Source organism: Sander vitreus, chromosome 15 (genome assembly GCF_031162955.1).
Source record: "Sander vitreus isolate 19-12246 chromosome 15, sanVit1, whole genome shotgun sequence".
Classification (NCBI taxonomy): domain Eukaryota; kingdom Metazoa; phylum Chordata; class Actinopteri; order Perciformes; family Percidae; genus Sander; species Sander vitreus.
The window spans coordinates 12383247-12526556 of NC_135869.1; the positions used below are offsets into that span (position 1 = coordinate 12383247).

General features: G+C 41.7%; 8 protein-coding genes across 14 annotated transcripts in view; 3 read left to right on the forward strand and 5 right to left on the reverse strand.

Moving 5' to 3' along the window:
* Positions 1 to 21379: 21379 nt before the first annotated feature.
* On the reverse strand, positions 21380 to 34792 carry eftud2 (elongation factor Tu GTP binding domain containing 2). The gene is made up of 28 exons (XM_078269584.1): positions 34652 to 34792; positions 33823 to 33938; positions 33557 to 33719; positions 33305 to 33383; positions 32381 to 32456; positions 32091 to 32156; positions 31911 to 31946; positions 31565 to 31655; positions 31390 to 31472; positions 31109 to 31275; positions 30857 to 30981; positions 30681 to 30744; positions 30490 to 30580; positions 30221 to 30356; positions 29823 to 29950; positions 29281 to 29474; positions 29084 to 29195; positions 28851 to 28991; positions 28567 to 28668; positions 28387 to 28469; positions 27997 to 28083; positions 26849 to 26975; positions 25525 to 25612; positions 25210 to 25328; positions 24808 to 24902; positions 24533 to 24686; positions 22055 to 22162; positions 21380 to 21972 (listed from the first exon to the last, which is right to left on the reverse strand). The coding sequence occupies exons 2-28, from the start codon at positions 33925 to 33927 to the stop codon at positions 21877 to 21879; spliced, it is 2916 nt and encodes a 971-aa protein (XP_078125710.1). The 5' UTR covers positions 33928 to 33938; positions 34652 to 34792; the 3' UTR covers positions 21380 to 21876.
* Positions 34793 to 36152: 1360 nt separating this feature from the next.
* Positions 36153 to 39246, forward strand: LOC144530603 (ciliogenesis and planar polarity effector 2-like). 3 transcript variants are annotated; one of them, XM_078270238.1, is made up of 5 exons: positions 36153 to 36274; positions 37280 to 37432; positions 37527 to 37651; positions 37818 to 37957; positions 38073 to 39246. In XM_078270238.1, exons 2-5 carry the CDS (start codon positions 37300 to 37302, stop codon positions 38266 to 38268), a joined length of 594 nt encoding a protein of 197 aa, XP_078126364.1. In that variant the 5' UTR covers positions 36153 to 36274; positions 37280 to 37299; the 3' UTR covers positions 38269 to 39246. The 3 variants fall into 3 exon arrangements, with proteins under 3 accessions (XP_078126364.1, XP_078126362.1, XP_078126363.1); XM_078270236.1 differs by having other exon boundaries at positions 36154 to 36421; XM_078270237.1 differs by lacking the exon at positions 36153 to 36274 and adding an exon at positions 36343 to 36421 and having other exon boundaries at positions 37257 to 37432.
* A 1824-nt stretch (positions 39247 to 41070) lies between these two features.
* Positions 41071 to 43916, reverse strand: phospho1 (phosphoethanolamine/phosphocholine phosphatase 1). Of its 2 annotated transcripts, none has more exons than XM_078270234.1 (3): positions 43887 to 43916; positions 43300 to 43369; positions 41071 to 42690 (listed from the first exon to the last, which is right to left on the reverse strand). In XM_078270234.1, the coding sequence occupies exon 3, from the start codon at positions 42650 to 42652 to the stop codon at positions 41885 to 41887; it is 768 nt and encodes a 255-aa protein (XP_078126360.1). In that variant the 5' UTR covers positions 42653 to 42690; positions 43300 to 43369; positions 43887 to 43916; the 3' UTR covers positions 41071 to 41884. The 2 variants fall into 2 exon arrangements, with proteins under 2 accessions (XP_078126360.1, XP_078126359.1); XM_078270233.1 differs by having other exon boundaries at positions 41071 to 42870.
* A 2097-nt stretch (positions 43917 to 46013) lies between these two features.
* Positions 46014 to 66146, reverse strand: znf652 (zinc finger protein 652). Of its 3 annotated transcripts, none has more exons than XM_078270230.1 (6): positions 65852 to 66146; positions 59708 to 61237; positions 58173 to 58320; positions 56058 to 56173; positions 51624 to 51768; positions 46014 to 49469 (listed from the first exon to the last, which is right to left on the reverse strand). In XM_078270230.1, the coding sequence occupies exons 2-6, from the start codon at positions 60719 to 60721 to the stop codon at positions 48847 to 48849; spliced, it is 2046 nt and encodes a 681-aa protein (XP_078126356.1). In that variant the 5' UTR covers positions 60722 to 61237; positions 65852 to 66146; the 3' UTR covers positions 46014 to 48846. The 3 variants fall into 3 exon arrangements, with proteins under 3 accessions (XP_078126356.1, XP_078126358.1, XP_078126357.1); XM_078270232.1 differs by having other exon boundaries at positions 66046 to 66127; XM_078270231.1 differs by lacking the exon at positions 65852 to 66146 and adding an exon at positions 64458 to 65787.
* A 947-nt stretch (positions 66147 to 67093) lies between these two features.
* phb (prohibitin) lies at positions 67094 to 70609 on the reverse strand. The gene is made up of 7 exons (XM_078269996.1): positions 70509 to 70609; positions 69853 to 69944; positions 68862 to 69023; positions 68384 to 68526; positions 68169 to 68285; positions 67980 to 68075; positions 67094 to 67831 (listed from the first exon to the last, which is right to left on the reverse strand). The coding sequence occupies exons 2-7, from the start codon at positions 69935 to 69937 to the stop codon at positions 67619 to 67621; spliced, it is 816 nt and encodes a 271-aa protein (XP_078126122.1). The 5' UTR covers positions 69938 to 69944; positions 70509 to 70609; the 3' UTR covers positions 67094 to 67618.
* Positions 70610 to 74241: 3632 nt separating this feature from the next.
* On the forward strand, positions 74242 to 80310 carry LOC144530730 (uncharacterized). 2 transcript variants are annotated; one of them, XM_078270436.1, is made up of 6 exons: positions 74242 to 74350; positions 75349 to 75532; positions 75913 to 76016; positions 76114 to 78933; positions 79361 to 79569; positions 79662 to 80310. In XM_078270436.1, the coding sequence occupies exons 2-6, from the start codon at positions 75349 to 75351 to the stop codon at positions 79747 to 79749; spliced, it is 3405 nt and encodes a 1134-aa protein (XP_078126562.1). In that variant the 5' UTR covers positions 74242 to 74350; the 3' UTR covers positions 79750 to 80310. The 2 variants fall into 2 exon arrangements, with proteins under 2 accessions (XP_078126562.1, XP_078126563.1); XM_078270437.1 differs by having other exon boundaries at positions 74265 to 74350; positions 75346 to 75532.
* A 2218-nt stretch (positions 80311 to 82528) lies between these two features.
* Positions 82529 to 112688, reverse strand: vat1 (vesicle amine transport 1). The gene is made up of 6 exons (XM_078270438.1): positions 112028 to 112688; positions 105664 to 105871; positions 93028 to 93198; positions 91746 to 91835; positions 89323 to 89564; positions 82529 to 85819 (listed from the first exon to the last, which is right to left on the reverse strand). The coding sequence occupies exons 1-6, from the start codon at positions 112454 to 112456 to the stop codon at positions 85571 to 85573; spliced, it is 1389 nt and encodes a 462-aa protein (XP_078126564.1). The 5' UTR covers positions 112457 to 112688; the 3' UTR covers positions 82529 to 85570.
* A 7056-nt stretch (positions 112689 to 119744) lies between these two features.
* Positions 119745 to 143310, forward strand: part of rnd2 (Rho family GTPase 2) — a 28020-nt gene continuing 4454 nt past the window's right edge. The window contains exons 1-3 of the mRNA XM_078270106.1: positions 119745 to 120087; positions 120625 to 120712; positions 140960 to 141069. Coding sequence (XP_078126232.1) covers positions 119926 to 120087; positions 120625 to 120712; positions 140960 to 141069 — 360 coding nt within the window. The 5' untranslated portion in view covers positions 119745 to 119925. The remainder of the gene's footprint in view (positions 120088 to 120624; positions 120713 to 140959; positions 141070 to 143310) is intronic.

Consider the following 143310-nt stretch of genomic DNA (forward strand, 5'->3'; position numbering starts at 1 on the left):
GGAGAGAGTAGTCTCATCCCTCCTTTCCTGATATGAGGTCCTATCCTTTGTCGTCTGCTGTCAAAACACACAGTAAAACAAAAAATAAAAAAAGACCATGGATACAGATGCTGACCTGCGCCTGATGCACACATAGGTATGTTCCAGGGGAAAGCCCTGCAAGCGAAGCAATCAATTCTCACACTCTATAGAAACAAACAGGCATGAATGTACACCTAAACAAACAAAGGGAGCTAAACACGCATTGCGCCCACAGTCTAATGAGACAAAATCAGAGAGGGTGCATGAATGGAGTGCCCTGTTTCAGCCCATGGCATTGAGCGCTAAGCAATGACAAAGCTCTCATGCAACACCCCCATTCATAGTCTGGCACTAAGGGTAGAAAATGGAGCTTGCCCGCAAGACAGCTCACAGTATAGAGGTATTATAATATAAGAAAGCAGGGGGACTCTGCACACTAATATTCGTCCTCACCATCCCCCACCTCCCTCCCTGTGGGCCCTCGCTACCCGCCCCCACAACTCCCAGCACACCCTCACCCTTCCGCTAACCTCCCTCATTTTTGCTCTCACTACTGTTCTCAGTCCCCATCCCCCTCTCCAAAACCTCCACTTCCTTCTCCTCATCATCATCCACGAAGGGCCATAAGAACAGATGCTCTTTTTAATTACACACACTGGATGATGATAATGGTTCATTCCAAGCTGGAGGTCACGTATATACAGTATGATGCCTGTCGTTTGGTCTATATATTGTCAAAAAAATTTTTTGTGAAACTGCCTATCAGAATTTCCTAAAGCCCAAAGTAATGTCTTCAAATTGCTTGTTTTGTCTGAGACACAATGACAATCATGTGAGACAAAAAAAAGCAGAAAATATTCACTATGAGAGCTGAATTTGGGGGTTTTTCCCAGAAAAAAAGCACATACAAAATCTGTTAATTGTTTGGTAACCCTTCAGATTTATCTTGTGTACCCCTTGGGGAGTAAATGACCGCTCTAGCTTATGACCAGGCATAAGCATTTTTCTGTTTTATTTGAATACACTTTTAGTCAGGTAAAAACTTCTAGTAATTCAAATGAAAAAGTAAAGAACATCTAAAAACGTTATAACTGTCATCTCCCATCCATAATGTGAGATATGTTCATATCAGATGCAAACATCAATGTGAATGGGCGTAGAGTTCAGTGGCAGAGCATTTGACTGCAGATCAAGAGATCCCCAGTTCAACTATAGGTGCCCCTTGCTCCAACCAGCTACAACTTCTGCTACAACCAGAAGGTGGAGCTTTGCTCTGGGAATGCCATTTATGTACATAGTAGCTCTGTTTTGAGTGTCCATGGCAGCCACTGAGAAGCAAACAGAGAAGAGATAACAGTTTCCAAACAAAGACACGTCTACACTGTACGGCTCAGAGTTTTTGACTCAAGATCAAACTATTATTTCAAAAGAAGTTCGAGAGTGCGGAAGAAACAAAAGTGCGTTTATTTCTTCTGTGTCACTATTTTTTAAACGCCCCCCACTTGTGACTGCACAATCATGGGAAATGTGGTGTGCAAAATTTAAACCTTTCAGAGGTGACACCTTTTTCTCAAAACAAAGAGTTTTCTGCACTGTACTTGTCATAACTCAAAAAAAGTATAAATAGCAGAGAGTAATTAAGCAAGTGTGGCTGGGTTGGCTCAGTGGGTAGAGCAGGCACACATATGCTGAGAGGTTTATGCCTCGATGCAGAGGTCCACGGTTTGACTCTGACCTGTGATGATTTTCTGCATGTCATACCCCTTTTTCACCTAGCTGTTCTGTCAAATTAAAGGTGGAAAAGCCCAAAAAATTATCTTTAAAAAAATGTATAATAATAACAACACAACAAGAGCGAATGTGGCACTTAACAGCTTGATTGTTGGTCTTTATGAATGGTTTCTGAGCGCCTTGGTAGTTGAATGGTTACAGGTCACGCCACAATGTCGCCGGTTTGAATTCTAGCTGGGGACCTTTGCCTCACCCTGTTTCCTGTCTGCCTTTTTACTGTCAGCTGTCCAATATAGGGGACAATGCCAAACAATTATTTTAAATCTTAAATAAATAAATGGTTTCCATTCTCACGTCAGCTGCAAGTGGCATTTTATTCATTTATACATCAGCTCTTATTTTTGGAGGGGCACTCCAAACTGAGGGCAATTCTAAAATGAAGGGTTAACAAAGCCTTTAGCCCAGCATAGAAAAAGTATAAAAGAAGTATTAATTTTTATTTGGTGTCAACTTTATGCTGCGGACAATCCACTTTTACGCATTTTTGGAACAAATCATAGTTGTCTAATTAAAGCGAAATGATGATGTCTTTTTAACTCAGCTATGACAATAATATAAATGTGCTTAGTTTAAAAATCACATCCTTTGTGTTTGTGTGGCCCAGTGCACACATACCGTCTTGCTCCTATCTGATAGAGGATTGTGTATGCTTTCAGTGAGAGGCAGCAGTGATGTGAAACAAACTGCTAACAAGCAGTGGAAGGCAGGACTAACCCCCCCCACAGCAAAAAAACATTTTACAGACTTTGGGCCAATTACTACACGCACACACAAACACACAGTTTCTTCACTTATTGACGAGATTGATTTCTTTGTGCTCAGAGGTGCTATCCCTGCCAGCTGATGTGTGCAGGAGCTGATTAGATTGTTGATTTATGACTGACCATAAATAATGGCACTCTGAGCTCAGCTAGAATTGACTTGAGAGGGGAGATGCATGGGATTGCATGGTGAAAAGACAAATGGGTTAAGCGAGGTAAAGCAGGACAGAGGAAACGAGATGAAGGTCCTGTAGAAGCCTGGCTTAACTGTGAAGCTCATTGTCTCGGGCCAAAGCAGACCTGAGACCTGCCAAATGCGCTCATCTCCCTCTGCTTTGTCAGGGCTGACAATGTCAGCGCTCACCATCAAGATGACAAACAGACTTAAAGTGAGGAATGTAAATCACAAACAGGTCCCTGAGGATGTAATACAATGCAACAACACTAATGAGTTGATTAACAGCTGTCTTATTAAACTCCTCCCATTCTTAGTACCTGACATTTCACTTTAAACAAGTGAATAGCTTAACTTCCACCCCTGTAGCTAGCGTGAAATTGGCAGTTAGAGCATCATGAGTCGTGGACATCTATTTAGGGTGTGACAATGAGTCAATCAGTTAGAAACACGCATGACTTCCTGCTAAAATTAATTAGCATTGTGTAATGAAATGTGGCTTTCGCCCTGCAGCAACAAGCTGTTTAAATCATCTTAGAGGAGCAGGCATTGACTTCACGAACCAAGACCTGAGCTGCTGGGTCCGATGGCAGAGGCTCCGCACACACATGCTGCCAGAAAGGAGAGCACACAGAGGCCAAATGCCACTGCCAGCCGCAGTTGCATTTTTCTTACCGCAGATAAGTAGAGACATTCTTGCCATCACAGTGACTGAATGCTGAGAATATGATTTTGGCTCAACTTGTGTGGAGTAAGAGGCAGGTTCGTCTGTGCGCTCAGGGCTCATGTTGGCATAAATTAGTGTAATTAAACACACATACATGCACCCGAGCAAGTCCATATTCCAATTAAGGTTTTATTTGGGTTAAGCTGTTCACATGAACCCTTGATAAATTGCAACCGAGTCTCCCTGTTGACATGAATGATTCACTTAACACCAATATTCTTGTCCACCTGTGATGCTGGACTGCAGATTGAGCAGTCTGTTGCCAGCTGCCCCCTCCCTCTCTCTTTGATATAGATTACAATTTTTAATATATAGGAAAGAAATGATCCTCCTAGTCCAAAATTTGTAATCTATATCTCTTGACAGACGTCCAAGAAAGAAATTAAACATTTTAAAACCAAACTGGCTCTTCATCAGATACAGAAAAAGAGCCATGAAGTAGCCTACATATACTTATTTTAATGTAATAAATATAAAGGAGAACATGTCATGGTGTTGCAAGTCTTTTGTGGGAGATAGCATATGCAATATTTTTTTGTAGAAATGCATATCTATTCTATAATCATAAAATGCTGACTTTGGGTTTGTGCAGTTGAAAGAAAGTGAAAGAGGTCAAATGTTTCTTTTCACAGAGGTCATCATACAGTAACTTCCCAGAAAATATGAGTTTAAACTGTAACATGCAATTAATCAAAATCAGGTTGTGTTAATAGAAATACCCCAAAAAATGTCAAGAATGTAAATGCACTGAAGTTTCAGGCCTGACACATTGATTTCCTGCTTCCCTGATATACAGTATACACCATCTCAGAGACGAGAACACAACATCTACTGTACAACATCTTCTCTTTTTTTATAACAGCTGTTTGTTTGTTGCCTTGAGGGAATAATTCACCCTTTGCTGGTAGAGGTTAAACATTTCGCTCAAGGATGTTTTAGCAGATCCTTCCGATATAAATATAAATGCGTTGGCAGACACTGACCCTGACCCTGTTTCTTTTGACAAATCCAAAAGACATCATTCATATTTATATCTGGCCACGAATAGCAGGGGACAAGGATCTCCCAAGCTATACTTCTGGGTAATAACTCAAGTGTCAGTGCATAGTATCCATCAGCCATCATTCACTTTCATCTGACTGCACCATGGACACTATCACTCCACTTGCCTTAAGTAGCAAAGCAGGCTGACTGAAGACTCCAGCGGCAGGAAGGGCCAAGCTTCATCAAACGACAATACTTAGAGACAGAGTTGATGCAGAGTTCAGCCTGAATTCATTACAGTGACTTACAGAGAGCCACCACATGGCGACATACATGTCAGTATAAATGACGGGTTTAATAGGTGAAAGTCAAGAGGTAAATGGATTGAAGCTCTAATTTAAGCCATGCTGCCAACATAGGTCTATGGATGGCAATGTTGTCAGACTGAAATATCTCAACAACTAATGGATGTATTGCCATGACATTTTCTACCGACATTCATGTCCCCCTCAGGATGAATTGTAATAACTTTGGTGATCCCTTTTTCTTTCCCGCTTCTCTTGCAGCATTATCATCAGGTCAATGTTTGAATCAAAGCCAAATACCTGCAAAACTAATGACATTCCCATCAGCCTCAGTTGTACTTTGTGTTTAATGTTAATTAGAAAATTAGCTTTTCTAACAAGCTAAACTAAGATGATTAACATGGTAAACATTAAGCATGTTAGCTTTGTTATTGTGAGCATGTTAGCATTTAGCTCGGGTACAGCTTCACATAGTCGCTGACATGGCTGTAAACTCCTGTTTTTACCTTATTTATTCTCCATGTTTTGTAGTGGCTGAATCACTAAAAAAAGAAACTAAAATGTTACAGAGGTACAAGTCATCTCAACTTCCATAAGACTGAAACCTTGCTAGGACAGATTTCTCCAAAGTGTGCCTCTGTGCAGAATTTTACTAGCATTTAAGCAGATTATTTTGGTTGCTTAGGTTTTGTTTTTTTGGTGATTTTTGTGTATGTGTTCAAGAGACAAGATGATTCAACCGAAGATGGTATTTTCTCCCAATTACTATATATGTTTCATTTCTTATTATCTCTTTGGGAAGAGGGTCAAAGTTGAAATTGTTTGGGCATTTTAGGTATTATATACCCATGTGTTAAAAATGAATATCAATATTTACATTAATTCACATACAGTAACTGCACTGCTTCAAGAGCAAACAATTCCATACTAAATGTATAAGCTGCTACCATAAACCTTCAATATAAATCACACATTATTATGTAAAAATTTATGCTGTCATTGTTTGCTGCTCTCAATCCATATTTTTTATTCAGAAACACACCCAGCTTTTCTGTGTTATTGGTGGTTGAGGTGTCTTCTCTCTGTCTTTTATTGAGAGTTTTGTCTAGTGTTTAAAGATCAGAATATGCCAGAGATAACAGAAAAGATTAAATGGAGGCACAGAGAAAAAGAGGAGGCATGCAAAGCTGCCAACATTAAGAATTGATTCCCAATTGCAGCCAAGTTCAGCAGATGGTGAGTGAATGTAAACAGAACTGAGCAATCACATTTCCTATAAAACACTTAAAGGATGCAGAGAAGGGGAGGAAAGACAAAATTGAAGAAAGCTGGAGGAGCTGAGAAGGAAACATACTGAGAACAAAAAGAGCCTGTTTGCAGCAATATGTTCTCGCCTACGGTTACACTTGTTCCAATGCAACTTTAATCATCCAATCATGCCTGCCATGTCAACTGACAGGTCTGGTTGTGTAGAAATTGGATTTTGGATGTTGTCCAGCGATGCAAAGACAAGAAAAGGAACAGATAGCAAATAATGGAGGAACAGATTTAAATCTGCACAAGAGCTTTTTTTAGGCCAAGTTTAGACATGACAATGTGTTGTTTATAAAATCAGATTTTATGATCAGTTTTTGAAAATTGCATTGGAATACAACCACAGCACAAGCTAGAAAATGGCGTGTCTGCTCAAGAATTGCCTAAACAAATAAAGCACACATTCTCTAAGCTGAGTACAGACTCCATAAGTCAATTGTTGCCTGAGGCAAATCCTTCAGGCTGCCTCACAGCTGAGGTGCCCAGTCGGTGTGTACAGCAACCCAATAAACACTCCTACGTCATATTAAAGACCACACAGTGCTGTGCTTACATTTGCCTACATCAAGACTGGACAAAGTAAAGTATTTTCTTGTTTAGGGCTATCTATGGCTTCTGTTATTATAGGAGATGAAATAAACACAAGTATAAAATGTAAGATGGAAAAATAAATCTCCAAGTTGTTTTGTATTCTACTCACCAACACATAAAAAGGGTTTATCTGCTATCCAGTTTTTTTATGAAATCCAGCCCCATTTTGTTATGCTATTTATGGCGTTTCTTTTCTACAATAGCTATTCATTGTATTTACATTCAGTGATTAAGGGCCCCATTTAAACAATCTATAGCGCATGGTCTGAAGTGCATGGCATAGGTACGTTAGAGCATGTCCAACTCCACTTTTGCAAGTTAAACGGTGGGCGCAAAGTGAGGCAGGGAGGACAGCACAAGCACTCCTGCCTGGAAAGGACACGCCCCCCTCAGGTGCAATCACTTCACCCAAACAACAGGCTATACTGCCATCACTGTAACCACGTGTGTCACCAAATCTGAGATTACACGACAAAGCTAATAAGAATATATCATCTGGGTTAATGCATGAGACAGGTTTGCCAACCTCAGGGAGAAATTAGTGTGTCTGCCCTGAGGGTTAGACAGAGAGGTGGGCTGAAGCTGAGGGGTCATGACTGCTCCTTTGCTCCCACGCCAAAACCGAAACAGAAGCAGTGATGAGATCCAGAGACAAACACACTGTGCCAGCTGAGGAAGCTGCTGCTGCTCTCCCTTACGGCCTGCGCATACAATCACTAAGTCATTATCATTCTCAGAACAAACACGTTCTTTATGTAATCTTTATGTAAACGCTCTGTCTTAAGGCGGAGAGAGGATCAGTTCCCTCGACTCCTAAAAATTGCATTTAAGATGGTCCCAAGCAGCGGAGGCCCAAACCAATAATAAACAGAAAAGAAAGAAAAAAAACAGAAACAGCACAGAGCTATTTAAAGTAAGGCCTTAAGCATTTCTGTCAAGGGAATCTTTTTCCCCTCTTTTTTTTATTTTAGACGTAGAGTCTTAAAGTGTTAGCCTGTAAGGCTATCATCGAGGCTACACTTGTAGCACAAGAGCATCTGTGCGTGCCTTTGGGCTTTTTCCTACCAATCACACCATGATGGGCCATGGCTCTGATAGTCCTGAGGCCTTGTGGCCATGGAAACCCACTCATGTATGAATGTTACTTTGTTTAAACAAGACTCCAGGAGAAGAAGAAGAGGAAAGGACAGGAATGTCCTGGGAGACACATCACGTGTTGGTGATGTAACAGGAAAAAGAAAAGCAGTAGGAGTCACTGCTTTGGTGTTTTGCTGCCCAAAAAATATGGAGAGGAAGCTGACTTGAGGTTGTATGTGGGGGACTTTCCTCTATTCACTGGTAAAGCTTACATACCGGTAGCTTACCTACATACAAGTGGGATGCTTAATCAACGCATTAAAATGAATATTTTCTCTTTATTAATGTAAACTTATACATACACACAACCAGTGGGCTTCTCTTTGTCCGTCTTTACCTTTTACTCACACTATTCATGTTGCTGCTTGCACCTCCTAAAAACAAAACAAAAGAGAGGACTGAGTTTTGTTTTATATCATTGCAAATAATATAATAACACACAGACCTTCTGTTATTAGCCACGCAATCAAAAACACTATCAGAAACATCTCAGAAAATGATCTCTTATTAGAGCTATAACATGTATCATGGTGATCATTTTGGTAAAATATGAGCTCATGAATATATGGTATTTGTGGATTTGTAACCTGTAACCCCATATCTAACCTTAATCCAGACTCTGCCTGCAACATATCCTCAAAACCTACTCTAGTTATTTCCAAGGCTCCAGTTGAACCTAGTCTAAGGTATGAGGTCTCCATAAGAGAATGTATAAACACTGAACATGACCCCAGGGCATCTTAGTGTCTGGAGTAACATGTTGTATATGGAACAGTGGCTAAAAATAACCCTGTGCTAGCTTGTCTCTTTTTAGCTTTTTATTAGTGTCACCCCTTTTATTTGCTCAATCGAGTGAAATTATTCTCTATGACATTTAAAGAGCCAGCCATCTGCTGGTTCACATGTCATGGCATAAACAGTTTCAAAACACAGCACATTCAAGAACAACTGGGATTTACATGCTATTAGTAAAGGTGGAAATAAAATTTAACACATTGTACAGCTAATTCCATGATGCTCACACTTGTGTGCATTCATCATGAGCTAAATAATTAGCTCTCTGACGCAATTGAGGTTGTGACCTTTTGCAGTATTGCAAGCAGTGGCAGGGAGGGGTACGGGGTAGGGAGAGGAGGTAGGAGGGTCTGCAAAAGCTGACACAGCACTGATAAAATGGTAGTAATATGTGAATTTGGTTATTGTTATAGTGAATCATTACTACAAAATACCCCAAAAATGTCTCCTTTCCCGAATTACATTTTGGACTTCACACAATCCTCCCTGTGCCTTCAACTACTTTGGGTTTTTGTTACTCTGTGGTCCACCTTCCTGTTTTTGTGCACTAGCATGTGTGTGTGTGTGTGTGTGTGTGTGTGTGTGTGTGTGTGTGTGTGTGTGTGTGTGTGTGTGTGTGTGTGACAGATCTGTTGTTCCGCTAGTGACAGAAAGCGGCGTCGCCTCACCATGGCTGCCCCAGCTGGGCCAATCAGGCGTGAGCGCTAGTGGACGGATCAGCGCATGCCTTCCGCCATGTGCAGCGCTGTGGCACAGATCCCCGTATGGATTCTAATATGTTCCCCACAGTATCAGCGGCACTCTGCTGATCACTCCTGTGTGTTTGTTCAGATAATGAAGGAGTGTCTGTGCGTTTAATGAAATCTCTGCACCCTCCTTCACTGCAGGTAGGTTGATAGTGTTTCAAAGGATTACACAGAGGCACATGGCTGAACAATGTGGGTTTGTGAAAACTTTGACTGCTATGGGTCTCTGAAAGTTGAAAGAGTTAAAGAGTATTTTGGGCCTAAAGCTGAGTTTCAATTAAACTGACGTTTAATTGATAATTAAAATAATTTGTCAGTTGCAGTGCACATTTTCAATAATGATTAAAGAAACACAAAACTGCTAAAATACAAATTAGGCCTTAAACCACATGACTGGAGTAGCACTGCCAAACTGATATTCTGAATTAATCCAAGAATACACTTAACCTACTCTGACAACATGAGATAGAAGTGAAACAACAGGTATGAGTCACACAAGCACACACAATGCGATGCACAGTCAGCTGTGTAGTAGCAAAAATGTTACCTTACCACAACTGAACCCAGTACTTTGACTTAGGCTGCATTCACACTAAATCAGGTGTTGTGGCAGAAATGCCAGTCCTCCCATTCCTTTGAATGTGGGTAGTGTGTTAAGGCTGCGGTGGTGGGGACTGCAGTGGGTGCCGAAAAAACCTGGTGGCCCTGAAGTGAAAAGTTAAAACAGAATCCACTTCTGGAGAAACGCAACCTGACGTCACATGATAGATCACGAAATCAGCGATTAGAAAAAAACACAATGGAGTGAAACCAGGAATGCACCGAATCCAGGATTCAGATTCAGCCGAATATTGGGCTTTTTGACGAGGTTCGGTTTCTGCTGAACCCTTTCTGAAGAATTTTTTGGTCGTAATGACGCCGCCGTTGATCAGGGGAATGTGTTTATGTACGTGGACCGTTCATTGCAGTAGGCTGTGAGAAAGTGAAACTGGAACTCGTGAGCAGAAAAAGTGTTGTTTGGCAGTACTTTCAGTCAAAAGAAGGCGATTCAAGTTGAGCTACATGTTCAAATTGCAATGCCGATTTGTCTCGTGGTGGCAAGGACCCTAAACAATACACAACATCGCCGCTGTTAAAACATTTGCATATGAAACATCCAAAAGAATACGAGTTGTTCAACGTTGTTTACTTCATTAATGTGTTTACTGTGTTAATGGACTGAGGATGGGAGTAGGATTCGGTATTCAGTTTCGGATTCGGCAGAATCTTAACCAGTGGATTCGGTATTCGGCCGAACCCCAAAAATCTGGATTCGGTGCATCCCTAAGTGAAACATTATGTTTACAGTAAATGCACCAGTTTAAAACCCACCGTAATGATCGGCCTTGCATCCTGGTGAGTTACTGAAATTAAATCTTTTTTTCTTTTTTTTTATCTGTCAATGCGGACAGACAATCACTCGTAGGACCCGGCATACTAGCAGCATGGCTAAATGCTACCAGCATGGGGAACACAATGGAGGACCAAATGGGCCATCAAGATGACACTGCTGCACAACGCCTGATATGGTGTGAATGCAGCCTAAAACAGAGAGGAAGGTTGTGTCATTGGAGACTGACAGTGAATGAAAGGCATCTCTCTGCCTTCATTCCTGTCACGTTGTGACTCCGCCCCTCCTGTGACCCGAGGGAAGTAGCATAAGACCTGTCACCCCGAATCATGGCCCGGCCCACAACAGCCGAGCTCATATGTAAATGTGTCAGCATGCACAGATTCATGAGTATGTCATATCAGTTTGAATATGCATGTTCAACACTGACTGGAGCGTAAACATCCCTGTACGTGCAGGGCTCAGTGCATCTGTGTGTGTGTGTGTGTGTGTGTGTGTGTGTGTGTGTGTGTGTGTGTGTGTGTGTGTGTGTGTGTGTGTGTGTGTGTGTGTGTGTGTGTGTGTGTGTGTGTGTGTTTCTAGGCACACAGTATGCCTGTGCTGATCCTGGTATGCTATAGTGACATTCCCGGTGGGAAGGAGCCTCACGACTGTTTTCATTTGCAAGACTGCCCATATCTCTTCATGAGTACAGGCTGGGGGAAAGTGACATCTGATTTCATCCACACTCAGTAGGGTTCTCTCTGTCTGTCTCAATCTATTTCTCTTACTACACATGTCTCTGCTGCTTACACCTTCTCCAAGTGAGGATTTACTGCTTTTCTCCATTTCATATCATTGTAGATTATATTATATTATATTATTATATTATATACTTTTTAGTTTGTTGGCTGTTGGCCAGGCAATTTCCCTTTGGACTCTGGGATCACATGATGGGATTTTGTCTTATTTGTGGTTATTGTAAAGACATTATCACACTATAATAAAAATGATTGTTAGTTGGAGCTCCAATGTGATAAGTTCACATGATATGGCAGAAAAGTTTAATTTCAAAAGTAATAAAACGATCAAGGTGAACTTATTTCATTGGTAAATTAGCAACTTATAATTGTTTTCATTATTAATGAATCCGTCTATTATTTTTTCAACTAATCATTCAGTCTAAAAAATGTCAGAAAATGGTTAAAAAAGAAGAAGAGTGAAGTCAATCCCCGGCTTCTCAGTCCACAAAAATGGCATCTAGAAATTACTTGTTTTGTCTGATCAACAGTCCAAATCCCCAAATTATTCAATTTATACTGATTATAAAACAGAATAAAAGAAGCACATTCTCACATTTAAGAGGCTGAAACTGGCAAATGTTTGCCACTTTGCTTGATAGATAAGTTAAATTAATTAATCGGGTATCAAAATTGTCGCCAACCTGTTGACCAACCCATCAATTAATCAACTAATTATTTCAGCTCTATGGTAAAAAAATAATAAATTGGAGTGTGTGCAAATACAATATAAAATTGAAGTATTCAGCTATACTGCATTGCTTTCAGACACAAGCGTTGCACCTCTATGCACATGCTGCAGCAGTACTACATGTAGGACATGAACCACAGTGATCAGGATTCCCTCTTTAGACAAAATCAGGCATTTCTCTTTTATTTTTTTGCTAATTAAAGACTCAGAGATCTGCTGTGGCGTCACAGTGACACGTGCACCGACACAACTGGAAACACGGCTTTTTAGCCAAGGGTCAGGTCAGACTGTGAGGCTCGTTTTTACCGAGGAGTCATTGTGAGTCACAGAGAGCACGACACAACCCTCCCCTGCTCGTCGTCCTCTAATATTTGGAGTCTCCCCTAAAATATCCGGTGTTACGGAAACAAAGCATACTCAGTTGTATGCTTGTACTTAAGACTACAATCATCCAGCACATAAACGATTCATCCTTCATATCGAATCTTTAGTCACATCACCGCTGACTAAATCAGGGAAACACAAGAAGGTCAACATTCTTATTTATGGCTCACAACGTGAAGTTAATAATTTCTAAATTTTATGACAATTTAATTGCAGTTTTAATCTTCACAATTATCTAAAGACACTCGGGCACATCTCAGTAGCCTCACCAATTATTTTTCTACCAATGTTACGGAACAAATTTCATTATATTCACTCAATCTTCTAGATTAAACTATTCTCCCAGAAAATTACCGTTTGCTGATTAGATATATAGTCCCATCACATCATCCAAATCATCAATTACATCCATACTGTACTTTCAAATGCCCTATCAGTACAGCTGAACCAAAGTCCTTACTTTATATAAGAGGGAGTTAAAGGGTACATTTGATGACCTCTAACAATTGTAATCACCCGGTAATTACAAAGAGAGCAAAGTCCCTTGCCTCTGCTCTTACTTTAATGTCGTTTACAGGAACTGGCAACCAGAAAATGTAGAGTAAAGTACACAGTGTCGAGCTGAGGGAATCCAGACTAGTTGGCAGGCATAAAGACACAGTTTTCCCTCTGTATGCTGCACTCTGAGGATTAAGGCTGGAAGTGTGCTCACGTCTGCTAAACCAGATATAGACATAATACCTTGATATTTCATGTCGCATCAAGCCAGTTAGGGAAGTATAGGGCTGCAGCAGCGAAGGATCTAACCATCATCCCTGCATATTTCTCAACTCATCCACAACACTGCAGCCACCGACTGCTCACATATACTTATTTTGCCAGTAGTATAACGTGTTGACTGCTTGTGCTGCAAAACACCTGCTCCTCATACACAAGTTGGTGTGTTTTTGATGTAGTGGCTAAAAGCATAAAATTTACCTCTTACTGTACTGGCTCCACATCACACATTCTGAAGGGAAGAATTGGGAAAAACAGGAAGTGAATTACTCCATGTATTCAAAATAGCTGCCTATAAAGCATATAATTGACTTAAACACATCCCGCAGACATTTCACGAGACTATTATGATAATTGTAAATGCCTGATTTAATTGCAAGTGATTAACATAAAAAAATAAAAAAAAACATTTAAATAACAGAGGTAGAGATTTTGATACACATTATATTCTGGTGATATTAAGAGATTTTAATGGTGGAAATGAGGCAATTTAGGATTCAAAACTATCATTTATGACTGATGAATACTGTATGTTACTGTATTATGTACATCTGGCTGAGAGTGGCAGAGCTTTCATGGTGATGTTATCTTGACTGGTTAGGACCAAACATGACATGGAGTTTAACATGACATTAAACATGAGATCATTTGTGTGGTAATAAGAACCCCTTTTATTTCCATTATTATGTATGTAGTTAAATACAACATTAAACCATGATGCGCTACGCAAAGTCTCTGAAAGGTTTCAAGAAAATCTATTGCACTTTTAATTCAATAACACCATTATCGATTACAACTGCCAGGAGCATTGTTCCTGCCCTTAAACGTGAATTGAAAGAGGAACAGAATAATGAATTCTCCAGTATATGGCAATATTGATTTTCCTTTTTATCATAAGTCATTAAGAATTCAATAGTAACGTTTTTAAGCCAAACATATAAAGCTCTGTAATGGGCTGTGCATTATGGACTAGACTGATGAAAATATTTAAATGTTAACAAGGGAACCAGATTCCTTCAGGATACATAAAATCATTTAGATTGAACATCCTGAAGACTTTGAGTATTGCAGTGGTACTCAACAACTGTACTTTTTAGGTACTTCATTCTATTTCATTTGTACAATTCAGAGGGAATGTTTTACTTTTTACTCTACTGTTTTACTGTTTAATTTATTGGACAGCTCTAGGTACTTTTCAGATTAAGATTTTACAAACGATGCACATGATGAATTTATAAAATATAATACCTAACCCAACAGTACATAAAATAGTTAAAAGTAGCTCAGCAGCATTATTGCATCAGTAATAGAAATTCCCAAATTAATTTAACAAATAGAGGGGCCATTTTCCTTTTGATATTTTAAGTACATTTTGCTTATTATATATTTACGTAATTGAGGTTTTCAGTGCATGACTTGAAAATAGTGGTTACTGTTACTGTATTTGCATTTTTATGGTATTTTATGTTGCAGTATTGCTACTTTTACTTACGTGAATGATCTTAATAGCAGTGGTGCTTTTTCCACTCTAATTTCTTTAGCAGGTAAAACTGAGCTCTAAATGTCATACTTTTATCATGCAATTTGTAAGTCAAGACACTACTTTGCTGCATAGTTGATAGCCAGCTTTGTGAGTGTTGCTTATCACAACTTATCAAAGAGCCATTTTTGGATGGACTCTTTTTGTAAGAAACACAGCTGAAAATGTTGTTTTTATATATACAGTACTATTGGATCTGTTATAAATCAACTCACCAACTAAAGTGGCTATGAAACATTTCTCAGACATTTCTGGGACATCTTCTGATCATTTAATAAATATCCATGCACAATGTATCACTTATGTCTGCCAAGTCATGTTTTTTTTGGTTGTTTTTTTTGTGGTCGCAGGAGTGTTTCTTTCCAAGAGTGAAATAATACAGAATATGCTGTATATTTTAAATGAAAAGAGGACAGGAGCACATTGGTCATGATACTAACTGAAGTGATGGGGCATTTCCTTGCTGCCACACAGAATCTGCTCCTCATCTCTCTCTCAGTGCTGGAGTGCACAGGGGTGGACTTCCCCTTCTCCCATATTGGTACAAGTTCCTCTTCCAATCCACACGGAGTGAAATAATGGTCTTTGGGGAGGATGCAGGGGTAACAAGGTGGGAGGAGTATCGGGTGACAGAGATAGACTGCCTCGCAGTAATAGTTTCACATACAGAAAATGTTCATTAAATCTATATGCAAGGCTGTGAAATGCCAAAACAGCACTTACTGGGTGCAAATAAAGAAGAAGGAATAAAGGGCAAATGGAGGTAGATATGCTTCTACTGGCAGCTTACCAAAAAATTAATTCTGAATAAATGCATAGCATCCATATGTTAAAGCAAGTATCATTCACTAGCACTAAGCTCTTTCATTTGGCAATATCCCAAATCCATTACAGTGACCTGACATATAGTGAGGATTTTCTGAAGCACAGGGGAGAAAGTAATTATGGTGGCTCATATTTGAGACATTGCTGCTGTGGCATTGACAAATGCTCCACACGGAAACCAATGTGGCATATTTCAAAGGCATCCAGCACAATGAAACGGATTCTCATCATAGTGAATAATGCCGGGTGCTGGCTGCTCCCCAGGTTAACCGCTCCGAGAGGTGGGAGTGTTTCTTTTGATATACTGACTTAAAAAATGATGAGATAATCACTGAATCAGGGAATATGTATGTATATGGAGGGGCTGTCAACGCAATTGTTAGCACATTCTGTTGCAAGAAAGGCAAAAGGCTTTTAGAGCCAGATCACCCAACCATGCCATCATGGATCAAATAAGTCAAATCCTGAGTGTTTTTATATGCAGAGTTGCAAATTTTTCTACGCCCAATTGTGCAATTAAATACCATGAATGGTCATTGTTAGAAAGGTGGTATTGTTATGTTCTTTTGGCAACTGTTTCGTTTTAAACAATCTATTAAGCAAATTATATGTTTTATTATAATAAGCACTGCAGCTCCAATTAGCTTTTGTCACCTTGTTTTAAATAATTCGGTTGTATAGCTTTTGATAATGGGAGCCTGCATGCTATATATTACAGGACTGTTTAATACAATTTACTACACAACTAAAAATGCATTGTAGGCAAAGCTTTTCAACACTCGTGAAATATATTCAGTATTAATAAATCTCAAGAGTTTGCCAATAACGTCATTACAAAGTCTGAGTGTACTTCCACTAATTTGAACAGCTCCTGCAGGATTAAACCAAATCCCGGGGAGAATCCCTGCACCGCCCATCTACACCATGTTTCTGCTGAAATGATTTGAGAACAAAAGATTATGAGACACTGTGGTTCAGTCTTCAAAACTTGATTAGCATTGTTTTTTAAGGCTTAAATTGTATTTGATTTGAAACTGATGGACAGGAATTAGGACTCCAAATTAGCAGTTTTTGTCAATTCGACGCGTCGGTCGCTACAGCTTCGCAAAAGCACATTTGTATAGAGAAGTTGCTCTCTTGTTGCTTACAGCTTGGCCTTGACCAAACGTGTTGCACTTAGAAAAAAAACTGAGAAAATCCAGTGCAAATTAAAACAGAAATAGACCACAAAGACGCAACCGTCGTCTGTGCGTTATGGTGCCAAATGGTGCGTCCATGACCCCCCAACATCCACTCCCACCGGGGCTTCCATTGGGTTAGAAATTAGCCACATTAAGAACAAAGATGGAATTCATCACAATATTGAAAAATCAAAAGACAAATTCTTACCGCTATGCGAGTCTGTGAAGATGCTTTAAGATGTAAGATGATTCTTTTTTTGGAAGGGAAGGTCGTTTTGGACTTGGTGAGGTCCAAACTTGAATCCCGCCGTTGATAATCTGCTCCACTTCTCGGGAGGAACCAGCTCGGTGATTCGCTGATGTCTTTTTATCTCATAGCATCACTACGACATGTGTACGCATTCTTTGGCCATGCCAGCCTCACAATTCTGTCTTCGGTCGAGGTACGTCGATTAAACTATGTGGTCTGCTGCGTAAAACCGGTGCCAAAATTCCTGCGGGCCCATTCCGTTACAGCGATGCTAGACAATAGTCTGGTCATTTTGGCATGGACTGAACCTACTCCGCTGCCAAGAACAGTTGCATCGGCTAATTACAACCAAATCCTGAGAGCTATTTTGTCCATATCTGTGATTGGCTCGAGAATGTGGTAATAAATAACGCTCACGTGTGCCAGTTGGCTCTGATATTGTCTTTCAGGTCCCTCATCTTTTTCTCCTTCGCAGGAGGAGTGGACAGTCTGTTGATCTGTTGTTCGCTGGAGGTCCACCTACATCCAGCGGTGTCTTTGTGTCGTATTTATCGGGATCGGCTTTTCCGCCGTGTGCCACATACAGTCCGACACTTGCTGAATGGGACTCTCGTTGAGTCACAGCTGGATTCTCTGACTGAAAGCTTGGTGACCCATCTTTGCAGGGGAGCAGTAAAGCAGGATGCTGCGCGTACGCGTTTTTGACAGTGCGCGCACCCGACAGGTCACACATCTTCTGTCCACAAATTTCTGTAGGCCTACACAATTTATTTTAAACAAAACCTCCACTTTGTTTAGCGCATATTGTGTAGTCTTTTAGAAGTAACTAATATATTATCACAGTATTCTGTTTTGTCTGTTACAATTTATATGGTCTATTATATAGACTGTATTAAACACTTAAGATTACTATGGTTTTGTAATAATCCTACATTTATATTCTCAAAATATTAAAGCCTGTTAGAATGGTATAATCATACTTAGTGGTGCTAAGGTGTCATTTTTAAATCATAATCATATCTTTATATAGACTAATATTTGTAGGCTATAGTATCACTTGAAATTTAGGATTACTATGGTTTTGTAGTAATCTTATATTTACATTCTCAGAGTATTCCTATTGAAGTCTGTTTTTTCTGTGTCAGTAGGCCTATAGTGGCATGCTAATCCTTAATGGGATTGTACCTGCTAACTGACATTTTTAAGTCATAATCATATATTTTTATAGACTAATATTTGTATAGTATAATTTAAAAACGTAGCATTACTATGACTTTGTAATAATACATTGATATTCTCAAAGTATGAAGTATGAATAATGTATTGTCAGTGTGGCTTAACTACTTCACATTTTACCCAAGAATTGTTGAGTTGGTTTACATTACAATATCAAAATACAATTTTATTTCTATCACAGCTTTGAAAAAAGAGGTCATTAAAAGTGCTTTACAGGAAGCAGAAAAGAAAAAAAGATAGGAAACAGAAAAGAAAATAGAAAAAGCATTATAGGTTACAGTGCAGTCAAAGACAAATGGAATGCAAAGTAATAACAGAACAGACTCTTCTCTGAACAGGATTGAGATTGATCTAGTTTGGTTTGTGGTGAACCCCAAAGTATCAGCAGTGGGACTTAAGTTGTTCTTGTGGAGCCCACAAAGCTTGGATAAATTGCAGATTTAGATGAGTTTAGCTCATTGGATGGAAAACAAAGTGACACAATTTGACAACCCACCAACAGGCCGCAAACCATGTTCCAAGGAAATGACTGCAGCACACAGGATCCTTCAATGGATGATGTATATGATTCCACACAGTCTGAATGCTTCTGTCTTGCTGACAATGAGTGGAAATGATTTGGATCATTCCAAGGTGCTTTGTCGTTTGTTACCAGCTCAATGTGTGATGGCCTGCGTCTGGTGTCAATCTGCTGTTGTGGAAGGCCTCGAGCACGGGAACACGTATGGCTCATTTGGCAAATGCAGCCCTCTAAGGAACCCGTGCATGTGCAGCCATCAGTATGTGCAGCTAAACTCTGAGATGATTTGACTTCTGGATCCTCTGATCTCTGTAGGAGAAGGATTCAGTTTCCTGGGTCCTTCAGGGACCCTAGGGTGCAGGAGTCACACAGTCATGTGCGTGTGTATTTCTTTTTTTTTTGTGAGTCTGCCCACAGCTCTGACCTTGCCAGACCTCAAATTGTCACTGACCTGGTGGGCAGGGATGTCGCCCTCCTGTGTTTCTGCTGGATAAGCTACATTTGACTACAAGAGGGAGACATCAGAACAAATATGATGCTCTTTGGTAAATGGAGAAAGCGAAGATGTATTAAGAGCTGGGTTTAGAAAAGCTTTTAATTAAACACTGTGAAACATTAAAAATGTGTTAGGACAGAAATTTAAAGACCTGGTTCTTGGTAATAATGAAATGTACATTACTAATAGTTAAATTGTTTTATTCAGTGTAGTAAATTAATGCCAATACTTGTTTTACTTTCAATTTTTATACTAATATGACTAACATGAAATAATAATAATAACCTATTTGTAACTCCAAATAACCTACAGCCATGGACAGATCTTGAGAGAACAGGCCTCACCCCTCCTACAAAGAAGAAGGGACAGGGGCGCATACACTCTCACTGTACCTCAAGTAATTGACAACCTGCAGACACTTTTTGGAGTCATGATATTGTTTGGAGGCTGACTCAACCTTTATCATCTTCATTCAGCCCGCAGATCTATAAATGATTTGTTTAACTGGCCACTGGTCAGTTTAAAATTGCCTGACTGGACTCTCTTCCTACTTTGGACTGGATGTTCTGGAGGGAAAGGTCTGCTTGTGATGTTAGCAGGAAGAGACAAGTGTGATTGAGTCACAGACACATGACAGAGCCAGAGAGGTGTGTAGGTGCAGAGAGTCGAGGCAAGATGAAGGAGAGGTAAGAGCAGAGGACAGAGTTATTGCAGGGAAAGGTGACTGATGAGGCGATTGAGAGCAGATGGAGGTGGAAAGGAAAAGGCCTGACTTGCAGAAGGAGGGTGCCCCTAGCCGGCCTTATACCGAGGCAGAGTCTTGCTCCTGTCTATATTTAGCACAGGGACCACAGATTGTAACGAGCGCTCTAGGGCCCTGTGTTCAGACCGGCAAGAACTCCTGCCATCCGTCTCACCGCCCGGGGCGAGGCACGATCTCGGCTCACGCCAGCGCAGGGGAGGAGTGACGAGTGATGAACATTTACCTAACACGTGTGCAGAGTTGATCACATTCTGTCTGAGCACAGGTAAGAGGATATAAACCCTGAATCATCTACATGTCGACACCTTGATGAGTAAAGTGTCATCAATGTACTTAGCTTTTCCTAATGGTTCTTTCATGTTTACAGCAATTCCTCAATCTCTTTTTCTCCTTCCCCTAAGCTTTGAAAAAGGGCACAGTATCACCCCCCCTTCCCCATCTACCCACATCTGTCTCGCTGGACAGGATTGACATTCAGTCCAAATGTCAAAGCAGCTAAAGCCATTTTTGACTCTTCCTGTCCCCGTTCTTACCTTCCCTATCTCCATCACCTCCAGGACTGTTCGGAGGATTGTCAGCGTTGACTGATGAAGGACTGAGCCGTTCAGACACATCAGACTCGCACAACAATTCATCATGAAGTGCAGTGAAACGCTTATCTCAAGAGTGATTGTCCACGCAACATATACGTTTTAAAAATCAAACACTCATCACCTGTAGGCTTGAAAGGTTGCAAGTTTCATTTTTCACAGTGGCTGTGGTTGGCTTGAAATCACGCCGGTTACGATGCATGGCGACGAGTTTCAGAGCAGATAGTTAGCAGATTTCAACGTACCCCCTGGGTCTCTCTCAAAAGAGCAAACTTTTATTTCTCGGCTAACTCGGATGTCAATACTAAGTCTTGTTGCTTTAGTGACATCAGTGACATGCTGCATCATTCCCTTTTTCTTTTATTCGGCTAACCTTTGGTTGCTCTCTGCCTATTTCCAACAGCCTGTCCATCAGTCACCGCCCACACAGCGTCTCAAACAGACACGCCAATCCCTCAAACCATCGGCAAAGCTCCAACTTAGCACTATTCTCACTACACTAAAGCTTCCCAACTCCTTCTATATCTCAACTACACAAGCCCTTAGAGATAGCAGCATTGTGAGGATGTTGTTTCTTGCATGGTCTTAAAGTACAGAACACTGAAACGTCTTTCTTTGACTTCTTTTATTCAGACATACGCCAGATCAATGACATCCCATTTTCTTTTTTAAAAAAGGCTTCCACGTCATCTTATTCTACAAAAACAATTTGTACATTTAAAAAATAAAAATACAACAAAAACGAGACAAACTTCTGCAATGTTTTGACAGCTGCTTTCCAAAATAGGAGAGCAACAACTCTCCTGTGACAGCAAAGGCTGTGGATTTTCCTGGTTTCCATCAATCCAAGGATTGATCCAGGTGACCTACTTTTGTTACAGATCTTTTTAAACTGTTGGTTGGGGGACAGTAGGAAATGGAAGAAAAGCTAATCAAATCAAATAAAAGTCTTTGGAGATCAAGAATAACCACTGTGTAATCTGAAACTAGGAAAACCTTTTATGGATTTGGTAATTGTAGTTAATTATTGCCCAAATACCTATAAACAAAGTAGGATTTGCTGTTGATTCACTAGAGGTTTGGGTGTTGCAGTTATGGGATGCAGTCTCACAGGGGGTAGTTAAGCACCACGTCCTGTTTGGCCAGCTCCAACAACATAGGATCGTCGAAGAACTTGCTGATGCTCACATCCTCGCTCAGACCCTGCAGAACAACAAACATGGGAGATTAGTCATGCAGAAAAAGAACTTCCCAACAACTGTGAGGTGATGGACAAAAGGCCCACCTTGCGCCTTCGGGTCTTGATCATGAACTCTCTGGCCAGGTGGGGGGCAGGTTGAGGCTCCAGAGGCCTGATCACAATACTCTTGTCTAAAGGGTCACCAGGGACGATCTGAAAGGAAATATGAAATCTAGTTAACCCAGAGAGAAGAAGCGAATGGTCAACAGAGGAAATCCAGCCAAACCCAATCTGAGAAACAGTCCGACAACATGAAACACACATCAAATTTTGAGCTTTAACAACTGACTGGACACTTCTATAGTGGCTCCGACCTTTCACTAAATAACTGATTCAGTTGCAAGTCTGTCCCATTGTTACTGAGTCAGGAGTGCGTCCATCAACGTGATGGAAAAGCAATGTGCAAGTGCTGTCACTCCTTCAGTATGACCAACGCTGCATCAATGCAGTGTTAGCAAATTGAGTTAGAAGAAGTGTTCACAAACTTTAAATAATATTAACTAAAGCCATTACCTAAAGGAGCTCATAGTGTATTCTTCACAACGTGATCTCATGGTCATGAATACAGTATATGATACATTCACCGTAAATGCAGAGAAGGAAGAGAAGGAATGCTGAATCTGGAAATCATCGGGTGGATTGGACTAAATAAGACGTTCCCAGCCTCGGGGAAAGATTAAGCGGGAGGAAAATGGAAAAAAATCTTCAACAGTGGCTGAAGCCCAATCAACATATGGAAGAGAGCTGCTAACAGTAACTCAACACTGAGCTGCTTGCATGCCAATACTCGCAGTACATAATCAAACTAATGAGGGAGGCACACACCTCTTGAGTTCAATGAGCAAACAACACAGTTCAGGGACTCCCATGTTTTCCTCATTTTCTAAGGCAGTTTATTTAATATGTACCAACAGGAATAATGTCTGTTGAAGCCCAGAGGAGAGGAGAACATTCAGAGTGTTGACTGTATCAGGTACAAACTCTGCAGCTGTCATTTCGAGAGGTGATTGGTATTGGACCCCAGGGGTGTCTTGTGGGGGGGAAAGGTATTTTCTGTTCACGACTGAAAATCCTCAAAATCAAAAGTAGACCTCAGTATCTGATGTGGCCACCAGCTGCATTAAGTACTGCAGTGCATCTCCTTCCCATGTACTGCACCAGACTGGCCAGTTCTTGCGGTTGTTTTTGCCTGTCCCGCAGGTGTAATATTCAGATGTACCGATCCTATGCAGGTGTTACACGTGGTCTGCCGCTGCGAGGACGATCAGCTGTGCTTCCTGTCTCCGAGTAGCTCTCACAGTAGGGACATAGCACTGTATTGCCCTGGCCACATCTGCTGTCCTCATGCCTCCTTGCACCATGCCTAAGGCACGCTCACGCAGATTAGCAGGGACCCTGGGCGTCTATCTTTTGGTGTTTTTTAGAGTCAGTAGAAAGGTCTCTTTACTCTCCTAATTTTCTTTTAACTGTGACCTTAATTGCCTACCGCCCTTAAGTTGTTATTGTCTTTTAGACCTTTAACAGGTGCATGTTCATTCATTGTTTATGGTTCAACAAGCATGGAAAACATTGTTTAAACCCTTTAAAATGAAGATCTCTAAAGTCATTTAGATTTTTACAAAAGTATCTTTAAAATACAGTGTCCTGAAAAAGGGGCTTGTCATTTTTTGGCTGAGTTTACAATTACAGACAATAAATCATACATTTCAATAAACTGCTCAGCCCTACCAACATTACTGTAAAACATGTGGTAATACATGCTTGAGCAATCTGTGGTTCTGCATAGTCAACAAATGTCAACAACATTTTCATTTATTCTTGATGTGCCCAAAGGATCTATAATACATCCTTTTCCCAGTGTTGGGACAAGCGTGCAAATAAATAATTCATCTCTAGTCTCTTGTCACACTTGCATTTTCACCTCAAGGGGATAAAACATTACACAAACCTTTTTTTTTTTTTCTTTCAGATGAATGATTTTGCTGTAAAGTATTAATCCTCCCTAAGTGGAGTTCATTTTTCCCTGACACAGCTCTCCAGAGTGCAGACACAAACACTTGTCAGACATGGCAGGCAGAGACAGCTACATTATACTTAAAACTTAATGACTCAACACTCCACATCAAAGACAGTTTAGCCAGAGTGGCAGACATGGGCACAAGGTTGGTCACTCTGCAGCACAAGCAGCCACATGTTTGTGTATGAGAGAGTTGGTGTATGTAAAGTAAGCAAGTAAATGTGAGACTGTGTTTGTGCATGTGAGTTTGTGTACGTGTGACAGCGGGATACCAAATTTAAAAATCAGATTTGTCATCTGAATGGAGCCGTATTAAATCAGAAAAATGTGTAATGTTGACAATGCTATTAATAAATGAACAATTCGGATTTGTTTGTTTAGGCATAAGCAGAAAAAAAAAACCCGTTACACTGTTCCCCATAGAAATGATGCAGGCGTGGGGCAGTGATGCAATGTGTTTTACCTGTAGGTGCCCTGACAATCACATTTTTGGCAAATATGTTTACCTGCCAGTGGTGGAACACAGACAGAGCAAAGGCCTGTCCCTGTGTATGAGTGCGAAGATCTGTCTCAAAGCCAAAAGAGTCGATGGCGGGGATGAAAGCCTTAATGGTGTAGAGAGGAGACCCTGGAATAGGTGCATCCTGCGTGACATGACCCCTAGATGACAAACACAGGACCACATTTTTTTTTCTTTTCCCCAATATCAGGAGATATTGTCAATGCATTACATTTCTGCCTGGGTTGACACTAGATGTTATGAGAAGTAGAGTATACCAACCTTCTACGAGCCAGCACTGTATAGACGGCAGATACACAATCAGCTGGAGCCTGAACCTCCACAAAGTAATAAGGCTCCATCAACCTTGGAGTGGCCTGCGACACAAGGGAGACCATGCATTAGAGGGAGGACAAAAGCCTGGAGAAATTGTATGGCCAGCACATGTACAGCTGACCTATGGATTTATGATAAAAGCAGGGAACGAGCGAAAGCAGATGAGGAAAGACACCAAAATTGTGAAAGAGGAATGTTTTCGCACTACAATTAAAAAGAACGCACGTCAGCAAAATCCAAACCGTAATCACTGTAATGGAACATTAAAGAAAGTGAAGATGAAAATTAAGTCTGGAGGAGTAAATGGCAGACGAGGGGAAGAATAGGCTTAGGGAGGGATGATCTCACCATGAGGAAAGCCGAGTACACCACTCTCCTGGCTGTAGGGATGACCTGGCCCCCTCCTCTGTGGAGAGGCTCCTGAGCAATGACTGCGTCAAGGATCTTAAACTTGACATTCCTAATGGCTGAGGGCAGCAGAAAGACTGAGTTATTGTAACATAACACTGATGAGGAAAAATACATTTGCCCTTTGCACAATGCTCACAACGCTAGACATTTCTGGCGAAGAGGAAAGTCCAGCACCGATGGCAGTACAGAGAACAAAGGTTTATTGTTTATTAACGTGTTTCAGGGTTAAAAAGGAAAGCAGAGAGAACTTACGCTCATCACACAGCGGCCCCTCCCTGGTGCCCCACTGGAAGCCCTGAACTATGCTGTCTTTGACTGAGCCGAGCAGCGCCTTGTCCACCTACGGGGAGGGGACCATGACAAGAGTTAGGTACAAAAACAGTTATTCTCTATAAAGCAAAACCTGACACTTGTGTGATCTTCATCCCAGTTAACAGATGTAAATATATTTATAGTGTAAATAAAAAAATTGTAAATACATGCAGTTATTTTAACCCCATGCTTTAAAAGTACTGACTCATCACTTAGGAATGGATTTTTTTTCTCTCTTTTTTGGCATTTCAAACTCAAATGTTGTATGATTGACGCGCACATGGTTTGACAGCGCAACAATGGCCTAGTCTGGTGGTGATTTAATATCAATTAGAAAGAATATAATTACAGTCATCTGTGTTATAAACAAAGTGTGTGGCTCTAGATTAGAAATGATAACTCAAGCGATTAGTCAAACGACACAAAATTATCAGCAACAATTTCAATTACTTGTTTAAGGTATTTATTAATCAAAACTGCAAGACATTTGCTGGATCCAGCTTCTCATGTGTGAGGATTTGGTGCTTCTTCTGTTGTAAATTGAATATGTGGGGGGTTTGAACTGTTGGTCTAATAAAACAGGTAATTTGGTGATGTCACTTTGGAAAGTTGTAAATCAGTAAAAACCTTTCAAAAACGAAAATAATTGCTAGTCACAGCTCTATGTGGCTCTAAACAGTTGGAGCAAGCACTATACAGCAGTTAATGTATATCGTTTACTTAACCAAGTTAAGGGGGATTTAAACTTCTGCGTAAAATCTACGCCATGGCTACGTACGTAGGTACACGGAGACACAAAACCTCCACCGGACCCTACGCCGTAGCCTGACGTGCATCTCTCGAAAAATTTAACTGCAGGTCGCGAGGACGCCTGGCTGTGGCTTGGTGGCGTTGCTCTTCCCACTACTCATTTCCTGGTTCTCCTTCTCCATGAACAACTACAGATTTCCCACCGTGGTCAGAAAGCACAGGGGAGACACTTTGTTTCTGCCTCTAGAGTCGGCACTCGCTCCAAAGCTAATCACCACCACTCTCTCATTCGCTCAAACACACTCCCCACGCGCACACATACATGCCGGCCCTGCTTTTTCTTACAGAGATCGAGGCACACACCAACCCACAAGTATAAACTTCAGGCCACTTATGTAGGCTACGGCGAAAGCTCTGCGTGGAGCCTCCGCAGGACCATAAATAAAGCTTTAGTCTCCAGATAAAGAGCCCTATTTCAGCTGTGATACACCTGCCTGGTTGGTACAAAACTTACCTCAGAGGGCAGTGTGTCGTCTACAAGGATGTTTGGTCCTGTGGTGTCTGGTCCAAAGGCCCAGATGGACCTGGCAGCCAGCAGATCCCAGTCGTACTTTGTCTGGAAAAACTCTCCCAGCTTCTTCCTGCCATGAGGAAACAGAACAACCACTGGTTGAAAGGAGGTCTGCACATTGTGTCAGCAGGAACATTAAGGAGATTGGTTGATCGGGGGGCAGAGGAGGAGTAGAGCGAAGGTTCGGTTTGATGGTGTGTAAAGTATGTCACTTCTTTGGCATTGCTACTCCACACTGGCACCGCTAGGTCCAGATGGCCTAACAGATGAGCCACACACACACACGCTTACGCTTTTAGTGCATGATTCAATTACTGGGAGTGATCTGATCAATACTTTGAGGAAGATTTTTAATGAGCAAACACTTTGTACAGAAGGCTGTCCTTTACCTTGCTTCAACATTCTAATAATCTATTTCACAATTTTCTAATAGATATATATCTGTAATGAACATTGTTCTTATTTTTTGCATTTCTTACACAGAGTTTCTAAGGCACCATTCAATCTGACATGGTGAAGCAGAAATCCACTTTCTCACAATGACTGTCATGTTCTGCAGTTCTGACATTTTTCAAAACTTTCAAAAATGAAAAAGACAAACCAGACTGATTTTAAGTACTGTTCTCAAACAGCAACACAAGGTTGTCATTTCCATGTCCAACTTTAAAATGAAATTGCTGGTATGCACATCTTGTTCTATGCATGATGACTTGTAGAAAATTGGGCAACACACCTTTGGATTTAGAACTATTACCCACAAATCCAATAACTGCTCTTTTTAAAATGACAATTTCAGCTGTGGGCATTTCTATATCACTCTACCGTGTTCAATAACAGCATTGCATTAAAGAATCAATCATTATTCTTACATGGCGGCTACTTTATCCCTGCTAACGGAGGGAATAATGAAAACGAATGATCGTCAGAATGGGTCTGATATATGGAGAAATTAATAAGGCTGCTGCCATATCAGACTGAAATGAGGAAAATCTACAGATACGTCTAACATGACAGGCACATTATATAATTTTAATTAATTAAGAGATTACCTAATATGTGTGAGTGTGATGGTGACATCTTCTACATCTTACCTGTTCCATGTGATCTGCACCACTTCGTTCTCTATGTCCTCAGCCAGCCCCTTCTCTAAGGGCTCAGCAATCATGGTGATCTTATTCCTGTCAATCACATCACACGGCTGTCAATCACTCACTCTGGGTTGGGTAGACACTCGGCCAAAGGGAAGGGCTAACTCTGACAGTGACTTTAAACACTGCACAAATTGAACTCCCCAACAAGAAATACAACATCCAACAGTCTTCATAACAGTTCATGCAGAAAATTAGAAACTTCAAAAAATACATTACAAAGCTATGAGTTTTAAGGTATATTAATAATATAGCAAAGTAAGCTTTCTTGTAGTTGCATTCATGTCATTGTATGTGCGAATAAGATCTGAAATTATTAAGTTTGATACAGACTTTTTGTTAGGCGTTTCAGCGAAGCACTTGAGTGATGATGTTTCCACAACCGTTTCACAGAAAGTCACAACAGGGTCAGCAACCTGTGGACAAAGATGAGCATAATTACACAAAGAACCCAAAAGCCCCACTCCTGTGCAGTACTGTGTCAAGTTTTTTGTAAGCAGTGAGAACAATTACTTTAATGTCGATCTCAGAGTACATCTTGCGCAGGTCGTGCATGACACAGTCCAGGTAGAGCTCTCCTGTCCCTAAGATAACATGCTCTCCAGACTCCTCCACCTGAAAGACAAAGACACACACGTCTTAGTATAGTAAATTATAATTTAAGCAATTGAATAGCAACATAATTATTGTTGAGCTCACAGTTTATACTTTTCACATCGGTCCTTCCTTCGGGGTCCATATTTGTATTTTGTTCTTCAGAAAACCATTTTAGGAGGCTATAAGATGGCTAGACTTACCTTTGTGGTGAGGGACGGATAGCTTTTGTTGACCTTCCTTAGTCCATCCAACATTTTCGGTAGCTCTGATGGGTTGACAGGCTCCACTGCAATCTTTATAACCGATGCTATGTTAAACTTCAGTGGCCTGAAAATCTGAGCCTGTCACAGAAAGTAAAAAATGTCAACCATGCCATTCTCACAAAGTATCTTTTTTTTAAAGATCTCAGTGGTGTTTCTCTCTTAAGTCTCACCTCTTCATTCCCTCTGGGCTCTGTGATTGTGGCGGTCTTGACGATTGGCTGGTCACAACCTTCGATGAGAACCCAGTTGCCCGCTGGCACTCGGTTCACTTCAATTTGGTATCTAAAAAGGTGGATGGCGCAGTTAAGATTTAATACAAACAATCATTGATTTCTGACTCTTAGGAAGTCAAACCCCTGCAGCGTACCTGGCAACTGAAATCCAGAGACGGCCCAAAGTGCAGACCTGGGAGTCTTCCTCGTCTTCAAGGGTGTAGTTCTCTCCTAAAACTTTGACAGGCTGACCTGCCTGAATGGTGCCACTCAGCACCCTGCCAAAGGCATGGAACTGAACCCCATCCTCTGTGCTGTACATCTTAGTGGTGTGGCACATCAAAGGACCCTGAGGGCACGAGGCATGAGGTGAGCAGGAAAAAGGGATAAGAAAGAAAGGAAAGTTTTACCACTGGAACATTTCTTCCTAAAGAAATATAAGAGGGCTTAGGTAAAAGGCAGTAAGACTTTTAATGGAACTTGGAAAACTGTGATCAATGTCCAGCATTGTCCTAAATTGGCTTATTTAACAGCCTGTTCATTTCAAGCCAATTAAAACGGCCTGTTCACTTAATCTGTAAGAGCAGCTGGAATTACACCACTGGCTACGACTAGAAACAGATTGCAGCTATCTGGCATATCTGCTTCTCACCAGCCAATAAAAAGGAGACTCCTGCTCTGTTTCCATTATACTCACATCAGGGTCGCACTCTGCCATGGCCTCCCCAAGGTCTGAGTCCATTCCTCCAGTGTACGTGTGCTCTATCTTGTTCCGAGCACCCTCCTGTGGTGAGGGGATGTGGTGTACACACATGTCCACAAAGCCTGTAGGGAAGAAATGTATGCTTGACTTTTTGATTTAACATGTTTACCAAAGCATGACCATTTATCTTCAGATAAAGAAATACAATTATGAGCAAACACATTAAGTAAAGCAGCAAGATAGATAGAGTGCCTCTGCAGTATTGTTATTACTTTATTCATACAGTTATGAAAAACATAGTTGTCCATATACAATAACAAAATGCTAAAAAAATAATAATAATAATAACACAAAAAAATGAAAAGGATAGATAAAAACAAATAAACCCATACCAGTAAACTCTCCAAAGAAGCGGTTACAGACCAGCCTCAGTAAGGGTCTGATGTTCAGCTTTAGTTCCTCTTTAGTCAGGTGGATCCCCAACTCATCCAGAACTCTGGGGAGTGATGTGTCACAATCCCCAACCACCTAGACACAAAGAGGATTTGGGTGAGGATTACACACTGAGGTCTGCAACTCAGCCAGAGCCCGATGGGGCGTGTAAGTATTGAGGTAGCTGTATTGCCTTGTTACACAAATGTTTATGTTTGATGTGTCCAACCTGTGAGAGGATCTTGTAGAGGGGCTCCAGGACAAATTCCACAAAGCTGCGCTGAGAGTTACTGCTGGGAGCTTTCTTTGTGAACTTGCGACTGAACAGAAGAAAAGAAAAATGGCCGATACCATAAGGACCTGTTATTAAAAGGAGGAGGATGGCTTATCATTCAGTTCAAATCCAAATTAGTTACTCACGTTTTGGGATTGAAATAAATGTCTCCCCAAAGCCTCTGGGCAAACTCATTATAGTTGATGTCACCTGCAAACACAAAGAGAGGAGTTAGGTAATATCTTCCTAACTTCATTAGGCATGAGATGAGAAAAGGATGTGCCAGTTCCAGTTTATGAGAGCATGTGCTGAAAAGTCATACCATGGGTGTCTGAGTAGATCTTTGCAAAGGACCCCAGAGTGAAGCAGATACTGTACTGAGAGCTGGCGAAGCACACATTTCCAAGGAGAGGAGACACCACCAAGTTCTCGTCTGTTGAGTATGTGCTGAAAAGGAAGATAAATGACTAACCATGAAATGTCACTTTTCCCCCCACCAATATGTAGCACTACATCACATAAAGCCATATATGCTCTCCAGACACTGTGGACATTAAAGGGTTTCAAGTATTACCTGAGCAAACCATTGACCTCATCCACAATGTGACGAAGTTTATAATAAGCATCTGTGGGAGGCAATTTGAGCTCCACAATGAGCCGGTCCACCTTGTTGATGCAGATGGTGATGGCCATACGCTCCTGAACTGCATGTTTGATCAGGCGCTCGGTGTTCAGCATCACCTGGGCAGAGATACACAAAAGTGTAAGTTACATGGAAGGTTGACTAACATGACAAATGTGCAGAGCGAGCGCAGGATTGGGAGAAGATCAAAAAAGGAAAAATAAGTGACTCACTCCTTCTGCTGCGTCTATGAAGAGGACAACACCGTCTGAGATCCGGATGCTAGACGTGACCTCGTCAGAGAAGTTTACGTGGCCTTCGAGGGAGACACAAGGTTTAACATAACTTTCTGCTATGACACACCAAAACATACTTACAGGAAACAAAGCATCCAGCCGCACACAATACCTGGTGTATCCATGATGTTGAAAAGGTAGGATTTGCCCCTGGAGTCTGGTAGGACCATTGTGACAGGGGTGCTCTTGATACCAACTCCTCTCTTTGGAAAAAGAACAAGACAGAAATCACCTTTGCAGGAAGGGTACCATAAGTCCATCGTTAAAGCTTATTTTCTTAAAATCATAATTTCTGGCAACAAGGTCCTGCAACGTTGCTGCTTTAGTTGTTTGATTAAACTGTATTCTTTTGTCAATCATATTACAACGTTTACAATTACTAGCCATTCTAATATGTGGTAATCAAATGTATTTCAAGAAGTGTTATCATTATGCCACAGTTCAAACAAACAACTCACCTCCTGTTCTGTAAAGAGGATGTCTGTGTAACGGAGCTGAAAAAGTCCAAAGTCATGTTAGTTTCTGCTGTCATATACATAATTTAAATGTAATAAACTGCAAAGATGCGTTTATTATTATATTATATTATATAATATATATTATATTATATAATAATTATTATTACAGTCGACACTCACATCCACATCATCTCTCTTCCTGATTTCTGGGTGCGTCTGCTCAATCAGGCAGTCCACAAAACAGGTCTGAACAGAAAAAACAAATTCATTAGATCCCCATGAGTCACAGATAAGTCTAAAGTGCAGCCACGTTATTGGCATATGCTCCACAACAATCCTACCCTCCTATATTTTTTTTTAATCTAAGGAACACATGTCCTCTCTGGCAAAATGCCACAGAAGAGCCCTTAGTAGAAACACACAGCTAAATGAAAAACTGAGCCAGAAGCAGCCATAAGGCAGACTCTAACCTTGCCATGGTGAAGGTGACCACACAGGGTGATGTTACGAATTAGCTCAGGACCGTCCATTAGATCTGCAAGGAATCTGCCAAGAGAGAGGAGGGAACAGCAAACATTTGTAAATTAAAGATATGTAATGGGAAATACACTAGATCGAGAAGAGTGCTGTTGCACCAGTTAGGATCTGGATGAACATTTGCATCTACAGTAGGGTGGCACGATATTGACCAAATGTGATATTGATTATGAATATTGCGATATAGATATTAATTTCGATATTTTTAAACATATGTAAAATTACAAAAGTTATGGGAAAACGCATCAAAATAGATTCATAACAAATAAAACAAGTTTTCTTACAACACAAGGTTTATTTCAACTGAGAGTCATATTGGACTGGTCCAACATGAATGAATAAATAAATACATAAATAAATAAGGACCATGTCTACAGAACCGAACATGTTTTACTGGTTGTACAGTATAAAATATATAAATAAAGAGAACAGGGCAACTTTTCTTTCGCTTTTCTGATTGGCTCAGTTTTGTTGTCTCTATCTATTTCTTCACTTACACTGTCACTCTGTCTAAATATGCACACACGTGGTACACTCCATAGGGTTTGTCACGTATAGGACCCGTGCGTTGATGTGTACTAACATGTGCAAGTGGCACGGTAACTGGCCAATGAAACATGATCATTATAGCGTTTCAAGCGGGCTCTTAATCAAACACAACTGAGCCACACAGCCAACAGACGGGACGCAGCGCTCCACAACTTTAACAAAATATTGCATACTTATCGCGACACTTTCGATATAATATTAATATCGCGATAACGATATTGAGTCCATACATCATGCACCCCTAATCTACAGACTTTTCAGGCAAAGAAAAACAGGACATCCTGTGTATAATCATAAAGACGACTTACTCCATATCATAAACAGTGGCAGGTAACTCCTGCTCCATCAGGGTGAACTGCTTGTTCTTCACAGGCTTGATGATAGGCTCTGGAGTGGAGAGAAAACACTAGCATTTGTGTGTTTATCTTAACAGCATATGAATTATTAGCATCTATCACATACCATTATAAATATGTGAAAGTATGTGGATTAAGTAACCAAATACTATGCACTTTATTGTAAATCTGCAAATACAGAGTACACTGTTCTTTGTGTCTAACCTGTGAGAGGTTGTGTGTCTTCCTCTTGGACAATAGTTTCCACTTCGGGCCCATAAACCTCCTCTGCTGTAGGATAGTACTTCTTGTCCTCATGCAGGACCACCTCCATACCCGGGACATCTTCATCAGCATCAGCAGGCTCATCATCATCATCTTCGTCACCCTGCACAAGGAGAGAGTTATTAATAGGACATGTGAGCACATATTGTATAAACAAACTAAAGTACTACCTAGTCATAACTGTTAACACTGATTTTGAAGCATACCTCGTCAACATCTCTGTCCCCTGCATCCAGATCATCTTCATCGTCGTCAGAGTCCAGCTCTGGACCGATGTAGTTTCCAAACTCGTCATACAGATCAGCCTCCATCTTGTAGAGAACTGACAGAGGGGTCATGCGTTAATGAATATTAGTGCTTTTTGCTTATTGGTAAAGCCAATATATGAACGAGATCCAATGCAAAAAGACAATGCTACAACATTTTAGCTGAAACAGAAATGGGGATTACATAGGCATACTATCTTTATCTAATGTGGAGAAAGCATACAACAGGATACAACTAGAATTGTTTTAACATGTAATTAGTTTTAATTAGTTATGTGTAACGTTAAGTGTGTGAGTGTCATGTACACCAGTAACGTTAATATAGTCATTTTCATGTCTCCTTTGTAATGACAATTTGCCTTGCAATGTGAATTAGGCTTTGCTTATATTTCCAAAAGCCGGTGATAACTACTACTAGCTAGCTAACTAGCTTACTTAATAGTACCTTAAATTACCAGTAAAGTCAATGCTAACTTTGCATGTAATGTTAGCATTTATGCATCACCAAAAATTAATATATTCATCAAGCTTACAGATGCTTTCTGTCAGCAAAAACTCAGACAAAAATTTAGCTCCAGGCAGAAGTTTTCGATAAACTGCCTTTTTTCTTGTGTTGGCAATGTTATTAGCGAGCCAAAAACTAGCATCCTAGCCAGCTAACAGTAAAGAAATGAATGACTTGGAGGCGACGTTTCAGTTACGTTGTTTAGCTAGCTAACGTTATCTCATAGCACTAAATTATAACTCGCATGCTGCAAAACCAACTTACCTGTATTCTGTTATAATGCGGTCAGGAAAGAATATTGTCAAACGAGATACAAGTTGGGTATATGTATTCAGAAGATGGATAATTTCCCAAATAGCGCCATGCGTATGAGATATTACTTCCGTCTCTCTTCTTCTATTGAATGAGGTCGGTGAGCGTTCATCGTTGTACTCACTATCGCCCCCATCGGTAGATTTTGTACGTGCTCACCGAAAGGTTAAGTTTGTCGTCTCCTTGCAATTCACACGGTGTGTGTGTGTGTGTGTGTGTGTGTGTGTGTGTGTGTGTGTGTGTGTGCGCGCGTGCGCGCGTGCGTGCGTGCACGTCACGTGTCATATTCAAAGTGTCTAGGATACTCTTATTAGGTCTGTATAGACCTGTTTAATGGCTGAATAATGGGCATTTATAACTGAGTATAAGTTCAATTGAATGAGCCCTATTCCAGAACAACTTCCTAAGATTTAAATTCATTTAGGGACCGTCTGTTATTTATGGAATTGACCACCGGAGGAAAATAGGGGAGGGTCATGTCTTTTTATTCTTTGTTGAGGGGAGGGTCACCCAACGTTTTTTAGTCTTGGGGGGGTCACCCAACTTTTGTATTCATGAAAACAGCAAAATTTCAAAGTGGCCTGTTTGGTGCATATTTTTCCATGTAGCTCTCAGTCACGGCCCCCCATCGCCATGCCCATCGCTAGCAGATGGGTCTGACCCAAGCTAACTGCGCCACCTGTTGCCAAAGTATCGTCACTGACATGAAGCTGGAATATAATGAAGCTGACTAGCTCAAAGGTTTCACGTTGCCTAGCAACTAAATATTTGTTTAAAGCTTCAAACCAACAGCAGAAACGCTAGGAGAAACATAAACCATGTCAAATGTAAGTAACATAACATTAATACCTGGTCGAATTTCTGGCAACTTTCAAATGTCTGACCCAACTCGGTCTCTGGGACTTGTAGCTGCAGGCATTGCCCTGTGCTTGGAGGTCGTAATCCTCGCATTCTTCTTACCCCTCCGCACACCATGTTTATCCTTCATTTCCTTCTTTCTTGCAGGGTAGGGGGAGTAAAATAAAGGCCTCGCGCTGTGGCTTTCGAGTGGAGAGACTGAGGGTCCTCTAGGCTAGGGCACTAGCAAAGATTCTAGAGCGAATGTGATTTCTGACGCCAATACGTTCTCTTCAAATATCATTTCGGCACCGGTGATTTGAAATTGCGCAAACGACAGCCTTTTCAAGGCATTTGAGAAGGAAGGAGTGGTAGCATGCAAGCTCCCAAATTGACGCTCGTCTGAAAAATGGAGTTTTGGATAATGTTCAGCTTCGGCAGCTTTACCTGTTATATACATAGACAGTATATAAAGGTTATATACATCCTCTTTGGCACATCCATCTGGACGTCTGACTGGACACTGACTGTAGGAGTTAACTAAATCCAGAAGATGGCAGTAGTGCAACATTAAGGATGCAACTGCCGTTAAGAAGAAAAAGTAAAACACGGACGTGACGCGACGTCAGGATTACGGAAGTGCACCCTTAATTTTCCTAATTTTACTGTCTATGGCTGCACCACTTTAAGATTAAAAATGCTATTTGCCGACAACAGTTGTGATTCAATCGCTTTATGGTGAGAAAAGACTGTTTACAACTGTTAACAACATGGCACAAGTTCCTCCTTCCTCCGGATCAATCGTAGTAGCTGACTGGCATCGATGTAAAGACAGCAAAGAATATTTCAGCAAAATTCTACACAAGAAGAGACGCAAAAACTTCGGTATGACTAAGAAACTGTACCATTTTGTTTGAATAACAACCTTTTTCAAAAGCAGCACATGATTAATATGTACCAGCAGGGCTTTGATTATACAACAAAGTATTTCAGGAAATATGTTCTACAGAACATGTTTGTGATTTATTGTCAGTGGGTCAATAAATCACAAAAATATGTATGTATTGAACTGTCAGTGGGAAACAAAGTGGCTGGTAGATACATGTGCATTTCCAATAATACATCTCCACCATCACTGCCAAAAAAACTTTGAAGACATGATGTGTGTTTTGTCATTATTGGCTCTAGATGTAGGGAGAGTTGGTAGCATTTGTAAACATGACTTTTAATTGTCTTATGAGGCTATACGAATATTGTGTCATAACTTATGTTTGAGTTTGAGGTTGTGTAAAGAGAAAACAGAACAATGTAAAGAAAATGACATGTTACAAGCACACCTCTATAATACCCTGTACTGTTTCACTGGACAATCAACATGAAATCACTAAAAACAAGATGGCATAACAAAACCTAGGATTGTAGTGTGTGTGTGTGTGTGTGTGTGTGTGTTGTGTTTTTTTTTTTTTTTAAATAATTTGTGATTATTGTAGGAGATTTCTAAGAGCAGCATACACTTGACATATACAGTATTTAATAAATAAAATGATAGACAAACTAATTCATATAACATATAACATACTTCCATGCTGTCATGTTGTATATAACAAATTCCAATTCAGAATTTTAAATTTCAAAGTGACACAGTGATCTTTGACCAGCACACCATTTTGACGCTGTCATGACTGAAAAGTATGAATACCAAAAGTAACTATTTAGACAGCCCTTTTAAAACTTGTTTTACAGGCCTATTGGAGTCTCCGGTGATGCCCCCACACGTAGCTGTGGACACAGTTCACTATAAGATCTTCATCTCTGGCAAGAGTGGAGTCGGGAAAACTGCTCTTGCTGCACGTCTTGCAGGCCAGAATTTTCCTAACATGCACTATGAAACCATAGGTAGGTCTAGAATCAATTGCTTTTAGAGTAATTTATACAATTAAGGGTAAATATGGTTACAAATATTCGTCCAGTTTATCTCTTGTTGTTGAAGGTATTGAGACGACAATGGTGTATTGGCCAGTGAAGCTGAGAGAAAATGGCAGAGTGCTTTTCTTCCGTCTGCAGCTGTGGGACTGTGGAGAGAATGTCTTGCGTAGATTTGACCATTTACTGCCAGTATGTTTATAATATAAAGTGTTTTCACACAGCACATTGTATTGAGTTATGAACTAATGTGAAACAGAAAAAAAGACTATGCTAGTATTATTCTAGATAAAAAAAAATAAGTACCACAACACCATCACACCAGACATTTTGTCATACCCTGTTCCCTGTCTTACAGGCCTGTAAGGAGCAGGTGGACGCTGTCCTTTTCCTGTTCTCCTTCACTGACAGGACATCCTTCGATGATCTGTCAAATCAAATTGCTAAATGGACTGGGACACCTGTGGGTCGTGTTGTGAAATTGGTGGTTGGCACCAAGTATCCTTTTTGTGTTCTTTAAAACTTAAAGGTTGAGTATAAAAAAACTGTTTTGAGGGCTTAGTGTATAACTATTAATACAGAGATGGGCATTCATCCTTAATGTTCCCTTTAGATTTGATCTTTTCATGCACTGTGATGTGACAGAGAGAGATGTGAAGGACTTCCAGGAGACATGGAGCTTACCGGTGCTGCGTGTAGGCGGGGAGGTCAGTGACGGGCTGGGTGATGTAGCCCCCCTACTCAACTGCCTGGCGGAGAGCCTGTGGCATCAGGACTGTGTTACAGCCAGATCAGCCAGCCACCATTAACAGCAGGAGACAGAGACTACTTTAATACAGAAAATGATTTTAAAGATGCAGTTGAGGTGAACTGGAGGTTCACCCCTGGGTGTCTGCCTTTGAGGGATTGCACTTAGCAGCTGATCTGGGAGTGCTTCAGATTTCTCAGGATGAGATGGAGGCTGCTGTTGAGATAAATGGACCATTCCCTCTGACACTATAATGACTGCTGTCAAGACGGATTTTTGATTCTGAAATGTCTTAAAGGTCCCATTGCATTAAAATGTCACTTTATGAGGTTTTTTTTAACATTAATATGAGTTCCCCCAGCCTGCCTATGGTCCCCCAGTGGCTAGAAATGGCGATGGGTGTAAACCGAGCCCTGTAAAAGGTATCCTGCTCTGCCTTTGAGAAAATGAAAGCTCAGATGGGCCGATCTGGAAACTCCTCCTTATGAGGTCATAAGGAGCAAGGTTACCTCCCCTTTCTCTGCATTGCCGCACAGAGAATTTGGCCCACCCATGAGAAAGAGAGACATCATGGCTTGCAAACAAGCAAAGTGGCAGTTGGTCAAGGCCACACACTCCCCCATTGTCTGGGACTTTGGTTATGTTAACGTGCAGAAGTTTGTATTTTTTGTGTTCTCCATGCCATTGGGTGCCGGTTAATTAAGTGCATAATTAAGTTCTCACTTTTATGTATTAGATAGCGCCAAAACTTTTTTCATCACTTTGTTTGAGACACCTTTTTTTTCACAGATTCCTGTTAACATCTTCTAAAAGCAAGTCAAAACATTAAAACAGTGTGTTAAATACTTTTATGTCAGAAGATCAGGGGCTGTTTTGTCAAGTTGTTGTTACCAGCTTCAGTTGGAGGCATTTTGTTGCATTAGGCTGAGCTGACAAAGTCAGACTTTTATCAAAAAATAAATAAAGGGCACATTGCTTAAGAGGCCAGCATTTTAATACAAGTGAATCTAGTCCCAATAATTAAAAAAAGTCACCTTCATGCTGTGTGTCTGCTAATTATGACATATTCAGTGCACGTTTGAACCCTTCATGTTGTGTCGTATGGTTCTCCAGAGGGTCTTTATCAAGTGCGGTCAAGTTAAGATACATTTTAAGAGTGAACCAAATTTACAATTTACAGTTACCAAATTCTTTCAATTATCAAAATGTATACATTAGTATAATGTCCAAGTTAAAACAACCAAAGTTTGAATTATAAAATCAAAAAATATATATATCACACAATGTTTCTATCACTGCTTAGACACGAAAGCGCCTTCATCCACGTCTCTTTATCTGACCTGCAATTAAAAAAAAGAAAGACAGGAATCACAGATGGATGACCGGCTGCTGAAGAAGATTTTAGTCATTAAAACATAAAAGATGTCCACTCGTAGCTTGTGTGTGCAAGTATCGTGGCTGTTGGTTGTCTGGTGTGACTTTGAGAGAGATGCAACAGGAAGGAGTCTGGGGGTAGACCCAGGACAGTCTCCAGATGAACAACGTGCACACGTGTGGGGAATTCAGCATGATCCACAACTGTGAACCTCTGGTCCCTGATATGCGGAGACAAAACACAGTCTAGTTCAAAGGCAATTCAGTAATAGGATGGTTAAAAATAGGTTTGTGGTGTTAAAGATGAAGTTACTTTTTCGAGGAGATGATCAAAAGGTCATAGAAGAGGTGGAGGTAGACGCTGACGAATGATACTCTTGAGTTGTAAGCTGCCACAGTCAGCTGTCTCATGGGACCCTGGTGCACCAAAAAACGCCCGCTTACGATCAGAGGGACTGACTGGATGGAGGAAGAGGCAGTCAGTCAGAATTTATAACAGACTTGATTTTGTTGTGTAAACCTGCAGATGGTAATATATTCTGTGAGAAAGAGAAAAAGAAACTTGTCACCTTAACTGCCAAAATCCAGCAGCATTTCCAGGCGGACCAGCTTCTCGATTTGTTTCATAGCAACCAGTTCATGTGTTGAATTTGTTATTACCCAGTGTTCTTTGCTGAATGGTCTCAATGTTTTATTTCATGTGAATACTAGTTTACTAGAGGAGTAATGCAGGAAGTGTGCATTCAGTTTCCATGCTTATTGTGTTTCCACAACAACGTTAGTGAGTAAATCTACTGAAATGGCCACCACAACAGTGGAGTATGATGTGTAAGATGAGAAAGCAGAGGTTAAGTCATGTATGTCATGACAGTGGATATCTGTACCAAGCGCAAACCAGTACACAAGGCATTCATAAATTATTGGGGAGGGTCATGCCTATTTTCCCAATGATTTTGGAGGGTCATAGAAAAATGTATTGCTGGCAAAGGGAGGGTCAAGTCTATTTTGTCTAAAGATCCCAAAACAACTCCTGTAGCCCCTTAAATAAATAATGAACAGTTCCTTATGAAAATTAACAATTTATATTAAAATACTAAAGAACCTATACTTTTTAAATAAGTATTAAGAGTAACGTAATCGAAACGTATCCATTTCTATCAATGTTAAATACAAAAATACTAATAGAACCTCTAGCCTATTTGGGGGAACGTGACTAAATTAGCCTCCTTAAGGTTTTTTGATTGTTAAAGTTTGTTCTATTGTCATTTATTTTAACCTGTTAAACTGCTGTTGATGTGGTATGCATAATTTGATTGCAAAGGACTGAATTTGCCTAACATTTCAGAGAAGTGAAGCATGATGTTGAAAGTAAGTACTGTCAAATACAGAATGTGGCCTTCAGATAGGCTACATGTAGCATGTAACAGGGGGATGTATGACTTATTCCATGTGGATGTTGATGAGGTTCAATGATAATTTCAGACACAAGCAGGGTTTCAGTTGATGGCTTTATTCCTGCTGGTGTTCATATTTCTTTCAGTAGGCCTGGCCTACACAATAAAGACACAACAGACTGATAAACAAGTCAAAATAACAAACAACCAACCATAGAGCATTGTCATAAATTCCTAAATTAGACATAGGGTATTCTCTGAGAAGCATATTGATACAAAAAAAAGTACTGTTTGGTCATCTTGTAGATCTGTTGAAATGCCCATCAGATGGCAGTGTAGGCTACTCAGATTCCTGTATTGAGACTTATATCACAATTCATATTTAAAAAAAGTGCAGATAAGAAAACACACTTGTTATTAAAGAGCAACCCATCACTTGGTTAACATAAGCATCCACACCATTTTAAATAGTATTGCTACTGAGGTTTCTCAATTGACCCAGTTTAACACTTAAAAGCACCATGTCCCATTGTATTTAGGGTATTTATTATGCAAATACAGACAAACTCATACTCTTACTTCTAAATGTTTTTATATAGCCTATAGGCCTAATGAAGCATTGGAATTGTCATTGCTTTCCTCTCTTTGGGTGACAGTGGCAGGGCTCCATAATCATTAACCTGCTGATAAACTGGGCCTCTGTTCTGAGTGACCTTCGGAACAAAACAAGAGAGGCTAGACTGAGGAACGTGCAGGCTAGACACACTTTATTTTTACTGACAGTACAAGTGATGTTATTGCCTGGAACATTAGTTTCTGCGACTATTTTACCTGAGAATATGACTAAAAGTGTCAATTGGCCCCTTGCTGCTCTCCTTTCTGTCTCTGTGTGGACCCCTCTAGCCTAGGCTACTCTGCCACCAGCTTCCTCAGCCTCTGCACCACTTCCTCCGCGCTAACCCACGGCACCGTGACAGCCTTGAACTCCCCGGGCATGGCTTCATGGGTCTCCGTGATCAGCCGGTGCATGGGGAAATCCCGTCGCGGGAAAGCCACGTCCCGGGGCCCGAGGGAGAGCGCTGGGCAGAAGTCGTTGGCTCCGTCCCCCACGTAGAAGACCCTCTGGTACGGACGGCCCCGCTCCTGCGTCCTTCGAGCCACATAGTCCCTGACGACCACCTGCTTGCACATGTTGCTGGGGCAGCGCGCGCAGTCGTGGGAGTGAAAGGGCCGCATCACCAGCCGACCATCCTTGTTGAAGGTGGCCGGGTTGCTGAAGATCCGGTGGAAGAGTGGGCGGGCACCGGCACGCCGGAGCCAGGACTCGATGAAGAAGGTGTTTGCGTCGGACAACAGCACCACTTCAAAGTCCTGCGGGGGCCGGGTGCGGAGGAACTGGAAGAGGGTGATCATGCCGGGGGTGGCCGGTATCTTCTCCATGATGCTGCGCATGTCGCTCTCTGTGACGCCCTGCTCCGCCAGGTAGGTCAGCACGCGCTGCATGTACTCGTTGTAGCGGCCGGGTTGGTAGGTGTCCTTCAGCCAGCCCGGGAGGTGCTGACCAGGGGCGGCCTGCACCACTAGGTCGTCGCTGGTTTCATCCACGATGGTCTCATCGAAGTCAAAGAAGATGAGGAAGCGCTTGTCGGAGGAGATGTTCGATGAATTGGAGGCCATGATCTCTGAGCGCCTGGACCCGGAGAGTTCCCCCTCGCCTGGGGGATGGGGTGGGACATAACAGCAGTTGAATATCGAATCCCCCATGATTGACTAGCTATGCCACACCTCTTTTACTGTTGGCATCAAATCTCCCCTCCTGCTCTCCCACTCTCCAGCATCCCACGCAAGGCAGGCTACAGTAAGGTGGAGGCTACCGAGGATGGCTGTCTGGGAAACTTCAATGCATGAATAGGCGAAGAATGGGGATTGGGGTGGAGATAAAAAAAACAAAAAAAAAAACAGAATCAAATATAACATAAAAAAAGGAATGACCTTTGTGTGAGTAAAGTGAGCAAAGCAGCCAGCCAGCAGTACTTTCAAACCAGAAGAGGCAGCATCCACCAGCTCATGAGTCTCTGAAAAAATGTGAAGGACTTTCTACTAAAGTAAGAGGAGGGGTTGGGGATCATCCTGCTGTAGCAGAAGTAAAAAAATTAGGAGGGGAATAGGATTATATTCTGATCTATGAAATAGCATCTGGTCTACATGCAGACCCTGGAAGAAAGCAAGCAAATTTACATTACACGAACAAGCAAGACGGTCCCATGTCTACAGTGTGCATAGGCCTACGTGTCTGCCTGCATATAATACAAAGGTATATATACCTTTGAGGTGATGTCAACAGCGGACGTCAGCTGATCAAGTCGCCTTCAAGCTGTTGCGGCTGGTTTTTGTCTGTATTGAGGAAAAACACAATAAATGCTGAACTGAACGGTGCGTGGCAGCATTAAAAATCATACCATGGTCCCTTATATTCACTCATGTATCCTACAAGAGTATGTAGAAAAGGAGATCAGTCTACTTAGTCACATAATGATATCAAATAGCCTACATAAAAATAATAGGTCTAATATGTCTACAAATGCTAACTAAAATGTAAGGACACCAGGTTCCGATTAAATCTCTTTGAAGTCTATAGTTGGCTGTCGAACACATTTAAAGTCCCCTTTACAACAATCAAGGAATAGGCTAGGCTACTTTACTTTTAGGCTACAGCACAATCCATATAAACGTCCAACACAGGTAGCCTAAGTCTGTTTGGAAATTAACTTGTCAGCCTGCCAACCTTACATGTCGACTGCTAAACTAACCTACTTCATCATAACAATAACAGCAGAGAGCCCGGCACGCAGCAGATCAAACTTGAACTCTTCTATTATTCTTGCAAAAGAAAAAAAGAAAAAAGCATTACTGTGTGTTGCGGTGGTTCAGATCCCCGGTGCCTGTCAGGTCCGATCCGGTCTCGCAGTCCGCCGGCCGGCCGGTGGGACGCGCGCTTTTATGTGACAGTCACCAACGGAGCCGCTGTGGACGTGACCGCGCCTACAGTCCGCCCATTTAATAGCAGCCTAGTGAGCGCGTGCACGACACCTTGAAGAGGAGAGAGGGGGAGAGCTGTGGGAGGAAAGGAAGGCAGGAAAAAATAAAACAAGGACAGAATGTAAATATTCCGTTTCCTGAATAGGTTAGTCAAGTGAATGGGTCAGCTTGTTCCTGCCTCACTTCTGCAGTAATGATCTGTGTCTCAAGGCAGACTACAAACTCATTCACTTTCCAGTGGAGCAGGGGCGATTCTAGGATCAGACCTTTAGGGGGGCTCAGCCCCTAATGAGAATGTGATAAGGAGACAGTGCCTTGCAAAAGTGGGTCTGTCCGAGGTTTCTCCCTAAAAGGGAGTTTTTCCCTCTGCCACTGTCACACTAATTCTTGCTCTTATGGGTCTAGACCTACTCAATCTGTAAAGTGTCTCGAGATAACTCGTTATGATTTGATACTATAAATTCAATTGAATTAACATTCATCAATTTTAGTAGTCTGGCACAACCACCTCCGATTGGCCGACACTATGTCTCTGTTGACTGGGTTACAGGTGCGTAGCATCGGCGACAGCGACACAGGATATTAAACCTGTTTCAAGCCCTTTGAACCTGTCATTTTTTGTCCGCTGTCACTAAGCCCCCAAGGTGCATGGCAGTAAACTTTTAGGCAGCCACTGGGAAATGTTTGAATAATCTCTATTGTTCAGTTGACCTAATGCAAAAGATTTCCTGCTAAAGACTCCCCCCTTCAACAGGATGATCAGGATTTGGGTCAGTGTGACAGTAAGCACGGTGGAAAAACACAGACTCTGCTCTGAACTGTACTTGACCTCTGACCGTTTCCTATTTTGAGGGAGATGCAGGAGATGAGAATAGAGCTCTATCATTTTTTTTTTAAGAGATCGATTGGAATCAAATGAATTAAGCATTTCAAAAGTAATACTTCATTTTAAATTTGGAACAATGTGGTGTCTCCATTTATTAACTACAGAGAAACGGTAGCATCGCAGCAAGGGAATTTGTAGATAAATCCTCGCAAATACATAATGATTAATGATCCGCACAGCAACTTTCAGAGCAGCGAATGCATGCCTGATAAACACGGAAGCCCTCCTCTCTTTATCTGCCTGCTGACAGACGCAGCCTCCTCCCTCCTCTACACCACAAGGCATAATGACTAACAGCTGGGGTGGCTGACTATTTTCAAACCCAAATGGGAATGGAGATGTACAGACGGTGTGTTATTATCTCCTCTGCTTGTGAAGTGAGCCTCTGTACCTGACCACCCACTCACCATCAATGAGTCACTAACGTTTTTTCTCTACCCATCGGCCCACTCAGTATCTTATAGGATTATGTGACTCATTGGTGCCCCACTTAAAACCACATATGGTGATGGAGGGCACACTGCATTTTAGGAGTCATTTTAGCAGAAGTAAATGTCTTAATGTGCCCTTAGAGGAGGTGCACTCTGTTAATGGATGAATAAAGCTAAAGTTGGAACAAAGGATATCCAGGCAAGGACATTCTTCACACAATCCTGTTTTCAAGCTGATATTTAATTTGTATAAAGACACTTCCTCCAAATGCAACTGCTCATCTGAGGTATGATATATTCACATCGGGGACAAATAAATAAATAGGAAGTGGTCACGAAGAAGAGGACCTACAACTTTTGTGGACAAATAAAAAGCTTTGAAAAGCAAAGAAGTCAGCTGCAGGGTCATGTGCAGCCAGCAGAGCAGACGTTTGGTTACAGGCCTAACACCAAGAACCCAATTACCCTAAAATAGTAAAATAACAGCCCTGAAGAAAATCAAGTCTGTGCAGTTGCAACAGTCCACTGGAATTTAGGCTTTTAGCAAAGCTTAGTACTTAGCTTCCGATCAGGAACATGTTGTGCACAATTCTTATTTTTCTACATTTCATGTTTAAATACTTGTCCTTGTTCACAGTAAACTCACCGCATTTGAAGATAAAAAGAGGCAAGAGAAGAGATGTGTGATAATCATGGCTACTTGTTTTTACTTCTCAAAGTTAGCAGTCAGTTAAATGTACATTATCAAAAAAGGCCCAACGTTTTCCACTTCTCCTCAATCTCCAGATAACATACAAAAAGGACAAACCAGGACATTATAAAGCTGCACATTTTGTACCAGATACAATAATAAAATACGCAATGCTACATTAAGTGGTTAAAAATACAAAAGGGAAAAAAAGTATATTGATTTTTTAAAACATCTTTAAAGAATATACAATGTTATTTTTTTCTTAACTAGCTAAGAATTTTAGTAGAAAGTGCATTCTATATAACAAAGAAAGGAGGAGGAGAATCATTCGGCAAACTGAAAGACAAACCAGGACATAACAAGAGACAAAAACTCCATTAACAAACAGGACAGAAGAAAGTATGTAAGACATAGCTTGGAGGGGCTAGTGTAAAGGCGCCAAAGCAGGAGGAACATCACTTTCACTTTGAGGAGAGCAAAAGTGTATTTCTTTGAAAAAAAAAAAAAAAAGGAAATAAGTGTTTGCACATACTAAAAGACATGTTATTCAATTGCTATGGTCCCTTCCCCACTAACCGCCTCCACCTGGGATTCTCCTCCTTTCCTTGCCTAAAAACCATCCACTCAAAATAATCACCCTTTCCAATGCAGCCACAACTGCACTTTGTTCCACAATGCATTGTCAGTCCCTCCCTTCCCTGCGCCTCACCCACGCAGCAGTAAAGTGCAGAGAATACACACAAATGAAAAGGCTTAAAAAAAAAAATAAAACAGGACAAAGACCCATACTGCAAAAATGCTGAAGCACAGCAGTGAACCGGAGGGGACAGGATGATAAGCAAATAAGGATGATAAGCAAATAATGCCGCCGTCTTAGGACCCACAGTAATGGCAGGATAATTGCAGGTCTCAAATCACAAAAGGGGCACCCTTAACTACGGAGATTAACCACTTCCGACAGAATACCGTTGAGTGGTAGAAAGAGGATCATGTTAAATTTACTGCTATTGTCCATCTCAGTTATCCCCAATACACATATTGGGGCACAATTTGTAAAAGCAGCTTTTGGTAGAAGAGCACTGGGGACAACCAGACAGACTGGTAGAGACTAATGGACACAGACACAGACACACACACACACACACACAGAAGGGCTAACAACCACACAGCTCAAATTCATGCCAAATACTTGCCAACTCTTTATGCTAATTTTAAATAACATTCGGCTATTACATTAGCAAATGTCATTTCTTACGCTGACCTAATCACATGTATGCTTATCTGTACAAGAAGTATTAGAAGTTGTATGACCACTGCCTTTTATCCTGACATTTCCTATCATGTGCTAACAACAGTATATCTACACTGCAGAACCATTCATTAGCTTAAAACTGAGCAAATGATCAGAGAACATTAAAAAAAAACAACAAAAAAAACATATCAGCCATCATTCTGCGTAGGCAACATTCAACAGGTTTAGACACACGTTTGCCTGTGTGGATCAAAGTATATCAGTACGATGAAAGTCAAAAAACAAACCTTTACATTACAACGCCCCACACCAGACCGTGGAATATAGGCGGAGGGGAATATGCATAATTGCCTGTTAAGAACTGTGATGAAAAAGGTCCCAGGTGTGTATACTGTGTGTGTGTGTCAAATGACCTTTCACATGGTAACCCGTATCATTTCGACAGCAGCGAAGGGAAGTGGGGTAAATCCTGATGGGGCCATATGTCTGGCCCCTCACAGTGGCAGTATCTCATCAGTCAGTCATCTGTTATCTAAAAGCATCTGTTGACCAACAGTACTGAAAGCTGAGGTTGCACTGATTACAGTAAGTAAATCAGTGGCCATACGGTCTTTGTGTTTTGAGTGTGTGCTTGAGTAAGTGTGAGGGTGCATGTCATGCATAATTTGAGTGTCTTGACCACAAAATATCTAGTCAAACCTCAAATCCATTGTAGAAAAGCCAGGCTGACACAATACGTTATTTTGTAATATTACACTTCTGAAAATCAAATGGAAAAGCAAAATTAAGAATTGTATGTACTGGAATGGAAAGCACCATTTAACCATGATGTGAATCTCAGACTATGTCTAGATTCAACTAACCATTTACAAAACCTGTTTTTCAATGTCCCCTACAAAATGTCCTCCCCCCTTCTTACTGTAACCTATGGCACTGCATCTTGCACTCCTGCTGTTGCCCCTCTGACAGAAAGCCTTGGCTTTAGGACAGAGAAAGGCTCAGGTAGAACCGCTTACAATATTCAACAAACATTTTTGCGGGGCGAGGCTCTATAGTACAACTAGAGGGACAGGTTGAGTATTGCTATGGGAAGGAACTGCAAAGAGAGTCCTGATCAATGTGCAACCATAAACAACTTGACACAAAGAGGAAAGTTCAATGACACTGATCCTTGAAGCCCAGGTAATACATACGTCGACCTCCATCAGCAGCTTTTGATGACAATGAGATACTTTACACCCATTAATGTACAGATAGAGAACTCGCACAGAAATCATTTTGTAGATTTCCTAAGAAAATGTTCAAGAAAAAAAAAATTCTAGAGGTTGTAAAATCTTTGTCAGTTGTCCAGGGTTTTTAAGTAAGGGGTTCTACTTAAATAATGTGTGCACTGAGGGCGTACACGTCTGCGTCACATACAAAAGGTGCGTATGCGTAGCTTGACTTATCCAAATCTGGTTGAGAGGAGCACCCTTCATCAGGGGCCCTGGCAACTGAGAGACCGAAGCAGGACTATGAGAAGAGGAGGAACAAGGCGCGGTTTGGTGTGGGCCTGCAGAGCTGGAGCACAGTTCAGTGGTGCTGTGGGGCTCCGGGGCCCTTGTCAGGGGGAGCCATGTGGTGCAGGTAGCTGCTGTCTTCGTGCCCACAGTGGTTTAAGGGCTCACTCTTGAAAAGGGCCGGGGGTGGGGGCAAGTGGGAGACTGGGGGCACGGCCAGGTGGTGGTGAGGGTGAGGTGGGACATGTTGGGGTGTATTTGAGAGGTGTTGCTGGGTTGTCGGGGGGTGGGGATGATGGTGAGATGGGCTTGAGTGGAGCTGTACGTGGGAGAATGTGTGTCCCACAGGGCCTCTTGGAGGCATGCCCCCCCCTGTCGGGTTGAGGCCCAGGGGTGCTGAGGTGGTGGCTGGGGTGGCAGTTGAGGGACTGGGACCGGAAATGGAGGAAGAGGAGGAGAAGGTGTTGGCAAAGATGCGGACAGGCACAGGTGGGCCGCTGGTCTGCAGGACCACAGGGCTGGTGACCCGGAAACACTTCTCTTTGTGTGCTTTGAGCATGTTGGAGAAGCGGAAGCGCTGGCCGCACACCTCGCAGGGATAGGGCTTCTCCCCAGTGTGGGTACGGCGGTGGCGCTTCATGTTGGGCCGGCTGGTGAAGCTCTTCCCACAGATCTCACAAATGAAAGGCTTCTCTCCTGCGCAGATTCAGAAAATAAAAGACTGATGTGTGAGGAAGACAGAGACTGGATCAATTAACAAAAAGATTGGAGCTACAAAGAGAAAATAATATGATGCATCAGAGCCAAATCCATTGCAATGAAATGTGATGGTTACATAATAAAAAAAATTAATCAACTGATTAAAGCTCTCCAAAAAACAAAGTTAACTTTTTCCCCTTCAACCATTTCTCTCTACAGAAAGCGACAGTTCTCTTTTAAAAATGCTAATAAGTTGGCATCTTGAATTGAGGGTCTTTGCTGTCAACCCACCCACTCCGCAGGAAGCCATTACAATTCACACGTTGAGGAGAAGAGATGTGAAAGTGAATAACAGCAGCTCCGTTGAAATGCGGCTCTCATTAACCTCCCTCCATGGAGCTACTGAATGTGCCTGCTACCACCCACACAGTCATCTATTAACATGCTGCTGAAGGGCTCTCTTAATGCCGTACACTGGCATGTTATGTGCAAAGCTCTTCCAAACCAATTGAATATAAAAAAGGTGACAGCTAATGTGCTAGTCATCTGTAACTGTTACATTACACTCACAAGAAATCATGAAAAATGTGAGCAGTGAACTCAACTTTGGGAGTTTATGTTTAACATGTGTGGCGCCTATTACAGGGCATGACTGGGTGTGGCTCCTCCTGCAGGAGGCTAAATTGGTTGGTAGCGGCAGGGAGAGGAGAGGGGTAGTGTAATTACACATCACAAATAGAACCATGAGGTTCAACGTAGAGCAGTGTACACCCACGACAGGCACGGCTGGAGAAAAACAGTGAACGACCAACAGGCTGCACTGCTCAGTTTGGTCTTAGAAATAGCAATGCAGCAGGGACAGAAAACCAGAGGGATGTAATACAGCATGTGTCTGGGTAGTCATTATAAGCCCCAATTTATGCAAGGCTCTTGTTTGATATAGAACATCCCTCTCATTACAAAAACTGGGCGATGTCTCCCTGCTCTTACCACCATAATGTTCATCTTGGAAACATCCAATGTTTTTCCCTTTTTAGAGAGTATATGGTGACTGACTGGCTGGCTGTCTCAGCCCAGGAACATTGTTGTTGGGAAAAGTTTTAATCTTAAAACATTTCTGAAGGTTAAAGTCTATTTAGCTTTGCAACAGGCAGAATAAAAGCATATCTGATAACCATTTCAAAAATTTATGTTTCAAAGCAAAGCAGACAAAAGATTTAAATATGACCACTTTGTATGAAATATAATTTCCGCAGGCACTGCCACAACAGCTGAGTCATTTTGTTGGCTATGTAATTTACTAAAGCACAACTGTGTGATATTTAAATACTGTAAATGTTGGAAAGGAGATGCAGGGATTGAAGGAAAGACTGATGCCAGAAAGGCGAGACGTCGGTCTCCAACGTAGTAAGGCTCTGTTGAGTGCTTTCTGTTTATTTTTCTGTTTTAGCCAGTGTATAAATCAAACACTTTGTGTAAAAAAATAAAATAAAATTCTTACGCCCCACTTTCTGTTATCACACACTTTTTTTTTAGCCTGGAAAGTTGGCTGCATAACAAGTGTTTATAACATTACAATCAAATCAATTATCAAATCCTTATACAGTATCTATACCAGTGACAGCCAGGACTTGCTTGTACTGGAGCCTCCACCCTGATAGTTCCTGGGCCATTGGAAACTACAATCTCTGGAACAGAACGTCTTATTGGACAGGAACACTAACCTAGGAACTAAATTCAAAAATAAGATCTTTCAGTCACTACATCGATTAGGTTCATAGTTTCCCACAAAGCTTCCCAGTTTCTGCAGTCGATAATGGCTTTAAAACTAGAAGTAGGTCCATGCAGTCAAAAAGCTGGTTACGTTTGTTTCCTACAAAACATTCCTCGGGTCAAAAAGGGTAAAACCACAGGCCCTAAGGACACTGGGACAACTGGCAATGAGTGCACCAACTTTTTTTTTTTTTCCTTTTGTAAAGATTATTTTTTTTGGGGCATTTTAGGCCTTTATTTCCAACAGGACAGCTTAGACTTGAAAGGGGAGAGAGAGGGGGAATGACATGCAGCAAAGGGCCGCCGGACGGAGCTGAACCCGCGACCCCTGTGTCGAGGACTAAGCCTCTCCAGGCGCCCAAACTTGTCATTTCTCACCTGTGTGTGTTTTCATGTGCTCATCAAAATACTGTTTCATGTTGAAGTCTTTGCCACACCACTGGCACATGAACTGCTTGTGTCCGATGTGAATGCTCATGTGGGAGCGCAGCTGGTACTTGTATTGGAACCGCTCGTCACAGTTCTACAGCAGAGACAAAAGAGGCATCACATAACACAATAGGTCTTGTCAAAAAAACTCTGAATTAGGGTAATGATATTTCACATACTTTTCTTTATAACTTGCCAACTTGTTGGAAATGGTTTAAACCTTAAGTGTTTCCTTTGACAGGTTTAAATTGATTACGAAGGGTGACAGATTGACTCACAATATTATGTATAATGCTCCTTTTGAGCATTAAAAACATGTACAAGTTATGTGATCTTGTTAACAGATACACTGCTGTTACGTAGCAGTTGTAAAGGGACTACTTTTACTCTTTACATGCACACAAGAAACCAGGTTAGTCCTGTTAGGCAGGAAAGGGAGGATGCATTTAAAATACTTTCAAATATTTACCTATTGAAATTAAAATATTTTGCATATGAGGGAGTTCAGCCCAGGTTAATTTTATATATGGCCAATAAAATCAGGTTTCTCCAGATATCTAGCAGCATTAACATTTATCTTAATCCCTCAATCTGATGCATATTTCTCATTTATATGTACATGACATTTAAGAAATTAGGGTTACTGCATTAAGCCAACAATAACCAGATTATGTGGGTACATAGCCACACTGCATGTTTGCATTATGAGGCTTTCTTGGTCAGGTCTTTTCCTAACGTAAAATATTTATAATCTCAATGGCACCACCTGGCTAAATAAATGTCTGTGGGGTGAAAAAAAAATCTAGCAGGTTCCATTCAGCACTACAGAGTAAGACCACTAAGAGAATGGCCTATACATTACATACACCCTTAATAAGCATGTAACATGTTACAGTGCAGGATGACTTCAAACATTTAATTAGAGCAACTCCACCCATACACACGTGTTCTGTGTGCCGTCCATTCAAGTGGTTGGACATTAAAAAGGCCTCGGGTGGGAGTAAACCACCCCATCTGTCAACTTCCTCTGAATTCACGAGTGAGGACAGGGATAAGATAATCAACTCTAACTAACCCTGTTGAGCAGAAATAAGCTTGAAAATCTTGACTTACAATGTGACGAAATGCATTCATAAGAGTCTTCAGTTAAAGCCCTGAACACTTAGTTCTACGTCATGTTGTAGTTAATTTGTTAACACTGTATGTGTAGTTTGCTAATATTTGACATGGTTTGACTTCTCTGTATAACTCAGATGATATAACCGTGCAATGAATGTTCAAAATACCCATTCTGAAAGGCAACAACTTAATATAACGGACCATATTTGGTTGGTCACAAACCACATGGCACAGATTCTCCTCTGCTCAAACTAATGAGTGAAAACTACCTTGAGGCTGAGTACCTTGGTGGCACACAAGGGCAAATTCATCAAAACTGTAACCTTCAGTCACTCTACTCAAATGGCCAACCACTCTTTGAGTACTGAACTCGGCTCAAAATAAATACATTACCAAGGAAAGGAAACAGATGATGATATTATACAATAGGTGTGTGCGTTTATGACAAACAATATTAAGTGCATACCATCACTCCACGATGCCAATGTCAGTATGTTTATATAGGTTTTGACTAGGGCTGTCAAAATTAATGCCACAATAACGAGTTAACGCAAATTCCTTTTAACGCCACTAGTTTCTTTGACGCACGATTAACACACACACATTCTGTGATTTGGGCCTCGTGCTGCTCAGTAGTTTGGGAAATCAGGAAGCCATGCAGCACTGCTGCACTCACCGGAGATTTCTCTCAGTAATCAGTTATGTCGGGGTCACAGCACATTATTTTGACTCACAGTGGGAACTTCGGTCGCTTTGACTGTTATGAAGATAAGGGAGAGGCATTTATCGGACGCGTGTGCTTAGCACTTTCTGCAAGTAGCCAGAGAGTGGGACATAAAGTCAGCACACTGACCACTGATAGTACACGCAACATGATTGCAGTGGCCAGGCACCCCCCCGTTCCAGCATATGCCTTGAGTCGCACATAGCCTCTACCGACCCGTCATTTTCTCTCAAACTTTATTTATTGTTTATTTTAAATTTATTTTTTTGTATCACCCTGTTAGGATCCCACTGAGTAGAAGGAGATGTTTTTGTGAGCTTCTCTTTCCCCACATGAGGTTAAACACAATTACATTGTTACATTTAGCTGACCATTGTACTTGTACAATGTGTCTGTTGCTGTAATGCACAAGGTCCATTGTTTTGTGTTGAGCTGCCTAAAATAATGGGAGGTTTAGTTAACCTTTACAAGTATAAAGCGAGACACTACATTGTGTTAGTATTAGCAAGTAATGTTACATTCAGGTCAATATACCCATCTGTTGTTTCTTGATGTGCTTGAGTTTGCCATATTAGGCTTTCAGCATATTGTTATTGAGCATACAGTACTATTGAGGTAGTATTAGTCATTGTTTTGGATTTTTTGCCATAATAAATAAACATTTGCTTAAAGCAAGCACATTTGTCCGCTCCCATGTTGATAAAAAAAGGTAATAATTTCCAACACACTATTATTGAACATCGAAATGAATATATAAAAAGGCACCACTAAAAAGAATGACAGTTACATCTTAAAGTGTGAAATTTTCAACTAACAAAACAATCTGAGTGTCTTTTGCGATATGTTGCAGCCTTTCATAATGTCTTTATTGCGCCAGTTGATATCGCGATGACGATAAAAAAAAAAAAAAAAAAAATATTGTGTAGCCCTATTTAGAACAGATTAACAATATGCAATGAATCGCAATTTAACTATGGACAATCATGCAATAAAATATGTTAATCGCTTGACAGCCCTAGTTCTGACATTTGGGACAAAAAGTTCTGACTAGGGCTGTCAAAATGAATGCCATATTGTCGAGTTAACGCAAATTCCTTTCAACGGCACTCTTTTTTCTGAGGCGTGATTAACACACGCGTTCTGTGATTTTGGCCTCGTGCTGCTCTGTAGTTTGGAAAAATCAAGAAGTGATTGAACAAATTGAATTGAAAATAAAAAGGCACCACTAAACGAATGTAGGCTGCTTAAAAATGCATGTGCGGTTGTGAACTGTCATGGTAAAAATGTCTATGTTATGTGAATGACCTTTCATGGCAACACATATTTCAACAGCAGCAGGTGGAAGGGTGATAGGAAAAAAAGTGACAGTACAAGAAAAACGAGCCCCATTCCACAAAAAAATCCTCTTGTGTACACCTGTATTTAGTACCATCTACTTGTGACTGGGTGTACTGAGAACAAAGAGGATATACCTTACAGACAAAGGAGTGGAAGCGCTGCTGGGTCTCTCTTGTATTCAACTACAGGTGCTCTTCGGATATTCCGGGTGCACTGTTTAGATCCTGTGAAGGGCTCATTGCATGAGTGGAAACTGATCTCAAGTCCAAAATTTGTAAAGATGCAGGTCTCCTTCAAAAATAATCAAAGGCACTCTGTAGGTCTTGTGCAAAAATGAATGCCTTTATTTTTTTTCACAAGACCTACAGAGGGCCTTGGGTTATTTTATTACTCAGTTTCCACTCATGCAATGAGCCCTTCACAGGATGATCTAAACAGTGCACCTTTGTCTGTAAGGTATATCCTCTATTTGTTCTCAGTACACCCAGTCACAAGTAGATGGTACTAAATACAGGTGTACGCAAGAGGATTTTTTAGCCGAATGGGGCTCGTTTTTCTTGTACGGTCACTTTTTTTCCTATCACCCTTCCACATGCTGCTTTTGAAATATGTGTTGCCATGAAAGGTCATTCACATAACATAGAAGACATTTTTACCATGACAGTTCACAACCACATATGCATTTTTAAGCAGCCTACATTCCACAGTTGAATGATTAGTTTGGTGGTCAACAACGGCAGCTTTCAGCTCCCTCTTAAGGAGAGAGGCTGAAGCTGGGGGACAGACAGACAGATAGACAGATAGACAGATAGATAGATAGATATATCTATATCTCCATTGCCAGGGACGTTTTGTACCATATTCACACTGTGTAGCAGACTGTGAGCACAAATGTGTCAGTGTCACATTGAAAGACAAGTTGCATACAGCACAACAAACACTGTTTTATTAGTTTTGACTTGGAGGAAGTTTCAGCCCTCATCTTAGGTGAGGCAGTCCAATTCTCCAACTGTATGGCCTAGCACACACAATTTGTCCACGTAGCAATGGCCTTAGTTTGAACAGATACAATCAATGTGAGCAGAAAGACGAAATATGATCACAAGTGGTCACTTTGGATGCAGGTGAGAAACATTAAGATACTGTTGTGAATTGCAATTTGATCTAGATTTATCAAAACAGGGCCACAATGTGTATCTTACCTCACAACGGAAGGGCTTCTCTCCAGAATGCTGGAGTGAGTGAACCTTTAAAGACATGCTGCGTTTAAACGATTTTCCACATGTCTCACAGGTAAATGGCATGTCCTTAGTGTGAGCTGGGTTTGGGGGTGGGGTGGGGGCGAGAAACAATGATGAGACAACTGCACACACCTGATCAGATAATACATCAATGTTTTAAATGGGATAAGTGTATATGAATAATAAAGGCTAATCAACAACTACAGATAACATACTAAATCAGACTTATTTTTACTAAACTGTAGACACAGTGTTAACACATGTAAAATTAAAGAAAATGTATCTGATGATTCTACAAAAAAAAACCCTACATACACACCTCTAAAAGAAAAATGGTAAGTGTAAAGTGACAATACATTATTTTTACACACACACACACACACACACACACACACACACGCTGGTCATATAATTAGAATATCATGAAAAAGTTGATTTACTTCAGTAATTCCATTCAAACAGTGAAACTTGTATAATGTATACATTCATTCCACACAGACTGATATATTTCAAGTGTTTCTTTTACTTTTGATGATTAGAACTGACAACTAATGAAAACCCCAAATTCAGTATCTCAGAAAATTAGAATATTGAGAAAAAGGTGCCACACTCTAATCAGCTAATTAACTCAAAACACCTGCAAAGGCCTTTAAATGGTCTCTCAGTCTAGTTCTGTAGGCTACACAATCATGGGGAAGACTGCTGACTTGACAGCTGTCCAAAAGATGACCACTGACACCTTGCACAAGGAGGGAAAGACTCAAAAGGTCATTGCTAAAGAGGCTGGCTGTTCACAGAGCTCTGTGTCCAAGCACATTAATAGAGAGGCGAAGGGAAGGAAAAGATGTGGTAGAAACAAGTGTACAAGCAATAGGGATAACCGCACCCTGGAGAGGATTGTGAAACAAAACCCATTCAAAAATGTGGGGGAGATTCACAAAGAGTGGACTGCAGCTGGAGTCAGTGCTTCAAGAACCACCACGCACAGACGTATGCAAGACATGGGTTTCAGCTGTCGCATTCCTTGTGTCAAGCCAATCCTGAACAAGACGCAGCGTCAGAAGCGTCTTGCCTGGGCTAAAGACAAAAAGGACTGGACTGCTGCTGAGTGGTCCAAAGTTATGTTCTCTGATGAAAGTACATTTTGCATTTCCTTTGGAAATCAAGGTCCCAGAGTCTGGAGGAAGAGAGGAGAGGCACAGAATCCACGTTGCTTGAAGTCCAGTGTAAAGTTTCCACAGCCAGTGATGGTTTGGGGTGCCATGTCATCTGTTGGTGTTGGTCCACTGTGTTTTCTGAGGTCCAGGGTCAACGCAGCCGTCTACCAGGAAGTTTAGAGCACTTCATGCTTCCTGCTGCTGACCAACTTTATGGAGATGCAGATTTCATTTTCCAACAGGACTTGGCACCTGCACACAGTGCCAATGCTACCAGTACCTGGTTTAAGGACCATGGTATCCCTGTTCTTAATTGGCCAGCAAACTCACCTGACCTTAACCCTATAGAAAACCTATGGGGTATTGTGAAGAGGAAGATGCGATAAGACGGACCCAACAATGCAGAAGCGCTGAAGGCCACTATCAGAGCAACCTGGGCTCTCCTGAGCAGTGCCACAGACTGATCGACTCTATGCCACGCCGCATTGCTGCAGTAATTCAGGCAAAAAGAGCCCCAACTAAGTATAGAGTGCTGTACATGCTCATACTTTTCATGTTCATACTTTTCAGTTGGCTAACATTTCTAAAAATCCTTTTTTGTATTGGTCTTAAGTAATATTCTAATTTTCTGAGATACTGAATTTGGGGTTTTCATTAGTTGTCAGTTCTAATCATCAAAAGTAAAAGAAACACTTGAAATATATCACTGTGTGGAATGAATGTATACATTATACAAGTTTCACTGTTTGAATGGAATTACTGAAATAAATCAACTTTTTCATGATATTCTAATTATATGACTGTGTGTGTAAAAGATAAAACATTATGTTGTGGCTTAATTGTATTAAACAGTTACCCCAGTATAAGATATTAGGGTGATACAGTACAAAAGGAACTGTGAAAAAAGGCCCCCACTTACCAACCATGTGCTTACGGACATGAGCCATTGTGTAGAACTTCTTCTCACAAATTTCGCATGAGAACTTCTTTTCTGCATAGCCGTGCACAATCTTAATGTGCTCATGCAGTGACCAGAGCTTCTTAAAAGACTTGTTGCAGGAGACACACTAAAGGACACACAAGTAGAAAAAGAAACATTAAGATTAGGGATTGCTGATTAATATTATGAGCACCAAAACCTGATGGCCATCAGATTGTTCTCATTTGCCCAAACTGTTTCATTATACTCCAGCTCCCTCTGCTGGGGGAATATCATAATGAGTCTGCTTTCCTGAATTCCCCCTGGAGATCTTCATAAATTACAAAACAATCGATTGCATGTGTATTCTATCCCTTTCAAAATCAATATTCATTAGAGGCACTTTTGGCAGCAAAAACAAACAAACAGCTTTACTTCTGTGTGGGTCAATCTGTATGAGCTTTGCGCTTTTGGAAACTGTACTTCTGCTTTGCAAAACTGTACAAATTCTCGACTGGATTCAAGTTTAGACTGACGTGGAAAATTGGACATTCCTGAGCTTTGGGGCTGTTGTCTTGCTAGAAGATGAATCCAGTTGTACTGGCAGTTATCTTGCAGACTGCAGGGCCTACTGTAGAGAAGCATCTCCACAGCATCATGCTGCCACCAACATATGAAACACAGAAACCCAAGCATTTAATAGGATGACCAGAAAGCTTAATTTTAGGCTCATCATATCAAAGAGACTTCAACTTTGTTTTCTCACATGCCTTCTAGCAAACACGTACTGTCATGTGAGCTTTCCACTACCATAAAACTGGTGAGGAACAGGAAAAACCGTTGTGTGTGTGTGCATATTGTCTCCCATCTCATCCATGAACCCTGGAGCTCTGTTGGTAGCCTCGCTTTTATCACACAGACATTCAGTTTTTGAAGTAAGCCTGTTGAAGACAGATTTACACTGTGATGTATTTTTTAACCTTTTTTTAAAATAAGTTTACTGTCCTGGGATAATGATTCTTGTATCCTACCCTCGTTTTGTTCTTTTCTGATTTGTTTTGGCATGCTCCTTCGTCCTCATGATATAGTTTTGAAATTGACTAACCAGCCGTCAGACCTTCCAGATACTGTACAGGTGTATGGAACCTAAAAACAATTACTTTTTCCACTCTGATTCAATATAGGTGATCTCCATGCAACTTATTATCTAGATTCACTTGGCTACACCAGCGATGTTTTTTGTGTCCGAGTAAAACTATGCAATCAGGGTTTTTTGTTAATATATTTGCACTTAATTTGATTATTATTATTTTCCAGGTGGTTGCCAGACGCCACAAAACGGTTGCCAACTGACTCAATCTGGTTGCGAAGGACAACTGGGCAACCGTTACTGTCAAGCCCTGCTAGGTATATAAAGATGTTATCAAAGAATATGGTGAACCCTGGAAATGCACTTTTCTATCATTCACAATAAAATGTTAATTTGCAAGAGAGTTAACAGAGATATGATATGAGACGGGAAAAGTTTGCTCTACCTGGATGTTCTTCTCACAGTCAGTCTGCTGGTGTAAGGCCAGCTCACTCTCCAGGACAAACTTTTTGCCACACTTGTCGCAAATTTGCATTCGCCTGTGAGTGACATTCATGTGCTTCTCCAGGTACCAGCGTGTGTTAAAGACTCGGGGGCACTTTTCACACGCCAGCATCTCCTTCTCCTCCACTTCTGCTTTCTCCCCTGTCGTTGTGGTTGTGGAACCGGCAGATGATGGGGCATTTCTGCGCTTGCTCTTTGGAGGCTCCATGCGCTTCCGTCGCCCCCTCGTGGTCATTCCTGCAGTAGCAGTGCTCAGAACGGTTCTGAGGCTTTTCCTCCGAGGCTGGCTAGGAGCTGCTGTACTACTTGCACCACGACGGGCCCTTTTTGACCTCGTTCTTCGACTCTCAATCTCATCTTCCTCGTCGTCGTCTTCCTCCTCTTCATCATCGTCATCATCATCATCAGGGCTGTCCTCTTCCTCCTCCTCATCGTCGTCGCTGCCAGCTCTCTCAGAGTCATCTGCTGTGGTTCCAGTTTTGTTGTCCCCCTTGGATACATGAAGTGTTTGGTTGTTCAGATTAACCTCGACAATGATCTGCTCACGCTTGAAGCCCTCATCCTCCTCATCCTCATCTTCCTCATCGTCGTCATCATCTTCAGTGTCGTCAGAGGAGCAGTCGTTGCCAGCCTGGGACCCCTGCGTCCCCACTTCCTGCCCTGCTCCTCCCTCTCTGAAATACTGCTGATGTTGTAGTGGAGTCACATGTTGAGTGGGCAACTGACCAATGTTCTGATCTCCAATGGATGCCTTCGCTGCCATTTTATTGTCCACTAACACAGAATATGGCTTACCACCAACCTCCCTCTTATAAAGCTTGCCCGTCAGGTCCAGATCTGGGTTAGGGGAGTGAAAATAGGACTGCGACACCGGCGCCCTGCGTCCTTCCTCCTGTGACATCCCGCCAAGGCTAGGGACAGAAACTTCTTCCTTGAGGCTCTTGCAGGATTTCATGAAGCGGGAGAAGAAAATTAAGTTGGTGCGAGGCACAAGGCAATGGAAAAGAGTAACTTGCTATGGGGCAAGGTAGACTAGCCTACTCTACAAGGAGGGGCAGGGGACGCCACACCAATCCCCCACCCTCCTTCTACTGAAGAGACAGGAAGGAGGGGATGAGGCGACAGATCGTCAACCTGATTCAAAAAGAGCATCCATGCTGTCCAAGGTAGAACATGCAGTAGGAAAGACATACAATCTGTTCCAAGTTTTGTTCCATATGCTTAAAAATCTGACTGCAAAATCAAAGGCTCGGTGTCTTTGATGCTAAACATTTGAAGCTAAATTCCTCTCTCGAGTTTGCATGCGAGGTGTAGGCAGATCCCAGATTCAGTTTCTCTGACGGCAGCTGCTCTGCAGGATGCCAGTGTCTTCAAACTGCAGAGCAGGACAAGATGAGCTGAATGCCAGACATGGAGGAGCTGCTGTAAGGACTTCTGTGTATTGCTTGAAGAGCCATTTACAGTGCATTACCTAGGAGATAAGACAGACGAAACAGGGGAAATACAGATGAGGTTAGAAAGGGTGCTCCTCCACTGTCAATACAGAGACTGTGAACTGAAACTACAGCCATAATGTCAACTTTTCAACACCGAGTGCCACATTTGCCCACAAATGTTTCAGTGTTGTGTGTAGGAGTCAAAACCACAGCCTTCACAAATGAATGTGAGTAGATTCAAGTTCAAAAGCAGAGTATTCTAAATACTAGAAATATAAATATACAACTGAAACGCCTCACTATAAAATAAAATGCAGAGATGGTTTGCTTTCTAGAGTGACACACCGTAATATATCTTGTTAATTTAAAGAGCATATTCACGACAATACGTAAAATATCGTCTTAATGACAGTCAGATAAAACTTTTTACATTCATGTTTCATTTTAGTCACAAAAGTTTAAAGACAAGTACAATCATAAGACGTAATGCAGATATGTGAAATAAGACACCCTGGTAAGCTATTTGAAGCTTGTGTTTAGGGGCCCAGACACGATAATATAAATAAATACACATTATAAATACTATCATATTGTTTGTTTAAAAAAGGAAACATGTATATTCAATATCATTTACAACCTACAAGAAGAAGAAACCCTAACTACCCTTACACTACTTAAGTGGTCCCAAGACATGTAGTCCATCAGTCTAAGCATTGGTGAAATAGATAAAATGCAAAACACATTAACCTATAACAAGTGAGAATAACAGTAGAAATAAAATCAAAAAAAAGGATTTCAGCATCACTTTCAGTATTAATTGCTGTTTTAGTCTCATTGTTTGGAGCAGAAAAAACTTGAAACGCTTGTTAATAGTGCCATATGTATTGCAATACACTATGACAACCTAGAACACTGTACACCACCTACAATAAAAAACAAACAGTAAATTAATTGCACCATTCAAAAATGGAATTCCCTCGAAATTACGTTTTCATATAATAATCACAAAATGATCTGAGCACTTTGCAAAAACACAAACCCACACCGTGATGTGTCAATTATGTTTAAGCAATACACACCAACTTGCACACACACACACACACACACACACACCTCCCATTGACTGTTAGAGGGCATAGAGTAACCACAGCTCAGGCGCTTGTATTGCAGATACAACCACAGGAAACTCTATTTCAACTTGTCAGTGAAGCCTAAGCACTGCACAGTTTGGAACCTACAGTAATAGTCATGTTTATGCAAGATAATGATAAAAAAAAAAAGATATTAAAACAAATAAATTTAGCTTTTGAGGGTGTTTGTATGTTCTTTACTTTTGCATACACCTAACCTGGGGCTGACAGTTAGTTGACCTCATACAACCTCACACCCTCCTCGCCTTAATGAGTGTGCACCAGGGCGGTTGGTTCAGTAGTAGAAAACCTCCCGGAGCATGAAACAAAAACACATTTCCTTTCTTGGAGACGGCAAACATCCTCTCTTCTGTGTCTTCATGAACATTTTTTGCTTTATTTCTTTTAAAACAAAATGTTCCTCCGTTTTCTACAAAGAAAACAAATAGGCCAAGAGGGACTATCATAGTCAAACATACCACCACCGACCCATTAAGACTACTTTGTTCTAGTCTTTAATTTGTAGTCATGATTAAGATAAAAGGGTTTGCAGAAGTGCCAGAAGAACAGAAGAGAGTGAAAAAGAGGGGATCATAGGTGACATGATGAGTGTAAAGCAAAGCAATCGCAGCAAATATTACAGGCCTCATTATTTTGACAATTAAAATCACAATTATTTAATTGGCAAAAATCATATTTTTTGTTTTGTTTTTTACTTCTACTGGAGTAGTATTTGTCAACTAAAAAGTATTTTCATTTCTGGTGTCTTTTGTGCTGTCTTACTTACTTTTACTATGGCCCTCATAACTACTTTATTACTGAGGGTTCAACACCAACACTAATTCAAACTGAACAGAAGCTGTACTTGCTCAAAGTCATCAGTAATAAAATCAAAATCATTCCAAAAGAGGCTTTCTCAATATGCAATCTCAATATGCAATCTTAACTTAAGTTCTGATCAAGTGCATTGCTATAATCTCTCTTGGTCAACCCTAAACTGATTTCCCTGTACCATACATGAATCTATGTTGGACGAGTTTTGCAAATACAAGCGAAAGTAATTTATATAGAATGTGTGTATCAACATATACAGACACACCTGTCTTCCTGTGCATGCTGACTCTGATCCTTTCTGAGAATTGGACAGCAGCTCTGAGAGCATTAAGACCACAAGGGGAGGGTGAGCCCTGCACTGACAGAACAACTCAACTCACATGGCTGTCTTAGAGACAAAGCCTAATAGATTATCCTGCGTCTGGATGACAGGGAATATAAATTGCATGAGAAACCACTGCCTGAACATGATTTAACATGCACCTTGTTCCATTCTCTTTTAAGTACATGTGTGTTTAAAATAAATGTTTAAAAGGGCTAAAAGAATATACAACAGCTAAGTTTAAGAATGTATTTAATTTGCCATTCGCAATAATAAAAAAGTGCTAAATTCACTGCTGAAGAGTGTCCCAAATACACCACACACATCGGCAAATAAACAAACACACTTATGTAACCCATATAGAGTAAAATCCTTCCACAGGCTTATCATTATCAATGATGAGTCATTTCAGGGTTTCACTCACAGCGAAATAATGCAGTCCTTTGATGTGGGAATCAAGTAGAGCGCAGACTCCTCAATATCACTGGTAATTACTCTACACAATCACCTTGTCAGATCGGGAGGTCAAACCTATTGGAATGATGATCATTTGCAAGTGTTTTGACCTTTTTCTTTTTTGTTTGGACAGCTTTCAAATATCTTTGCAGCCTGACGTAAAAAGAGAAAAGTGCATAAATGAATGTCTCTGACAGCCCATTTAAGTAATCCAAAGCATTAGTAATGCTCAGCAAAAAAAATCAACGTTTATTCAACAATAACCAATTTATAGCTTTCCTCAACCATGCTTCAGAAACAGGACGAGAAACCAAAACTAAATTTCATATAGGGTAAGCCACAAAGCCAGTCATATACCGGATAGATGCTACTGTGGCTTAACATTTGAATGACACAGGATGGGAGCTTTACTGCAAAGGCACTATACAACATTTACCAACAGCATTAAATAGTGCAAGTGATCCCAGTAAAGCAGATGAGACTTCTGAAGCAGTCAAAATGCGTCACGTTTACCTCATATTATGCAGCAGTGCTCCTCAAATCCATGGTTCCTCTAACGTCTAGACTTTAATGAGCTTTCCCGTTCGCAGCTTGTAGACGACCGTGTGAAGGTTCACATTCCTCACTCTGTCCAAACTCATAAGACCTTAACCAGCTCACTGTGTGGTGCACTGCAGGGGTGCTCCATGCCTCTCTAAGTATTTGGCCCTCAAGCCCATAATCGGGTCAAAGCAGTAGTGTTTTTGGTCTGGTATAAATCATCTGAGCTATCACAGAAAAGTGAGAGTATTATCTCAGGCATCTGGTCTCCCATACCAAGTTTCTTTACTCTCATCACTGCACAGAGAGAGAGACAAATTCAAGCCTGACAGCATTCCACTGATATTGACAACTGGGATATCTGTATTCTAAATAGGGGAAGATAACATAGGGACATATAACATGGATCTTTTGTTTAAAATCTGATTTGGACTATAAAAAAAAAGCAATAATTTAAATATAAACGGAAGGATTGGGTACAGCAAGCTTGCTATTTCTGGCGAACAAGGTTACAAAGTGCGAAACCAAATAACGTTACATCATTTTGGAAAGTATGACGAGATAAAGTGCAGCAGCTACTTTCATCTTGCTGAGGGCAATCTTTTTTAAGCTACAAGGCTTGGAGGTAACGTTGCAGTGTGTATGAAGCAAAGAAAGGGTTAAAACAAAAAGGCAACATTATAACACTGTGCAGGCCTGGCCAACTTAGGCTACTTAGCTACGTAACATTAGCTAGCGATACTCCATAGGTACTAACCTGCACACACATGACAAGCTAACTTGGCTACATTAGCTCAAGGTGCAGCTATTAGATATTTTAGTGCAGTTAAAGGTCACTCAACAACAATCATATTACCTTGCACAAGCTGTACCATCTAAAGGCTAGTATTTGCTGACATGCATTAGCTAATAACAGATACAAGACTTCCACTTTTTTAACCCAAAACCGCCCAGATTGGCGCTAGTTAGCTTAAAGCTAGCATTAACGTCAGATATTTAGCATTAACGTTACACTTAATTTCGATACTGCACTTTGAAGGGAAAAGTGTGACAGTTATCGGACCCACATCAAGCTAGATGAAAAGCCGATGTCATGCTTTGTTATCAATGTCTCTTTCTTGTCTCACAAGATGAAAAGCGCCGCTTTCCTAACAAAACCCCGACTGCTGTACTGACAAACCCACTCAACTCGACACTGTCACAAAGTCAGTGCTAGCTGAGCTCACGAACAATTCTCACGGTAGCTCCGGCCACCGGCTACCGGTGACCTACGTGTGCTTTTCCCAGCAGCTGGCATGCTTGTCATACATGTAAGTGCATACGATTAAGTTATATAGCAACATTTTGTTGTCGGTTTGCTGGCTTACCTCCGTCGAGAGCGACCTCCCTCTTGCGTTCGTGCAATCAGAGTTGCACAGATTCAGGGTTGCACGCGCACTTCTCTTGCTCGTTCTCCCTCTACATTGGCGGATGTGCATTTAAAAAGTGAAATGCCAATGATCTTTATGTGCAAATGTGTGGGAGATTATTTGTTGATGTGCGGTATGGGCTGCGGAGATACCTGCGCACCGGTGTCTTCAGCCCCGCTACGTGGCCCGGCCAAGCTCTCGCGCGTACCACCGTCGTCCCGCGCTCATCCTAGGCGTGCGTTGAGGCCGCTGTCTGGGCAGGCGCGCGGCAGCGTGTCTGAGTCTGGATTCTTTACGTCTCCCTCCAAATCAGACACCCGGTGCGCGCGCACACGCGCTGAGCTGAATTCCTTGATTGATGAAATAATAATAAAAAGACCCTGAGGACTGTTTTATCCTCTCAAAGGAGAAATCCTAAAAGTGTAATGATTTTATTCTATTTTTACCATCGACTCTTAACCTTTAATTAATATACCTCTTCAATTTGATGAGTTTGATGTTGGATTTTTAACTAAGTTCTTATTGTCTGGACACACAGGCGTTCCCATTTGTCTCCCAGGAAAGTGACCAAATTCAATATTTTATGGAATATATTATCCTAAAAGATAAATAACATTCGCGACAATGCATAGCATCAGGGTTTCAAAATGGTTCATCGATATAAAACAGTTTAGATATCTAAAATGCAGTATCCTTAATCTCAGCCATGCCTTCTTCTAAAATTAGTTGTATTTAAGTTGAACTATGATTTCATCTATATACCAGGACACAAAGAGCCCCAATAGTTGCATTAACGCTACCAATGACATATTGGAACAATTGTATCCATTTTGAGCCTTTATGGAGGAATTAAGGCAACAATGAACAGTACAACTGACTGCTTATCTTCTACAATATTTATAAAAAAAAATGCAAAATGCAATTATGACACACCCTCCTGTGGCGACAATTATAATTACATAAAATACTATTCACCTCTGAGGCCTTGAACAACAAGCGTGACCACTGGGAGGTAGAAAGACAATTTTATTGTTGCGTTAAGCCATTTCTGGAACATGGGGCGTACACTTTCTCCACAAACTAAAGACACAGCGACGACTGTAAAGAATGAAGGATCATCCCCTACTATTTGACAGGCACATTCCAATTGATTGGGAGGGGCAATATTATTCATGAAGAAATAATTTGCTAGAAAGCAGATCTATTCAAGAGATTTAATCGTTCTGGCAAATCAAAACACAAAGAATTAAAGTTAAATGAATACACCATCTCTAGTCGGTTATGTCAGTGAATCAAAAGGAGAGCCTTTCATTACAGATCTGAATATATGTAGTTACACAATTTGAGGAAACGTTCCGGAACATACAACAGAGTAATGGCATTTATCATTTACTTTCATCATCTCATCTTTTAAAGGAATTGTGTGCTTTCTGCACATGCAGTGCTCTGAAACAATGTAGCAAAGACTAATCTTTTGAGAATTTACTACATTGTCAATTTTTATATATATATAGGTTAACCTCCACTTCCTTACACATGGTTGGACTTCATAAATGCATCCATCACAGACATCTCACTCTGTCTCCCAACATCCTGCAGTTAGCAGAGCCCAGTCCAGAGTTGGCGTGGGAGAAATGGGTGTGAAGTTGAATGTCCTTTATTAAATCCTCCAACCACCCCTTCCATGGCCCTTATAACAGCGAGAGTGGGCTACACATGAGGTTATCACTGGGGCAACTGGATCAATGTGCGCTGTCCTGATGGCAGGTAAGTGACATTGCGGGAGCGGGAGAGCTGGAAAGCGATGTCCTCAGCTGCCTCCAGCTTACGTAGCTCTACCAGACCATCACCAGCCTCCATCAGGGAGTTGGCAATGAGCAAGGCAGCCTGGGAATCTCCTTCTGCTGAGATGATGGTCGCCTGCTTCTGTTGCTCTGCCTTAAAAAGGATAAAAAGATTTTGTGAGCTGCCTTAATTCACATTAACTGTAATAAACCATCCACCCTTTCCCCCATGGAGACTGTCACGCATTTCTGAATGCACTAGTAGTATAGGGATGACCTGTGTTATAAAATAAAACAAATACCTTTTCGACAATGAAACGTGCCCTCTCAGCCTCCTGCTGGGCCACCTGCTTCATCTCAACAGCCTCTGTGAATTCCTTGCCAAATGTCAAGTGTGTCTGAAGGAACACAATACAATTATTTCTCCAACTTAATATCCAACTAAAAAGATAACATGGACAATGTTGCAAAATTTGCCAGCAGCTTCATACCAGTGAAACGTCATCCAAGATGAGACCAAAGGTGTTGGCTCTCTCTGTGAGGTCCTCACTGACCTGCCGAGACACAAGCTCTCTCTGGGTGATGAGCTCACCAGCATCAAACCGAGCCTGTGGAAAAAAAGACAGTGGAAGAGTCAGTTTTTTTAGCTCACTTATAACAAGAACCGTCATCTGTTTATTTGTAATTATTTTTGACTCATACTCACCACTACAGACTTCAAGACCTCTGTGGTGATGGATGGCAGCACTCTCTCATCATAGTCCTCACCAATACTGGTGAAGATGCGTGGCAGCTGGGTGGTTACCGGCCGGAAGAGGATACGCAATGTGATGTTTACATTCTGCAGATCTGTTGGGGGCAATGATTAAAGTGTAACTCTTACTGCACATATTGGCCTACAAGTGAAAGTGACAACTGAATTTTGTATGCAGTATAAGTTACATTCTTAGGTAATTTTTGCACAGCTTGTAGACCTAATGTTAACATATAGCATTGCTACATTAGGTAACATTAGATGTTAACCTTGCCAGCTTATTTTTGTCCTTAATAGCATTTCCAATAGGCTAGTTGTATCTGTGAACCCATTCAGACTACTGTGTTTTAAGAGACAGAAGGTTTATCAACAAAAGTGAGGACAACATTACAGTGGTTTACAACAACGGTTTAGTAGCTAATTGATGTACCTTTGCTGCCTGTGATGACTGGCACGTTGCGTGGACGGGAGCGACAATCAAAGATTATAGGTTTCTGAACCCAGGGAATGAGAAAGTGGGTCCCTTCACCAACAACATCATCTTGCACACCTCTGAACCGGTCAAATATCACAGCCCGGTGCCCTGCATCAACTGTAGAAAGGAGTATAGTGAGTCTCTCTGCCAAGGGGTCTGTGTACAGCATACAGGTTTTTATAGCAGTATAGTTTATAGCTCTACAACTGTCAAATGTTTTGTTGATTTTTTCTTTTCTTTAACCAGGGCAGTGTTTTCCTAACCTTTGACATCAAACCATTTGTTTAAATCATACGAATTATATTGCTGAAGAGCTAAACATTACTTTATGACTGTTATCGGGTTTATTAGACATATTTTAGGAAATACATTCATCATGCATTTGACAACACACATTCAGCAGTAAGAAACTAACTGCAAATACAAAAGACAAGTTTTAGAGAAATGCTGGTCGTGTTACAGTCTATGGTTACAACACATAAGAAGTTTCCAGGAAAAAACACGCTAGATGAATATTGAAATATCAGAATCACGCAATCTGACTTTAAAAAACAAAAAGTTGCCTCAATTGCAAACATCACTGGTGAGAGGTAAAAGTATTTCTTCAGCTGCGTTTTATTAGACTTAGGATATTTCAACATGTGCAATGCATTTCTCTATTCTACTTATTGTCAAATTACTAATTTGTGTTTTGCAGCAGAAAATGCTTTCTTCTGTTTCTTGTGCTTTGTTAATTTGCATGCGTTTTTTACTACATGTTGTACTGTGTATGATTCAATGTGAACAGCTGTAATAAAATAATCAGTTTGATTGCTCAGTTGATTGATTAGAATTTGTGACTGAGTGCTGCAGTGTTAACATCAAGGACATATGAATCACATGTAAAGGTCAAAAAGAGTAAATTGGCACGTTATGGGTTATTAGGTGTCCTATTGACAGCACTCACCATTGAAAAGGGCAGAGTTCACAACACCTCCACCAATGGCGAGGGCCAGCCCCAACTTCCCAATAGACTCGAACAGCTTTGCCATGATCTCACTAACAGTGAAAATAAGACAAGAGGTTGATACAATTAGTACACATCACCAACATTACTCCTGCGCAGTATAAACCATTTACGTGTTTGTGAGGGTGTTTAAAAAGCCGGTATAAACCCCTTGAGAGATGCCAAGGCTGTGGGTGAATTAGCTAGTGAGCTAAATTAGCGAACACTGTTAGCTAATTTAGCTCACTAGCTAGCATTAGCTTGACAGCTAGCGGTATATTAAGACAGCTGGCAAGCTAAGCCGAGTAAATCGAGCACTGTATCTTAGCGTTTACGATATAAAATACTACTACTTTTTCCATCATTTGAGATACATTAAAATTACAAAAATGCTTTGGTCCACAAAGTAAACCCGGGTGACTTACGTTACGCATGTTATCTATCGCTGATGCAAAAGGGTTGCTCGTGTTCACCTCAACACTTAGCTAGCTATGATATAACGTATTTTATAGATCTAAAAAAAAAAAAAGCAGTCTCCAGTTCACTTTATAATTACTGCTATTCACACATGTGGCTATACAATTAAGTCACGCACACGTTTGCATATCATAACTCACCTCAGTTTTGCTCAGATGTCTATGACCTCCACCGGACACGACGTGCGTACAACACATGAAATATCTGCTCCACAGCGCATGCGCACTGCATATAGCAACGCAGCCTCTGATTGGACAAAAGACAGACCTCTTCTTCTACGGCTTGTTAAGTGAGTGGTATTCAACCTAATATGGCATTACTGCCACCTACTGTTTTTAGGGTTTTGGTGGACCTCAGATGATTCATTTATTCATTCGTCAGTTCTTCAGGTATTGAAAGCATAACCTTATTGTACAGTGTGGCAATCAATTCAACTTTTTAATCTCAAAAAGAGGATCCAAATTAAATAATTGTTTAATCTTGTGTGTCTGTCAGACTGACCTCAACCATAGGCTATTACACACATTCTGTGTTTATAAGGTCAAGATCGCTCAAATCACTGCATTCCTTTAGCTATTGTTATGGCTGCATATGATCAGTAGATCTTTACTAAAGTAAAATACCATTACAAGAAGTTAAAAATACTCCATTACAAGTTAAAGTCCTGGATTCTGTACTGAGTTAAAGTACACAAGTAGCCTACTTAAAGTGTCAAAAGTAAAAGTAGCCTGATATATTAGGCTGTTACATTCCATTATTAGACTGTTAATACTGATGCAGCAATGTAATGTAAGTATAGTTTGTAGCTAGTTGAGGTGGAGCTAGATCTAGCTACTTTATAGGCTAGGCTACAGTTAGGTAATTTAATTCAGTGATTCCCAATTTAGGGGTCAGGTAAAAATCGGAAGGGTCATGATAAATGGGGTAGAAAAGATGAAAAAACAAAGCTATACAATTTTAAATTTGTATTTAAATTGTATTCATATTTTGACTTTTTTTTGTGAAATATTGTATACTTTTACCACTTTGGGCCTGAACAGGTATTTAAACGAGAGCATCTGAGACGTTTAGAAGGAAAATCTGTCTTTCGAGGAAATGCTATTATAAAATACATGACAAGGAGCCCCATACTGCTTTTTAAGGAGTCGCTATAGCCAAACAAGTTTAGAAACCATGGTTTAATCTTTAACAAGGCACTGTTTTATATTTATCATCTGTTTTAAAAAAAAAAAAGTAAAGTCTCAAATAATAAGCTGTCAGATAAGTATACCGTAGTAGGGTAAAAAGTAGGTTACAATATTTCCTTCTGACGTGTAGTGGAGTAGAAGTAGCCTATATCCTCCTGAAAACCAAGGAAAATAAGTATTTTCCTAATCATATTTTTTGTGATTCCATACCTGTTTAGGGTTAAAAAAAAAAAAAATCTCACAATTTACACATTTTAATTTTAATTTTATTTTTATTTTACAGCATGTCCACTAGTGGACAACAGGATCATTTGAGTACGAAAAGAGACACATTTGTTAGATATACATTTTACCAGATTATAGAGTTTTATTAACCAAGAATACATACATTTTAGGCTGTAGAGTGATCATCATCCAAGAATACAGACATTTTGATTACAAAATAGACACATTTATCATTCTTGAATCCTTTTCCTTGCATTTTGCAAGGATATCTTTACTATTAAGTATTCAATTGGATTCCAGTCTGCACATGTTGTAGGGTCATCTTGACACAAAGGAAGCCCAGGTAACCCAGGTGCAAATCTGATATGAAGGAAAAAATGATAATAAATGATAGGTAATAACAGTTTAAATACTCAATGCAGTTGAATTTAAAATTGTTGAACTGCATCAAACATACATGTTACTCCTGACCCACAGAGGGCGACAAGTTTCCTGCTCATCCCTGTCTGTATCTGTGTCTGTGTCTGCATCTGTCCCTTCAACTGAGCCTTCTGCGTCATCTTCCTCTTCTTCATCACCGTCTTCTATCACTGGTTGAAACTCATCCTCATCTCTCTCATCATCTGACAACTCCAAATCTGAATCTCTCTCAACTATTTGATAAATAATTCTTTCTGCTTCAGTTCTGTTTCCTAAGACAATGTGGAGTCATTATTTACATGAAGATAGTCCTGATGTCCACTATAATAGACATTCATAAAATAGCAACTTTTTCGAACGACACATAATTTAGTTGCTATCAGAACTAAATATATGATTCCTAACACCTTAATGAACAAGAAAATATATGATTATCATAGAAACAAAACCATAGACAAAAAATATTTGCCTCACCTCTCATCTTTCCATAAAATGTGCTTGTTCCCATGCAGTCCATTTTGGATTGAAAGATAGAGGCGGTTCCCAGCCTCCCAGCCAATCAAATGACATATCACTGAAAAGCCCAGGATGTCCTCTGTACAGTACAGCAGGAATTAAGAGACTTGCACAAAAGATTCCAAGGAGAGGGATGAAACTCCAATGTCCACTACAGTGGACACAAGTCAATGGGCTGGGTCTCAGTAGACCTAGCCTAAAATATGCCTCCAAATTGTAGGCTACTTAGTACTTGAATAAATGTACACTGCCGTCACCCCCATGTGTGTGAACCAGCTTGGTGACTTGTAAACTGATCAGTTCAGTTATCACTGGGGCCTCTCTTCCCTCCCTCTCTGACATCTACAACACCCACTGTCTGCGCAAAGCCATAAGCATTGTTAAGGACACAACACACCCGTCCCTTGCACTCTTCTCCTTACTGTCATGCCATCAGGTAGAAGGTACCGCAGTATAACTGCCTGCACCTCCAGAATGGGGAAGAACTTCTTCCCCATTCTGTCTATGTTCTTCCCTCAAGCATGACATGATGCAAATTTTTCACACTGAACTGAAATGCACTCCTGCACTTTTTTTGTCTTCTGCTGCTGCTAAATTCTATATATTCAACAACATTCACCTCATTTATAACAATCAGTGCTCAAGTCTATTTATGCCCTGTCTTTTGTTGTCTGTTTTCTTTCCTGTCCCTTGTCTGTCTTAAATGCTCTACTTTAAGTAGTAATTGCACTTTATGTATAGTCTATAATGTGTGTGCACTAAATGTAGCCTGTCTCGAATGTCGTTTGTATATGTGTTTTAAAAAATATATATTTTAAATGTGTAACACCACTTCCATGGTGAAACGTTGTTCGTTTCACTATATACAGTGTATATGGTTGAAATGACAATAAAACCCACTTGACTTGACTTGACTTGCTTTCACTGTCTATGGTTCAGCCAGGTCTCTCTCTCTCTCTCTCTCTCTCTCTCTCTCACACACACACACACACACACACACACACACACACACACACACACACACACACACAGTGCGTCTCACTATCTTTGTGGGAACCCGTCATTGACATAATGCATTCCCTAGCCCCTTACCCTAACCTTAACCATAACAACTAAATGCCTAGCCTTAACCCTTACCCTCACCCTAACCATAACCTTATTCTAACCCTAAAACCAAGTCTTAACCCTCAAACAGCCCTTTAAACTTGTGGGGTCCAGCGTTTTGGCCCCACAAAGCTGACCCCACAAGTAGGCCTATATAGAACATTTCTACAATATTTCCAACTAATAGGTCTTTAAAAATCAATGCGAGTACAGGAAATTAATTGTGGCCAAATGGAGAGGTGCTTGTGCAAGTCCTGCTCTGATTAAGGCTGCAGTCACACACACACACACACACACACACACACACACACACACACACACACACACACACACACACACACACACACTGTAGTTTAGCCTATTGTTAAATATTGTTATTGCCTACGTAATGAGACGGCACTTGGTCGCCCCCTCGCGCGGACATGACAAATCACACATTAGTTTGTAGTTTCACTTTTCCTCCATGGCTTGTAGTCTAAAGTGTGACGATCTTTGAAAGATAGCGAGAACCACCGTGAAACAGTTGTAAGGTCAGTAATCGTTACAAATCTTAAAGATATCCAATATATTGTGTGACATAGTAACAGCGGCGTAGGCTATGCAAAGTGAAGATCCGTCGATAGTGCGATAGACGGATTTGTCTGATTTTTTTTCCACTTCCTTGACACCCCGCTCTGCAATGTGGCTTTCCTGCTCGCTTCTACATATTCTACTCAACATTTTGCGCACATGTTGGAGGGTGGCTGCAAATTAGACCAACATAGTCTATCATAATATGATAGTTGTTTCACCAGATATCTCTTGTTTGTGTGTGTGTGTGTGAAAAGCAACATCTAGCCTAGTTCATAAAGAAATGCTGTTTTGGAGCAGTTGATTCTTTGGCAATCAGTTTCCAACACGACAGCAACCAACTGTTGGTAGAAATGAAGAAGAAGGGGCGTTACGATCATCATCTGTGACAATCTGCACATATTATTTACTATTTTTACATTTCATATTGCACGATTTGAACTAAAATGGCAACACGTTTTCTTTAACAATACGGAGCAAATATCTCATATGGCATTAAGATACTCAAATATCAGTTGCCATAGCCTGTCATGATCTTAGCCTGTCAATGTTTCAAAGAACCAGCTTTAGATGAATTAGAGTGAGACACCTTAAAAAGATTTAAGATTGATAATAATTTTTTGCTGAGAATTTCAACAAAAGGCTTATTAATGATGGCACATGAAATGGACGTTTTGGAGTTAATGTTGATGTAGTGTCCTAGTAACCCCCAATAGAGGGTGTTATATTATCAAATATGTCTCCCATCTTATTTGCAAGGGTGGGGTCTGTGAACGCTTGGCTGATATTTTTACATGAACAGTTTCAGGAAGAGCTGTTGTGTTTTGACTTTTTGTTATCAACCTGTTGATATTCACACTCACTGTTTTTGCAGAATCATGTCATTTTTTGCGCTGCTTTCTTCAATCACTCTTAAAATAGGTTTTCTACATAGCAGCGATTGTGTTTCTCCCAGCAGATGGCAGAGCCGGGCAGGACTGTGAGGGTAAGTGGTCTGCCCACAGACATTGAGGATGACAGGCTGAAAGACAAGCTAGTTATCCACTTCTTGAGAGCCAGGAATGGAGGAGGGGAAATAAACTCCATCACCATTGTCAAGGCAACGCCCGTCTCTGCCCTCATCACCTTCGAGGACAGTGGAGGTCAGTGGGGTCAGGTTGTGTGCATGTCTGTGCATATGAAGTGTATGGAGGGGGATTTTTCTGAATACTTGAATGGTTCCATTACAGAATCATGTTGGTGTGAAAATGCTATTAACAATATTATATTATCTACATTACCACTCAGGTCTGACAATAGAACAGTTAATGCTTCATTAACTTTCACTCTAAAGACTCCAAAATATAATTGCAGTAATTTGCAAAGTATCAGCAACATATTTCACTCTGTCGGCTGTCACCAGTGATTTACACTAAGCTGGAATGTTGACATGCAAGTCAATGAAATAGCCAATGGTAAAGCGCTTAGACAGGATGCTTCACAGACTGAGATTGATTTCCGTCTGGTGACCCCTCTCACACAGTGGTACAGAGAGTTATTCAACACAGCCAGCACATTCTGCAAGTGGATGAGAAAAGGTATAAAGTCATTGTAACTGAGCACCGTGAAAGCCTGGACCCAGACAAGGTATACTAATGTAGAATATTCGGAAATATGTCAACAAATACTGAATATACAGTAAGATCCATTAGTGTTTGTTGTCTTTCTTTTTATATCATCATAGGTCATTTTAAGTTTATCAGCAACTGTCGACCACAGCCAGCTTCCTGGGGGAATAATGGCACTGACGAGGCTCCATAAGAGCCACCCTGATATCCAGATAAACTACGATGCTACTGAGGAATTGTGCACATTGCATGGGGCCTATTCCAAAGTCCAGGTGGCTTTGGCACAATTATTTGACCATCCTGGAGGTCCACAATCAGCAGAAAACAAAGAATCAGGTCAACCTTCCACCAGTGGCTCCAGGTCCGTTCAGATAGCACAGAAGCCTCGTACTCTGGAGTCTGAGGATCAGAGCAGGAAACCTAATAAGCAAAGAAATCCACGAGAGAAAGTTCACATTGGCAGACCTTCTGATGAGAACAACTCCAGCTCACATAGAGACCTGGCACCTTATGGTTATGGCTGGGAAGATACTGGCCAGACAGACGGTGCAGCTCTGCAGCTTCCTGGGCATTCTACCACGCCAGAGGAGGACCTCACACTAATTGTGGATGCAGACATGTTCCAGTATCTGCAGAAACACTGCCGGAAGGAATACCAGCAAATCCTTAGTCAGTATGGTGTTGATGTGGTGGATATGACAAATCAGGGGTTGACTACTCTGTTTTTGCAGGTTGCGACAGGAATGGGGGAGGGTGGTCGAGATCAAGAGGGCCTGAAGTTAGCAAGAAAGGCAATAAGTAGGCTTTACCAAGAAAATGAGACCAAGATCCGTCGAGACCAGCTCTCTAAGAGTATCCTGTCCCTCGGGGGCGGACTGCAAAGGGCGATAGAGAACTTAAGTGTCAGATTTCCTAAGCTTCTTCTGAATGAAGATGATCGAAATATTTACATTATTGGGAGCAGTAGTGACGTGTCTGAGGCCAAGCAGTTTCTTCTCCTGGACCCCAGCAAAGTGAGGGGTAAAACAGAGGATGTAGCCAGTCTTCTAGCCCGATATCCTCCATACGATTCAGGTTTATCAACTCATGCTGATGGCGAGAGTGTCCCCCTCACCATGTCCTCCACTGTAGATTCTCTGGATGACAGGATAGATCAGCTGCTGGGCAGGTCAGAGGAAGATGAGAGGAGAACTGAAGGAGCCAGAAAGTATAAACTAGCTGCTCGGTTTAAGGATTTAGGGCTTAATGCGTTAGGCAGTCGACCAACTGACTTCACCTTACGAGGGCTCTCATCTCCCAGTAGACAAACACGCCTTGGGCCAATGTTAGGGCGTGATGTATTGTCAGAAACAGCAGGGATTGCTGATGAAAGCGTCTCCAGAGCATTATCCCAAAACACTGGAGGGGACATATTGTTTAAGAGTGGAGATGCTTTGCCTTCATTTGCTTCTATGCAAAATAAAAGCTCCTCCAACTCACATTTAATTGATACTCAACCCAAGAGTTTAACATCCCCCCTTAGCACAGCTCAGTCCAATTTGTCTGGAAGTAGCCCACTTCCACCTGCTGGGTCTGGATCTACCTTGAAGCGAGCTAGTAGTTTCTCAGGAACGCCTCTGCAGAAGGCCCAAGTTATGAGTCAGAAGAGTCAAGACGACTCCGTCAAGTCCACAGTCGGAGGCAGGGCCAGGTCCTCTAGCTTCAGTAACCAAACAGGGAGGGACAAGCGGGACGTCTATAATGCAGAGATTACAGTTTCCCTTGTGATGTGGAAGCACATAAAAGAAGCCTTCAGCACCCGAGTGGACGACCTGACTTCTGACGTCCAGATGAAAGAGAGACGCTCTGAGGGTAGTGGTGATGTGACTGTCACCTTCAGAGGGGCAAACTCATCCAAAGTGAATTCATGTTGGCTAGGTTTACAGAAGCTGGTTGATTCAGTTAGTGTAGACTTCTCTGTGCAGGAGCTGCGCTTGTCGGAGCTGGGTATTAATGACACAGCAGATGAAACTTTACAGGCTTGTTGTGCTGAGGTACGTAGCCGGTTCAGGAAGCTTACCATGCAATTTTTAAAGAAGAGCCTATATCTTCTCGGTCCAAGGGAATTGTGTTCTCAGGTAGATGCTTCACTGCGGGAAGTATTTTCTAGAGATTCAGCCCAAATACCTGAACAACAGGATTTCTCTGACCCTTCTACCTCACAATGGAATCAATCCACATTTTTACAAATGAATGAGGACCAGAGTACTACTCTGCACTGTTCCAGTAATCCTAGGTTGATGCTAGAGAGCCAAACAAGCAAAGCTGATGGGATTGATAGTTATCAGGAAAGGATAACAAACCAGAGAAGTGACTTTTGTGAGACAGAGCTTGTGAATGGATCTGTTAGCCAACCGTTAGTGAGGAAAGACCCTGTCATTAAAGAGAAGGTGAAAATCGGAGGTACAGTGGAGATGGATGGACAGAAGACTGAGGCATTTGTCAGCTCTAAAGCAGGAAATGATAAGAGTGCAAGAATTGTGAATGATGTCGGGTCAACAACAACAACAACAACAACAACAACCCCTACTGATAAAGACATGGCCCTTCATAAGAAAGAGAGAACTGTACATTCTACCCAAAAGGGCAGTATGCAGCAAAGACAAACAGAGATCCAAGACCCACCGGAGGAATCAAGATCAGGTCTGGTAGGCCTTGGGTGCATCTGTGTGTGTGGGGGGAGTGAGATGTTGATGAAAACTAAGTGTGGGGCTACCATGTGCTCAAAGTGCCTGGACACTGTACATGTCCACTGCAGAGTTTGTCATGAGAAAGAGCTGACGGCACGGGGCATCCAGGGCAAAATGAGCTACTCTAAACTACACATCACCGTACCAGGTCACAAAAAAGACTCGGCGATCAAGATCACTTACTGCATTCCTGATGGTATCCAAGGGGTGAGCTTATTATTATTTTTTACATATTCTCACTGATAACTGTTGTATCTGATATATTTCACACATTGTATTGTTTATTGTACACCAGTTTCCTTAATATACTATGTATTACCTGACGTCACTTTACAGGAAATGGTATTATCCTTTGTAAGGCTTTTATTACAGAGAAGCTATACACAGATACACTTTATCGTGTTGTAGTTGACTCCAATATGATTTCAACAAGCATTTAGCTGAACTATTATGATTTATAGAGTACTGGAAAATACATAGTGACATTGTGTGTAGAAAGTTACTGTACTGTACAAGTTTCTTATGAATGGTGTGTGCTAAGGTATCATATAGAGCTTTTATAATTCTTTTTGCTCACATTTTAATATATAAAGACTTTGTTTACAACAGTGGTCTTTGCTTTCTGGCTTACCAGGAGGATCACCCTTCTCCAGGCGAGCCATTCCAAGGAGGGGTGTTTGAAGCCTTTCTTCCAGACTGCGAGAAGACAAGGAAGCTGGTGCCCAGACTGGAAAAAGCATTCAAGCAGGGACTCACCTTCACAGTGATGGGCAAAAACACAGGGGCCAATGTCACCTGGGACTGCATCCCACACAAGACCACCCTACATGGAGGCAAATCAGGGTGAGTGAGGCCAGTGGGAACAGAGCTGTAGAGTTAAAGGCCACACTAGTCCATGTGTCTGAGCTGAACACTCTTCTTTTTGTCTCTCTCAGGAACGGTTACCCAGATTCCACTTACTTGACTCGCTTGTCTGAGGTCTTGACCTCCAAGGGGATCGAGGAGCTACCAGTCAAGTCGTAAGATTAAAAGCAATGTGAGGAGAAGTTCTTATGTAGTTTAAAAAAATGTGGTTTGAGTCATTTGCACTGTATTTGTGTGGGGAGTTCATGAGTTCAAGGTCATGATGTCTGATAATGTATCTAGAGATTGAAATATTTTTCAGATAATAATTATGGCTCTCATTGCAGCCATTTTAGATTTTTAAAATGTTATAACCTGCCTCACTGTTGCTTACTATAAGATTTGAGTTAGACTTTTTCAAACTAAGAGAAAATGAAAAATGTTACCAACCACTATTGTCCTAGTTATTTCACATAGCATTCCAACATGTTCTTACTGTCTCAGCTTTATTTTGTATAATAAAATGCATACTATTCTGTAGTGTACATGGTACTGTATAGATATCCATCTTGTATCGTCCTATGTAGTTTTTAGGATCATTTATCATAGTTTAGTGTAGTTTAAAAACAGGAAGATATTTGTAGAATATTGAGGAGTAAAATTATATATTTTTTAAATCAGCTTGCTTCTCTTCAGTTTTTTTTCAAAATGGGCACAGAAATAAAAAAGCACATCTCCTGACTTTTTGTTATGCTTTTTTTTTTATTAGTCCTGGAAAACATGTAAGGCATATGGTAACATTACACACTGAAGCGTTACAAGCTCTAAAGGCCATGTGGACAACATGGCACCACGCAGTAAACCCAGAGTCAAGCACAGAAGCAGCATCAATTCAAAGGGTTTAAAAAACAAAGCCGAGAAGAGTGTTTGCAACCAGAAAAAAACAAAAAACAACAACACAAGGAAGGACAGAGTAGAGGAGAACTAGCTTAGAAATCAACCTGTTGGGTATGCCCTGTAGAAAATGGCCAGTGGTGACTGAATTCCAACAGGTGGTGTGTAGTGGGATGGATGTGAAGTGAGTTCTGAAACATTCCCAAGGATAGGTTAAGGTGTATCATGAATGAACCAGCTGGCCATGACATGCTGAGGGTGAGGAAGAGGGAGTCAGGGAGCAGTGGATTGGCTTCAGTTGGCAACGTGATACAACTGGAAGGGCATTCTCCTTCTTCACACCACGCCACTACACAATGACTAAACTATCGTGGAAAGAGACGGTGAGCTGTACACAAACACATGCCTTATTTTCTAGTTCTCTCGAATAAACATGCATCCTAGTACTGTACATGACAAACCCAGCCAGGTTGTACTTCCATAGCATCTCTGCAGTGTTGCTGTAATGTAAAAATGACTGCTAAGGAAACAATAGCTGCAGGCAGATGTGGTTGTTGTTTGGGTTCTCAGTGTGGATGAGTGAACACAGTTGCTCTGAATTTGGAAATGACCCACTGACAGAGAATCACCTTTTGACTCAGAATACTAAAGCTTACATCGAACATGGATGGTGTGACAGATGGTTTGTGCAGTGAACTTGGTGAAAAAGACTGATGTTATGTGTGTGTGTTAGGAAACGCAAAATTAGGTTGGCTTCTTACATGAAGTAAACGGCTGTTTGGAATGACCTGAGAAACCATATAAAACAAAGAAATTCACCTCAAAGCTGAACGGTGGGTGCCTGTGAGAGACTTCAGATATACAAGCCAAGACAGACAGAAGAGTAGCTATTGGAAATACTACACTCATTGTCTTAGTACATTTTTCAGACCCAAAACTATGAGTGTTAATTAGTAATATCAAATCTAAACCTGCTGAGAAAATTACCACTTTGTTTATTTTTACTTTGAAACACCGTTTTTCTCACTGTGCATCTCTGAGTTGCTAAGTACTCTTGCATACGTGTCTGGAATGACTGGGAAACCATTTCAAGATGACATTACACTGCATCTTCACCATGGTGTAAGTGTGCTCAGGCAGCAGGCCAACCGCCCAACTGATTGAGTTCATCTCAAAGGCATCTTAGCTCAAAAGAACCAAGGGGAAAATGTGAAAGAAAGAAAGAGATTATAATCGGTTTTCCACATGCCAATAACTGCATGCAACTTCAAATTCCAGATGTCAAACTAATGTTTTATTTGCTATAAATGTGTATGGAGAGAGAAGGGGGGCGGTATGGAGCAGAATTTTGGGCCGCCACTGTTGCACTGGCCAAGAGGCTCTGCAGATGCAGCACAGGGAAAAGAGGAACGTCTCTAATAATCCTTGAGTGAACTGAGATCAGCAGTAAAGCGGAAATGTTGTGTCTGGGGCAGGCCAGAGCTGAGCTATGATCAGCCAATAAGCTGGGGTTTTGTGCAGCTGTGTTACAGTATTGGCATCCCTGCACAGCTGTGTGAAAACATCTGCTCCCTCACTTGCTATACAAGCCATTTGGAGATAAACTGAAAGAAATAGAAATCCATAGAGTCCGGTGGAGCTATGGATTTGGAGGAAATTTGCAGATTTCTGCGAATCTATGTCTTTTGGTGGAGTATTGAACCTTAAATGCACCATGTCCAGTCCCTTTTCACTGTGATACTAATAGTATGGTTGTAAACACTTCGACCTGTTGTGGTCGACATGATGTGAAAGCTGGTAAAACACAGTGAGAAGGGTATGAATACGGAGGGAGGTGCCTCGGATTGAGGTAAGCTGTGTGCAAGGAGAGAGGCACAGTGCAGGCCTACACTTGAGCAAGACTGCAACCAATCAAAAACTACAAATTGTGTTAAACCGTTTGTAAACTGCAGCAAAAATTCTGTCAGCACCCATAAGCATTTTGGGATACAAATCTGACACACTATGAAAACTCTTATATTTTCACTATTCTTCAAGATTGATGGAAATGCATCCAAAAACAGAATTGTCTTCATATTATTTTATGCACTGTTAATATTCAAAGCATTGACAGAGGAATATACATACAATTTGGCACACATGGTTCGGACCAACAGAAAGACTTCATCACATTTAAAAGGAGTGCAGGTTGGCAGGTCCCCACAAAAGAGTATGAACTTTGAACTTTAAACCCTTGGATAACAAAACAGACAAACAAACGGAAATATAAAGGTAAATTAAAATAACATATTAAGTAAAACATCCTCTTTTTTTTTTGTTTTTACTGAAGCGCTTGTTTCTCACATGGCACTCGGAACAGAAGCACCGTCCACAGGTTCACAAAGGGAGCCCAGCAGATTAGAACAGAACACTAACCAGAGGCTGACAGGACACAGTCACTCCCCACACCAGCGTAGCGGTCGTACTCCAGCCCAGTTCACTCCGCCCTGCTCCACATTTTACTTCACACAGTCAAGGATGGATGAATGCTTTGATTTTAGCTGCCACCCAGGAGAAGTTGGCCCGGGCAGGGACTGGCAAGCTGAAAATGAGGGGACCTTTATATGAGTGAGAGTGTGTGTGTGTGTGTGTGTGTGTGTGTGTGTACGTGCCTGCATGCGTGCGTGTGTGTGTGCCACCTGTGTTTTCAGTGAGCTTCAGCAGATACACTGGGAGTGGATGATGGGAAACAGACTGCAAACCTGGAGCAGAATCAAAGCCTGCGTAGGACTAGAGTGCGACTGCCATGCCTGTAAGTGCAATAAGATCAGCGAGCAGAGTGCAAAAATACTAATACCAACTGTCCTCATAACACAGGCCTCTTATCAGACAGGAGGGAAAGATAAAGTAAGAGGGGAGGGTTGTAGCTACATAATACTGTAGCAGAGTAGTGTGAGGGGGAAATGTGGCATGGGTAGGGTGGGTGCTTTTAAAACCTGACAAATGACCTGAGGGGACACACACATCTTCACACACAATGGCACACCACACACAGCACATGAGGGAGGCCACTCATGCTAACACAACAACTTTTTTTCATTTTTTTTTTCTCCAAACATTTTGTTTTGTGTTTTTTTACAAAGTCACTAGTCACCACCTGAGTCTCAACGCTGAGGCCGGGCTCACAGACAGGTAGGCAGGCAGGCAGCCAGGTAGATAAAAGTTTCAAAGTTGATATCCTCCTACATGAAAGATTTAGAGTCCACCCAGTGGGATTTATGCTAAAATGCTAAGGATTTACTCCAATGACATTTCACCAGTGAGACAAAATTCATACTGGCCATTAGGGGGAGCGGTGCGCTGTTTTTGCCAGCACACTGCTAATTGCACACATTGTCAATACTCTGTTTAAATTTCACTGGTTGGGAGTGCAAAACTAACAACCTAGAAAACTGCTCCACCTCTTCATCTTTATCATCTGAAATCCGACTGTTGGCAAATATAGAGTCAGGGAGGCAGAAAAGAGAGACACAGGGAGAGGGAGTCAGAGAAACAGACCACAGTGCCTCCTCTGACGAGCCTGACGCCTGTTGCTATGCCGACCATAGAAAGGGAAATGGAAAGAGGAGGGAGAGAGAGTGTAGAGTAGAGACAAGCAGGGGGGGCGAAGTATGGACGGCAACTTAAATTGAATTCTCCCCTCCACAGGTCAGGGTGATCGACAGGCGAGCGGCCGCTGTGAAAGCAGCAGAATGCCATGGAATGCCTGGAGGAGGATCAGGGAGGAAGAAAGCCTGATCCTGAAGAAAAAAGGACTGATAGTCACCTTCTTAACTTGCTCATTTCAGACGTTTCACTGTCTCAGCATGACAGTGCCTCTTTCATCACATTCAGAGTGTGTATGTGTGCGTATTTGTGGCTTGTTTAAACAGAAACAAATTCTCTCTTAATTGGCACTGCGAACTTCTTGCCAACAGTTGGTCAGCTAGAAAAATCTGTAACTAAGGAGAAGGAAGCTGAGCAATGAGTTCTGCCTCCCTATTCAACACTGCACAGAAAGGCTCATTATGAGGACAATTCATATTCAGGCAAGTGCAAAACTGTAGTCACTACATTAACTGCACTGAAATGGGATTGGAACACATGCATTATGGAGCGGTCTCATTCTACACTCATGGAGAATGATAAAAGAAATATCGAAGAGAAGGCCATATATATATATGATAACCAATGTTAGGCCTTCTAGCACTAACACCATTGTCTGAGCAATCAAACATCATGATCAAAACCAGGATGCAAATATCTCCAGGGGAGCTGGGGTGCATCAGCCAATCACAGGCATCTCTGACTCATCCTCAGTGACATAACTAAGCGTTGGATACTAGAAGAGCAACGTGTGGGTGGGTGCGGTTCTCTGTTTATCTGCCTGCCTTTGTGCCTGTCTGTGGGTCCGGCCCGTGGATGGGTTGGGGGCGGTGGTGGTGTTGGTGTGGGACTTTGGGGGGGAGAGAGGATGAGGGGGGAAGAGGAGGTGGCAGGTGGAAGTCAGAGCAGAACAATTTAGCACAGTGGGAGTTGAGGTGTGGAGGGGCATAGGGGTCGAGGGTGGGGCCGGAGTGTGAGCAGGGATTACGGTTGTCAAGGAAACAGTAATTTGCCCCAGGCCTGGACCGTACCCACAATCCTCCATGGCTCTTGTCTCTCGTCATTCCAGATGGGAAAGATCTTTCGAGTGTTGCGGCTGCCTTCTCAATCTTGTGAGGCAGAGAGATAGGTTTCGGTGCTTACAAGGTGTTACAAGTGATTGGACATTTTTTTCTTCTTTTTTTTTTTTTTTAGAGATAAATGCAAGAATACAGGATGGGAAGGGGGTGGGTGGAGCCAGGCCTGAGTAATCACTGCCACTGTGGAGTCGAGAGGGTGAGGCGGAGGGGAGGTGGACGAGATGAACGACTGACACTGGTGTGATCATTTTGTAATCTACCCTTCTAACTCCTTCCAATCCTTTCTTACACTCCACCCCACCTTCCCACCTCATCCATCTCCTTCTTCACCCCCCACCCCCCACTCCCCCTGCTCCCAGGACACAAACTCTCTGCTACTCTGCTTGACTATCCGTCCCTCCCTCTCACTTCTCCTCCTTGTTGGGCTCTTCCTTCTTCTCCTCCTCCTTCTTGGGCTCCTCTTTCTTCTTGTCGTCCTTCTTCTCCTCCTTCTTGCCATCGTCCTTCTTCTTGTCATCCTTCTTCTTGTCGTCCTTCTTCTTGTCCTCCTTCTTGGGCTCCTCCTTCTTCTCCTCCTCGGGCATCGGCTCTGTGTTGAGGATCACTTTGCCGATGTTGTTCCTCTCCTGCATCTTTCTCATGGCATCGCCCACCTGCAGGAGGGATAGAAGGAGAAAGATGGTTACATAAAGCGAGATTAAAGAGTGAAGGGTGAAAGGACGACAAGGAAGATTTTAAATACACCTGTCATTGAGAAAAATCTATTGCGATAACACTTTAGTAGCCAGTTTCTCCTCCACCCACACATTTCCAAAGCAATACGAGCCTCCTCGTATTTAGTTCCTCTAATCTTCTGTTTTGATACCACAGACTAGAAGCACATTTTACAGGCTCAAATATAACTTTAATATCCACTATATGAGAAACTGCATTTGTTTAGATGAGACTGTAATAATCTTTGAGGGGAAATGAAATTGTTGCAGCAGCAAAAAGCAAAGAAAAAAAGGGATAACAGAAGGATAACCAAATAAATGAGTGGAATAATATGTACCGCAAAGAGATACTTTCAATATCAGAATGTATTAAGTATAACTATAATGAAATGTTTATGATTATACGTAGACAAAAACGAAAATTGAGACATGAAGCAGAAAAGTAATCATTTCATCTAATATCCCAATGCCACCGAACAACACATTTATTTCAAATCAGAAAATATCATCTCTACATTAAAATGTGTTGATCATTGTGCATTTAAAGTTAAGGACAGAAAGGAGGGGGCGTGAGGCAGATTTCCTGGAGTCTGAATGATGGAGTTGGATCTGAGACCTTGGTTCAATCCTAGTCTAGTTTGGGTGTCAATTCTAACAGGTGCTGGCGTTTAATGAAGGGTCTGATGTGAATTGTTATATCATCATTTCTGTAAAATTAAGTTGTGAGCCAGTGCAGATGATTCAATCAATAAACTGCTGCTGTCAGATAGTGCTACATCTCATTTTTAAACAAATGAAGAGGGAATTTTGCACTAAAACTTTAACCTCTTACCATTCCTGATAAATTAAGCGAAAACGCCAATCCAAGGCATGCCCAGAAGTTAATTGTAATCTGTTTTTGAACCATTTGGAGTACATGGAGTCTGTTGTCTAATTTAAAATGATGCAACAGCAGTCCGTGGGTATTTATTGATGTAATAATTTGTTTTGGACTAGATATTTTACTGGATTAGATCGTGTGGTCCTTTGCCTATGTAACAAGACTAGTTTTGTCAGAATATTATTCAATTGGTGGATTACTATGTGGCCTCATAGGTGTGTTGCCTCAATTCTTCATTTGTTTGCTTATTGAGGTGTTGAGTGTTGACCTGCTATTGTGATTGTATCTTGAAATGGTTTACATCAATCGAATCACAAGAATCTTAGCTTTCTAGAGATATGTCGCATGAATAACCACTCAAACATAGCAGTTGTGTACAGGCCGTCAGAATTTTAAGAGGTTAAAAGATTTGTGTAGATCAGATCACGTTTGTTTTAGCCAAACTTAAGAACGTGAGTGTTGTTTAAAGATAGACTTGGAAAAATGTGAACCTATCCTTTGGCAGTGCTTGTTCATCACAGGTTAATACCCAGGACACAGCCTTTATCGGGTTAAAACAGTGGTAACTTTAGAGGTGGCTAATCTGATAACGGAAGAGCTTTATACATAGTCAAAATGGTCTTTAGTAAACTAGTAAATGTTTTTAGTCTGTAGAACTATAACATGTTTGGTCTGTGACATGAAAGCTGGATTTAATAGAGTTAACCAATCATCTTGCTTTTGGGGACAGACACTCTTGTGTTGACAGCAATCAGCCCCATCCGATGATGGATCGTCTAACTTGGTCCCACTGACTGTAAAACATAACGAGGAGAGGAGAATCCCCACCAGACCAACCCCACCCTCCTCTTGACCATCGAGCTCTGTCCACTGTCTGTTCCTGTCTCTGTCGCTTCCCCCTCCCTCCTTCCTCCAATCCCCCTCTTCATGCGAGCCAGGCAGACCACCTAACGACCAATGCCATGGCAACTGCGCCATCTCCTAGCAACGTAAAGCCTGGCTAAAACGTGGCCCTGACGACTCAGACACATGGTAAAGAGGGGGAGTGTGGGAGTTTGAAGTGAAGGGGAGGAGGGAACGAAAGGGAGCAACTGGTGTCCTTCAGATGAGAAACACGCCTTGCCGAAACTGAAAGGGAGGGTGGGGGCAGTCCGCGAATTATAAGAATCATCTTCAATGTGAATGAAAGTCACAGTGAGAGCGACTGAGGCTCTTTTGACGACTCCACCCACTTCCACTCTTCACTGTCGCAGATCTGTCGATCTGTCGACCTCTCTGGCTTCCAGGCATCTCGGACAGGAGGGTGCTATTTGCGGCTGCAGACATGATCCATTATTCTCCTGGGTATCAGTGCATATGTAGATAATGAACCAAGAGAAACCACAGGAGGGAGGGATACCGCTAATTTCTAAATATTGTCCAATCATTGTTATTGATTATTGGAGCAAAAACGAAGGGGGGACGGAGGATGGAGGAAGGGCTGTGATGGATTAGGTCAGGATGTGGCATCTGTATTCAGCTTGTAATAATCAATCACTTATCTCATTAACTATCACCTTTTTGTCTTTGATGCATATACACTGGAAACTTTCCACACCCGATCGCCTTAAGCCAGACTGAAATATACCTTCTTCTCTCCTCTGTTGTTCCACGCTCCTTCCATGTCTCGTTCTCATACATCAGGGCCCCTCCCTAAGACAGACGCACACACTGACTAAAGGATGTCACCATAGCAACAAGAGAGAAAACGCAAAAAGGATACACTGTGAGGAGGGAGAAGGAGAGAATATAGCAAGATGGAGAGAGACAGAGAGGGAGTCAATAACCTAAAGACAGAGAGAAAGAGTTTGATATAAAGAGCAGACAGATGGAGAGGCAGAGAAAGAGCGTCAGATGGCGGAGAAAGACAGCGGGTGTTTCTCTCTGGCCGCAGTAACACAGGCCAAAATGCTGACCAGCTCCGACTCTGACAACAGAAGATGTCAGCCTCTGACTCGCTCTGTATTTTTCACACTCTCTATTCATATCTGTTAGCAGTGTTCATTTTGTCAGCAACAATCTGACTCTGTCTGGCTGACTGAGTTATGCTTGAGGAGACAGTGCTTCTTGTGGACAAACTTTGCCTGTTTATTGCTGAGATTCATTGAATCTGAGAGCCACACCCAACTCCTGAAGATCCCACTGCAAAACCCATGCACACATAAACCCAGCTGGCATTGGCACATGAATTCTGGGTGACTGGGTTGTAAGCACATGGCGTAAAATATGATGTAGTTCAGGTGTAAATGCACCCATGCTATGCGGTGCACAGTGATGCATTTAGTCACACTAATAACCAGGCATAAATGGATCTGAAACCTACATACAAAAGCCGTTTAATGGAAATACATATTGGAGTGTGGATTCAACCTAAGAAGACAAAACAACATTTCAAATAGTCATATACATGTCTGGAAAACTAGATGCATTCGTTGGATGTTAAGGATAATATCTTGGTACAAGTAATTTGTTTAGAAATGAATTCCAGGTGTAAAGGGATGGGGAACCACAGTTAGACACAAACCTGCTCAAGATGCCAAGTGGAGTCGATGCGGGGCTTGACCTTGCCCTCCTTGTAGAGATCCAGGATGGTGTTCATGGCCTGGGTGATGAGCTCCATCTCCCCGTCCAGGTAGCCCAGATGGAAGCCGCACACCGACTTGTTCCCCTGGATCAGGCTGAGCGTGTGGATGGAGAACTGATGGTACCAGTTCTTGGCCACGGCGAGCAGGTTTTTCTTCTGGCCGGCGAGCATGTTAGATGTACCTGAAAGAAGAGAAAGAACCTCAATCTTTACTCTGTGGGAGAGAAAAGCTAAGAAAGACAGTGTGTCTGTGTGTGTGTGTGTGTGTGTGTGTGTGTGTGTGTGTGTGTGTGTGTCTGTGTTTTGTATTCTCAGGTACATTTCTTTTTTGTGATTAACATTTATTTATTTATTTTTTAAACAACATACAAAACATTCAATTTGCAACATGTGAAGCACCCCTTCATTCCTCCGTCTGGCTATGTGCTTATCCATCCCGTTTAGGATTGACCCATCTCCCAGAAAAAATAATCTTGGGCTGAATGGAACCTGGGTCCCTGCAATCCGACATGGTAGGTTATCATGTATCCCAAATTCCTGGACCTGATCACAGGACCATAGGACATGAAGAAATTGGCCGTCCTCTGTCTTACATTTCCAACAATTTGGTGTCTTTCAGACCAATGCTGGAGGGAGTCCAATAGAAGCAATGCATAATCTTGAACTGAATGAGGCGCACCCTCACATCACGTGACATAGTTTTAATATTCCTTCAGATTCTGTCCCACTCCTCTTCCTCAGGTACATTTCTAAATCCTTGTGTATAATTGATTTACTGATGATGTAATGTTTAAAAGTCTGTTTCATTTTTTATCACATTATCTGCCCCCTTACTCCCACTTTTCCCTCACCTGATCATCAACTTTTCTCTTTTAGCATCACTCGGTTACTTAATTGACAGAAAATAACTAAACAAATGTTGTCAATACATTCATCTTGGGCTTTGGTGATATCGCATCTTTTCATGTTTTCCAATTTTATGACATGTTATGGGCCAAACACTAATGGACAAAAATAAGAGACTGGTTCATCTTTAGGCAGCATGTCAAATCCACATTAAGTCCTGTCAGGTACCTCTACTGGTTAGTTCTGGTTTATATCTTTGCTCCGCCTCTCTCACACTCTCACCTACACCTTCCACCCGGAAAACCTCTTTAGCACTTCGTCTCTCATCTCTGTCACCACATCCGCCTCCTATTCCTTCCTTTTGTGTTCCCATTGGCTCCTATGCTCTCTGTGTCTCTCTCGGGGGAAACAGGCAACACAAAGCATGCTCTGAGAGAAGAGAGGGACCCAGCTACATTCAGACACATTCCAGGTTTCGTGTGGATAGAACGCCCATTGTTCCGCCATGCATACTTCTGATAAGCTGGAAGAGAAGCAACCAGCAAAAAGGGTGGGGAGGACCTGGGAGGGGGGGGGGGACACCATGCTGAGTAGTGGGTTTTTGTGCAGCATGCAAAGGCAAGGCCCTGTTCTTCATGGATGCCGACCCCGCCCACTATTGCATGCATGCTGGTTCCAGATTGGCATCGCCACAGAGCCAGCGTAAAGGCCTTCCCACAGATGACACACAGCACACTGAGGACATGGACTTCTACAGAGAGGTCACACTGCCCACCAGGAAGCAGCTTTATTCTGTCTGTGTGGAAACCCATTACTATTTCATGTACTGTATTCATTTGCTTAACAGTTACGCTACAGGATTTCGTTGGAGTTTCTATTAAAATCAAGCAGTCTAAAATAACGGAATTTGCAGCTGCTTGTCCGAATATTTTGCAATAGAGTGGAATACTATTTTAAAATAATAAGTGAGCAGTAAAGAACTTACAGATAATCATAATATATACAGTATTAGTATGAGTTTCGAGGGTATTTCTGTCAGCTGCTAGCTTGTGCAGGTAGCTAGACAACTTAAAAGGTAACCGCTGTACTTCCTACCATGCTGTGCAGCGCTGCCAACAAGCGCTGCCACATATTTGGATTCAGGCATTACATAAGAAGTTCTGGTAACTTTAAAAAAAGATTTAGAATCTTGGTTGGAGAGATACATACAGCTTGGGGGCAAGCTCTGCGTGAGTCTTTTCCACGTTTGCTTGTGGTGGTTGAGACTTCATTTTTATTTGAGATTGGCTCATAAAAGTGGTTCTGAATCTGATTATTTTGTGTGGAAAACTGCTCAAATTGGCAAGCATTTTCCCAGACCGACCATTTTAACCAAATCTAATTGCATTAACTCTTGCCTATTCTTGCTCTGTTCACTCATGGAGGGGCTGTGTCCTATCACTGAGGATTTAAATGGCGCTGCTCCAAACTTGGCTCTACACTGAAAATACCTGATCTACATGCAGGTTACTACTTACCATAGGTGATAAGTTTCCCCATAGGCTTCAGCAGGTTGTAGGCCTTATGGGTGTCTGATCCTCCGAGAGGGTCCAGTATTATGTCCATCCCTGTCGCAGGAGAGAGAAGAAGTTATTACTGGTGTGAATTCAGCGAGAGCAGCCTGCCATGCCTGCAGGTCACTAGGAGGAGCAAGTGTAGCCAAGTTGTGCCATGTTTACACAAAGACAAACCCATACGTATGCCAAGAGAGGAGAGGAGGAGAGCGGGGTGAGATTCTACTTATGTTATGTTTCCTCATTCTTGTCACTGATAAGACAAGAGGGATAAAACGTCTCTCCGTCACTGTCCATTCCATTCCAAGGTGGAGCAAATAACAAACCAACCTCTGAACAGATGGTAAAGAATGGCAACCTAACTATGAAGGTTTCTCTGTGTCTTATTAATGTCTGGCCATGAAGGCCTGGCTTTAATGATGTTGCTTTGTGCCAGAGGGGACTCCTCAAATTGGGCTACCCCTCCTTGCTGCGTTAAACCCTGGTTCTATTGACTGTGGGAGGCTCACAGCAGGACTCTGCCTTGACCACAGCACAGATGAATTGACAGAGAGCCAAGACAAAGGGAAAGGTAGCGAGCAGGGCTGCACATTGATCCAGGCTTCTAATTAGATACATTCTGTCTAAAGTGTCAGTTCTCGCTCTCTTCCTATCTGTCTCTGTAATGTCTGTCTGTCTCGCTCCATGCGCCAAAGAACACAGACAGGGTTGGAGAGGGGACTATGAAATGAGCATAATAACAGTCTCCATCCTGCTAGGAACACAGCAGTAGGCGAAAGAAAAAAAAAGAAGAAAAAAAACAGGAACTGGATGTTGTTTCATTTTGCTGAAAAGCAGCGTTTTTCTCGGCGAGTCCAGAGCCACATCTCCATAAAACTCTGTGGATGCATTATTGATAGCGATGAGAATCCACAGTCGCTGTTTAGTGAAATGAGTTTGCTCGGTAGGAAAAATGACTCCCTAAGCTGTCAGTCTAGTGTACATGGCAGCCAGCTCTGCTGAGAATTGTGTCACGAGAAAAAAAACAAAGTGTATGAAAATATATCATCTCACTGCCTGCAGTCACACAGTATTGCTTTGTGCCAGTGGGAATATATTGATCCGGACTATGTGCTTTATGAAACAATTTCTGTGAAACATGAATATTGATGGAACCTTGATTACAGATAGGTGACACTGGTAAATTATTTCCAATCCCTGCACACATAAACTCAGAATTTAGAGTACTTTGTCTCAAATTTCTCACCTTTCGGACTGATCTTGCGGACTTCCTCCACATAGTCCTTGGTGCGATAGTCAATGGGATGTGTGACTCCACCCTCGCTGATGGTCTCGTGCTTGCTGGCGGATGCCGTGCCGAACACAGTCACATCCTTCACTGTCTTGCACAGCTGAGTGGCTGCAATACCCACACCACCTGAAGGAAGAGGGGCAGGGTTAATAAGCAGTTATGATTTTGTGAAAAAATATAAATTTCAGGACATGACTTGTGATTTATTCTATTGCAAATACTATTGACAAGGATTCGAAGTTAACTGAACATGGTTGTTCAAGGCAATGCCAAGACCAGAATGAAACTCAGCTGAACAGAAAGGCACCTAAGAATTCCCATTCCACACGTATTTTCTATGGCAGGTAAATTTGATTTGCATTATTTATTGTCCCAGACAAGCCAGTCAATAACAGTGTGGATGTGTTTTGCTCAAGGGTATGTAAAGAGCGCATTAAACACAATCACATTACCCCGACTGGCCTAGGGAGAATAGACACCCACACACAGATGCACAGACACACACACACACACACACACACACACACACACACACACACACACACACACACATCCAACTCAGGAGAAAGTAGCCATTGTGGCTCAAATAACACGTCATTTTTTTGGTTCTCTTATTCAAGACAACCTGTCTAAAATTCCACAGGAATAAAAGTTTTTTAGCAGTGGTATCTGTTTTGTTAGGAACGGAGAGTTGGATGACATTCTATTGCAAATTACATAAACACAGCTCCTTATAACCATGCCAGCTGAAAACAAAATGTCCTACATTGTCCAAGATAACTTTTATTAAAGACAACGTGCTGTGAGACTGTGTGCTGCAGTGGATGTTTCGGATATCTGTGTTTGTGTTCGCTTTATTTGAAAGTGTGTACATAGTTGTGGCAAATGCCTCTGCCAATGTTTGCTAAGGCAGCCAGAGCAAGAAGTAATAGGTTACTGATAAGCAGTGGCTTGTTTTAAATGGAGGCTGACCTGAGGACTTGAACTGAACGGCATCCATAAAGGTCATTTATGCCTGACCAAGTAAAGAGCACGTCTTATCTGATACCAGAGAATAAAGCAACACAAAACATGTGCATTTACATCCATTTGTAATGGCATAGTGGAGCTGCCAGACCGCTGGACAGGTTTAAATTAAATGAATGATGAAATCTTGATTTGCTTGCTTACTAAACCCAACATTTAATATGCACAACCAGTGAGATAAAGAAAGGCAGGAAGGCAGGCACATGCACGAGAAGGCCTATGCATGTGTGATTAGACTTGTGTAGAAGTCACCAACGAGGAAGATATATTTTTAATCTAGCACATTTCTTGTTCTCATGTGACATCAATAAAAAAACGCTTCTTTCTTTATCTGTATAAACTTAGACAACAAACACACACACACACACACACACACACACACACACACACACAGAAATGACATATTACATCAGACTGTTACTTCCACCATTGCTGTCCAATGAAAACCATGTATGTCCAAAATGTCAACTTTTCACAAGCTAAGAAAATCAGCCCCGTTTCTAGTTGTTTGACAATGCATTTTAGGGAAATCCATTGGCTTTTTAAATAGCTTTTTCAGCTTACAATGTAGGAGAATTTTCTCAACCCATAAAGGTACACTTAATCCTTTGGTTTATCTGACAAATTCAAAATCACAAAACATGGATAAAGATGTTTTCCTTGGACAGCTACGAGCATCTTCTATAGTCTATTTTACGTACTCAGTGTAACTGGACTAATGTCAGAAATATCATGTCTTTATATCTTTTATATGGAGTAGAACATTAGATGACACTGATGCACCTCTGGTCCCTCTTCATCTCAGCATAGAAAATATTCTGAGCCATTGAACCAGTCTTAGGACAATTTTCTCAACGACATCCTGGCAGTTAGTGTGTGAGGCTGCACTGTCACATAAAAACAGCACTGACACTGGCCAAAAAAATTAACTGAGATGTAATGATAAGATTAGTGCCAAATCACATTATCCTCTTTATTAATCTCTGTTCAGGAAACGCTCAGCATGAAAAAAGGTTCATTTCAGGGCCCTTTAAAGCGCCCATATTATGCTCATTTTCAGGTTCATAATTGTATTTTGAGGTTGTACCAGAATACAAAAAACACCATATTTTTGTTGTACTGCACATTGCTGCAGCTCCTCTTTTCACCCTGTGTGTTCAGGTCTCTGTTTTAGCTACAGAGTGAGACATCTCACTTCTGTACCATCTTTGTCAGGAGTCGCACATGCGCAGTAGCTAGGTAAGGATCACATCAGCTAGCTAGCTGTTTCTCTAACTGCAGTCAGTACAAGGCAGGATTAGCCGGGAGACTTCTTCTAAACGAGGGCACACTTCCAACTTTGCGTGGAATACCTGCAGAACAGGGACATGTAAGTAGTTCTTTTGTAGATTATGGTGAACTTGTGTGTGTTGTAGCAGTGTTTTGCCATTGAGAACGAGGGGGCTAACCACTAGCATGCTAGCGCTAAGCCCCCCTCATTTCGGCTAGTGTGTAGAAAACCCTGCAGATTTTGAACAGCTCACCCAGAGACTGAAGGCAGGACACATTCAGAAACCCATAACTTTTCAAGTTTGTATGCATGTGGAAGCACCAGAGACACAAAATAACACCCCAAATCCCAGAAAAAGTGATTTTTTCATAATATGGGCACTTTAACTTGTTTTAAAAATCCTCTGAGTGCTTTGTTACAGAAAATAGTCCGTTGATGTAAAAACAGGCAAGACAAGTCATTTGAATACAACCCATTTCCTGCCCTCTATTTCAGTGTAAAGATCAAAAAAATGTTTTGATCTGTGGTTCTCATCTTAGAAGTCCATTGCACTGCATTACTATAATCACGCTTGACACAGAGCAGAGAATTGAATGAGAAAATAAAAATCAAGGCTGTTGCTGTTGGATGCAAGTGTTGTTGCGGCTGCGTTATAACAGCACCATCTCTCCTTGTCCTCAGTGAGAAACCAAGTTTGTGTTGCCAAGGAAACCTTAGCCAAATTGCCAGTGATGACTGAGCAAAGGGAGCCATTTTGTGTCATTGACTGTTCTTCCTTTGGGCATATAAGAGTCATTTAATGGCAATCATATGTTTGTCATCAGTTTATATTTCACAGACTGGGTCACTTGTATACATATTTTTACACATACAAACACTAGTGAATGTGCGTCAGTTTGCCTTTGACACAGGTTTTTACACATCAGCAACTGTCTGAGGTAGAAGGGAAATCAAAAAAAGTGAGAAAATGAATATGCATTGTCTGAGTGGTTAAGAGCTGTTTTTACTAAATGTCTCTGTCGCATAGTAGCAACCTTCACATGTAGGTGTGAAAAAGTGACAGGATGATGCATCCATTAATCCCACGTACTTACAGCCAGGCACTGGCATATTAATATTTAACTAACACTGCTGTCATAAACACAGTGATTCCCCTTCTGTTTCTGCTGTATGAAGTCAGTGAGCAATGGAAAAACAACCTCTGCAGAAATATTTATAACCAGGCCATAAACCATTATTTAGAGGAATAGAACAAAAAAATATTTGAAATATACAGATATCTTTTGTTTCTTAAAAATTCCGGTATGTAAAAACATATTTCCAGCCAAAGAAATATGGTGCCTAGGGAGGAAGAAGGTACCTGTTTCTGAATCCCTTGAGAACAAACTCCTGATCGCCCATCACAAGACTGTTGAGCTGTGCCAAGAACCCCTTACTGCTCCCCACCTCACTTTACACACACACACACACACACACACACACACACACACACACACACACACACACACACACACACACACACACACACACACACACACACACACATCCATACATAGATCACAAGGGAGACAGAAGTGGGGCTGCAGCCTTGAACCGTCCTGAATGACTGATCAAATTAGCTTATCTTTACAAATATGCACAGAGATTAAAATATTTACCTTTCATTAAACCGGTGCTTCAGTTCCCATTGTTTCCAGATTCATAGTTTCTCTATATCTCTTTCTCTAGACTAAAATCATCTTTCTTGGTAGGGGTTGAGTGTGATTTAAGACCATCCACAAACCCTTTCCTCGGGGGTAGAGAAAACAAATTCTTGCTGCTAATTGCATTTGCTCTCCTCAGGATTCAATTGAATTGTTTACACTTGGAAATTACATAGGAAACGTCAAAAAGCATCCATCTATCTATTTTGTTTTTCCCTTTCTCTCTGGAGAAACAGGATACACAGTAGGGTTTTGTCTTCCTCTGAATCCTTGCATACTCACATTTTGGCACAAATTGATCTTGGCTTCCATAACTGTTAGGAGTGAAGAGGAACTTACAGCAAAACACAGTGGAATCCAGACTGACACTGAGGCCACTGTTATTGCTCCACACCCAGAGCTTAACAACATGGGTGGGTGGGGAAATCAGAAATGTTTTTCGTATTTATGAAAAAATAATTGGATGGACGTGGACCTGGTTGGCTCAGTGGGTAGAGCAGGCGCGCATATATTTAGAGGTTTATGCCTTGATGCAGAGGTCCAGGGTTCGACTCCGACCTGTGACAATTACCTGCATGTCTTCCCCCTCTCTCTCCCCTTTCTCACCTGTCCTGTCCATTAAAGGCGGAAAAGCCCAAAAAATAATCTTAAAAAAAAAATAAAAATAATGGGACGGACACCACATCTGCCTCGTCCCAATTAATACATCCCTCATCGACAGCTCATGCTTCTTGTCTAAATAAAAGAGGAGCTCACATCACAGCATTTCTTCAAACTTTGTGAGCCAGGCTATGATCCTAGGTGTTAGTCGGGGGACGGATGGTGGCCATATGTCTACTGTCAACACCTGAGTGATGACTGGTCCCTTGTGTCTGTGCTCCGTGTTGTTTTCTTGTGTGAGTTATTCTGCATTTATTTCCACAGTTCCTCAAGGACTCTCGTCTTTCTTAACCTATCATTAGCCTGCAGTGGTAGTGGCTGAGAAAGAATGAAATACAAACATGGACCCAAGCATCTCTTTTTACCCAAACCCGCTGTGGCTGCGCTACAACATCAACAAGCTGAACCAAATAAATGAACTTTTTATTGCTACTTTGTAGAGTTCAAATGAGTCCTGTAACGGTGATAGGAGCTGTGGTTGGCTGTTTGTGAACGTTTACTCTTGAGGTATTACTCTGTATTATGTAACCTTGGTGTTTTTTCTGGGACGACTGTGTAAGTGTGTGTGTGTGTGTGTGTGTGTGTGTGTGTGTGTGTGTGTGTGCACACACTGTGGGCTTGAAGAGCAGTTTAATGTGTTCTCTCTGATGGTGAATTTCTCTTCGTGCAGCAGAGAGGAAGCCCATTTTTAGTTACTGGGTGAGTGAATTTTAAAGAAAAAACATCCTTTGGTGAAGGTGGTCCTGTGATTTCCTGAGTAAGGATTCTCACACTGTGAACTAACACAAACACAGAAACACAACACAATGCACATGCACATAATATGCATCGGTGTGTATGGACCAAAACAATTTATTTCTGACATAAGCCACTTTCTTTCCTCGCATGAATCCGGGTGCAAAATGAAACACAAGCTTGTGCACACTCATCCAGTTTCACACAAGCAGGTGTCCTGACACAGGTTTCACATACACCTGCGACTGTATGTGGTGGTTAGGGTGGGGGGTGGGTGGATGGGGTAATTTGTCAACGGCTGCAGCGATGAGAGCGTGACGAGCGATGTGATTGGTGGGGTAGGTTGGAGTTTGCCCTGGTTTCCCTCCCCTATCAGTGCAGCTGATCTGCCGCCGGCAATGCCAGGCCTGGGGAACACAGAGACGGTTCAACCACGCAGCCCAGACTCCCGCTTAGTGGTCAGACTGAATTAGCATTCTCTAAACTAGGGTAAGACCTCCAGAGCAGACAGACCGGAGGAGAGGAGAGGGAACCATTTTCAAGGCACATCACATTTTTTCATGGCTCCCAGGAAGAATGGGTCCATAAAAGAGAGAGTTGTAACTACACTTGAGCTAATGCTTAAACAGCAAGGGACTTCGTTAACTGGTATATAATAAATGAGAACAATAATCTGTCTGCGGGAGTCCTAGGGGAAATAACATACATAGAAATCTATATTTATTTCCCTTTAGCTCACGAGTTTCTTGCAATCACCCAACCTCCAAAAAAATTATTTGCTTCTCATTTTTCAATCCCATCTGCAATCAGCTGTGCACTGAAAGCTCATATGGCTGAGGCCCTGCCTGAAGGTCTGACAGCAGTCATGAAGATCTACACCAGGATAGAGCTCTCATTCACCATACCCAAGAGATCCAGCCACCTGTTCCTCTTGCTTTAACCCTTGTATTGTCCTTCGTGTCATAGGGACTTGGTTAGTTTATTTACATTTTGTATTAGCCTGTCCAAACGCGTTCGATCGCATCACGGGTCTCTGGGACTCCCCCGTACAAGTTCAAGTGAAATGACATCACATAGTACACGGTCACCGGGGGACCCGAAGCTCAATGCCATGCCAATGCAAAAACATCAAATAAACTGAACGGGTCCCGGGGACCTGAAGGACAACACAAGGGTTAAGCATTTACAGTACACCTCTGACAACACTTTTCTAAGATTGTGGTACAGAAATGTTTAAGGCCACCTTCCCTGTCAGACACAGCTAATAGAGTCAGTCGTTTAATTCCAGAAGTTAAAGTCCTGTTGATGTTTTTTACTGACAATGTTACATGACAGGGCAGGAAATTCTGCTGATGAGAACATGCATAAGAACATATGTATCTGGTTCTTGTGTAGCTAAAAACTTAAGGAGAAAGGTCACCTGCAGTACAAACCCCGAAGAGCATGTCAGTAAGAAACATCCAATTAAAACTTAAAATAATATTATGTTTGTGCCAGCAAAAGTGAGTCAAACCTTAAGATCAGGTATTGTAGATAGTAGTTCAAATTAACTGCATTTCAGATTGAGGGTCAATTTCGGATGAATTTGGCGACTATGGTGCATTTCTTTGTCCCCAATTGCAAATGTGAAGCATCCTGAATTTACCACAGCTCTGCATGTCCAACTGGCTTCAGCACAGTATTTAGAGCAATCTGTCATACCAAATAGACAACTGAAAAACATGATTTCTAAGAAACAAAGTAAAATAATTGTAACTGATGGCATTACCATAAACCTATAATACCATTAAATTATCCAATGGCAAAAATGACTTCCAGAACCAGCAGCTCAATTCTATAGATTGCCATTAACAAGGATTTAACTCCTTAGCTGTGACTACTGTCACCCATCACCCTCATGGGTATATTACACCCACATGCAGGAGCTAGAAGCCACTCACATCAATGGTTTCCAGATAATCCTCTATGTAACCTGGTGTAACTCTATCCTATACACAGACACTCCAGCAAGAAGCAGCTGCAAAAGTATGGAAGCCACCATAATTGGCTGGTAGGAAAAATAAAAAGTTTAGTAACAGTTAGCTTAAACAGCACTGAGGATGTGTGGAATCTAACAGACAAACCTCAAACACACTACTGTGGAGCTTTATGACAGGAGATTATTGATAATATATGTTATTTATCAAGTTGGAAGCCACAAACTCTGGCAGAATCGCATCAGAGCCAAAATGTCACACAGGAGGAGGTGGCTGAGGGCATGAAACTAAATTATAAGATCAATTGATAACACGGACTCCTGTACCACCACCTAATTTATATTATGCATTCCACATCTGCGACACAATGCTTGACGTTGGCCTGCAGTCAATTGAGAGCTCATAAATAAAACAGAGGTGGACGTCATCATTGGATGCAGCAGAGCCCCTTATGGATGCAGGAATGTGTACTGTGGGTGTGGTGGTGGGGTAGCCGGCCAGGGTTCATAAACATTAGGACAAGTTCAGGGAGAGGTCAGAGGAAAGGTTGTTGGCCGGGCACAGTAGAAGACCCACGAGATACATCCAAATGTCGCTGAACTTTCCCCCGCCCAAGCCCTCTGGGGAAAACAAAAGGAGAAACGTGTACTCGTTCCCCGATGACGAGGAATCAAGCACGGATATGGCGAGGTCACGCAGAGGGAGCGGAGGTTACGGAGAGCCGGAGGGGGAGGAGGAGAACGGAGGATGCAGATGTGCGGTGCGTTGGAGAAGGGAGGCACGATGGGAGGAAATACAACAAGCTATTGTTTGGAGAGAGAGGACAGGAGCAAACCCACGGGAGAGGCAGCTGAGGACTATTCACCAGAGTTTATACACACACACACACACACACACACACACACACACACACACACACACACACACACACACACACACACACACACTCTAAGCACCAGTCGAGCATTCTGCGCTGGTCACCTGATTGAGATGGCTAAAGTTCACCATGCTTTTGAGGAAATTATATTCTTTATGGAGAGCTCTTGACATTACCTGCAAACATGAAACAATGGAGAAGCGATAGGCAGGAGGATGGATACCCATCATCATCCCTCTGTAAAAGCCGTCGATACAACATCAGGTTTAACAGGTTATTTGCCATATAGAGCTGTCGTTGTTCAGGTTTTGCACCAGCAATATTTAAGATCAACACATTTATGATGATCATTCAATGTGACCAGCTGCAAAGTTATGTTGTCATTTCTGTTTTTTTACAACCATACCTTAGTCTCCACTCTGAACAACTTTACATTTTATCTGAAACTCTTACACTTAGTTTGACATGAGACATGACATTTGGGAAATTTATTCACTCGGACTTAGATGAGAAGATCGATAGTCAGCTGGAGCCAGCAGCCAGTTAGCTTAGCTTAGCATCATGACTGGAATCAGAGGGAAACAGCTAGCCTGGCTTTGTCCAAAGATTAACAAAATGTGTCGACCAGCAGCTCTCTAATTAACTTATATCTCTCCTCTGTTGTTCTTCCTCAGTTTCTCCCTTGTCTCCCCTACTTAAGGGTTCTCCTTATCCTAATCAAGGGTCTTAGGATAAACTGTTAACTTGTGTAACTCATAAAGCACTCTCAGACATACAGTATTAGGGATTTTGGACCATATGAACAAAATTGAACAAAACAAAAATGAACAAAAATGACACTATTTATTAATGACAGGGTCACAAGATGAAGAACCTGACATATCTTGACTGAAATACCTGTTGAAGATGATGAACAGACATGAATATTATTACATTTTGTAATTGTTGAATTGGTTATTTGTTTAACTCCAAGTTCCAGGGGCTTTGGACACAAAGTAATCTAAAAGTAATTGAAAAGAGGATAATCGTTTTCCTGATGTACATAAATTAGTGGATTACATCCTTATTATGAGAATAAACAAGCATTTTTTGTGACAGAAGAAGAACATTGCTCCTCAAACACAGTCTATGGCTGCTGTTTGGTAATCGTGATTAACAAACCGTACCATGTGAGGGTGAAAAAGAAATCGCTTCTACTCCTCGGCTGAACAAATAGGCCCAGTTAATCTCATGTAAAAGCTTACTATTTTATCTTTGCAAGACATGGACTGATCTAGCAGGAATGTAGTGTTGTGCAGGCATGTATGCCACACAAAATCACTACTGTTTAGTTGGATGCAAAACTGTATATGTAATGGTCAGTTGCAAAGTATGGTGAGACAGGCTGACGAGTTAAAGTAAAGCCATTCAACCACTGTAATACTGTGTGTGGTTAAATGGGCTGTTCACTGGAGCTGTGGGCAGGGTTGAGTAGTAACAGAGTACTTGTTAATTACTGTTTCACAATCAAAATACAATACATGCTCTGTTAGTTTTTGATGTGTTACTTAGAACTGTTTTCACTCCAGATACTTGTGAAAAAAATACATAAATTCTTGGCAAACATTTAAACTGAAACAAGGAATTTGTATTGAGGCAACAGTGGTGGTTTTCTACATTTATATGTGACACATTACAGTCAAATTAATGAAGTGAGTGCAAAGTAACTGCAAGTAATCAGAGTTCATTACTGAGGATGGATAATACTTTAGTGGATCCAAACCAGGGGATCAGGATCCCCATCCGGGTGTTTCAAGATGAAAGGAGAAAAGAAAATGTATGTGTGACATACTGTAAAGTTTTAGCTCTTCAGGCCATAATAAGATATTCATGAGAGATAAACATAGATGGGAAAATCTCTTTGATCTGCTCACAACTCAGACATACCTGTGACCTGAGGATGGACTGTAAAGCTATTAAGCCAAAAAGGGAACCACACCCTTAAATTACATTACTGCAGTGCTGCAACTAACATTTATTTTCATGATCAATTAAAGCAACGATTCTTTTGTACCTTAAAATAATGTTTCCAAAATCGTTTCAGTGGTTCATCAACTCGTAACAGGGTGAACGGCACTTCTGCATTCGCTTTGCGGCCCTCTATCAGCTATAACCACACTATGCAAGTTTGACAGATCGGGTAGCAGATCTGTACTTTGAATGACAGCGGTAATGGACAATTCCACTTCCAACCTGTAGGGGGACCGAAGAGTTCAGCAGGTTTATCAGTGAATCTGGTTTGGTTCTGTAAAATGTCGAAAATGCTACAAAATGCTTGTTAAATTTCCCCAGAGACCAAGGTGATGTCTTCAAATTGCTTGCGTTGTGCGAACAAAGATATTCAAATGACAGTGATATAAAACAGAGAAAGCAGATACTCTATACATTTAAAAAGCCTGAACCAGTGAATGTTTGGCATCTCGCTTGATAAATGACTTAAGTTAATTATCAAAATTGATTGTCAATCGACTAATATATTAAATAGATTCCGTGATATTTTCACAAATACATTGCTATGTTACAATTTTGCTAAAACAACCAGTTCCAGAATTGGAATACATTTAGTGAGGAACACCCTGTCTGCAATTTCCTGAAAATGCCAGACTTGAGAAGACAATCACAATCTCACTTTCTCTCTCTCTCTTACTTTTCCATACTTTTGATCTCTCTAATCAGAAAATATCAGACCCACACTCCAGCTTCCAGCACCATGTGAGCCATGCAGCCCCACGACGGAGGGAGGCGAAGGATGTGCACATCTCTCCCACCACTACTATCATGTTCACTGCTATTAACAAGAACACTTTAAAAGTCTCAATGGAGAGGCGTTGTAGAGCATACAGTATGATAATGATTTGCACATGCAAAGAATGACAGAATGCAGTGAAGCAGACTGTTAAGCAAATGTTTTTGTCATAGCCTCAGTGATGTGCTTTTACAATCCTGATGTCCGGACAGCTGGCGAGTCAAGACTGGCAGCCTGCCCTGAGAAACCAGAGACGCCGCCTCGACCAAACCAGTGGGGGAAAGTGTCTCGCACCACACTTCCACAGCATTCCTCCTATAGCAAACATAATCTGCACAGAAAATCTGGCAAGATGAGTGATATCAGCTGGATGAAATGGTGAACGCAAACATTTGGGATTCCTATGCAAACCACTAATCCCACAACTATGAGTCTGTTAGCTGTCAGTCAGCTCTGGGGACACTGCACGGTTTAACGGTATTCTTACATATTCATTCCTTTTGAGTGTTATTGTGTTAGTACCAAGGGATACATCCACCTGGGCTGGCAGCCTACTACAGCTCTCTGTCTTTTTTTTTGTCTCACAGAAAGAAAACGGGCTCAGGTTTCATCGTGTGCTTGATTCTCTTAGCCATTCACGCCCACACACTGTCCCAAATGCAGAGGGATTCCTTTCTGACTCCCTCTGCACAGACAGAGTAGGAACAGGAGGAAAAGTGTAAGCTGTACACCGGCAGACACAGAGAGAGAAATGGGGAGAGAACCATTTCTTTTGGCTAATGCACTCCCCATTCTCTCCAGCTGGCCTGATTGTGTAAACACAGCAAAATCAAATGCTCTCAGGCTCAGTGCATCACACCCCAAAACAGGTGCTTTTACTCCCTCAATCCCCATCTTTCCCCCACCCACTCACTTTGAACTTTGACCTCACAGTCCAGGTGGCAGGTGCTCCAGTATTAGTGCAGTCCTAGAGAGTGAAAAGCACTGAGCCATATCTCATACTTATGGACAGTGGGACCTTCTCCAGCAGCCATAATTCATATAGAAAAAAGAAATGCATAAACAGGAGGTGCAGAGAAGGAAGAAGTCTAGTACAGTAAACATTCAAAAGGCGTTTCCTTAAAGTCATAATACAAGCTTTGCATCTTTGTGTTGAGCTTCTGCAGAGGATTTCAAAAATGATTCTCTAGAGAAGGCTGGTGATAATATACTAAATTATTTGTGATTTGTGTTGCTGCTAACTACAGAACCAGTTAGAAAAAGTCCTGGGCTGATACTAATATTAAATTGATTAAATGTGGTTTTCAGTTGCAGGATTACAACATAAATCGACAGTTGTTCATAGATACTACAGCAAACAGTAAAACAATGTTTGCTTTGGTTTGTGAATGAATTATTAATCAATTTATAATTAATTCAACCATCATTTAAATGTATGACTCTTTCATGAAGAGTGATTCATCCATTCCCAACCTAAGATTGACATAGATTAAGAGGGTTTAAGTGTGCCCTATGTGCATGTGTGCCGTGTGTATCCTTCTCTGTATTTGTCTCTTTACCTGCAGCAGCGTGGATGAGGACACTCTGGTTGGGCCGCAGGTTGCCAAAGTCAAACAGCATCATATAGGCAGTGATGTAGTTCACAGGGAGGGCCGCTGCCTCCTCAAAGCTCATGCCCTCTGGGATGAGGAAGGTGTGGGTTGACGGCACCACCGCCACCTCCTGCCACAGTCCAAAGCGGTTCAACACCATCACCTTATCGCCAACCTGGAACAGAAGGCACAGGAAGACAGGGGGGTGAGAAGAAGGTAAAGAAAAGGGCTCTTTGTCTGTACCTGTTTCCAGTTACTGAAAACAATGTAACTTAAAGCTTTAGTGCGTAACGTTTTTATAATAATGAACGTCCGTTACATTCAAGCCATTGCCAAATGAGTTGCTACAAAGCTAGTTAAGACTATCGGCTCCACAAAACTCTCTCTGTATTTCTCAGTATGGCTATGTTTAGAAATTGGTAGAAACTCGAGTAAAGATAATTACCTACTCTTAATAGTACATGATGTTTTTTTAATCCTCCGTGTACGAAAGGCTTGTATCATGTGGATGCACCGACAGAATTGTTGTCATTACTTAGAATTCCTCATGGGGGAGACAGAAACTACGCACTATAGCTTTAACCTAAAGGCGCTGACACACCAACCCGATTATCGGCCGTCAGACAGTCTGGCGAGGTCGGTGACTCGAGTCTGTTCGGTGTGTTCCGTGCCGTCGTCAGTCGGAGGAGCTGTCGGCGTTCATTTGGGCCGATTTGACTTGTTGAATGGGCCAGTGGGCAGTCGGACTCAATGACCAATCTGATTGGTGGAGTGCTAACCCGGAAATGACGAGCGGGATGAGCGTGACGAACGCCTCTCAAAATCTGACGAAAATCTTTTAAACTGACCTTTGTCCATCTGAAATGAAGACAGATTCAGCAACTGTATGGCCTATTTCTCGCTTAAAATGTTTTCAGAAACATGTTTCGGTGAACTATTTTCGTAAAATACGAGATCGTATTCCGAACGAGCCGCCATTATGGTCGGTTTTGAAATTCGGGAGAAGCCAGACCCACGTGACGCGTTCGTCCAATCAGCTGCCGGTTTTAATTTTTTGGGCAACAATACAGATTAGCGCCGCCTGCTGTTATGGAGATGTATTACATCTCACGCACGTGCAGAACGTACGCTCAAGTCAGCGTCGCTTCGGTGTGTTCTGAGGCACTTTTATGACCAACTCGGGGAGGCAGTCAGTCCGACTGCATTTTCTGCCAACGGTTGGCCGTCGGGTTGGTGTGTCAGAGCCTTAACGCAGTGATCCCCAACCAGGGGTACTTGCAGACAGTGGTGGAATGTAACTAAGTACATTTACTCAAGTACTGTACTTAAGTACAAATTTGAGGTACTTGTACTTGAGTCTTTTCTTTTCATGATCTATGATCTATCTACTCCACTACATTTCAGAGAGAAATATTGTACATTTTACTCCACTACATTAATTTTACAGCTTTAGTTACTAGTTACTTTACAAATTAAGATTTTTGCACACAAAACACACGTAGGTAATAAAAAACGATGTTTTATTATAAATTAAAGTCCAGCTGAAATGATTAGCCGATCAAACACAGAACTGTTTTGATTGATTGCTTCTAAAATGTGAGGATTTTTACTTTTAATACTTTAAGTACATTTTCCTGATGATACTTACATACTTTTACTTAAGTCACATTTTCAATGCAGGACTTTTAGTATTTTTTACAGTGTGGTATTAGTACTTTTAGAAATAATGAAGTGACAGATGAATCAGGGGGAAAAAAATGGAAGTGGCTCTATTTTTTGTTTACCATGTTAGATGCTATCTTTCAGAACCACTATAGTGACAGTGAGGAAGCCACAGACATCATTCACAGTGCTGCACGCCACAATCACCATCTTGTCATGTTGTGTTTCCAAACACTCCCTATCAAAGCAGGATCCTCTGATTCACAACTGTCTCTTTCCAGAAGGACAAGCCTCGATGTAAACATATTCCTGGCCCCCTCACTAACTAATCAGGAGAGCCTGCTCGAGGGACACAGGAAACAGAGGACTGCAGCATTATAACTCTCTTCCTGTTTTCTTCCTCCCCCTTATTCACCCCTCTCGACATAGCTCTCCCTCCTCCACCGTTTCCATTCTCCTCACTTTTTCTCTTCCCTTCTTTCTCTTTCACTTCCTGACTCATTTTCCCCTTACAACTTTAGAACGTCTTCCTTCCCCTTCTCCAGTCCCTCGTCTCGTCCTGTCTGTGTCTCGGTCGTGCCGCCTTCTTTGACGTTCTCTCTTTCCTCCACATTTCTTCATCCTTCACTGTCTCATTCTGTCTGTAACATCCTCTTTCTTTTCTCTTGCGAGGAGTGTCCCGTATCCCCTCTTCCTCATCAGTGAGACAGGACAATGGGGCCCATCTTCTCCACTGGCTTCCCTCCACTCATCAGAGTCCTTGCCAGATTCTTCCCCATGGCTGAGCATAAGACAAGCTCTCTCCTCATGGGAATAAACCCTCTCCACCCGGGCCTCTCTAATGGTCTGGAGGGAGCAATGTGCCTCGCTGTCTATCTACTCCAATTAGAGAGATCTCCCTCTTTCTCTCCCTTTCTCCCTCTCTCTTTTCATACCCGCATCTTTCTGTCTGAGGTTCGACTCATTTGGTTTATTTTCAAACTCTACTTTCGCTTTTTCACCGTGGGCTACTTCTCTTTTCTCCCCTTTGTTATTCATGCTGACTCGCTCTCTCCCATCTACAGCTGAGATCCCCCCCTCCCCCTTTTTAAGTCTTTAAACTCATCAGCCTCGCAGGTTTAATTAGGGGTGCAGTGTGGCTCAAATCGATAGGCAAGGGAGTTCAGGCTTTTACAGGAAACACACATAAATATGACTCACAAATTATTCTTCTATTCTTCTGTGCCCACGTAAAGCATGCGAGTTACTGTCAGTCACACAGAATCTGGATAGGAACACTCAAGGCCAAGCGAGCTAGCCTTGTGACAGTTCTGTTACAACATCTTCACAGTGTGACTGCCACACACACACACACACACACACACACACACACACACACACACACACACACACACACACACACACACCTCCTTTCTCAGCCTTCTTGCCACTGCATCAAATGTAGTCACAGTTGGGGTCAGGAGTGCGGGGACACTGAACAAAGACATTTCCAGTTAACTGTACATGAATGGACTTAATCAGATGGTGATTCAATTTTGGGGTATGCAGGCCTCCAAGTCAGCTGCTTCGTGGCTCTGAGCTTTGATGATCTCAGCAAAAAATTATCAGAAAAAAAAAAAAAGAATGAACCAAATTTCTGATACAGTGTTCCTGAGTCAGGTAGAGGCAAAAGATGGTTAATGTAACACCCACACGAATATCTCCCTTGTGTCAGCATAGGTGTTATTGTGCTTTGACACAGTTTGTATGATGTTCGGATAAAGGCCGCGCCCTGCTTACATACAGCAGAGAGGATGGTAACATAAAGAGAGGACAGCATGATAAAGGGATTCACTGACAGAACGATCGACAGAGGAAGAATCAAGAGATCATAAGAAAGACGGAGAGATAGTTAGTAGGAAGGGAAGGAGGGATGAAGGAAATACCAGACTGACAATGTGGGCCAGGGGGAGATAATTGAGAACATATGGGTCAGATCCAACCAAAACTCACAGAGGGAGAGCATGAAAAATGAAAAAAAAAGCAGGTCAGGAGAAAAAAGTGCTGATGTTTGGTGTCAGGGAAGCTTCGGTGTGATTTGTAATATTTCCCCTTCTCCTCGCTTACTCACTAATACACTTTTCCCCCCAGTCCCTGTTAGGTCATTCCAGGTGAGAGCACTGTAGCATTACCTCATTCAACTTTATTGTCCCCTTCAATGGATACTTGTTTTAAAGAAGTTATTAAAATATAATGGAAAGCATACAGTGGATAATAAATACATATACAAATACAAGGGGCAGCAAGCAGGAAAACAATAAACAAGACAAAGACAGGGAGACTAGTGCAATGTGCAAATGCTGCCTTTATTAACTCTGCAACTGTCTAATTACATTATATCTGGGGATGAGTGTTTGAATTGTTTCTATACATGAGTTTTGATACCAAAATGGCATGGATGTGTGCATAGCTCTGTGTACACTGTATGTGTGTGTGTGTGTGTGTGTGTGTGTGTGTGTGTGTGTGTGTGTGTGTGTGTGTGTGTGTGTGTGTGTGTGTGTGTGAGTGTGTGTGTGATAGAAAGGCAGACAGATAGGGCTGCAGTGAGTGATGAGCCTCCCAAAAATTCTGTGCCGTCAGGGTCAGCACATTCCCTCTGAGTTGGCTGCCAAAAGATCTCAGAGATCTCCATCCATTAAGAAGATTGGCTCTTAATTCTTTAAGCTAGGGACTGCAAGGGGATGTGGGAGTGTGAGACCTTGATGACAAGCTGTGTGTTTGTGCATGTGTGTGTAATGCGTGACCTTTAAATCCAATCTACATTACTGACAATGTGGAAAGAAGCTATTAAGTATTTTAGAAACACAAGGGTCTTAACCTTCTATGATGTATGGCTGCCATTGGCTGACCTGTCACCAATCATATTCCTATTAGTCTGCATAGATTCCCCATCCATAAGGACTTGGCATATGTGCCACTCCCAGCCAGATGCACTGATTGTGCATTTGCATCACACATCTGATCAGCCTGATGTTACCCACTGACATTAACTGACTGATGTGAGAATATGTAGTGCTCTTACAACAAATGTTGTGAGTCATCACTGGCTTATGTGTAACATTTCGGCATTGTACTTTAATTGCCTTACAAAAGCGTTACCGTGGTGATGCTATGCAGCCAGGAGATATAGGCCTGTGACTCATCATGCAATGTAAGAAAGCGACTACTAAGCATCTTTCAAACACCACTTCATTCCTTGTGGCTGAACGTTAAAGAAAAGCTGCTGTATTGTGATTGTTTAATTGACTTGGCATTGTCTGTTTGAACTTTAATTGTGATATATTTACTCTAAATAAGTGTTAATATTTTCCGAACACAATAGAGGCGATAGGCTGTCTGTTGAGAAAGAGGGCGAGTGATCCTATTTCTCACACCATGCTGTCTGTTGCGGCGCGCCTCGCCCTTTCCACTCGGTGAGTCTGTGCGCCACCGTCGCTCCCGGTAACAAAAGGCGTCGGTGACTTCGGTCTCCGCCACCGGTGTAAAGTCAGCCATATTAATAACTGTGGCCTCTGGCCATCGTCTCCAAAATAAAATCCCTTATTAATTAACAACATTGCAAGCAAACTAGGAGTAGCAAACTGGAACCGAGATGGCATTTTTGTTTCGTTTTAACCAAAACGTTATTTTAAATAAAATACATTTTAGATTTTAAATTTAGAGCATTAAAGGCCCTTAGTTGGATGAAGAACTGCACACCTATTGCCTACATGTGCACTGTAGCTATATGACCAACTTTGACACGTCCATTAGGCTAAACATGTTTTCCATAGCCTAGCCTTCTCATCACTCCTTCGTGATTTCCATATTGTGCACATATTTTCTTTAATTTATCATCTTTTGCTACAATAAAAAGGCAAAGGAAACTCTCCAAGGTGACTATTCAGAGCTTTCATTTTGAAGGCAGAGCAGTCTAATTTCCGGTCTTATTCTGTCTGACTTGACGCAGCTCTCCGCGCCTTGGCACACATCAAAGCGCAGTAGACAATAGCATAGGTGCTGCAAGGGTGGTAAGCATCTCGCAGTTTACATGTGTTTATTTAGACTTAAAACTTACAACTAATGTTGCGTATTATCAATGAATCCATCTGCATCTAGGCAACTATTTTGGACTTGAAATTGCTCAATCTAAGTGCGCACAATTCAGCGCAATTTGAAAACCGGGGAGACAAGAGGGGCGACGCCTGCTGCTGACTTCATTGTACTCAACTCGTGTCATTTACACACTTTGGGCTTCTTCTACAGAGATTACATACAACATGAACACAAAAACAGGCTTCATGCTTTCCAGTTTGAGATAACAAGTGATGTCTCTTTACGCACGAGTTAATGAATAGATGAGCACCAATAACAGCTCAAACATAAACTATAGATCGATATTTATTATTAACCTATTGTGGTGTTAATTACCTGACCCAATGGCCTATTCGCATTTAACATTAAGTCATGAAACAGCACAGCACAACCACCACTGCCTGAGCAGCGAGCAAAGCCTGACACGCCCATATACTGATGCAGTTCAGAACCACAAAAAACGAAGCGAGGCAAAAAAACTCATCACTTTAACAATAAAACACACACAGTAAAATGAGACTTAAAGTGGCAGGATTAAAGCTGAGAGTGTGCTTACTTTTCGGTCCGTCACTTCTTCCCCCACAGCCTCCACCACCCCAGAGCACTCCATTCCCGGGGTGACCGGCGGGGACGGCAGCCGGTCGTAAAGCCCCTGCCGAGCCATCAGGTCTGCGAAGTTGAGCCCGCAAGCCTTGACCCGAACCAGGACCTCGCCAGCCTTGAGCGCCGGCTTGCCCTTCTTCACCTGCAGCTTGACTTTATCATACCCCCCGTAGCCAGTGAGCACCAGAGCGCGATAGGTGAACGTCTCCTCCTCGGGGACCTTCTCGGTGGCCGCCGCGGGGGTAGCCGTCGCCTCGGCGGCGGCGGCAGCGGGTGCGGGCTCCGTCTTGGGCGGCTCGGCTTTGGGTTCCTCGGCGGCTTTGGTCTCCTGCTTCTGGTCCACGGCGTTTTGCTGCTCGGCAGGTGCGTCCTCTCCAGACATTGTGCAGGGAGCTGTGAGACAGTGATGAGTCTAGAAAATAACTTAAAGGCTTTTTTACACCTCGTGCTTTTGTTGCCGTGGACGGACTTGTTGTTTGGTCGCGTATGCTTGCCTTTGCGAATAAAAGAAAATGCGAGAGTCAGAGCTTCTTTTTCAGCAGTCTTGCATGGAGACACAAACCCTGACAAAGTGGGCTGATCAGTGGCCAGTGGCTGTCAACGCCGCGCTCTGACAGAGTGTGAGTGGGACGAGACAGAGGCAGGCTGGAAAACACGGAGAGCTGATGAAACCCGGGGAATGGCGCCTGTGATTGGGTGGGTTTGGCTGTCTGGGTAGGGCTATAAAATAAGCCTATATTGCAGAGAGGTGATTTGCAAAAATGCCAATTATAGCTGAAAGGCAAATAAAGTTGAAACCAACCCTAGAAAAAGCCTCTTGAAAAAATATTGATTACGGCAACTCTCTCATACATATATTCAAATTAAAATGTAATATTGTAAGAAAAAAAGTGGCAAAAAGTAGCATGCCAAGGAAGCCACAGAACGAGATTAGGTTTAATCCTTGAAAGACAAAAGAAGTCACTATAAACTAAACACTGCATATTGATTGTTCATTTTGAGCTGATTGTGACATATCTTCAGAATACAGTGCACTTCTGCCCCTCAGCTGTGATGAAATAGAAGAAACAATGAATTGATAGGGTAATGATAATGAATTCATATTTTTTTCAGCAAGTATTTGCTTATTTCTGACTGTTTACTACTGCTTGTTTTACAGTGAGGTGTGTGGTGCTGGAATAGTAGGCGCTAGAGGAAATGTCTGTTTATGCTGCATATTCCACAGTAGGATTTGCAGGAACTTTGGGCTCGCGTATGGCTCATTGTTGCAACTTCCCTGCATAGACAGCTCAGAAAAATATGAGTTTGTGTTGAGGTCATGCCATTTTTGATTAAACAATATAACCGGCTTTGTATTATTCAGCTTCAATACAGGGAGCCAGAGCCACAGGGTGGGATCATCAATCAATCCATCAATACACAGTACACATGGAACAGGGCCACTCATAGGGCTGGGTACCGAATTCAATACTTTTTAGGCACCGACCGAATTGCCTCTAAAGTATTGAGTATTGAAAAATGCCTCGTCATTCAATACCTAATTTCAGTACCTATGGAGTAAATCTCATCATCGTCAGTGAGCCAATAAACATGCAGCATGCTTCCACCCAGATCTAATAATGCTGGTGATTGGCTGTCTAACGTTACACGTCGTAGAGGGAGGCAGGAAAAACTCTACGTTATGCACAGACTGGGCTCACATAGTAGGAGCTGAGAAATAAATACTAAGATTTGTGCTGTAATGTGTAATGTTGTAATTTCTTTTTATTTTGTAAAATTGGTATCAAAGTATAATTTAGGAACCAGTATCGAAGTCACGGTATTGGTATCGGTACCGGTATCAAACATTTTTGAACAATACCCAGCCCTAGCCACTCATAAAATAAAGAGTATTTTGGAGAAAGTCTCGGTGGCACAGGGGATAGAAACAAATAGTTAAACTTTTGTGATCAAAGATGCAACTGCCAGTATCTCTTATATTCGTCACAAAAAGAAACCAGAGTCTATTCACATTGTCCAGCTCTGTGCCTTTAGAGTTTAGAGACCAGCCCAGAGAGATGACTGGATGTGGCCACAAAGAGGAGTGGTGAGACACCTTGTGGGCATAAAGTGCCACTCAGTACTTCTGGGGCCAAAGTCAGCAGTGTCCTGATCAATATCCCATAGGGGCTTAATGATGTAGGATGCAGGCATTAATGATATGCTGCTTTGACACAGGCAAAATGTTATAAGGCAGAATGTCTGTTTTTCCCAACCAACCGCACTGAGCCACTCTGAACATACATCAGTATGCTGTGGGTGCTCGCAGAGTGGCTCTTCTCCTCATTAGCTCTGACAGGGCTAGTATGGTAATGTACCAGCAAAGCACAGTCAGGGAAATGTTCTAGACTGCAGGTTGGAGTCTGAAAAAAGGATTAGAAGAGAGGCATAATGCAAAAGCTTCATATAATAGTTTCACTGTGAGGCCAAGAAGAACATTTCAGAACACGTCCCAGCAGCTTAACAGAGTTTGAAAATGTATCCATCACAGGAAATGGCTGCAGTTAAAAGGAACACAGGAATAGGATGCAGGAACAGAGATGTACTGCCTTGGACACCTGGTGTAGTTTGGAGACTTCCTCTATTGTCTAAGTAGGTTACTGGATGCATAATGTTGCTCAGTGGTGTAATTTGGCCTGAATAAAGTACTGTGTCACCACTCTGCCAGGCATATAGAGTCTGCTGGTCTCTGAGGATGTGAGCCTGAAATACAAACACACTGATATTTCACTTCCATTAAAGCTAGGCAAATACTGGGATATATAACAAATCACTCAAATCCCATGCATTCTGTCTGCATGAATTATTACTGCATGATGTAAGGAATATAATAAAAATCTTCATGTTCTGTGGCTATGGTGACTTACCTGCCTATTACTTAAAGTATTAAGGTGTATTAATGGTCTATTCGGCTTGGTTACCTTCTTGATACACGCAGGTAGATGTTATTCTTTCACGCTTTACTAAAATATCTTTGAGCAAGATGCTGAATGCCTTCAGTGCTGCTATTTTGTGTTGTTAATGACCCTTATTAAGTAAGACTCCCTTATGTTTATGGACTGAAAAGTTCAAACATATACTCTAGCCTTCTGAGATTGTTTCATTTGAACTGTTTTATAGAAGCTTGAAGAAGTAAAACAGTCCAGTATTTGGCTTAAGAAAAGCAAAGACTGGATACAAGTCGGAGAAAAACAAACATAATTTAAAAAAGCAGATATATACGTTTTTGTTAATTTGATCGTCTTGTGATGACTAAGATTTTTGTCAAGATCATTTTGGAAGTCCAGACCCTGGGGTTAGGAACCACTGTGTTAAACCCTGAAGTATAAGCAGCAATATATTGTTGTAGCTGGTCAGGGTAGAGCAAATTCTTACTACACTTTAAAAGTATGATATTTCTCTCTAAATATGTTAGTGAAATATATGCATAAAGCAGCATTAAATGGAAATTATTAAGCAATAAAAACAAGTAACTCAAAATTGTACTTAAAGGGATACTTTGTGGATTTTAATCCAGGTCTATGTCATGGCACTGTGGGCATGTTTTTTCATCTACCCTCTTGTTGCGTGATCTGGCAGTGGCAATTCTACACTATTCACGCTTGGGTGTAATGAGCTTATTGGTTGAGTAGCATAATCCATTAAAGCATCTCTTAGCACATACTATACATGTAATAGGAATGCAGAACACAACACCCACTTGCTGGCAGATGCAATAGACTGTGTTGAATAGTCAGCATGAGAATGAGTGTAATCCACATACTATTAATTGTAAGTATTTATGCATTTATGTACACATAAATGCTTTTGTGGATATGTGGAGCGTGATTAGCCTACACCAAAACTGTCTCCTTGTGCTATATAAGATTCCTTCTCACTACACAACAGAAGATGAAATATCTTTGTCTGTAACCTTTAAGGTCTAAGCTAAAAAATACAAATCCTGCTCTAGTAATGAATACATACTGCCACCTGCTGTTCTATTGACTCAAAGAGTGACTTTAAAGGGTCAGTCCCCAACCTTTTTGGTCTTATGTACCCCCACAGCCCTGTCAGATGAACTAATGTACCCCTTCATCAATTCCAAATGTATAACACTATTCATTATATGAAAGTGGATATTGTTGGAGCTGTCAATATTTAGATTCATGAATGTTTCAACCATGTGTCCATTACTTTTAGCTAATTATTTGAAGTGTTTAGTAAGTCGGCCTACCCTAACCCTTTCAGCTGCTTATGCAATACTTTAAGATAACTATTTCAACTGTTTGGCTATTACTTTTAGCTATTTATTTCTACCAATTTATTCATTACTTTTAGCTAACTACCTATTTAAACTTCTGTGCTCGCTTGCTAACTAGTTTTCAAGCACTCTTACATAACTGCAACATCTAGGGTTCAGGTGTTTACAGCTGATATATTCTTTTAATCAAATCACAATTTCTATTTTAAGTTAGTTCTCTTTCCACCTGTCGACCGACTTGCAGAGTTTACACCCCATGGTGATTGCATGGAACTCATCTCACACACACACACACACACACACACACACACACAAAGTACAAAGTTTGTTGTTACTCAGCTGGCTGAACGCCGCCAGCCATTTAAATTACCGACTCGTGTGCACCCTGAAGTTAACCTCAATCTGCTCCAGGTTCAACTTGCTCTGCTCGTTCATTCTCAAAACACAATGTAACCGTTGCACGCAGTCTCTCTGTCCCACAGGGACTCCCACTGCCTCCTCAAAGTCTGAATCTCTGAATAAGTCACACCTGGGAAAAGGAGTTTAATGTCACAGACATCAGAAAGGCCTCGCACTGCTCACTGAAGACAGAAGTTGCTCAGTGAAGCAGAAGTCACGGCTGGAGGATCCACCGTGTGCATCTTAACGTTTAGCATGTTAGCCACATGTGTTTATTTGGATCACTGAAGTCAGAATCAACAGTAAGCAAGTTAAAGCTGTTAGCGTGCTGGCTGGGTGGTGCATTAACGAGTGATTAATTTGTGCAATGCAACCACCTTTTTTATTATTATTATTATTTTTTTTTTTTAACTATGCCGAGGTACAGTAATGGTAATGAGTTTATCCTTAATGTTATTGCATTATTATCACTAATTGCAAGCCTACCCTCTGACACTCGGCCACACATTCAACATGTAGCTATCTTTCCCAGAGTACTGTATATTCTCTGCAAATTACCTTCCTCTTCTTTTTTGTTTAGCGGGTGGCACCTATAGCGTTTGCGGTGCATTACCGCCACCTACCAGGCTACTGGAGTGTGGACCAGAGTTCCCTATTTCTTTCTTTTCTCGCTGAGTTTCTCTTATCTTTTAATTTGGAAAGACGTGTGCTGCTAGGTCCTGAACAATTAAAAATGCACTTTAAAAATCCACAGTGTGGTAGGCCTACTGCTGGGGCATAGGAACAGTGGTGGGAAATGTATTAGGTCACAAATCGTCATCTAAGAATGACAAAGGTGTCCTGCCCTGCAACAATGCTAACAGGAGACTCAGGAAGATGTCTATACAGTCTATACACACTCACACAGTCCGGGGAAAGACCAACCACATTAACAAAAAACACCTCTGTGGGTGTTCAGAGCCTTTAAAACTGTGTTGTAAAACATTTCTTCTTTTCTACCACATTAATCATCTCATGACCCCTCAGAATTGTCTTGTGACCATTCGGTCTAGGGGTGTCGGACTGGAGGGAAAAAGGGGACTGAGTACCCAGGGCCCTCATGTGAGGAGGACCCAAAAAGATGCTAGAATATGACCCATAGAAAATGCCTTTCTACAGGGCCCAGAATTTTGTGCTACGCCCCTGATTCAGACCCCTATTTTTGGAATAAACTACCGAAATAAAGTAGGCAAATTAAAATAACCATATGACCACCATTACCAGCTACAACACAAAATACTGCTTATGCATTGATGCATCAATAGGAACAATATAGTAATGTAATACATAATATCAGTCACAGGGGCCATTTTTCAGCAGAACCAGTATTTTTTATATGTATGCTAATAATCCTCCTGTACTATCTAATTATAGGCCTACTTCACTAAGGTACAGGTTTGAATGCAATACTTTTACTTGCAATGGAGTATTTTTTACATTGTTGTGTAAAGGAGTCCTTTTTCCACCACTGAAAGAGAGACACACCCAACAATACAACAATTTTAACTACAAACATAATGTGAAGAGAACGAGTAATGTAAAAAGTTTGCAGGTCTGTTGTATTATATTGTGATATATTATAGTTCTGCTTTTTGTACTATGGCTGTTTTTGTTTTCCACGTGATGTATTGCCATGTATGTCCACAAGGCGGCAGTGTCGGTCTTCAGGGGAGAAAACAGTGACTCAACAGTGCTGACCATAGACTGTTGGTTTGCTGACCTGTCCTGGCCCTGGCACGTGGTGCCGCGTCATTTAATTATCTCATTCACAAAACCAATAACTCCTCAGTGGAGCACTTAAAAGGAACATCAACTAAATGCAAGGCAATGAGACCCATAAAGGCAGCCCAGTCACCTCTAACTACTTCATTTGATGGACTATTTTATCTATGTACGCTGCATTTATTGTATCTCCATTAAGAGGTCATGCGGCACTAAATCAAGTGTATACTATGCAGATTATTCATGATGCTTTCCCAGCAGTGAGGAGGAAAAATAGGTCTTTATTCAGTGATCAGTATACTATATACTAAAAAAATAAAATACAAATAAGAATTTACACATGCTTTCACTTAAAACAGTCTTCTATCATTAATATTAAAAGCCTAGCATATTAAGAGTTTTATTTTGCTACTTTAAGGAGGACACACTGCATTTAAATGGTTTTCATCATATTCCTTAATATCATTCTTATTGCAGAGGAATCTATCACAGCATCCACGACTGCAGTGAATAAATTATTAGGCTTACCTTACAATCTGATTTCTAAGAGGTGTGACTTATTCACTGTAGTATCTCTTTAGCGAATAAATCAGAGCTGAAGCCACTCATTTAGCCAAGTAATCTACACTTCAGTAACACAAATACAAATGTTACAGCAAACCATAGGATGTGCGTGCAGATACACCCAGTTACTGTTGGCCAACAAGTGGGATAAAATAAAACTTACAGGAAATTATAAAATATCAGTTTAGGAATGTCCTGTAGCAATCTCTCTGGGTGCAACCACTGACAAGCTTTTTATAGGAATATAGCTGCCAAAAAAGAAGTTAAAAATCATGAAATTGCTGTGGTTCTTTTGATTACTTTTTATAGCAATATTAAGGCTAGGCCTATTTGAAGCTCCAATAGGTTAATGGTACTATTATCAGGGTCACAATAGCCTACATGCATGGACTCTTTATTCTGTCCCACAGATGTAGGCCTAATAAATGCACAGACACTCACGACAGAACAGCAGGGAGATTATTGTCTCCATAAACTCTTTGAGTCTCGCTACTTTAGTATAATCATTGAGATATTAGAAAGACCAAGAAGGCTAAAACAAACAGGATAAGGTCAATCGAACTATTTGTCCCACAGACCTTTTATTTCCCATTAGACCAGCCTATTACAGTTGAGTGATGTGACTCAGACATGAATATTAGGAAGGCGTGGCCAGTAATCAAACTACAGAGTTTCCACGGAGGGTTGTGCTGTTTCTGTTCTGTTGTCCTGTTTGACCAGACAGAGTCTGTCAGCGGAACCAAGGAGCTGCGCGTATCGGACAGAAGGAGCTGGATAAAGCGCACCGGCTTGGTGCATGTATTTGCTCATTTTTCTTTCCCGTGTTCTTTCCCGCTTAGTCTCCTATGCTGGATGCTGGATGCAATCCATCCCCGCGTCAACAACACACCTCTGACGGACAAACTATGGACAGTCTAGGCAGCCGCTGTAAGATTGTGGTGGTTGGGGACACGCAATGTGGGAAGACGGCACTCCTGCACGTTTTTGCCAAGGACTGCTATCCAGAGGTAGGTCTATCAGAAGTCTGAACTTAAGTGTTTTTATAATTTGAAGATAAATGAGATCAGGAGTTTGTGAATGAGTGAGCACTGCCATTAAAATGCAATGCTGAACAGTTCCTTACTGAACAGTTCAACTTCAGCTCTTGTTCAGCAGGTTACATCCACCTGCCAAAGACAGAAATGTGAAATAAAGACAGCGAGGAAGCGCTGCTGGAGAGGGAACTGTAAAGAATGCCTGTAAAATCACTGTGATATTCCTGTAATGTCTAAATTGTCTTTTATTGTGTCTGCAGTACTGCCCATAAAACTTTAAGGCGTTGTCTCCATTTCTATAATATCACTTTACTGTATGTCTAAAATATCCCCAAAGGGATTCCAGTCCAAGCTTTCCTGTGAATTGGGTCTGCCATTATTTTAGTTGTCTGCTGCATCATTTCAAATATGATTTTTCCCACTAGTCTACTCTTCTGAATCTGTGGCTGTGTAAACCCGCCTATCTTGTCCATCTTAATTAGATAACTAAAATAAATCTCTTATTTTCAGAGCTACGTGCCCACGGTGTTTGAAAACTACACAGCCAGTTTTGAGATAGACAAGCACCGAATTGAGCTGAATATGTGGGACACGTCAGGTAAGACAATTTCATATCTCTGTCTGCACCTTCTCTTAAATGCTGACATCAATCCACTCCCAGCCCTGCCATGGTGCCTGTCCATGGATGCGACCGTGGGAGGACTGCCTCCAACTCCCCTCTCCAACTTTTCCAGCAGTCATCTCTTTGACAAATTGCTTTGACCTTGCCAACTTCACATGGATGTCTTTTGTTTTTAGATTCTTTTCTTAGCTTGGTGCATTTGCTATTTATGATTGTTGTCTTTGCTAGAAACTTCAGTACCAGCCATGTCTCTTGGTGCCTTGTGTTTGCATTCCTTCCTGTGCTGTCCACTGTGTGTGGCTGGCTCTTCCCATGCTCTGGCCAGGGTCAGGCGACTGTTGGGGGAGAAAGGGCGCGGATAATTGAGACAGGATGGGCCTGAAGGGACCGGTAACTTTTTTGATGAACTTGTTTAGGTGTTTACATCAGAGTTAGACTGATGTTTTGCTGACATATCAGCCAGGTATGATATATATTGTCTACTGGTTTGATTAAGTTTCCTCCTTTGCCACATTTTCAGACAGACAGTCAATCTGATATGAGTTTTATTTCCTTTACACATTTGTTAAAGAATCATTAATATAAAGAAAGTAGATTTACTCCCAGGGTCGGGTAATGTTTCCAGAGTTTACACAGCTGGCCACCACATCTTACCTCCCTTAACCCTGAAAGAAATACATTCATTGAGTTTCTTTTTCCAATTCATTCATCAAGGTTTCAACTGAAAGTTGTAGTGACTTTTGATTAATGTTGTTTTGGGAGCTTTTTCCACCCTATATAAAAGTCTCAAGGCATTAAAAATGTCAAAGTTAAACACGCTCATATGCTCATAATAACAACTACTGGTGACGTCAGTGTCAAACACTGTTGTTCCACAGAAAGGAATCTGTGTCAGCAGTGTTGTGCCATCAGAAGGGGACTTTCTCAGATAACAAAGCATGCTTACTTTGTCTTGTCATATGCTTCTTGCTGGGGAAGTAGTTTTGGCCACCAGGCAACCAGTAGGATGAGACTCCTGCACAGAAAACCATGGTCTACTTTCATCCCAGTCTTGTTTAGAATTGGTGGATTAACTGCTCTGAGCTACCCTGAGATCTGCATCTCATCATCTCAGACTCTAGGCTCTTGTCAGCTTTCTGACCAGTGACATGGCTGGGCAGTCACAGGACTGACTATGGGATCTTCCCAGGGGGAATTCCTTCTTTTATCATAAACATTCCCAAACCTAAAAACTATGTTCCGGGAGACATGATGGGAGTTTCTTTTTTTATGTTACATGGTCAGTCAGTGAGAGAATGTTGTTTTTGGACCTCATGTCGACCCTGGGAGTAAATCTACTTGAGCCTGTCAGTCAGGGGTCGGGGTCCTCTGGGGCCTGGGGCCACAACTTAAAGAGTTCCTTATCTCTGAGCTGTAAATGCCTAATGATGTAGTGGGAATGTTGTTCTGTCCATCTTTAAAACCCTAAACCACCTTTGGCAGTGTTCGTCTTTAATCTTCAGCCAGGAGCCGCCCACCCCACAACAAACATGACGTCACCCAACCCACAGAGCAAATGTATGTGTGTGTGTGCATGTGTGTGTGTGTGTGTGTGTGTGTGTGTGTGTGTTTGTGTTTGTGTTTGGTAAGCATGTGTGCTTCTGTGTGCGTTTAGAGGTCCTTGTGTAATATGCCATTATTCACTGATTCACAGCAAACACAGATGTTCATATTTTCTCTCAAGAAGAAAAATAATTGGCTTGCACTTAGATGAAAAAAATGCTTTCATCTGAGGCACATAGCATGTATCTCATCGTTTATTTCAATGAAATCGCTGTGATCAGTGGACTTTTAGCTTAGAGTTAAACTTTAATAAACTTGACCTGTGAATTCACTCTGTGGGATGCTTGTAACTGTCTTGACGGTGTTGACCTTTGAGGGAACCTAAGGGAGGCCAAAATGGAGGAACCTATCATGGTAGTTATGTGCCAAATGAGGAGCAATGCCAACAGAGCTTTCCTTTTTCGTACCTACTTTACCTATTATAAAACCAGTCACAACATCACTTCCATACAGCTGTTTTTCCTTTTGACCACCAAGCTTTCTACTCTTCACATAATGTATTGTCTCCCTTTTAATTGCTGGTGAAGTCTGCCTGCTGTGGTCTGGCTCCGTTCACAAAGCATTATTGATCGCTATCTCAGGCATGGCTATTTAAACAGCTTGCGTCTTGTCTGGTTCACATTTCTCTGGCATGGTTAGATGTGCATTGCTATTTTAAATGCTTCCAGCCCTTGTTGTTGCACCATTGATTAGTTTGGTCTCATTAATTCCGGTTCTTCCACAAGGTCTAGTCTTTGCAGGATGGGTGAAAACTGTGGTGAAGTTTTTATCTAACTGAGGTCATTACTAAGTGTAAATCTGTATGTCTGTGCATGTGTGTGTGTGTGTGTGTGTTTATGTTGCAGCTCTAAATGAATGGGTATTTTGAGAAGCATTAAACAGAAACAGGGAGGTCTAAATGGCTTCTGGGAACCAGAGGGCAACTTTCAGCTGTGTTTTGTATTCTGCCCTGCATTTAGCTCCAGACCATCTGGAGAATTAGAAAGCGATTTACTGGAATTCCAATGAGAAAACCATTGTAAGTGTGTATGACAGATACAATCTGTGTGATAGATGGCATAGTCTGTTTCACCACTGCATGTATCTGTATCCTAATGGACTTTTAAAGCAAACCAAGCTGTTAAGTGGTCAAAATGTTAATGTGGCTCTGTGATAACTTGTCTAAGAGCCATTACTGTTGACGGTCATGGGGCACATTGGTCAGTCACATAGTCAGGTTATAGAGCCTGAGGCATTATTGCAATCTTCATCTCTTCCCAATATGGTAAGAGTGCCTGGGAAAGATCCCTCTAGCCTTGGCCTCACACTATTACCCAGCTTTCTTAGTCCATGTCATGACAGGCTGGGTTTCCTCAAACTTCCTGCAGAAGTACACTCACGTCTCTTTCTGTTTCCCATCTCTGCTGACTCTCTAATGCCTGACCTGGTTCTCACATGAAAACTAGAACTCGTACTTTCTGTTTAGTCATGCTGGAGTGTGCTTTCAAGTGGCAATCCACAGGAATCTTGTGTTTCTTTGTTCTTTTGCTTACATCTTTGCTACTAATCGCTCACGCTGTATTTCCCCCCCCCCCCACTTCACTTCCCAGAGATTGCTTGTCATTCAAATCACGTGTCCCTCACTCTTCTCCCGGGAAGTTCTGTCAATGAAAATTTTGTTTCTGAGTTTTTCTGACTGATCTGAATTGTTGGCTATCGTCTTTTGATATAACCACCCAGTTTCTTCCTCTATTTATTTCCATACAAAGTTCTGTTGTTGCTGCTGCTGCTGCTGGGAACATGAAACGCATCACTTGCTGTGCAGTGGAGGATTTTTCCTGCAATAGACCTGCCTGACACTGGGTGTTCACAACAACAAATATAAAATCTTTCATGAACTGGCTACAGTTTGAAACTGCACAGTCAGTGATGAAGGCAGAAAAACATTTATTTATCCAAAAATGTCGGATCATAAGAGATTCTTAAATAAAATTCCCACTCACGTGAGTTTCAGAGACTCTTTTCTATATTGAGTTTTTCGCTGTTAAAGTCATTTTTAATGTTTTTTGTGCCTCATTTCTCATGACAAAGCTGTCTTGACGTTTCACAATCAGAGGTGTGATTGTTTTGACTCGAGAGACGGTAACAAGACACTGCAAGTGTGTAACACCACTCCCAGCGCCAGCACTCGTTCACAGTCACAGTGTGGTTGTGTCCCTCCTCTCATGACTTTCCAACATTCCTAATGTCTATATGCTTTTTAAACACCACATTCTCAGCGCACTGGACCAGTAGGGCATCTAGAGGCCTGTAAAAACAACGTCGAATTCAGTGGGCTTTCTCTTCCTCAACACTTTCCGCTTGATTAATCTTTAATAGAGAATGAGTGAACTACAACCACAACGCAGAGCAGAAATAAAATCAACAGGCACCTCTTTGCCCTCAAGCTTACAGATCACTGGAGTCAGAGGATGCACAGAAAGGGCTGTCTGACAGAGCAGTGAGCTCAGTGTTACAGGTTGTAACATTATTTGCTCTGGGCTCTTACAGTTGGTCTTTTTGGCCTCTCGGAATCACTGCTGTAATGTTAGGCTCAAGTTAAATAATTTAAAACCAACATTTCTTTCTCTTTTCTCTGAATAGCAATTGGAGAATGAGATTGTGTTTAGGTGGTTGCAACCCACTGGAAAGGGAGCTGCATATTTAACCACAGACAGTAAATACCTTTTGTTTATTTTCGTCAGCATCCTGAAGGGAGGATGACGACATCCTTTCAACTGCTGTTCACTGAATGTATGCACCGAGCCTAAGCCTGGAAGTTGTTCCTAGTCTTTGCCCAACCAGCCCAGGGCAATAACTGCCTAAACAAAACCTGTTGTGATGATGCATAGCTGGCTGGAAGGCACTCCCCGGCACTGGGGGAGAACAGCTGCATGACAGTTTCGGGTAATGAGTAAACTGAAGATAGTGCAAGGCTGCTGAAATACTGTAACTCAAAGTAACTGTTTGTGCCCTAGTAATTAAACACATACAATCAAGACATTTGGAAAAACTCTTCTTACCCACTATTTTGGGTAATTTGCTTTTCTTCCCTGAATAACAGTCCAAACCCTAAATATATTCCATTAACAATAATATAAAACCTCACATTTGGGAAGAGGGAAACAGCAAATGCTTGGCATTTTTGCTTTATTAATGACTTAATTAATTGCCAAAATTGTTATTGAATCATTATCTATTGATTTAGTAATCAATTAATCAACTAACTGTCTCAGCTCAAGAGCTTATAGAGGGGCGGCCTTCAGCTCACCCAGTAAGAGCGTGTGCCCCATGTAGGTTGAGTCCTCTGCAGCAGCCCGGGTTCGAGTCCAACCTGCGGCCCTTTGCTATGTGTCATTCCCAATCTCTCTCACACCTTTCTTGTCTATCCACTGTCACTTTCAAATAAAAGGGAAAAGCCCCAAAAAATAATCTTAAAAAAAAACTTATAGTTCTTATGTAGCCATTCATACTGTTATTAGGCCAACATTATGGTGTCATAGAAGACAAATGAATATATTGTAAATATGGCTATTGTTTCCCATAAGACATTTTTTTCTGATAATGAAGATTCTGTTTTTAGCCAATGCTAGCGATATGCCTCTATGGATGGCATTGCTAGTCTTTCAGTTGGTCGGTCCACCACAGACTGAAATATCTCAACAACTACTGGATGATTGTCATAAAGTATGGTACAAATATTCGTGGTCCCCAGAGGATGAATCTTAATGACTTTGGTGATAGTCTGACTTTTCCTCTGACGCCAGCATCAGGTCAAATTTTAATTTACTTTGGTTTATACCTGCACAATTAATGACATTCCCATCAGCCTCAGCAGTACTTGTTTAGTGCCTAAATGCTAAACTAAGATGGTATATTATATTTTACCAATGTATGTTAACATTGTCATTGTGAGCATGTTAGAATGCTGGCGTTAGCATTTAGCTCAAAGCACTGCCGTGTCTAGGTACAGGCTCACAGAGCTGCTAGCATGGCTGTAGACTGTGACTCTTATTTAAGCATGAGAAGGAATGTCAGGTGTTCGTGAAAAGAACCCACTGTACACATTTATTGTAGGTTGCCCTTTTCAATTTGGTGGCTGAGCACAGTGCACAGTTTGTAATAATGTTATTCGACTTGTGACTGCCAAGGGTTGGAAATAAACTTGGGCTTTTGTTTCAGATCTCCAATCTCCATAGACAGTTACTGGAGGGCTGTGAAGGTATTTTTGGACAAAGAGGGTGCTGGTCTGTCCTCTGGGGCCTTATGAGCTTGACAGCAAAATTGCAGAAAAAATATGACTCTTATCCCCCTGGCGTCAGGTTAGGAATGACCCTGCAGCCTCTCTGGCAGGATGCCCATGATAATCCCGGGGATTACAGTAAACGGTTGGAGCCCACAAAGACGTTTGTCATATTAGAAATCAAGTGGCATGAGCTGCGTGTGGTGAAGTGGATGTGCAGTCTTTGTGTGTCACTATACTGTAAATTGTACACACCACCTCACATTTTATAGCTGAGGACTTTAGTGACTTCTGAACATGAAATAAATACATTTCAACTTCAACTAAGAAGAAAAATGTAAATGTAGTGAGTATTTGCTTTACTTTAACGGCCACTAAGGGGACTGTTGAGAGCCTTAAATGTCCAGGTTTTTTCATTAGACAATAGCTAAAATGTATTTTACAGCTCACGAAACACAATTGCTCCATAGTCACATGAATAACTAAAATGGCACTTACAGAAATACAGATGCATGCATACCTCACATTGTAAATTTCTCTTACAAGAACAAATCCAGGCGTTCCAAGCATTCCCTTCTTCTTCTTTTCCTCTTTGCAAATGGTCTCCAGCTCTAAACTTCTTGAATAATGATGTTCTCATTCACAGTGCTGCACTCCATTTCACCCTGACTCTGAGTGGGTTTGGGTGACATTATGGAAACTCTGGAGGACAGCCGGTAGTCCTGGCTGCTGGGCTGGATGTCTTAGTTCTTGAGCAGGCAAGCAGCTGTGCTCCATCCCTGGAGCTCAGCACTCCGTGAATCATATTCTTAAGACTATTACATGAAGGGTCAACAAGCTTAAGAGGAAATGGCTGCCTGTATGTTATAGTAGCTGTTAGAGAAGATGCAGAAACAAAGGAAGCTAGAACAGAAGAATTGTTGATGTGCATGAGAGCATAATGTAACTTCTCTGGAGGTGGATTGTCAGTTATCTTTTTCTCTGTGCAATGTATTTATCCTCCCCTCTGTCTTTCCCCTCATCGATGTTCTCCATCTCTTATTGCCCATTAGTCAAGGCGGCTTCTGAAGCACAGTGTTAAGGTCATCAGCAGTCGGGGGCCGTGTTAAGCAGGGGGTGGGCAGAAGTGCTGCATGAAAGCCAGCCAGCTGCACTGACAGGAACACACAGGCTGTAATTAGCAGCAGAATATCTGCTGTCCTCAGTGACACAGTGAAACACACACACTCACACAGACACCTATACTCAGACACAGAAGTAAAGCCTTCCATCTGCACCACTCAGGCATGTACCCACTGTTCAGCCCGCTTTTACATGCATTCAAAACGCCCAGCATGTCGCATATGTCCACCTGTCCATAAACAATAAAAGCACTTCTTGGAGGCCCCAAAGGAGACAGCCTCTCATCCCTTCTGGTTTTATCTCTGTCAGAGGAGCATGTAAATGTGACCATGGATACAGCTATGAGCTGAGAGCCACCACACATTCCTTCTCCACATCTCAGCTGAGCATCAGGCAAAAAAGTGTATAATCTGCTTAAATAGCATGTCCACCACTAAACTGCACTGCACGCTGCTGATAGACTGTATATGGCTTTTACTTTACTAATGTGCCAATGGAATAATTAAAGTGATACGTTATTAGGGATGAACAATAACTGGGTTTAAAAGGAGTCTACACGGTTAAGAAAAAGAGCACTTAAGGTTTTCAATGAGCTCACACTGACTCAGATTACAAGCCCTGTCTTAAGCCTTGCCATGCCGTGCCACTAACGAATGGGCAAATTCGTTAGTGGGGCGAATGGGCGAAAGGAGCTATACAATGACTGACAGAGGTTAAAATTATAAAATGAGATAAAAGATGTGAAACTGTTTGTGAAACCATATACCAGATGTGAAACTATATATATATATATATATATATATATATATATATATATATATATATATATATAAATAAATAGATAAATATATAGTTACCTAACCACATTTGTGGCCACCTGAAGAATATACAGTGGTGTGAAAAAGTGTTTGCCCCCTTCCTCATTTCCTGTTCCTTTGCATGTTTGTCACACTTAAGTGTTTCGAACATCAAACCAATTTAAACAATAGTCAAGGACAACACAAGTAAACACAAAATGCAATTTGTAAATGAAGGTGTTAATTATTAAAGGTGAAAAAAAATCCAAACCATCATGGCCCTGTGTGAAAAAGTGATTGCCCCCTAAACCTAATAACTGGTTGGGCCACCCTTAGCAGCAACAACTGCAACCAAGCTGCTTGCGATAACGTGCAATGAGGCTTTTACAGCGCCCTGGAGGAATTTTTGGCCCACTCATCTTTGCAGAATTGTCCTAATTCAGTTACATTAGAGGGTTTTCGAGCATGAACGGCCTTTTTTAAGGTCATACCACAACATCTCAATAGGATTCAGGTCAGGACTTTGGCTAGGCCACTCCAAAGTCTTCATTTAGTTTTTTCTTCAGCCATTCGGGTGGTGGACTTGCTGGTGTGTTTAGGATCATTGTCCTGCTGCAGAACCCAAGTTCGTTTCAGCTTGAGTACACGAACAGATGGTCGGACATTCTCCTTCAGGATCTCTTGGTAGACAGCAGAATTCATAGTTCCTTTTATCACGGCAAGTCTTCCAGGTCCTGAAGCAGCAAACAGCCCCAGACCATCACACTACCACCACCATATTTTTACAGTTGGTATAATGTTCTTTTTATGAAATGCAGTGTTCCTTCTACGCCAGATATACTTGGACACACACCTTCCAAAGAGTTCCACTTTTGTCTCATCGGTCCACAGAATGTTGTCCCAAAAGTCTTGGGGATCATCAAGATGTGTTCTGGAGAAATTGAGACAAGCTTTGATGTTCTTTTTTGCTCAGCAGTGGTTTTCTCCTTGAACTCTGCCATGCAGGCCATTTTTTGCCCAGTCTTTTCCTGATGGTGGAGGCATGAACGCTGACCTTAACTGAGGCAAGTGAGGCCTGCAGTTCTTTGGACGTTGTTGTGGGGTCTTTTGTGACCTCTTGATGAGTCGTCGCTGCGCTCTTGGGGTAATTTTGGGCGGCCGGCCACTCCTGGGAAGGTTCACCACTGTTCCATGTCTTCGCCATTTGTGGATAATGGCTCACTGTGGTTCGCTGGATTCCCAAAGCTTTGGAAATGGCTTTATAACCCTTTCCAGACTGATAGATCTCAATTACTTTCTTTCTCAATTGTTCCTGAATTTCTTTGGGTCTCGGCATGATGTGTAGCTTTTAAGGATCTTCTGGTGGACCTTACTGTGTCAAGCAGCTCCTATTTAAGTGATGCCTTGATTGTGAACAGGTGTGGCAATAATCAGGCCTGGGTGTGGCTAGAGAAATTGAACTCAGGTGTGGACAACCACAGTTATAGTATGTTTTAACAAGGGGGGGGCAATCACTTTTTTCACACAGGGCCATGATGGTTTGGATTTTTTTTTCTCCTTTAATAATAAACACCTTCATTTACAAATTGCATTTTGTGTTTACTTGTGTTGTCCTTGACTTTTGTTTAAATTGGTTTGATGTTCAAACACTTAAGTGTGACAAACATGCAAAGGAACAGGAAATGAGGAAGGGGGCAAACACTTTTTCACACCACTGTAGTCCAATATTTACTCTTTTTTAGCTCTGTTTTTGGTCTCTACCAACTCCTGAGGGAAATATATGTCTCTTTAGCTGCTAAATGCTCCACCATGTTCACCAGCTAATCTCTGACTGAAAGTTTTTTTTTGCTGAAACAGCTGGCTGCATCTTAAAAAGACGCTATGAGAGCTGTAAGAGTGAACCAAAACACTAAAGCTGTGGGTCGGACAGCTAAGCAATGAGCTGAAACTCACAACGAAGCTCCGCAAAGGAGGAGGGGTGCCATTGTTATTATAAAAATATAGATTATAACAGCTTTAACTAACGTAACTTTAGCTGTCTGATACTGTATATTGATCTCCCATATTTACAAGACACTGTAAAGTGAAAGATAGATGGATACCACAGATATACCATATACCACAGACCCTATGTATAATGGATACATGTGAGTGCATGTATACGTGTGTGTGTGTGTGTGTGTGTGTGTGTGTGTGTGTGTGTGTGTGTGTGTGTGTGTGTGTGTGTGTGTGATTGAATAGGTTTGTGTTTGGGAATAGGTTTGTGTTTGGGAATTCCAGCAGCTCCGACCCTGTGACCTCTCCTGTTGTTTCCCAGCTGACCAGAGGCGTAATGGGGGCAGATGAGAGGCGCTGGGGTGGGAGCCCGGGACACAACAAGGCTGGAAAGCGCAGCAGCTGCTTCGCCCAATAGCCAAAGAGATAGGGGGAGTGAAGGGTGGAAGCGAGTAAAAGCAATAGAGGCGTGGAGGGGGGCTGCCATTAGAGCATGTTATAAGAGCAGCGAGTGTTCACTAGATTGAAAACTGGGAAAGGGGACAGAAGGAGTAGACAGAAGGAGAAGTGTACATCTGTGCTTTTCCCACCCCCACCCACCACCCCACCCAACGAGGCTTTATGTTGTGAGTAAGGTTTGTTGGTGGCACCCTTGGGACCTGACCCACTGGGGTCCTCGGGGATACAGAAACACAAATGCCAACTGTGTCACACTGTTAGACCACTGCAGAGCTCTTGTTACAAGCTAAACAGCTACATATGGCGATATAAATAGTCCTGTTGGAGATTTAATGCAGTGCTTTTGCCTATTATATTCAGAGATGCAGGAAGCATGCTTTAATTGTGCGACCTCTGTATTCATTGACCTGAAGTAACATGATCTATGGCACGATGCAAAGGAATCCATTGACTCAGTAGGAAGTTATTGATCCTAAATGTAATCACTTCAAGGGCACATGGACTTAACCAGACCACCTTCATTTTTTGTTTTATAATGAATAAACAGACTAAACACTAACAACCTTTTGGCATATTTTTAGTTCAAGTGCTTTGACGGATCTGACCTGGACACAGCTTACTTCAATATTCTTCTCTTCATGTAAAAGTCACGAGAATATTCAGCATCCGGAGCTATCCGTTTAGTGAAGAGGCTCTTGTGGGCCATTTAGCCAGGACAAAATCATTTTTCCTAACAGATATCCAAAGAGAAGCAAACTTATTCTTCTTCTTTAACAAATTACTATTTAAGAACACTTCATTTTGTGTGTGAACCTGTCTGCTTCTATTTGGACATTGCTTGTTTTGCAGTTATCCTTTTCTCAAAAGGTATTTATGCAGATTTTAATTCTATGAGTTATTACATGATTCAGATTGTGTAACACAAAGAGCGCAATTTTCAGAAGGCCAGTAACTGTAATGTAATCACTACCAAAGCAAACTTGTGTTACTCGGTGTAGTAATGCGATTACAATACCACATTATGTTACCTCAGCACTGTTCATGTGTTGACTTTAACAAGAGAAGAGACATAAATGCATTTTGGCACTAAACCAGGCATTTGTTCCTATTCAGCAACAGCAGCAGCAGGGAATGCCTCAGTCATCCAGGCAGACAGGAAACCCTCCAAGGGAACTGTGTCTCTGTGTGTTTTTTCCCGGTCCACTCACTCTACCGAGTGCAACAGAACCCAGTGCGAGCTTTGATCAGCCCACTTCAAACAGCCACAGACTGGTTCTGCTGCTCCCAAAGCTAGTGCTCAGTCCCTCTGACCTCCCCCACGGAGCAAAACCCACTCAGCATCCGTCTGCAACCCTTCCGAGCGTAAGGGGATACAGGGAGGCTGTCTTTCACCTCCATCCTTCACCCCCCACCTGCAACCCCGCTCACACACACTCGACAGATCCCATCATTTATGGATGACTTTATTTATAAACAAGATCCAATGTGCTCTCTTTCTCGCTGCTGCTGCTGCTTTTGTGGAAGTAAAACTGCATTTGAAGTAGTGCCATGTCTTCCTGGTGGCCTCCCTGTGGGGTTTCAGAGTGGGCTGGGGGATAGATAGCACCATGATAGGGATGTGTTTGGATGGTTATGCACTGGAGGAAGTGGAGTTGATGGAGCAGAGGATGTCCTTTTCCACTCATCCTTTCGTAAGCCTGTGTAGCTGCCTAACTATTCTCACTTCTTCTTTCATATCAGACAGCTGTGGACTTTGAAGCTGCAGTCAGTGTTATTACAAGTTTAATAGTGGAAATAAAGGATGTGAGCTCTGTTGTTTTACAGGTGAAAAAGAATAGAAAGTGATGGATTTGAATACTGTAGTGTGTGTGTGTGTGTGTGTGTGTGTGTGTGTGTGTGTGTGTGTGTGTGTGTGTGTGTGTGTGTGTAGGGCTGGGAGCTTTTCAATGCAGATTTCATTGTGTCATGGCAATCATCAATAGTCGGTTCAAAGAATTAGAGTGGGTGTCTAACGTTGGCAGTAAACTCAAACAAACATTATTGCATGATGTCAAAGACTGTTAAAATGGTGCTGTAAAACAAATACAATACTCCACGCAGCTTGAGGTATTTTCGATTATTGGTATCCTCGCCACATGGAGGTGCTGTTAATAAGCTGCAAGCTCAGAGAACCACTTGTTACACTTTTAGATAAACATTGTCACATGTATCAGTTTTAAACTTAATTGAGGCTTGATTGAAAATTCCTTATTTTGGCACCACACGGTGGTAGAGAATGACATGGTGGCAGATGTGGCGGTGTGTGCATTATCTATCATGCATGTGTGCTTCCATGCATGCAATTGTCCAACACAGTGCTTTGTCGGATGACGCTGCATTGTGTTGTGGAAACATTCAAGCCAGGTTCAACTTTTTTGCTGGTGCCTTCTGCATTTGCCCAGTGGTCTCATTAAAATGAATGAGGGGGTTGCGGTTTTTTTCACGCAGTACTAATGTCAGTCTGAGCATTGCCTTATGCCATCAGAATCATTTGGAAGCTGCGATAATCCTATAAAAGTCTACAATAACGTTAAGTTTAGGCATGTGGTTATGTAGGTAAACGTCAGAATTACACTACCAACATGACATTGTTGACCTGTCAAGCAACTGAGTATTTTTTGACAAACTGTGCACACTGCAGCAATTAAAGCCAAATGTGCTTTATTTTAATCACAAAATGATCATTATGCCTGTGTAAGAGTGTTAATGTTTGAATACATTTTTTTTGGGTATACTGTTAATAATGGTGACCCAGGCCTCCATAATCTGGATGTCTCTGTAAAGCAGTGGCTCCTCCAGGGTGGCAGATCTGATCAGCCTTTTAGGAGTAAAACTGGACATTCCAGCTAGCCTTCTTTCTTTAAAAAATACCTCTTCACTCTCTGAAATCTTCAGCTTTTACATGTTCAAGTTGAGCAACCAGACAAAAACAAATAAAGCAGAAAGACTTGGAGTCTGTGTTGGGTCCAACAGTGGTGAAAGGGTTATGGTTATGGTTAGGTTGTGCAAATAATAAATAATCTTAAAGTCAGCATCTAATGTGCTTTAACTAGTTCTTGCCTGTTTGTTTTTTTAAACTGTATTATTTGGTGGATCTTGTTCAAACAGTCTGCTGTTGCTGTTTTGACGAGAGTCAATGTTTCTGGCGTGAGAGGCGCAGAGCTTGAGGAAACGCAGTCCTGCGTGGGCTCCCTGTGACAGCCAGCAGTCGTTCACAGATACTTGACTTCCTCACACAAACAAAATCTGCATAGTGTTTGTATTGTAACATCTAAACACATGAACAGCTTCAAAAATCCAAGTAGATACATCTTTGGTGTTTTTTTTTTTTTTTTTAAAGCGAGGCAGGAAATATATATTTCGACAGAAGAAGTGGGAAACAAAAGAAGCATAGTCATCTTTAAAAGCAAAGCACAGCATGAAACAGAGCCCTAGACACGACACAGCGATCAAACAACAGGAGATGAAATTCAAAGCTATTTCTCCAGCAGAATGAGAGTGTGTGTCTGCGATTATAAAAGAGCGGCTGGGGGTGAGGAGGAGAAACTGAAAGCGGACACACTACTCCATCTCCATACCCCTGGGGCGAGCAGGAGACAGACAGTAATGCTGCTCTGTCCCCTTGCTTTTGCTGTCAGCGCTGTGGCCGGCCCCGCTTTTCAACCTGCGTTTGGTCGACAGACACAGGCATTAACTCCTCAGCAGCAGAGCTCAGAGCAGATCCGTGGAAGGTGGTCAACGCCTTTCAAAGGCTGCACTCTCTCCACAGGGAAAGTGCAGGGAGCTTTGATCAATATCCCCTGTGTGAAGGCTGCAGACATGGAAGGTTAATGGCCATTTAACCCAGTGTCACCTCCACTGTCCCGGCTGTGTGCTAATGCCTTTGAAAACTTGACACAGCCATCTCTATTACAGATCAACAGCTTTGTGTGTGTGTGTGTGTGTGTGTGTGTGTGTGTGTGTGTGTGTGTATGGTATGTACACTTGTATAGCCTATATGTTAAACTGCATGAGCAACCAAACATAGAAAGCTGCTGTCTATAGTACAGGCCAGCTGAGGTTGCTTCATTGCAGGCTTTTTAATGGTTTGTTTCACTGGATTGAGTTGATTTTTCGCTCACAGATTCACTGCCTAAGCTCCTTATATAAGGCCGTGGTACATACTGTAGTGGTGTCTCTGTTGCTTCTACATATTGCACAAAATGCGGCCAACATTTTATGTGGTGTAATCTGAAAATTGCGGTATTACTTCAAAGGTTAGATATTTCAGACATATAAACCTTATATCATTGGTGCTCATTTGAAAGTTACATTGCAGTATATACAGCCAATCTTTGCCCTGCTATTATCTACCAGGAAGAAACATGCATTTGACAGATTTCACTCAGAAGAAATACCAAGTGTGGATCTCAATAGGAAATTGGAACTCTGAAATCATTAATCAAATGAAGTCAAGAAAACACACAAAAAGTGATGGATACTGCCTTCTGTTGAGATTCTTTTGGAAATTGCTTTTTAGGAAAAAAATACACCTCTGTTATGTTTCACATATCAGGATTAATACAATTACGCTGTATTAGATAGATAAGTGTGTATGTGTGTGTGTGTTATGAGAAAACTTAGTTTTATGTGTACAATTGGTGGAGGGCCCCTTTAAATTTTCTACTTTTCCATTGTTCCAGACAGCCATTGTTTGTCATTCATTTCTTTATTTTATGTAAATCAATTAGCAGACTCTTCAATTTTGCTTGAGTTGTGTCACATTATTGTAATGAGGTATTGCAAATCAATCTGCACTCAAACTGCATTACTTAGCAGTGACACTGACCAAAATGAATGCTGACTTTATCCTTACTGTGATGGATTACACAACTCATACACATTTCAAGTGTCTTCTCATTGATTTTCATATGATGCACAGATGAATGGAAACCAAGGGTTGCCTGGAACAGTATGATAATCATGTCCAGAACTCTGAAAAGTTAGAACTTGCATTTAAAAATCCCCCACTAATGTAACCAGCTGAAATTCAGAGTTTACTTTTAAATCCCTTCTTAAACGTGAAGCACTAGTTCTATGCCAATCTTCCAGGTAGGTTTTTTTCTCATCTGGAGTGTGAGTTCAATTTGTTTGCCATTGTAATAAGGTCAGTGGCACCATATGCAGTAGACTGTATTGAATCTGGACGTTAAAGACTGTAAAAGAAAGTGCACTGCAGGCTTATAGTCACATAAAAAAAAACCCGTGCTGCCTTGTACTGGGTCAAAGTAACTCCACCTCCTCTCGAAGAGTATCTTGGCAGCAGTCTCTGTTTATCTCTGTTGGAGTAAGAACCCTATTGAGGAGAAGCCATAACAGCTCACAATAGAGCTGTACTCGGGCCTTAAAAGTTAGGCCCGACAAGGCCCGAGCCCGACAGAATTCGGCCCAAGCCCGATAAGTACATTTTGATTGACAGCTTTTTAAAAGCCTGAACCCATTTACAGCCCTACATTATTCAAATGTGCACACGCACACAGCTCTTATGCCTTTTGTCAAGAATGAGTCATTTATAACAATTTTTAACATCATTTATTCATGACTAACGTAGGCTATTAGGCCACTTGGAAGTTGGAACAAAGAAATAAAATAAGTCCTCCAGAGGCCAGCCTCCGTTTCACCTCAGCATCCATTTTCGCACTAATCAAAACGCATCACCTGACTGCTCATTTACCGCACAACCTGGAGCGCAAGCCCGAGCCCGGCCTGAGAGCCCATGTAAAATGATAGAAATTAAGACTGAACCCGTCGGGTCCCGTCAGGTTCGGGCAAAGATCTTCGGCTCTAGCTCACAACACAGACCTTCAGCAATGAAAAGTCTGCTCAACCTCTTAAAGAATGGAGCGCCAACGTTCTTCTTCTCCTCCTTTAAGTCACCTCTAATCATCAATGCGCCGGCGTCATTAGCCTCTGCGATCCCCTCGTTCTCCTGCTCTCTTCCTCCGTACTTCCTTTCAGGGCCTCACAATGAAGCCATATGCATCCCTCCAGGTTGCTATGATACTCGGCCACCCCCAACTTGAAATGTTTTGCCTTTGCTTTGAAGGTGAATTTCAAGAGCGAAACAGCTGCAGGAGAAGAAAAAAAGATGCCGAGTATATGTGGCGCTGAATGTGTTGTGTTTCTAAGGCTGCTTAGAACTTAATCACACAAACTGTTTTCATTTATTTAGCAACATTTGAGAGGGTGTTTGTTTCCTTATGCCCTGCCTTTGTCTGTGTGCATGGGTGTTTGTCTATGTGGCCTAATGAGGCTGTTAGTTGCTGTTGACTCCCTGCCATATGGGTAGGAACACATCAGAGAGCCTCGAGGCAAAGACTATTCTTTTCCCCTCACTCATAATGATTTGCTTTTTAGCTGCGTCTGCAATGAGCATGCAACAAACAGAAAGAGACAGAGAAACATTCCTGCTGGGATGGTACACATTAATGCACTGAAGACTGGAAGGCTTTGTTGTTGGTGATGCACACTTAATTCCGCAGGTTTCCTGAAAAGAATCTTCTCCGTCAAACTGCATAATTTGTGTTTTATTGTTAAGTTTATTTCATTGCTTGTCCTCATACAATGGAAATTCTCACAGAGGATGGTTTTAATGAGCAGATAGAGAGCTGTCATGTTTCAGACAGATTGTCCCTACGGGGGAGTTGTCGTGTCAGGGGACAGGAGGCATAAATTAAGTCATACCACCAACCCTCGAGCCTTATTACTGTACATAAGCGCTTCAGTAAGTTCCTGTCCGCCTTAACATCCTCTAGGATATTTCTGGCCTTTGATGACTGACGACTGGTGAGGAACACTTTCCTCCCACCTCTGTCACCTCTGCTTGGCAGAGCCTCCTGCGTGGCGCTGCGGCGTGGCTTAGTGCTAAGTAACCATGTGGAAATAAAGACAGAAATCCACTTTCCACTATGAGAGATCGCCAGTGCTAAATCAGGCTAATGATTATGCTCAAGGAGGTTTTGTGAGGGGTGTTTTATTCCTGTCCTTGGCACGACATGGCAGGGTCCCACTCCTTGCCAGGTGTGATGGTTTTTAGTGGCTCCCGCCAGACTGTGCTCCCCTCCCTCACCCTCCTGCTCCATCCATCTCATCCTGCTCTGTCTGAAATTCAATTGACCTTTTGTTCCATCTCACAGTGAATGGGCACAGGCCAGCTCCACCACTAGCCAACCCAGCGCTCTCATACCTCTTTATTTGATCTGTCCTGCCGAGTCCAGTGCTTTCATTACCTACCCAAACACGCATGGCGTACCCCCCGCCCCCCCAACCCCCTCTCCTCCACTGCTACACAGCTTCATCCTCTTTTATCTTTGTTCTTGTCTCTTTGCTGGATGGGGGACAAGTGCATTTCAGACGGTGGAGATGATATATTTTACTCTTTTTTTCCTCCTTCTCCTCCTCGTCTTCTTGATCGTTATAGTGATTGGCTTTTATTTGTGCCTGCTCGGCTTGTTTTAAACACGGCACTTTTTCTCCTTTCCTCTCCCTCAGAGGACTTTTTTTTCTGACTTTGCAAAAGTGCTGAGGTAACTTCCCTGTCGCTCAGGGCAGAAGAGAGCGATGTGACTGTTGTGACCGTGACCTGCCAATCATTTGGGATTGACAAATTGATCCCAACGGTTTGTCCCAGCCTCTAATTACATCTTAAGTCAAACAAGTACCATTGTCTCAACTTTCCTTCATCTGACATCTCTTCCATTTCATCTGGATTCTGCTTTAATTCCCCAGTTGCTTCTCATCATATCATGCTTCTGCACCTTGCCCTCGCCCCAGCGTCAAAGTCATTGAATCTTTTCTTTCCCCTCTCCACCCCCACATGCTCCGTCTCTTTTCTTCTTCAGCTCTAACCTCAGTACAGGTCTGCTGCACTGTGATACATACTAAAGACCAACTTCAGCAGCTACAGCACCTCATGTGTGACCACTGCCAATCAGTGCTCGCTGTCGTACAATGTGTGCTTTGCTGACTGTAGGACTTGGCATCCATGTGATTGGGCTTTGTGTGTGTGTGTGTGTGTGTGTGTGTGTGTGTGTGTGTGTGTGTGTGTGTGTCCTGCTCTCTCAGCAATACAAAACAGTCGCAATCTTGTGTTAATAAGACGAGGAGGGGACTGTGAATTCCAGATAATGTCCTGTCAGGTATAAGCTGAAATGACGTTTATTTTTCATTTTCTTTCTTCTATATTACATTAAAAATATGATTACAGTATACATTGTTTAAAGGTGGAGAAACACGATCAAAAGTGTAAAGTATAATATTTTCCTGCCATTCATTTATGCAGAGAGTCAGCCAGAGGAGGCCTCTTATGCACATGCTCTATAATGGCCAAAAATGCAGACAAGGCTGAAGAACCTTTACAAATGCACTGAGCAAGTTTCATTAAAATGAATAGGGCACAATTTTGGAAAACGGTATCCAGTAATTTTAATATATCCATGATATACACGCCATGAGCAAGGTTATATGGCTACATGTCTGTGCTGACTGCAGAGGACAGTAATGCGTGTGTGGTATGCCACAATAACAGGAGAGAAGAAGAAGACTACAAGACGACATAAACAGCGCATGTTTCAAAGCATTTTTTTCAAAAGTCTTAGGCATTCAGAACATTTGTTGCATTTTGGAGAGAAACTCTCACTTGGCGGCACCAAAAGCATTAATCTTTAATGTGCAGGCTGTTGCATTGTTCTCAGTGGGGAGGGAGCAGGTCACCATGGGACAGCCAGCTGAATAACTGGGGCTACAGGCCGCGTGCACCTCTTGTCATTCCATCATTAACAAAGAGAACATAGTGATGCTAAAATAGGCTGTAGCGCCATTGTGCAGACTCCATCTACCCCACCAGACAAAGGCACGCAGCTCTTTAACCCGCTGACTGCTTATTGTGTTCGGTCTGGTATGAAGCACGTTAACAGCAAGTATAAAGACAGTCTATAATTATCATAATCAGTTTGTGTGACCTTAAGGGATTAAATGTAATATTTGAGTTGTTTTGTATCCTAAAGAGTGCAACATTCATCTACAATATGTGAGTCACAGATGTATTCATTGTAGCAGTTGTTTAAAATGTACCAGCTCCTAGGGGAGGCAGGAGGGAGGGTGCCCACAGCCACAGCCACAATTCCAGAGAGAGCCCAGATATTTTTACAAGCCTCCTAACGAGAGCTGTAAGAGAGCAGGACCCGTGTAACCGAGCGGCTTGTGAAAGTACAGAGGCACCACGGCGCCTTCAAATTTGATCAAGGTATAGAAATGAAAAGCGAGAGTGCGGAGAGGCGTGTGAGTGCATGTGAATCTCATATAGAGAAGAAATTGAAGATTTTAAAACAAGGACCATTTGGAAGAGAGACTCAGAAGGGATGAGTCAAGAGAATTAAGGGGTTCAACCTTTAGTTTGGCCTTTGTGCTGGCATTCACGGTTGTTTCAAGATGATTATGGATTGTGTGCACAAGTCCTCCGGTCCTTAACCCACTATAATTCACTTGTGTGTGTGTGTGTGTGTGTGTGTGTGTGTGTGTGTATATGTGTGTTTCTCTGAGTAACCCCTCGGCATTCCTCGTGAAGCACTGTGATAAAGGGAGGCCACAGCTGTGTGGACGCCCAAGAGACAAAGACACTCATAGATGCACACAACTGTTAAGATCAAGACTCATTTGCATCTGCAGAGTGCATTCAAGCTGCAGCATGTCCAAGTTTCTGTCACAGCCTCTGCTTTAATGGGCTATCCACGTATTATTGGCCTTTAGATCACCTTCCAGGGATGCGCAGTAGGTTTCTAATTGACAGAATAAGCCATATGGTTGGGATGAAGAACCTCATGGGGTTAATTCAGGTTAAAAAACAAGTACACAGAGGTATTTCTCGGAAGACACCATGACCTTATGCCATATGTTATTGTGTGTCCACAGGTTCCTCTTATTACGACAACGTGAGGCCGCTGGCGTATCCTGACTCAGATGCGGTTCTCGTCTGTTTTGACATCAGCCGCCCAGAGACTTTGGACAGTGTCATAAAGAAGGTCAGTGTTTTATTTTTATCTTTTTATCATCTTCTCCTCTCAACACGGTGGGATCAGCATTTAATATATGCTGTGACACTGGAAACTCTAACTGGAAGAAATCCAGTTTTTCTCGATCAGCATTTTAGTACCCACTGAGAGTTCTGTGCCAGCAGCTTGCATTTCCATGGCTCAACAATAGAGCAAATCCGCACCGAGGTTAGAGCCTCCATTTCCTTTATCTCATCAAAACATCCATGGATACTTGACCCTCGTCCCTCTGAGAAATGGAAGGTCAGAGTGAAGAATGAGAGGAGAGGCTTTGCACCCGGGTGGGTTTGAGTGGAATATCAGATGCGCATATTAGCCACATCAGCCATATCAAAGAGGAGATGTTGTAGAGCCTTTTCAAGAGTACTACAATTTCCCTTCTGTAGGCATTTAAAATTAAAAATCTGAGTTTTATGCAGAACAGTTAGCCAGATGGTGGTACTTAACATTTGTAAGGTGGCCTATGGTTCAGATGTTGTAATACTGGAGTTAAGATTGGCGTGGTGGTGATTGCGAGGTTGTGGTCATGGACGTGTTTTTACAGCCGGTGGGAATACCTATTGTATATGTAGAGACGCCAAACTTAATGGGTTTATTTGCGCGCATGTGTGTCGTGTAAAATTGGCCTGTGCCTTTAAGTGGTCTCTCATCTTGAAGCCATGTGTGTGCGTTTCCCTTTGAACTGCGCTGCTTGTGGGCCAAAGACAGTTCCCACGGCTGGCCTGTTGACGTGTTTAGTGGTCTGAGGGGTGCTGCTAAAATGCCCCTGCAGACTTTGTAGATTTAAACCCAAGACACCTTTTTTTTTTTTTTTTTTTACTTACAAGTATCTCACAAGCCTCAGTGCTCTCTGTCAACAGGGGGAAGCAGAGCTGCCGTCAAGCTTTTGGTTTTCCCATGAATCCATTGGCAGGGGGGTTGTCATGACCCCTGACCCCTAGCTGTCGCCCTGGTAATCTCCGAAACTCAGGGGCACATGGAAAACCTGTTGCACAATCACCATCCCAAATTAGACTCTTAACCTCTAGGAACAAGCAGGTCACCAAGGTTTCTGGATGACAGCTGGGGGAGGTGAGAGGGCTAAACAATCAAAGCTTTTGATTGGTTGGTATTGGCAGAATAGGGGTGGGCTTGAAAGGTCTAAGGTCATTTTCAACGTGAAGGATGAATGGACACTGACATCCTGCACACGGCATGAGGAATATTTCAGGCCTGTCGGCTGCTGTCGTGTATTTGTGTCACAGGGAGGAGGGACGGCATGAATAAGGATGTTGTATTTTTACGTGGTTCTTAAAGTGCTCATATTATGCTTTTTGGCTTTTTAACATTTTTTATTCCTCTTTTCATTATTATATTTACAGTTTTTTCATTAGATAAATGCTGGAATAAGGTTACATACAACAGTTTTTCAGTAGATCTTTCATTTATTTTGTATTACTTTATTTAACATGCTAAAAAAGCTAAAAATAATAATCGCAAATCAAATCGTAATCGCAATATCTGGCAGGAAAATAGCAATTAGATTTTTGTCCCCTTTTATCAGGAGAGCATTCATCTCCCTCAAGCTCAGGTATCCAGTGTCAGAGAAGCCAAAGGTCAGCACTGTATCTCAGTGACTCACCAGTCAGTTCAGGAGGCTCTATTCTCATATTTGGCACAATCAATGATATATTTCTGTGTCTCTCTGTCGGTTCATGTCTCAACAGTGGCAAGGGGAGACGCAAGAGTTTTGTCCCAATGCCAAAGTGGTGCTGGTGGGCTGTAAGCTGGACATGAGGACAGACGTCAGCACCCTGAGGGAGCTCGACTGTGCTAGGGCGAATGAGGATGTTGTATTTTTACGTGGTTCTTAAAGTGCTCATATTATGCTTTTTGGCTTTTTCCCTTTCCTTTATTGTGTTATATAATTTATCTTTTTTGTGCACGTTATAGGTTTACAAAGTGAAAAAGCCCAAAGTCCACCCCAAAGGGACTTACCATCTCTAACAGAAAACACTGTTCACAAACTGCTCCAAACAGGTCTATTGTAGTCCAGCCTTTACTTCCGTGACAAACGTGCGTCACTTTGTAACACACGTTATAATGCTCGCCTAGCTGCTAGCATGGCACTCCCTCATGCACTGCAACTGACAAGCTAGCAGTACTTACTGCGCATGTGCGACTCCCAACAAAGATGGAACAGAAGTGAGATGTCTCACTCTGTAGCTAAAA

Excerpts from the sequence above, each read along its gene's own strand:
- LOC144530603 (XM_078270236.1), top strand. The coding sequence starts at position 36,307 with ATGGCACAAGTTCCTCCTTCCTCCGGATCAATCGTAGTAGCTGACTGG. Across the intron at positions 36,422-37,279 it reads GAAGAGACGCAAAAACTTCG|GCCTATTGGAGTCTCCGGTG; the intron begins GTATGACTAAGA and ends CTTGTTTTACAG. Across the intron at positions 37,958-38,072 it reads AAATTGGTGGTTGGCACCAA|ATTTGATCTTTTCATGCACT; the intron begins GTATCCTTTTTG and ends TGTTCCCTTTAG.
- phb (XM_078269996.1), bottom strand. The coding sequence starts at position 69,937 with ATGGCAAAGCTGTTCGAGTCTATTGGGAAGTTGGGGCTGGCCCTCGCC. Across the intron at positions 69,024-69,852 it reads GAACTCTGCCCTTTTCAATG|TTGATGCAGGGCACCGGGCT; the intron begins GTGAGTGCTGTC and ends TCCTTTCTACAG. Across the intron at positions 68,076-68,168 it reads TCTTGGATGACGTTTCACTG|ACACACTTGACATTTGGCAA; the intron begins GTATGAAGCTGC and ends GTGTTCCTTCAG.
- znf652 (XM_078270230.1), bottom strand. The coding sequence starts at position 60,721 with ATGAAATCCTGCAAGAGCCTCAAGGAAGAAGTTTCTGTCCCTAGCCTT. Across the intron at positions 58,321-59,707 it reads ACTGTGAGAAGAACATCCAG|TGTGTCTCCTGCAACAAGTC; the intron begins GTAGAGCAAACT and ends TGTGTCCTTTAG. Across the intron at positions 56,174-58,172 it reads TGTCCGTAAGCACATGGTTG|CTCACACTAAGGACATGCCA; the intron begins GTAAGTGGGGGC and ends CCCCAAACCCAG.
- vat1 (XM_078270438.1), bottom strand. The coding sequence starts at position 112,456 with ATGTCTGGAGAGGACGCACCTGCCGAGCAGCAAAACGCCGTGGACCAG. Across the intron at positions 93,199-105,663 it reads CCTCATCCACGCTGCTGCAG|GTGGTGTGGGTATTGCAGCC; the intron begins GTAAAGAGACAA and ends CTCTTCCTTCAG. Across the intron at positions 91,836-93,027 it reads CCGCAAGATCAGTCCGAAAG|GGATGGACATAATACTGGAC; the intron begins GTGAGAAATTTG and ends CTCCTGCGACAG.
- phospho1 (XM_078270233.1), bottom strand. The coding sequence starts at position 42,739 with ATGGGGGATTCGATATTCAACTGCTGTTATGTCCCACCCCATCCCCCA.
- eftud2 (XM_078269584.1), bottom strand. The coding sequence starts at position 33,927 with ATGGAGGCTGATCTGTATGACGAGTTTGGAAACTACATCGGTCCAGAG. Across the intron at positions 29,475-29,822 it reads TGGCAGAGTGCGACCCTGAT|GGTCCTTTGATGTGCCACAC; the intron begins GTGAGTATAATG and ends TCGTGCCCTCAG. Across the intron at positions 25,329-25,524 it reads GGGGCCGCTGTGTGATGAGC|CCATTAGGAATGTCAAGTTT; the intron begins GTAAGTTCTCTC and ends TGCTGCCCTCAG.
- LOC144530730 (XM_078270436.1), top strand. The coding sequence starts at position 75,349 with ATGGCAGAGCCGGGCAGGACTGTGAGGGTAAGTGGTCTGCCCACAGAC. Across the intron at positions 78,934-79,360 it reads TTCCTGATGGTATCCAAGGG|GAGGATCACCCTTCTCCAGG; the intron begins GTGAGCTTATTA and ends CTGGCTTACCAG. Across the intron at positions 79,570-79,661 it reads CTACATGGAGGCAAATCAGG|GAACGGTTACCCAGATTCCA; the intron begins GTGAGTGAGGCC and ends TGTCTCTCTCAG.